Source organism: Chlorocebus sabaeus, chromosome 20 (assembly GCF_047675955.1).
Source record: "Chlorocebus sabaeus isolate Y175 chromosome 20, mChlSab1.0.hap1, whole genome shotgun sequence".
NCBI lineage: Eukaryota > Metazoa > Chordata > Mammalia > Primates > Cercopithecidae > Chlorocebus > Chlorocebus sabaeus.
In genome coordinates this window covers 69,507,641-69,629,468 of record NC_132923.1, presented here as the reverse complement: position 1 = coordinate 69,629,468, position 121,828 = coordinate 69,507,641, and the positions used below count along the sequence as shown (strand labels likewise).

Sequence of the window (121,828 nt, the reverse complement as noted above, 5' to 3'; positions counted from 1 at the left end):
TTCCTTCCTTCCTTCCTTCCTTCCCTCCCTCCCTCCCTCCCTCCCTCCCTTCTTCTTTCTTTCTTTCTTTCTTTCTTTCTTTCTTTCTTTCTTTCTTTCTTTCTTTCTTTCTTTTTCTTTCTTTCTTTACTTTAAGTTCTGGGATACATGTGCAGAACGTGCAGGTTTGTTACATAGGTATACAGGTGCCATGGTGGTTTGCTGCACCTATCAACCCATCATCTAGGTTTTAAGCCCCACATCTATTAGGAATTTGTCCTAACATTCTCCCTCCCCTTGTTCCCTGCCCCCCTGACAGGCCCTGGTGTGTGATGTTCCCCTCCCTGTGTCCATATGTTCTCATTGTTTACCTCCTACTTATGAGTGAGAACATGCAATGTTTGGTTTTCTGTTCTTGTGTTAATTTGCTGAGAATGATGGCTTCCAGCTTCATCTATGTCCCTGAGAAGGACATGAGCTCATTCTTTTTTATGGCTGCACCTTCCTTTATTTTTTTTAAGAGATGAGATGTTACTCTGTTACTTAGGCTGGAGTGGAGTGGTGTGATCATAGCTCACTGCAGCCTTGAACTCCTGGGCTCAAGCAATCCTCCTGCCTCAGCCTCCCAAGTAGCTGGGACTACAGGTGTACACCACCACACCTGACTTGAAGGCAACTTTCTCACAGAAATTTTTATGGCTTGCTATAGGTAAGAAAGGGCAGTTCAGATGGTGCTTTCTGCAACTGCTGCTTCTCAAGTGCTTTCAGCTAGAAATAATCAAAGTGCAAGCTGAGCATTTTGGAGTGTTATATCCTTAACTTCTTAGCATCAAGACTGTTTCTCCCCATTTCTTGCCTTGTCTTTTTGCAATGTTGGCATCATTTCTAGGCTTACACATATAACTCCAGACTCAGGTCATCCTTACTGTTACAGTCCTGGAAAAACAAGACAGCCTCAGCTCAGTAGTTCCCATACAAATTCCAATGTTTAAGTTGCTTGGCATAACTGGAGTCACATGCTTATCCTTGAACTAAGTAATCATTGTTACCAGGAAATATGGCATTCTCATTGGCCAGATCAAGTCACATGCTTACCAGAGAAGTGATGGGGAACTAGCTCCACTTTGTGCATATTGGGAAGGAGGTGTTCTCAGTCAACACTTCTCAAACTTGAATGTGCCTTCAAATTGCCAGGGGAGCTGTTAAAATGCAGATTCTTCCTAGCACTTTGGGACGCCAAGGTGGGCAGATTACTTGAGGTCAGGAGTTTGAGGCCAGTCTAGCCAAAATAGTGAAACCCCGTCTCTTCTAAAAATACAAAAATTAGCTGGGCGTGGTGGTGTGCGCTTATAGTCCCAGCTACTGGGAGGCTGAGACAGGAGAATCGCTTGAACCTGGGAGGTGGGAGTTGCAGTGAGCTGAGATCGCAGCACTGCACTCCAGCCTGGGTGGCAGAGCAAGACTGTGTCTCAAAATAATTAATTAATTAATTAATTTAAATAAAAAATAAAATGCAGATTCTGATTCAGCAGTTCTGGAATAGGCCCAGAGAGCCTGCATTTCCAACGGCCCTTTTCAGATCAGACTCCCAAAGTGCATATTAATCTGCTAAGGATTACGAGCGTTGTTAGTTGAACTAACTACAGTAGTAGTAGCAGTAGTAGTAGTACAGTAGTTAGTTTGCAGTAGGCCCGTAATATGAGGGGCCTAGCGCAAAATGAGAATGTGGGGCCCATCATTCAACAATTATTAAGAATTTTAAGAAAGTGATAACAAAGCACTTAACCAAACACAGAGCTATTCTACTGTTGAAGCATGTGCAACTTCACAGGTCACATGCCCATGGAGCCGGCTTTGATTGTAGCCTTCTGTTTTGATGAGTTTGAGTTGGGACCAGAGAAGGATTGCTGTAAACAGTAGGGGAGAGGCAGAGGCAGAGCCTGTGGTCCTTCTCTGCTCTCCTCCAAACAGATTTGGCCTCATTGTTGAATGAATGTTGAACATTTGAAAACCAACCACCTTTCTGCAGGAGCACTAGTTATCCGCCTGTTTGTGGAACCCATGTATCTCAATCCAGTTCTCATCAGGAGAGTCATGAAATGCTTACATTTTATCCTTAATTGCCACTGACTTTGCCTCCATGTTAGGCTAGATGTTCTTGCTCTGTGTCTCCAAAGGCCTTTACACTTTCACAACCTAACCCTTCGCATGTATTATTTCCATTAACTAGTTTGGTCGTCTGTCTTTCCTCCTGGACTACAAGTTCAAGGAGGGGTAGAGACAGTGTCTGTCTCGTTTATCTTTGTGGCCCCTTTCTTTAGCATGTGCCTGGAGTAATACTTCTAAATATACATTAACTGAGTTGACAATTAGAGTAATAGTTAACATATCTGTCATTGTCAGATGTTTTAATTTTAGCCATTTTGGTGGGTGAGAAGTGGTATCCTATTGTGGTTTTAATTTGCATATCCCAGATGACTAATAAGGTTGAGCACCATCTCATGTACTTATTGACTTTGAATACCCTCTGTATTCGTGTGCTAGGGTTGTCATAACAAGGTACCACTGACTGGGTGACTCAAACCACGGAAATTTATTTTCTCACAATTTTGGAGACTAGAAGTCTAGAAGATTAAGGGGTTGGCAGGTTTGCTTTCTTCTGAGGACTCTCTCCTTGACGTGTAGAGGGCTGTGTTCTCCCTGTGTCTTCACATGCTCTTCCCCTGTTTGTGTGTGTCCTAATCTCCCCTTTATAAGGACAGCAGTCGTATTGAATTGGGGCCCACCCTAATGACCTCATTTTAATTTAATTACTTCTTTAAAGACGCTATCTCCAAATGCAGTCACATTCTGAGGTACTGGAGTTGGGGCTTCAGCATATCAACCCTGGGGGGATACCATTCAGCTCATAACATCCTTTTTTGTATAAGTGTCTCTTCAAGTATCTTGACCATTTTTCTTTTGAGTTACCTACTGTTAGGAGCTCTTGATATCTCTTTGACTCAAGCCTTTTCTGCAAGCCCTTTGCTGTTGGTTACATGGGTTACAACTATCTCCATCCATTCTTCTAATGATATCTTCTAATAAACTGAAGTCCTTAATTTTAATATAGTTCAATTTGTCAATGTTTCCCTTTACGACTAGTGCTTTTCTTTTTTCTATTTAGAAAATCTTTGCTTCCTCCAAAGTAATGAGACATTCTCTATGTCTCTTCAAAACTTTTGTTTGTTTTACATTTCATATTTAGACATATGGTCCACCTGAAATTTCTTTTTATGTATGGTGTAAGGAAGAGTTCAATATGTGTTTTTCCAAACATATATTTAATTGATCCAGCACCATTGATTGGAAAAAAACGTATTTTCCTCTCTGCTCTGGCATTGGATCTATAAGTTATTCTGCAGAAAAATTGATATTTTAATAACATTAAGTCTTTAAGTCTATGGTTTTATTATCATGAATTCTGCGTAGGACTTCTTGGTATTTATCTTAAATCTGTGGCTTGATAACTTTTGTCATTTTGGAAAACTCTCAGAAATCATCTCTTCAAATATTTCTTCTGCTATATTCTCTCTCTCCTCTCTGTGGAATCCAGTTACATGTATGCTAGACCCTTTTATTCTGTCTCACATGTCTCTTACAGCTTTTTGTCTTTCCCTACTTCAGTCTGCATATTTTGTTCTGACCTGTATTCCAATTTACTTATTTTCCCTTCAGTAGCATCTAATATGCTATTATATCAATCCCTTCAGTTCTTGCTTTGCAATTGTATTTTTTTAGTCCTAGAATTTCCATTTGATTAATTTTTACAGTTTTCATTTCTCTGCCAAACTTTCCATTTTGTTATTTAATTTCTTAAACATTAATTTCTTAATTTCTTTAGTTTGATGAGAATGAAAATGCTCATTAAAATACACATTTAAAAATTCCAATATTTACATCTCCCATGGCTCTTTCCAGTTTGGGATCAATTATATATTATTTTTGTAGGCCTCATTATTTCTTAACTCACCTCCAAACACTTATATATGAAAAATTATAAGAGCAATTTGAGGCTTTGGAAAATGTTCTCTTCCTCCACAGAGGATTAACATTTGCTTCTGGTAGCAAGTTTGGCCAGAGGTAGGTCATCTTAATGCAATCTGGGATTAAAATAATCCAAAGCTAGGCCTCAGTTCTTGTGAAGTCTGTTCTCATTTACATTTATTCCTAAGACAATGCCCTTCAGGATCCCAGCTGAATGCCTGAAGTGTCTACCAGGAAACCTTTTCTAGCTTTGTCTTTTGTTTCTTCCACCTTTTTTTTTTTTTTTTTTTTTTGTCCCTACAGCTCATAGGACACCTCATGGAGCTCCTCAACCACCAGCCACTTTGTCGGGTTTCCTCTAAGGGGAAAGAGAGTTCAAATACCAGGCTCACATATCTAGGCTTTCTTTTTCTTCCAAGACTTGGTCCTGCAAATTCTCTGTCTTCCCAGGTCTCTTGTCAGTTAGGTTTGGATAGGAAAATATGTAACTAGCATTGGTTTCTTAGAAGCTGACTTTCTGAGATGGTTCCATTTTCAGGTCTGCTGAGTTGTGCTCAGGTGTCTGTCCCTTGGATGCCTCCTGGTACTGCCTCTCGAACAAAGAGTGTCATCACCAATCCTTGTGTGATGATGTCAACTTGATTGGATTGTGGGATACAAAGTATTAATCCTGGGTGTGTCTGTGAGGGTGTTGCCAAAAGATATTAACATTTGAGTCAATGGGTTGGGGAAAGCAGATCCACCCTTAATCTGGTGGGCACAATCTAATCAGCTTCCAGCGAATATAAAGCAAGCAGAAAAATGTGAAAAAGAGACAATGGGCCTAGCCTCCCAGCCTACATCTTTCTCCTCTGCTGGATGCTTCCTGCCCTCAAACGTCAAACTCCAAGTTCTTCAGTTTTGGGACTTGGACTGGCTCTCTTTGCTCCTCAGCTTACAGACAGCCTATTGTGGGATGTTGTGATAGTGTAAGTTAATACTTAATAAACTCATATATGTGTGTGTGTGTGTGTGTGTGTATACATATATATCCTATTAGTTCTGTCCCTCTAAGAGAACCCTGACTAATACAGATTTTGGTACCAGGAATGGTTCTAGAGGAACAGAATATTAAGGATGGAGTTCTTTAGTTGGTTTTGGGGTTTCTGGAGTTGGCTGCTTAATATGATTCGACTCCAAAATGCTAGGGACTCTAATTCCAATAGTATAGATAACACTGATAGTTCTTGGCATGAACTGTTTAGAGAGTTATGCAAAATAAATGCATTTGATGCTCCTGATTCACCACTCATGAGAAGCAAGGAGTTTAGTGACTCTATACATAGTACCTTTGACCATATGGGGAGAACCAAGGAACATAATGAAGCAGATTGGCTGCTCCTAAGCTCAGTGGACAAAGTGATGAAAGAAAATGATGAACCCAGGGATTCTATCTCCTGGCTTCAGAAGCAGATACTGAGCCTCAAATCTGCTAAGATTTCCCAGAGTGAGAGTCTTGTCTCCTATAGAGAAAGAGCTGAAATTGTGGAAAAGCAGACATGAGCTCTTATTATGTGAGTAGCTGTTCACCTGCAGCAAAAGATGAATGCACAGCCTCGCTAGATGTCTACTGTTAAAGGCATTGATTGGAAAAGAATGTGACCCTGCAACTTGGAATGGGGACATGTGGGAGGACCCTGATGAAGCTGAGGACACTGAGTTTGTAAACTCTGATGAACCTTTTTTGGCAGAAGGAACAGCTTCCCCATCCCCAGTAGTGGCAACATCCCTCCTGGACCCACGCTGCCATCAGCCTTTCCATCTTTGAGAAAATAAACCCTACATTGCCTGAGGCAACTGTAATGGCCCCCCTGAGGCAGTTGCCAGGCAAGGTAATGTTGATTCTCCTCAGAAGCCACCCTCAACACCTCTGTTTGTTTCTAGACTTATAACTAGATGAAAGTCCCAGTGGGCCCCTAGAGGTGAGGTTGAGAGTGTGACCCATGCGGAGGTGCACTACACTTGAAAAAAACTGTTTGAGTTTTCTAATTAATATAAACAGAAATCTGGAGAACAGGCATGGGAATGGATATTAAGGGTATGAGATAATGGTGGAAGGAACATAGAGTAGGATCAGGCTGAATTTATTGATTTGGGCCCACTGAGTACAGACTCCACATTTAATATTGCAGCTCAAGAAGTTAAAAAAAAGGTTCTAATAGTTTATTTGCTTGGTTAGCTGAAATATGGATTAAAATACGACTCACTGTGAGTGAGCTGGAAAAGGCTGATCTCTCTTGGTTTAATGCAGAGGAAGGGATCCAAAGGCTTAGGGAGATTGGGATGGTGGAGCGGATTAGTCACTTTAGATCTCTCATTCCAGCTGGGATGGTCCAGAAAATATACCCTGTACCAATGCCTTGCGAAATAGATTTGCGAGGGCGGCACCTGCATCTTTGAAGAGCCCTGTAATCGCTCCTCCTGTATGTCAGATCTAATAGTCGGAAGTACAAAATTTAAATACATTGGGAACGATCGGATCAGGGGATGGCAGGGGCCAAGTGGCAGTGCTCAACTGTCAAAGGTAAGGTGGGTGTAGCTCCTGTAATGAACAGCAGAGGCAAAGCAGAAACCAGAATATTCTTACTCGTGTGGAACTCTGGCGGTGGCTAATTAATTGCGGTGTTCCTAGAAGTGAAATTGATAGGAAGCCTACTGCATTCCTATTCAAATTATACAAACAGAAAACTTTTAGGTCAAATGGACAAAAGACTAATTTGAATTATAAAAACAGAGAATCACAGCCCCTCAATCAATTTCCAGACTTGAGCCAGTTTACAGACTTAGAACCTTTAGAATGAAGGGGAGGCCACGTCCCCTTGAGGAAGGACCCCATTACATTACCGACGATTTATTTAGTGAATCTTTCTCCCATCCTTCCCCAAGGACACAGCTGACTTTTTACCCAGGTAACTGTGCACTGGGGAAAGGGAAATGATCAGACATTTTGGGGACTACTGGTCACTGGCTCTGAGCTGATGTTGATTCCAGGGGATCCAAAATGTCACTGTGGTCCTCCAGTTAAAGTAGGGGCTTATGGAGGTCAGGTAATTAATGGACTTTGGTGGAAACTGAACGTTTGACTATGGGTCATCAGGTCACCATGCGACCTGAACTGCCTATCATGAACTGGGTGCTTTCTGACCCATCTAGCCATAAAGTGGGTCACACACAGCAGCATTCCATCATCAAATGTTAGTGGTATACACATGACTGGACTCAAGCAGTTCCTGAAGGCACAAGTAAGTTACATGAGGAAATGGCTCAAATGTCCATGGTCTCCACTCCTGCCACCCTGTCTTTTCTCCCCCAGCCTGCACTGATGGCCTCATGGGGAGTTCTCTATGATCAGTTAACAGAGGAAGAGAAGACTAGGGCCTGGTTCACAGATGGTTCTGCACAATATGCAGGCACCACCTGCAAGTGGATCTGCAGTACTATAGCCCCTTTCTAGGGCATCCCTGAAGAACAGCAGTGAAGGGAAATCTTCCCAGTGGGCAGAATTTCGAGCAGTGCACCTGCTTGTGCACTTTCACAAGGAAGGAGAAATGACTAGATGTGAAATTATATACTGATTCATGGGCTATAGCCAATGTTTTGGCTGAATGCTCAGGAACTTGAAAGAAGCATGATTGGAAAATTGATGACAAAGAAATTTGGGGAAGAGGTATATGGATGGACCTCTCTGAGGAGTCGAAAACTGAAGATATTTGTATTCCATGTGAGTGCTCACCAATGGGTGACCTCAGTGGAGGAGGAGTTTAATAATCAAGTGGATAGGATGACCCATTCTGTGGACATCACTCAGCCTCTTTCCCCAGCCACCCCTTTCATCGCCCAATGGGCCCATGAACAAAGTGGCCATGGTGGCAGGGATGGAGGTTACGCATGGGCTTAGCAACATGGACTTCCACTTACTAGGACTGACTTGGCCACGGCCACTGCTGAGTGCCCAATTTGTCAGCAACAGAGACCAACACTGAGCCCTTGGTATGGCACGAATCCTTTGGGTGATCAGCCAGCTACCTGGTAGCAGGTTGATTATATTAGACCTGTTCCATCGTGGAAAGGGCAGAGGTTTGTCTGCACTGTAATAGACACTTACTCTGGATATGGGTTTGCCTATCTTGCATGCAATACTTCTGCCAAGACTACCACCCATGGACTCACGGAATGCCTCATCCACCGTCATAGTATTGCGCACAGCATTGCCTCTGACCAAGGAACTCACTTTAGTGGTAAAGAAGTGTGGCAGTGGGTTCATGCTCATGAAATTCACTGGTGTTACCATGTTCCCCATCATCCTGAAGCAGCTGGGTTGATATAACGGTGGAATGGCCTTTTGAAGTCACAATTACAACGCCAACTCAGTGACAACACTTTGCAGGGCTGAGGCAAAGTTCTCCAGAAGGCCGGGTATGCTCTGATTCAGTGTCCAATATATGTTACTGTTTCTCCCAAAGCCAGGATTCACGGGTCCAGGAATCAAGGGATGGAAGTAGAAGTGGCACCACTCACCATCACCCCTGTGAGCCACTAGCAAATTTTTTGCTTCCTGTTCCTGCAACATTATGTTCTTCTGGCCTAGAGGTCTTAGTTCCAGAAGGAGGAACACTGCCACTAGGAGACACAACAATCATTCCATTAAACTGAAAGTTAAGATTGCCACCTGAACACTTTGGGCTCCTCCTACCTTTAAGTCAACAGGCTAAGAAGGGAGTTACAGTGTTGGCTGGGATGATTGACCTGGACTATCAAGATGAAATCAGTCTATTCCTCCATAACGGAGGTAAGGAAAAGTATTCACGGAATACAAGAGATTCATTAGGGCATCTCTTGGTATTAGTATGTCCTGTGATTAAGGTCAATGGGAAATTATAACAGCCCAGTCCAGGTAGGATTACAAATGACCCAGACCCTTCAGGGATGAAGGTTGGGTAACTCCACCAGGAAAAAAAAAAAAAAATATATATATATATATATAAATTTTTTTATATATGGAAATATATTTATGTCTCATATGGAAGACGACATCTTCCATACGAGAGTTTTATTTCCTCTTCTCTGTGACATTTCACAATCTCTTGGTCAAGTCTTACTGAAGTTGTGGAGTGTGCCATCTTACTCTCTTCTGCATCTTTTTTTTTTTTAGATGGAGTATCACTCTGTTGCCCAGGCTGGAGTGCAGTGATGAGATCTCGGCTCCTGCAACCTCCACTTCCCGGGTTCAAGTGATTTTCCTGCCTCAGCCTCCCCAGCAACTGGGATTACAGGCACATACCATCACGCCCAGCTAATTTTTGTATTTTTAGTAGAGACAGGGTTTCACCATGTTGGCCAGTGTGATCTCGAACTCCTGGCCTCAAGCAATCCACCCACCTTGGCCTCCCAAAGTGTTGGGATTACAGTTATGTGCCACCATGCCGAGCCCCCTCTGCATCTTTCTGCCTCATCCACAGAGTACCCATTCTCTTCTTCCTCCAAGTCATTCTCCTTTCTATTTCAAGAGTGACTTAAAAAGAGGATTAGGTCAATGTTTTCAGTCCCTCAGTTCTTTATAGTCCAGGACAAAGGGCAACTATCTTTCCTAGACATAACATGCCTCTCTGACTTTGTCTTCTGCCGGGAAAACACTTCTTGCACCTGCTGGGTTTTTTTTTTTCTTAATGATACCTTGAGCTTAAAGTAATATTTATGCCAAAATGGCATATTTTGAGGTGGCCTATTCCACCACCATTCACACCTCATGAATTTTTATGTCTCATAGGAATTATGCCAACCTCCCCAAGCTCAACCTGCACTTTGACTCCTTGCTTCCAACCATACTATTCCATCTCCATAAATGGTCCTTCCACACTTCTTTGTGCCTGCACAGTTCCTATTCATCCTCCTGGACCCACCTCAAGTGTCACATCCAGTGCCACTCTGTTTTTGATTCCCTAAGAATGAGTCAAATCCTGCTCGGATTATTGCCATGGCAGTGTGGACATTTTATAACTTACTCTTGCGCATATCATGCTTTTAGAAAAATCTTTATGTCTGTTTTCCTCCCAAAACTGAGAACAGACTGAGGACATTAAATTCTACCCATCTTGATATTCTCAGCAATTAGCACTGCACACTGAATGATTGGTTAAACAAATGCTCAAATATGAACTTGAGGGAGATTAAATTGGCAAAAGAGTGACTAGGAGAATAATACAAAGGCAATGAAATCAAATACTAGTGATGACAATAGGAATTCATAGAATATCAAGGTGGCAAAATTAAAAGGATTTAACACCAAGTAAAATTAGGAAGGAGAGAGGAAAAAACAGAATTGATGCCAAGTCAAAATTCTTTAGTTGTACACCGTTTTGAAAATCTAAAGGAAGTTAAAAATATTCATTCCTGGGGGGAAAAAATGCACATATGCCTTTTTGCATGTTAAATGAGGAGATTCCTTTCTTAAATGTCCCCAACTCAAGTTTACAGACCACTACTTTAAAACCATGAGACTAGATGGTTTGCAAGGTAGTGATACCATTAACTAACCGATGAACATCTTGAAAAATAGCTGGGTTAGAGGAGTAGAGGAAAGTTGGGTTTTGATCATATATTAAGTTGGTACAAAAGTAACTGTAGCTTTTCCATTAAAAGTAATGGAAAAACTGCAATTTCTTTTGCACCAACCTAAGTAGAAGCCCCTATAGTGTTTACAGATTTGACTGCTTTGGAGATACCTGAGGTGCACGATGTATAGAAATTCATAGTGATGCCGAGGCACATTCGAATCCTGAGGCACTTCTATAAAACAGCAACTCACTTAGTAGCCCAGCTGAGAGCCTAGCAAATAAACCTCAACTGATTTATATATTGGTCCTACCAAAGTGTAAAAGATCAGTTTATGAAGTGGGTATATGCAAAGGAAACTCAAAACTCTAAAGGGTAAATTTAAATTATCGACACAAACAAGCATTTTCCATGAGATAATTTGTAGGGTAAGTTTAAATTATTGACACAAACAAGTATTTCCCATGAGAGAATTTGTAGATATATTAATTCATGTTGACTATCAAGGTTTACTGCGTTTGAGTTTGGAGACAAAGGTGTTCATTAAGTTGAAATAGCACTGGAAAAGAAACTGAAATTAGGATTGTGGTTTGAGAGTCTTTCCTGCTAAGGAGTGCATTTCACAGATCTAAGTGTGAGATTACTAAATGTGATAAGCAGAATTCTAAGATAGCTCATGATTCTCCTTCCCTTGTATTCACACCTGTATGTAATGCCCTCCTCTTGAGTGTGAGTGGAAACTGTGACCTGTGTCTAACCAATGGAATGTGGTAGAGATGATAGGGATATCATGCCTGTAATTGTGCTACCTTATATGGCAAAAGTGAAGGTATTTTGCAGCTGTAATTAAGGTCCCTAATCAGTTACCTTTGTGTTAATCAAAAGGGAGCTTATCTAGGATAGACCTCATCTAATCAGATGAGCCCTTTAAAAGAGGGACTGAAGCCCTCCCTGAGTTTAAAGAAATCTTCCTGCTTGCCTTGAAGAAGCAAGCCACCAAGAGTTCATCAGATGCAAGGAAATGAATTCAGCCAACTTCCAATGAACTTGGAAGAGGACAAAAACCTCAGATGCTCTCATAGCCCTGGTCCACATGGTGACTGCAGCCTTGTGAGACTCCAAACAGAGAACCTAGTTAAGTTGTGCCTAGACTCCTGAGCTGCCAAAACCATAAGATGACAATGTATTGCTTCAAGCCCCTGTATTTATAGCAATTCATGACATAGCAGTAGAACACTGGTTTACCAAAGGAAAGAGAATATGGAGAGAAGCAAAGATGGTTAAAAAAAAAAAAAAAATTCTGACAAACGTACCTGCCTTTGAATGACTGGGGGAAAAAATAAGGACAGTAAGGGGGATGAAAAGGGAGGGTGATCAGGCAGAGAAGTCAGAAAATAATATGGCAGACTAGACTAATACAGGAAGCTCTCTCTAACTCCAAACACATAGAAATCCTATTACTTTTTCTTTTTTTTCCCCAATGATCTAAAAGTATTTTTTAATTGTTTAAAACATATAGCCAAGCAAAAAGCAAGAAAGAACAACCCCATGTGCCAGAAATGAAAAGAGGCCCAAAGTAAGGGCATCAAGTGAGAGAGAAAACAGAACAGCTCACGGGAGTAAAAGAAACGATTACAGGCCTTCAGGACTGGAGCTTTAATACTGCTCAGGAGAGTTTAGTGATCAGTCTTGGACCTGTGTTTGATGGAAAGCTTACATAACCCTGGGAACCACACAGGGCTGCCCCGTTAGTGAGAATGGAAAAAAGAAAACTCCACCAAAACAACACAATAAGACAATAAAAAGAAATAAGAAGAATTATAAGTGAAGAGACAAAGGTTTCACTATTTTTAGGCGATATCATCATTTGCATTTAAAAGATACAAGATAAACTAGTATAACCAATAAAATAAACTGTTATAACAGATTGTTATAAAGTTTACCAGAACAAGATCAGTGTATAAAAAGCACTAGTGGGCCAAACGTGGTGGCTCATGCTTATAATCCCAGCACTCTGGGAGGCCGAGGCAGGCGATTTGCTTGAGTCCAGGAATTTAAGACCAGCCTGGGCAACATAGCAAAATCCCGTTTCTACTAAAAATACAAAAAAAATTAGCTGGGAGTGGTGTTGCATTCCTATAGTCCCAGCTACTCAGGAGGCTGAGGTGGGAGGATCGCCTGAACCCAGAAGATCAAGGATACAGTTAGCCGAGATTGTGCCATTGCACTCCAGCCTGGGCAACAAAGCGAGACTCTGTCTCAAAAAAATTAAAAATGTCCCTTGGTTCCAGCAACACCCAATTAGAAACAGAAAATGTAACTAAAAGATTTATTTTATCATAAGGACAAACAACAAAATTAGAATTAACATAATAAGTAATGCCAGAATTTTGTGTGTAAAAATATTTAAGTAAACATTTACAAAATAGGTATAGCATACATACAGCTCGAAATTCAAAGATACAAAAAAATATATATTACTTTAAATTCTCCTCCCATCTTTCCCAGCCACCCAATTTCCTTTTCTGGGGCAGTCACCCTTTGTTTCTTTTGCATTTTTTTTAGAGATATCCTAGGCATACATAGGTGTTGGGAGCAGGCCCCCCAAAATCTGGCCATAAACTGGCTCCAAAACTGGCCATAAACAAAATCTCTGCAGCACTGTGACATGTCCATAATGGCCCTAATGCCCAAGCTGGAAGGTTGTGGGCTTACCGGAATGAGGGCAAGGAACACCTGGCCCACCCAGGGCGGAAAACCGCTTAAAGGCATTCTTAAGCCACAAACAATAGCATGAGCGATCTGTGCCTTAAGGACATGCTCCTGCTGCAGTTAACTAGTCCAACCTATTTCTTTAATTCGGCCCATCCCTTCATTTCCCATAAGAGATACTTTTAGTTAATTGACTATCTATGAAACAATGCTAATGACTGGCTTGCATATTTACCGCATAAATATGTGGGTAGATCTCTGTTCGGGGGTCTCAGCTCTGAAGGCTGTGAGCCCTGAATTCCCACTTCACACCTCTGTATTTCTGTATTTGTGTCTTTAATTCCTCTAGTGCTGCTGGGTTAGGGTCTCCCCGACTGAGCTGGTCTCAGCACATAGGCAAATATTTTTTTCTTATTGTTTTACAAAATGACAGCATAGTAGAACATTAATCTGCACTTCACTTTTTTCACATATAAATATATCTTGGGGATAATTTCACATCAGTACAAATAAAGTTGTTTCATTATTTTAAAGTGAAGCATCATATTCCTTGTACATAATCAACACTATATAAATGGAAATTGGTACCAACAATGTTATTGCAAAAATCCTTGTACATACATCATTTTCCACATTTCCATGTGCAAGAATATCTTATGTTCAAATTGCTAGATGAGGAATTAAGTCAAAGGTTATGTGCAGTTAAATTTTGATAGATAAAACAATAGTCCTCCACAGAGGTTTGCTAATGTACATGGCCACCAGTAATGTAGGTTAATGTACTGTTTTCTCCCAGTTTCCTCTCCATCTCAGTGGGCTTTTTTTTCAAATTTTTATCTTTGTCAATATGATATGTAAAAAATGGTCTCATGCAAACAAAACAGACAAAGGAATACCACTTCACATTCACTAGGATGGCTATAATCAGAAAGATGTAACAACAGGTTTTGGTGAGGCTGTGGAAAACTCAGAACCTTCATATACTACCGATAGTAGGAATTTAGAATGATGCAGCCATTTTGGAAAACAGTCTGGCAGTTTCTTGAAAACTTAAACTTACTATTTAACCAAACAATTTTACTCCTAGGAATATACTCAAGAGAAATGAAAACGTATGTCCATGCAAAAATTTGTATATGAATATTCATAGCAGTATCATTCTACCAAAACAGTAGAATAATCAAAATGTCTATCAACTGATGAATAGATTAAGAAAAAGCAGTGTATAAATATAATGGAATGTTCTTAGTCTCTAAAAAGGAATGAAGTACTGATACATGCCACAATATAGATAAACCTTGAAAACATATGCTAAGTAAAAGAAGCCAGTTGCAAAAGATCACATATTACATAATTTCATTCGCATTAACTATCTAGAATAGGCAAATCCATGGATACAGAAAGGAGATTAGTGTTTGGCAAGAATGTGGGGGGCAGAGAGAGAGGGGCTGAGGATGGTAACTAAAGGCTATAGTATTTATTTTGGGGGTGATGAAACATTCTAAAATTGATTGTGCTGGGCACAATGGCTCATGCCTGTAATCCCGGAACTTTGGGAGGCCAAGGTGGGTGGATCACCTGAGGTCAGGAGTTCAAAACCAGCCTGACCAACATGGTGAAACCCTGTCTCTACTAAAACTACAAAATTAGCCAGGTGTGGTGATGCATGCCTGTAATCCCAGCTACTCAGGAGTCTGAGGCAGGAGAATCATTTGAACTCGGGAGGTAGAGGTTGCAGTGAGCCAAGATAGCACCAATGTACTCCAGCCTAGGCAACAAGAGTGAATGAAATTCCATCTCAGAGAAAGAAAATTCTTTGTAGTGATGGTTGCACAACTCTGAGACTATTGCAAAAATGGTCTCAGTGTAGTTTTAATGTGTATTTCTATTATTAATAGTGAAGTTGAACATCTTTTCATATATTTATTAGCCTTTCAGGTTTCTCCTCCTATGCATTGTCTATTTTTATCAATTACTTATTTTCTATACATTTTCTTTTCCTTATCAGTTTACAGGAGTTCTTTGTGCATTTTAGCTTCACTGAGACGCTTTACAGATTGGCAAAAATTGGAAAGTTGATGTGGCAGGCAGAAAAAATAAATGACCTCCCAAAGAGATCTACATCCTAATCCCCAGAGTCTGTGAATATGTTGGGTTATATGACAAAAGAGAATTAAGGCTGCAGATGGGATTAAGGTTGCTAGTGAGTTGACTTTAAGATTGAGAGGTTATTCAGGTAGGCCCAATGTAATTACAAGCATTCTTGTACTATGGAAAAAAGAGTCAGAAGAGTGATAGGAGGTGAGAAGGATTTGACTGGCCATTGCTGTGTTTGCAGATGGAAGGAAGCCATCATGAGCCAGGTGCCAGTAGCTCTTGCAGTTAGGAAAGGCAAGAAAAAGAATTATCTCCTAGAGGCACCAGAAGGGAATGCAGCCCTGACAACACGTTGGTTTTTAGCTCAACCATACCCATTTCAAACTTCAGACCTTCAGAACTGTAAAAATTTGTATTCTTGTAAGCCAGTAAGTTTGTAGTAATTTTTTGCAAAGCAACAGGAAATAAATAAAGTTGGATAAGACAAAATTCTGGAAAGGATGTGGAGAAACATATTTTTATGTGGTACTCATATGAGTCCCAACTGGCACAGCCAGTTTTGGAGAGCAATGTGGTAGTACTTAGTACAATTGAGTGGGTGCATCTCTTATGACCCAGCACTTCTGTTTCTGGGTACATACCTCATAGAAATACCCAGATACGTACACAAGGGACATACATTAGGATGTTCTTTTATCAAGGTATTATTTGTGGTGGTAAGGAATTGGTGGCAACCTAGAAGCCCATGAATATAAGCATGGCTATGTAAATGTGGGTTATGCTGGTGATGGAATGCTATGCAGCAGGCTGAAAGAATGAAGCTACTGGTAGCAACATAGATTAACTATTAAAACATAATGTTGATGGAGAAAAAACTTAAAAGCAGCATTAAATCTATAACAGACTACCATTTATTTAAAATATTAACTCGTATAGCAATGTATTTTATCACAGATTCATATGTATGTAAATAAACACAAGGGATGTGAATTGGAAAAATATTTATAAATAAGAGTGTCTATGGAGTAGAAAGAAGAATAGCATTAAGATGAATGATAAATGAGGAGAAAAGAAAATAAGATAAAATAAAAAATTAAAAGAGGATGTGGACTTAAAAAGACACTTGCATACTGTGAACTCTATATACTGACAATTTCACTCAACACAATTCTGCATATCTAGGGCAGGGCGCAGCAACTTTTCTTTAAAGGGCCAGATAGCAAATATCTTAGGCTTTGCAGGTCATGCAACATTCACAATTTCAAGGGTTCAGTAGAAAAAGTCTACTAGATGGGCAAAGAGCACAAATAATAAGACTCATAACTAGGAGAAAAGTCAACAATAGAAACAGACCCAGAAACAACAGAGATAACAGAAAGAGGAGACAAGGATTTTACAACTATTATAAAAATCTCAAGGATTTAAAGGGAAAAACTAATAATAAGATAAATTTAACTATACAAAATAAATGGAATTTCCAGAGCTGAAAAACACTTTAATATCTTATATAAAGAGCTAATTGGATGGATTTCACAAATTTGACATTGCAGAAGAAAAAGCAATGAACTTGGAGATATAGCAATGAAATTTTTCCAAACTAAAGCAGAGAAAAAAAAGACTGGAAAAAAAAAAAATGAATAGAGCCACAGTGACCTGTAGGACAATGTCAAACACACCAAAATTATGTAATTAGAATCTAGCGATGCAGAAGAAAGAGTTGAAGAAATAAATATGAAAAGTTTTCCAAATTTAGCAAAAACTACAAAACCACAGATCCAAGAAGCTCAATAAATACTAAGCAGAATAAACACAAAGGAAACCACACCAAGGCACATCATAATATAATAGTTGAAAATCCATTATAAGGAGATCTGAAAGCCATTAAGAGAAAAAAAAATTACACACAGGAGTGCAAGATTAGACTTAACATTGACTTCTCAACAGAAATGATGCAAGCCAGAAGACTAGGAAATAATGTATTTAATATGCTGGGAGGAGGAGAAGTAAACCTAGAATTTTACATAGAGTAAAAAAAGTTCTTCAAAAATGAAGGCAAAAAAAAAAAAAAAAAACCACACAATTTTTAAGAACACAAAAGCTGAGAAAGTTTGTTAAGGGCAGACGTGTGCTATAGTAAATATTAAAATAAATTATTTAGGCTGAAGGGAAATGCTACCAGCTGGAAATTTTGATCTACACAAAGGAGTAAATAGCAGTAGCAATTGTAAATATATGAGGAAATATAGAAAATTTTTGTTTTTATATTTTTTAATTTTTTAAAAGATAACTAAGTAAAGTAAAAATAGTAATAATGTATTGTGGGGCTTAAAACATAAATGAAAGTAAAATGCACAATAAAATAGCACAAAAGATATAAGGATAGAAGCATATTATTGTAAAGTTTTTGTATTATACATAAACTGGCATACTATTTGAAGGTAGACTGAGATAAATTAATAATAATACATATTTTTAAACTATCAGACTTATGAAAAGATGTTTGCAATCAAAGATACACAGTGTAAGGCAATGAAATATCATTTTTCACATGTTAGATTGATAATTATAGAAGATTTATAGCATTCACTATTAGTGATAATGTGGCATGCTAGTGGAAGTATGAATTACTACAATTTGGATAGTAATGTGGCATAATCCATTAAAGTGAAAAAGCTCATATTCTTTGATTCAACAGGCTACATAGGAGATTATGTTACCCACAAATAAAAGCACCATATATTTGTACAAGTATATGTGTAAGAATATTTTTATTTTGGTGAGTATGCTGCATTTTGGGGGAGGCAGGGAGGCAGGTGGGAATTAGAAACCTGAAGACCTGTAAATAAGAGAATGGTTGACTAAATCTTAGCACATACATGGTATGGAATACTTGTAGCTTTTGAAAAATTGAGGCCAGGCGCAGTGGCTCATGCCTGTAATCCCAGCACTTTTGGGAGGCCGAGGTGGGTGGATCACTTGAGGTCAGGAGTTTGAGACCAGCCTGGCCAACATGGTGAAACCCCATCTCTACTAAAAATACAAAAGTTAGCAGGGTGTGGTGGCACATGCCTGTAGTCCCAGCTACTTGGGAGGCTGAGGCAGGAGAATCATCTGAACTCGGGAGACAGAGGCTGCAGTGAGCTGAGATTGTGCCACTGCACTCCAGCCTGGGCAACAGAACGAGACTCTATCTAAAAAAAGAGAGAGAGAGAGAGGAAAAAAGAAAAAAATGAGAGCTCTACTGTGTTCATTATGGAATGAAGTTTGTGTCATGTGGTAAAAGGAAAACAAAAGATGGATAGATAGGGAAATAGAATAATAGCTCAATTTGTTTAAACATAGAATATATTTTCTATATGGTTTAAATATAAAAAATATCTAAAATGCTTTTATACATCTATAAAGGCATTGAGAAAAATGTGGAAAGAGTCTCATAAAACTATTATTTGGGAAGGAGAGAGACTGGAGGGGAAAGGAAATAATATTTAAATTTAATACTCGTCTGCAGTGTTTGATTCATAGAAAAGGATACTTAATTGAGATTCTTCCTGCCTCAGTTTTAGCAGAGGGTCTACAGGTCAAAATAAAAAACTAATGCATTCCCCACTGAAGACAGTGGTACTTTGGACCAGTGACTTCTGGTGTGTCACATGCTTCTCCTTTTCCTAAGCTGAGCATTCATTGTCCCTGTTCCACCATTTTACATCTTTGGAGCAGGGCAGGGAATGGTAGGGGGTGCAGGTAACCTGGGTTTTTTTTACTTGTTTGTGTATAGGTTGTGGACCCAGAGGAGGCATATCTCACTAGGTAGCCACCAGTGCTCATGTTTCAGAGAGCTTGGCTCTGAGCTGGATGCCGTGACTGGACAGGACTTTGGGTTGTCTCATTTGGGAAATCAGAGTATTTTCTATGTATGAGAAGCATGGAAAATAGGGATATTTGAAGCCAGAAGAGTGGAACATAGAAAAGAATCTTAATGATTATACATCCACATTTCATGTAGAAAAGAATCTTAATGATTATACATCCACATTTCAGAGTACTTTTCATGGGGCTTCTGTTGATGTACTCTACAACAAATCAAAAACAAACAAACAACAACATCAACAAAATGAGGAACATATGTGTGGTTTTATGTGGGAATGTTTGTGAGAAATTTGCCTTTTATGCAAATCACTCTCCTTTTTATAAGAACTTGCCATAGTTTTACCCACCAAAAGTTCTTTTTTTTTTTTTTTTTTTTTTTTTTTTGAGACGGAGTCTCACTCTGTCGCCCAGGCTGGAGGGCAGTGGCCGGATCTCGGCTCACTGCAAGCTCCGCCTCCCGGGTTCACGCCATTCTCCTGCCTCAGCCTCCCGAGTAGCTGGGACTACAGGCGCCCGCCACCTCGCCCGGCTAGTTTTGTATTTTCAGTAGAGATGGGATTGCTCTATATTGGCCAGGCTGGTCTTGAACTCTTGCCGCAGGTGATCCACCTACGGCAAGAGTTCCCAAAATGCTGAGATTATATGTATGAGCCACTGAGCCTGGCCAGTTTGTTCATCTGCAAACAATGTTTGTGCTTGTTAAATGTCAGTTGTGGAGAACGTATAAGTCTACATCTTAAGAATTACGGAGATTATTCATAATCTGAGAATCTGGTATCATGCTATTTTAATTTTACATAAACTTTTTCCATACATAACTCTACAAATATATTCAGGAGTTATGTTGGTGTCCTATAAGTTTAATACTTTGGAGAGATGAGTAAAACTAACAAAGTAAAAACTTTTAGAAATGAAACTTTTACAAAATGAGGCAGTAATGTTGAACAGTTAATCTTAGATTCTGAGTTTCCTCATTATAAGTAAAAGTTTAAAATGATGTTAAAAACCTTCTCACCAAGTTTAATAAGTGCCAGCGTTCATTTGATGCCTTAAATCACTATGTTAGCAACCACTTCTTAGTGTTTATCCTGACAAGTGACACTTTAGGAAAAGCACATCTCAGTTATTCATAGAATAGTGTGATTACATATTTTCAGGGTGTTTGGTATCAGCAGTGAACCAAGTTAGACATTTAAAGTAATGGAACTATACTAGAAATGGAAACTGAACTAGTATTTCCTAGAAAAGACTTTGTCACTGTCACTGTGGTTATCCACTTAATTGAGCTTTTGATTTGCAAGTACATTCATTTACCTAACAGCTACACAGAAGACCATATCATACCCATAGACTTAAAAATGATTACTCTAACAATCATAGTTGACATTTGGGGTTGTATATTAGACTCCTGCTTCATCAGGCATCCTCTACCATCTAGTGTTAATTCTTTAGAAAGCACAGAAACAAGTTTGTTTTTGTTTTTATTTTTTGTTTTGTTTTGTTTTTTTCTCTAACTAGACAGGCAACCACTGACAAAAGCCATGCCTGTATTAGTGAAACTCCCAGATATGAATAGGAGGAGAAGGCAGAAAAAGGAAGTGGGGACATAGAAAGGCGTCTACAGATGGTGATTTCATCCGGAAAGGTTACTGACTTGCTAAGAAAAATTATATTTAATTTTCCAACTAATTTTTAACTGTTGAAAAGTGTGAAGACTGGACAACACCTGTAATCCTGTTGAATTGGCCAAAAAGAATGGGATCTTTCCAGAACAAATCAGTTCAATTCAATAAATACTTACTGACCACCTGCCCTGTGCCACTCAGTGTGCCAGATGCTGAAGATAAGGGATTCTTGAGTGCATAGAGTTTATAATCCAGGAAGCATGCAGGATAAGAGAGCAACTGTTATCAATAGCAATCAGTGCAAGTCTTCACTTGATAATGTAACTCTAAGTTAAACAATATACTGATGGACCTAGAGCATGATAATTTCTCAAATAATATTTATGTAAGAGTGGTCATCTTCTGACTTCTTTTTTCTTGCATCTAGGGAAAAGAAGAGAATAAAGAAGGCTATCACTGTTACCTGCATCTTATTGTATTCTCATAATTTGTTGTGCTTGCTTAACAACCAGACTCAAGTTCTTTCCTCATCTGTTCCCTCAAAGAATATGCCTCAGATGCATTTGGAACACCATTTTGTGTCTGACTGCAGCAATTTTGTGAGATGCTACCATTAGAAGGTAATAGAGCAGTGGTCTTTCAACATTTTATATGGTATGCTCCCTCCGGGAAAAAAAAAAAAAAAAAAAAGCATTTTTGAGAAACATCCCCAACGTATGTTTGGTTGTTTTTTTATTTCCTTATGAAACATATGTATATGCGTATTTATATGTTTGTGTGTGTGTATGTGTATACATACATATATACACATACACATACACGCACACACAATATATAAATTAAATTTTTAAATGAGATAAAGAATCAAATACATTTTTGAAATTATTGATTTATTAACAAAATTAAAAGCCTTCCTTCTCACTAAAAAGTATTGAAAAGTCCATGAATTATGCAAGATTGTTATAACATTTGGCTATAATAATCTCATTTCTCATATCAATCAGTTGTCATTTTAAATTAATGAGAAGCTGCAGCATTTTTATATTTTTTAACAAATGGATTCAAAATCCACTGAACTGCTCAATTAAAAGATTGAAACAAAATAGCAAATTGTTTCCAAGTTTTTAAAAGCGTTTTCTGTAGATGACAATCATATAATCGTTAGTAAGAAAAACACACAATAATGGCAACACTTTGAAATACTTGTTTTCAAATCGTCCCTTCATAACAACATATCACTTGTTGTGAAAATTACCTTGAAGAAACAATAACAAATAAACCTCTGGGGTTTTTTGTTCTTCAAAAAGATCTATTAGATAACATATACTGAGAACCATATATCAATACAGAAAAAATCAGCAAATTTAGGATATTTGTGTATTTTTTTGTAAAAATAAAGAAAATGACTCACTTTAAGACAACTTTTAAAAACTGTGTTACAAATGATTTTTACAATTATGTATCATCTCATTACAAAGTCATATTAAGATTCTACAATTTAAAAGATTTTAGTAAAATTATTCATGTAGATAAACTACTAAAGCCTGTAAACTACAATATGTCACAATCCCATAAAGACAATCTACTATACATTGTTGATTCTAAGATGTACATTTTTCATATTTAACATCTCATTTGGAAGCGGTTTTAAGGTAATGCCCAGAAGTGTGGTATGTAGTTGCCCTCTTGTGCATGCTCAGCAAACCTGGATTGGGCTCAGCGGACTAGAAGAAAACTCCAGAGACCACAGCAGGGGGACTTTAAAAAAAAAAAAAAAAGATAGGTAATATACGTATGTCTAAAATCTAAAGTTTATTTAGAGATATCTAAATAAATAAAATCTCTAAACTAAATAAAATTTTAGTTTAAAAGATTCTAAATGTTGAGAAAGCATTGTCGTTGTTTACCTGGCCATTCTTTTTATTTCTTACTAGTGCATAAATAATGGTATGTCTTATAATTAAGGAAGTCTTAGATTTAAAGGAATTTTGTTGACGGACGCTGAGGCTCAGGCCTGTAATCCCCGCAGTTTGGTGGGAGGCGGGAGGCAATTGGGGGGGCAATTTGGGGGGAGGCGGGAGGATTGCTTGAGGCCAGAAGTTTGAGACTAGCCTGGGCAACAGAGTGAGATTCTGTCTCCATCAATTTAAACGAACGTGTTTTTTTGTTTGTTTGCTTGTTTGTTTTTTTAAAGTAATATTGTCATAGATAAAGGCACAGCTGCTGACCCCTCTGCACTGTGGGCAGTTTTCCCTCTTCCCTGAGAGCACGGCTTGTAACATGGGACCTATACGGGAGTGGTGACACGCCATCTCTTCGGGTTTAACTTTTTTCTCATTTTTTAGATGGCAAATACAAATGGAAGTTCCAGTATGTTCTGCCCGCAATCCAGTGGGCGGTCTTGTGAGCAGTCCACTTGGGAAGCTTTGGCGCTCAGGTGTGGTAAGAGCTGGGCGGTGCAGAGCACAGAGAAAGGACATCTGCGAAGAAAGTTCCCTGATGACTGTCAACAAAGTGCCACTTCTCTGTGTCTGTGAAGGCTGAGAACATGATTTTGTAGCGCCTATCATATAGGTGCATAAACGCACCTCACCTCGGTCAACCTTTGCTCCGTCTTGTGAGACAGGCTTTATTATCCGCAATTTATATGAAGGGAATCTGACCGTGGAGAGAGAATTATCTTGCTCAAGGCGACACAGCAGAGCCCACAGGTGGCAGAATCCCACCCGAGCCCGCTTCGACCCGCGCCGTGGAAACCACAGCGCCCGCCCGCCTGCGCGTCCGGCGCCGAACTCGCTCACAAGAAGCGAGCTCTCTCCGCCCGGCTGCCACCGCCCAGCCCCGGCCCCAGCCCCGGCCCGACCACCACTCGCCGCCAGCTCCCCGCACCTCGGCGCTGCAGCGCCCGCCCCGGAGTCGGTGGCGCGGGGGCGGCGGGCGCGGAGGCTGGAGGGCGGGCGCTGGCACCGGGAACGCCTGAGCACCAGCGGAGAGCACGACACGTGCGGCCCAGAGCACCGCAGCCACCCGGTCCCCGCAGGCCCGGGACCGCGCCCGCGGGCAGGCGACACGCGGTGAGTGACCAGTGGCTCGGGGTGGGGGACAGAGAGAACCCCAGGATCCCTGACCAGCGGGGTGTCTGCGTTCCCGGTATTCCGTGCCTCGCGTCTTCCCGAGGAGACTTCGGGGACGTCTTCTCTCTTTAAGAAAACGAAAAAATATATATTATTTTTAAAGTCTTCCAATATGATTTCAGATGGCTTCTCTTCATCGCAGTCCTAACGCCCTGGGCACAGATGTTCACTAGGAGGTACTGGGTTGTGGTTTGGCTGGATGGAGGGGAGGGAGCGCGCGGACTGAGCCTCCAAGGTACTCTCCGGGCCGGGCACAGAGAGGTGGGCTCACACGGAAGAGAGGGGACGGCGACTGGGAAAGGGCAGAGGGCACCCCTGAGGGTCCAGCCTTGGTTCAGGCCCACAGGCGTGGCTCCCGTTGCTTGAAAATGTATCTAATGTAAGATATTGGGGGGGCCTTCTATAGTCTCGGATGAGGGTGAACTATCCCTGTCTCAGCAGGCTTTCCTGTGACCTCTGGACTGACCCTGCTAGCCAGTTACTAGCAATGCTCTGGTGCAAGCAAATTGGCCAGCCTCAGTTTTCTCTTCTGTGAAATGCCTCTTCCTTTGTGAACTATGAGGCCCTTCTCACCTCCCTGGGACACACTAAATATCAGTGTCAGCATTGTACGGGATTATGTATCTGTACCATTAGATTCAGGTCTTACAAATAGTAACCTAAAAGGATACAAATAGATCTTGCTTAAGAACAGGGGCCCGGCAGGGTGGCTCAGGCCGTAATCCCAGCTACTTGGGAGGCTGAGGCAGGAGAATTGCTTGAACCTGGCAGGCAGAGGTTACAGTGAACCAAGATGGGACCTCTGCACTCCAGCCTGGGCAACGGAGCAACAGAGCGAGACTCTGTCTTAAAAATACATACATACATACATATATAAAAAATATATAAATATATACATATTATATATACATATATAAATATATACATATTAAATATATATGCACATATATATAAAGAACAGGGCAAAGTTAGTCCTTTTTTCTCCATTTTTAAAACTCTAGATAATTGTTATCATCTACTATGTGTGTGCTCTGTGTAGATGAACATCTTTGTTGAGCACCTACTAGGTATTTGGTTCTTGAATATACATTATCTAATTCCTTAAAAACATAGTGAAACTGTTATTAGTATTCCCATTTTACAGATGTGGAAACTTACATGTTTCACACAGTTAGATTTACAGGTTTCTGGCTCAAAACTGTGTTCCTTCTGTTTCTACCTCTCTGGCTCAGAACCTTATACCCACCTCCACTTGAGCAAACAAATGTTGGATTCTCATTTTCCATTAGTAGGAATGGTTCAGTGCCCTATTTCTCTGTCCAACACTAAAGTCCAACACTAAGGTCCACTAAAAGGACCTTAGTGGCTAAGAGCTAGCACTTTCTTCCCTATTTTAATGTGAAATCCTCAATACATTACACTATCTGTTAGGCACAACAGGCTCCAGAAAAGTTTGCAATATGCTCTTTTCCATATGTCATGCTTCTTGAATGTCATGATGGTTATATAAGCTGATAAATTCCCAAACTTTGACAAACAGAATCTTTCCTGTGTTAGAATGAGTTTTAGTGTGAAAAAAAATTCTAAAGCACAGGTATAATTTTTAAGGTAGAAGAATCCTCCAAGTACAGTAGGTATGGGGCATCATTTCTCAATTGTGGACTTATTTTTGTATTGCTTCACCTGCTTTGCTCTCTACTAAATTATTTGTCATCTTTGTAATTACACTCACAGCACTGCTGTCAACTCCTACATATAAATTTGTGCAGAATGGCCAGACGCGTTGGCTCATGCCTGTAATCCCAGCACTTTGGGAGGCCAAGGTGGGCGGATCACCTGAGGTCAGGAGTTTGAGAGTAGCCTGGCCAACATAGTGAAACCCCATCTCTACTGAAAATACAAAAATTAGCAGGGCATCATGGCACATGCCTGTAATCCTAGCTACTCGGGAGGCTGAGGCAGGAGAATCACTTGAACCCAGGAGGCAGAGGTTGCAGTGAGCAGAGATCGCGCCACTGCACTCCAGCCTGGTGGACAAGAATGAAACTTCGTCTCAAAAAAAAGAAAGCCAAATCCCAAAAGAAGTCTTATACAATTTCCTTTGCTCTAGAAAGTTTCTAGTGCTCTTCACTAGTGTAACAGCGGTTTGTTTTTGTTTTCCAAATAAGTATTGAACATATACATTATGGTCAGTGCATTTGCTGGACTTAGACTTAGTGAATATAAAGAAACGTAAGGCCCAGTTCATGACCTATGAAGTCAAAATTGTTTGGGAAAATTTTGAGAATACTTAATATGTCTTAAATGATAGGTGGCATGAAGTTAGGAGTTACTGAATCTAGTTTTAATCAAATCAGTCTTTCAGTGGTAAACCAGATGAGAGGGCAAAGAGAGGAGTCAAAAGCAATGCCATCTAACTTAATTCTCGTAGTGTCACTGAAAAGAAGTTATACTGCCTTTTTTCTTATCATAATAATAATAGCAGGTAACATTGATTGAGCTCTTGCTATATACCAGGCACTCTGCTAACAGCTTGTCATTTAACCCTCACAATAATCCTGTGAGGCAGGTGCTGGTTTTTTTGTTTTTTTTTTTTTAAATGAAATTTTCTTTTTTTTTTTTTTTTTAATTTATTTATTATTATTAAACTTCAAGTTGTAGGGTACATGTGCACAACGTGCAGGTTTGCTACATATGTATACTTGTGCCATGTTGGTGTGCTGCACCCATCAACTCGTCATTTACATCAGGTATAACTCCCAATGCAATCCCTCCCCCCTCCACCCTCCCCATGATAGGCCCCGGTGTGTGATGTTCCCCTTCCCGAGTCCAAGTGATCTCATTGTTCAGTTCCCGCCTATGAGTGAGAACATGCGGTGTTTGGTTTTCTGTTCTTGTGATAGTTTGCTGAGAATGATGGTTTCCAGCTGCATCCATGTCCCTACAAAAGACACAAACTCATCCTTTTTTATGGCTGCATAGTATTCCATGGTGTATATGTGCCACATTTTCTTAATCCAATCTGTCACTGATGGACATTTGGGTTGATTCCAAGTCTTTGCTATTGTGAATAGTGCTGCAATAAACATACGTGTGCATGTGTCTTTATAGCAGCATACTTTATAATCCTTTGGGTATATACCCAGTAATGGGATGGCTGGGTCATATGGTACATCTAGTTCTAGATCCTTGAGGAATCACCATACTGTTTTCCATAATGGTTGAACTAGTTTACAATCCCACCAACAGTGTAAAAGTGTTCCTATTTCTCCACATCCTCTCCAGCACCTGTTGTTTCCTGACTTTTTAATGATCGCCATTCTAACTGGTGTGAGATGGTATCTCATTGTGGTTTTGATTTGCATTTCTCTGATGGCCAGTGATGATGAGCATTTTTTCATGTGTCTGTTGGCTGTATGAATGTCTTCTTTTGAGAAATGTCTGTTCATATCCTTGGCCCACTTTTTGATGGGGTTGTTTGTTTTTTTCTTGTAAATTTGTTTGAGTTCTTTGTAGGTTCTGGATATTAGCCCTTTGTCAGATGAGTAGATTGCAAAAATTTTCTCCCATTCTGTAGGTTGCCTGTTCACTCTGATGGTAGTTTCTTTTGCTGTGCAGAAGCTCTTTAGTTTAATGAGATCCCATTTGTCAATTTTGGCTTTTGCTGCCGTTGCTTTTGGTGTTTTAGACATGAAGTCTTTGCCCATGCCTATGTCCTGAATGGTACTACCTAGGTTTTCCTCTAGGATTTTTATGGTATTAGGTCTAACATTTAAGTCTCTAATCCATCTTGAATTAATTTTCGTATAAGGAGTAAGGAAAGGATCCAGTTTCAGCTTTCTACTTATGGCTAGCCAATTTTCCCAGCACCATTTATTAAATAGGGAATCCTTTCCCCATTTCTTGTTTCTCTCAGGTTTGTCAAAGATCAGATGGCTGTAGATGTGTGGTATTATTTCTGAGGACTCTGTTCTGTTCCATTGGTCTATATCTCTGTTTTGGTACCAGTACCATGCTGTTTTGGTTACTGTAGCCTTGTAGTATAGTTTGAAGTCAGGTAGCATGATGCCTCCAGCTTTGTTCTTTTGACTTAGGATTGTCTTGGAGATGCGGGCTCTTTTTTGGTTCCATATGAACTTTAAAGCAGTTTTTTCCAATTCTGTGAAGAAGCTCATTGGTAGCTTGATGGGGATGGCATTGAATCTATAAATTACCTTGGGCAGTATGGCCATTTTCATGATATTGATTCTTCCTATCCATGAGCATGGTATGTTCTTCCATTTGTTTGTGTCCTCTTTGATTTCACTGAGCAGTGGTTTGTAGTTCTCCTTGAAGAGGTCCTTTACATCCCTTGTAAGTTGGATTCCTAGGTATTTTATTCTCTTTGAAGCAATTGTGAATGGAAGTTCATTCCTGATTTGGCTCTCTGTTTGACTGTCACTGGTGTATAAGAATGCTTGTGATTTTTGCACATTAATTTTGTATCCTGAGACTTTGCTGAAGTTGCTTATCAGCTTAAGGAGATTTTGGGCTGAGACAATGGGGTTTTCTAAATATACAATCATGTCATCTGCAAACAGGGACAATTTGACTTCTTCTTTTCCTAACTGAATCCCCTTGATTTCTTTCTCTTGCCTGATTGCCCTAGCCAGAACTTCCAACACTATGTTGAATAGGAGTGGTGAGAGAGGGCATCCCTGTCTTGTGCCAGTTTTCAAAGGGAATTTTTCCAGTTTTTGCCCATTCAGTATGATATTGGCTGTGGGTTTGTCATAAATAGCTCTTATGATTTTGAGGTACGTTCCATCAATACCGAATTTATTGAGCGTTTTTAGCATGAAGGGCTGTTGAATTTTGTCAAAAGCCTTTTCTGCATCTATTGAGATAATGATGTGGTTCTTGTCTTTGGTTCTGTTTATATGCTGGATTATGTTTATTGATTTGCGAATGTTGAACCAGCCTTGCATCCCAGGGATGAAGCCCACTTGATCATGGTGGATAAGCTTTTTGATGTGCTGCTGAATCCGGTTTGCCAGTATTTTATTGAGGATTTTTGCATCGATGTTCATCAGGGATATTGGTCTAAAATTCTCTTTTTTTGTTGTGTCTCTGCCAGGCTTTGGTATCAGGATGATGTTGGCCTCATAAAATGAGTTAGGGAGGATTCCCTCTTTTTCTATTGATTGGAATAGTTTCAGAAGGAATGGTACCAGCTCCTCCTTGTACCTCTGGTAGAATTCAGCTGTGAATCCATCTGGTCCTGGACTTTTTTTGGTTGGTAGGCTATTAATTATTGCCTCAATTTCAGAGCCTACTATTGGTCTATTCAGGGATTCAACTTCTTCCTGGTTTAGTCTTGGAAGAGTGTAGGTGTCCAGGAAATTATCCATTTCTTCTAGATTTTCCAGTTTATTTGCGTAGAGGTGTTTATAGTATTCTCTGATGGTAGTTTGTATTTCTGTGGGGTCGGTGGTGATATCCCCTTTATCATTTTTAATTGTGTCGATTTGATTCTTCTCTCTTTTCTTCTTTATTAGTCTTGCTAGTGGTCTGTCAATTTTGTTGATCTTTTCAAAAAACCAACTCCTGGATTCATTGATTTTTTGGAGGGTTTTTTGTGTCTCTATCTCCTTCAGTTCTGCTCTGATCTTAGTTATTTCTTGCCTTCTGCTAGCTTTCGAATGTGTTTGCTCTTGCTTCTCTAGTTCTTTTAATTGCGATGTTAGAGTGTCAATTTTAGATCTTTCCTGCTTTCTCTTGTGGGCATTTAGTGCTATAAATTTCCCTCTACACACTGCTTTAAATGTGTCCCAGAGATTCTGGTATGTTGTATCTTTGTTCTCATTGGTTTCAAAGAACATCTTTATTTCTGCCTTCATTTCGTTATGTACCCAGTAGTCATTCAGGAGCAGGTTGTTCAGTTTCCATGTAGTTGAGCGGTTTTGATTGAGTTGCTTAGTCCTGAGTTCTAATTTGATTGCACTGTGGTCTGAGAGACAGTTTGTTATAATTTCTGTTCTTGTACATTTGCTGAGGAGTGCTTTACTTCCAATTACGTGGTCAATTTTGGAGTAAGTACGATGTGGTGCTGAGAAGAATGTATATTCTGTTGATTTGGGGTGGAGAGTTCTATAGATGTCTATTAGGTCTGCTTGCTGCAGAGATGAGTTCAATTCCTGGATATCCTTGTTAACTTTCTGTCTCGTTGATCTGTCTAATGTTGACAGTGGAGTGTTGAAGTCTCCCATGATTATTGTATGGGAGTCTAAGTCTCTTTGTAAGTCTCTAAGGACTTGCTTTATGAATCTGGGTGCTCCTGTATTGGGTGCATATATATTTAGGATAGTTAGCTCTTCCTGTTGAATTGATCCCTTTACCATTATGTAATGGCCTTCTTTGTCTCTTTTGATCTTTGATGGTTTAAAGTCTGTTTTATCAGAGACTAGTATTGCAACCCCCGCTTTTTTTTGTTCTCCATTTGCTTGGTAAATCTTCCTCCATCCCTTTATTTTGAGCCTATGTATGTCTCTGCGTGTGAGATGGGTCTCCTGAATACAGCAGACTGATGGATCTTGACTCTTTATCCAGTTTGCCAGTCTGTGTCTTTTAATTGGAGCATTTAGTCCATTTACATTTAAGGTTAAGATTGTTATGTGTGAACTTGATCCTGCCATTATGATATTAACTGGTTATTTTGCTCGTTAGTTGATGCAGTTTCTTCCTAGCCTTGATGGTCTTTACATTTTGGCATGTTTTTGCAATGGCTGGTACCGGTTGTTCCTTTCCATGTTTAGTGCTTCCTTCAGGGTCTCTTGTAAAGCAGGCCTAGTGGTGACAAAATCTCTAAGCATTTGCTTATCTGTAAAGGATTTTATTTCTCCTTCACTTATGAAACTTAGTTTGGCTGGATATAAAATTCTGGGTTTAAAATTCTTTTCTTTAAGAATGTTGAATATTGGCCCCCACTCTCTTCTGGCTTGAAGAGTTTCTGCCGAGAGATCTGCTGTTAGTCTGATGGGCTTCCCTTTGTGGGTAACCCGACCTTTCTCTCTGGCTGCCCTTAAGATTTTTTCCTTCATTTCAACTTTGGTGAATCTGGCAATTATGTGTCTTGGAGTTGCTCTTCTCGAGGAGTATCTTTGTGGCGTTCTCTGTATTTCCTGGATTTGAATGTTGGCCTGCCCTACTAGGTTGGGGAAGTTCTCCTGGATGATATCCTGAAGAGTGTTTTCCAACTTGGTTCCATTTTCCCCCTCACTTTCAGGCACCCCAATCAGACGTAGATTTGGTCTTTTTACATAATCCCATACTTCTTGCAGGCTTTGTTCATTTCTTTTTCTTCTTTTTTCTTTTGGTTTCTCTTCTCGCTTCATTTCATTCATTTGATCCTCCATCGCTGACATTCTTTCTTCCAGTTGATCGAGTCGGTTACTGAAGCTTGTGCATTTGTCACGTATTTCTCGTGCCATGGTTTTCGTCTCTTTCATTTCGTTTGTGAGCTTCTCTGCATTAATTACTCTAGCCATCAATTCTTCCACTTTTTTTTCAAGATTTTTAGTTTCTTTGCGCTGGGTATGTAATTCCTCCTTTAGCTCTGAGAAATTTGATGGACTGAAGCCTTCTTCTCTCATGTCGTCAAAGTCATTCTCCGTCCAGCTTTGATCCGTTGCTGGCGATGAGCTGCGCTCCTTTGCCGGGGGAGATGCGCTCTTATTTTTTGAATTTCCAGCTTTTCTGCCCTGCTTTTTCCCCATCTTTGTGGTTTTATCTGCCTCTGGTCTTTGATGATGGTGATGTACTGATGGGGTTTTGGTGTAGGTGTCCTTCCTGTTTGATAGCTTTCCTTCTAACAGTCAGGATCCTCAGCTGTAGGTTGTAGCTGTAGGAGATTGCTTGAGGTCCACTCCAGACCCTGTTTGCCTGGGTATCAGCAGCAGAGGCTGCAGAAGATAGAATATTTCTGAACAGCGAGTGTACCTTTCTGATTCTTGCTTTGAAAGCTTCCTCTCAGGGGTGTACTCCACCCTGTGAGGTGTGGGGTGTCAGACTGCCCCTAGTAGGGGATGTCTCCCAGTTAGGCTACTCAGGGATCAGGGACCCACTTGAGCAGGGAGTCTGTCCCTTCTCAGATCTCAACCTCCGTGTTGGGAGATCCACTGCTCTCTTCAAAGCTGTCAGACAGAGTCGTTTGCGTCTGCAGAGCTGCTGCGTTTGTTATTGTTTACGGTGCCCTGTCCCCAGAGGTGGAGTCTACAGAGACAGGCAGGTTTCCTTGAGCTGCTGTGAGCTCCACCCAGTTCGAGCTTCCCAGCAGCTTTGTTTACCTACTTAAGCCTCAGCAATGGCGGGCGCCCCTCCCCCAGCCTCGCTGCTGCCTTGCCGGTAGATCACAGACTGCTGTGCTAGCAATGAGGGAGGCTCCGTGGGTGTGGGACCCTCCCAGCCAGGTGTGGGATATGATCTCCTGGTGTGCCTGTTTGCTTAAAGCGCAGTTTTGGGGTGGGAGTTACCCGATTTTCCAGGTGTTGTGTGTCTCAGTTCCCCTGGCTAGGAAAAGGGATTCCCTTCCCCCTTGCGCTTTCCAGGTGAGGCAATGCCTCGCCCTGCTTCAGCTCTCGCTGGTCGGGCTGCAGCAGCTGACCAGCACCGATCGTCTGGCACTCCCCAGTGAGATGAACCCAGTACCTCAGTTGAAAATGCAGAAATCACCGGTCTTCTGTGTCGCTCGCGCTGGGAGTTGGAGACTGGAGCTGTTCCTATTCGGCCATCTTGCTCCGCCCCCCCATAAAATCAGGTGCTGGTTTTTTGTTTGTTTTTTTGTTTTTGAGACGGACTCTTGTTCTGTCGCCAGGCTGGAGTGCAGTGGCGCAATCTCAGCTCACTGCAACCTCCACCTCCTGGGTTCAAGTGATTATCTTGCCTCAGCCTCCCGAGTAGCTGAGATTACAGGTGCACGGCACTGTGCCCAGCTAATTTTTGTATATTTAGTAGAGACAGGGTTTCACCATGTTGGCTAGGATGATCTCAATCTCTTGACCTCGTGATCCGCCCGCCTCAGCCTCCCAAAGTGCTGGGATTACAGGCTTCAGTCACCGTGCCCATCCGGTAGGTGCTGTTCTTGTTCCCTTTTTACAGATGAAGAAACTTAGGCTGAATGGTCAAGTGAGGTAACATTGATTGAGCTGTATACAGGCCATACAGCTAGAATTATCCTAGCCTAGACTTCGGTGTCCTGAGCAGATCCACTGCTCATTTCATTACTACTCCAGTTGCTCAGGAGGCTCTTCTAGGAGCTTGGACTAAGGTGATGAGAGTACACATGGTTCAATTCCTCTTGGAGGTAGTAGCTTTGTGGGTGCAACATGGGAGCCCTGAGGCTTGCTGAGAATAAATGAGGGGAGTAAGCCTATTCCTGCAGAATTTAAACCAGTAGAAGAGGGAAAGCAGTTCGACTAACAGAGCATCAAGCTTGGATTTTTATTTCTCAGGTGCTCATGGAGCGAGAAGGGAAGCATAAAATGTAACTCGAATCCAATTCTGGATTTATGTGTGGTTTTTCTGGGTTATCTTGGTCAACTTACAGATTTTTCTATCTGTAGAATAGGATACTAATCATTACTTTATGTACGTGACCAAATATTAACAACTAAATTATGTGCTTTGCACAGTGATAAACTACTAAGTGTCTACAAAAGATTATTAAAATTAGAATCTTTTAACCTCTATTTTGCAGTTATATGCAGGAAAAGCAACATTTTAAGTAAAATATCAGGAGACACTGAGATGGAGCGTTGTTAGTATAGAGACTTCGACTGGATTCTTCATTTATATGAGAAACTTGGGGAAACATGGTGGGATGCTGATCACTACCCTTAGTTCTTTAATTCCCCTCCCAAGTGTACCTCCAATTATCTCAATTGTGAAATTCTTAGAAAATTCTCAAAACAATGTAATTGTTTTAATATGTTAATGCCTTATAGTACTTTATGAAAATACTCAGTGTTTGCTTACAAGGTAAGCAAAACTTAGCCAGGATTGTGCAAGTCCTGGATACCCAAGATCCAAGGATAAACCTCCTGCCATTGTCCATAAACAGAGACTTCCAGATTGAGGATGTCAAAGAAAAAACTTTTCCAATAAATTAAGGTAGAAAAGTTAGTGAAAGAGGTTTAATTTTCTCAATAAAGGTCAATTGCTATTTTTAAAATAAGGAAAAGAAGCTTTGAAGTATGAAGTTAGCTGCCATGGTGACAGGCAGAAATGGAGGAAACAGGCGTGGCACCCAGGGCCTCTTTCCAGCACATCATCCTTCCCAGTAGAAGACAGCTTATTTTATCAACAGGTCTAGCAGGATACAGAGAGTGCATCAGAGAAGGCTGGAGTTTTTGAAGCTTTATTGAACACTTGCCATGAAAGTTTTAGGCTTATGGGAGCTATTCAAAGAAAGAAAAAATGTCATGTAGTTTATTTGAAAGTGTCTTGTTTCTCCAAGACTCCATTCATGTCTTGTTTCTTTCTTTCTTTTTACTGTTATATTGGATAAATGCTTGTTCAATCTATAGGATAAAATAGTTCTCAGTACAGACGATTCAGGGGTTGGGGTGGGATAAATTCATTTCAACTGTGATTTGTTTACACACAACATTTCAGGAGTCTATTATGTCAAATGGGATATATCTAAAATGGAAATAAAGACGAACAGAATTGACAGAAACAACATTCCAGAAAAAATAGAAGAGAGAAAAGCATAAAGGAAGTTTTTAAAAATAAGCTATAAAGAGGGAAAAGAGAAAGCACATTGAATTTGAAAAAAAAAAAAAAAAGGAACAAAAATTCAGAATTTGAGCAAGAAAAGAAAGTTCCTGTACTTGGGTGAAATTAAAGAGGAACCATAGGACTACAAATGCTTACCAGTGAAATTAGAGAAAATTCCAGGGAGCTTCATCAGCTGCACAAAAGGGAAAGCAGGTGTGTATGTTAAATTTGGCTCATGCAAACAGTGCTTGGAGTATTGAATAGAAAGAAGAAAAAGTAGAGAAGATTGCGCGTTTTACTTTCCTTCCCCTTCAAGCCATTTAACATGACGTTATGAATGGGGCTGGCTTGATGATGGGGCCTGATAGACGGACTTTTGCCCATGTAATGGCTTGTTACATTCTTTCACCAAAGAGTAGACTTAGAATGAAAACCAGTTCATTTTCATGCCCATAACTCAGAAAAAATTAATGAAGAAGAGAAGGTTAGCTAATGGGTAACTTGATTTGATTATCCTTTTCCATCACCATAGTGGAAGAGCATTAGACACGGTTACATATTGTATGTGCGCTGAGTTTTGTTGTTTCATCCTCTTTTGAGGGAGGTGGGCATCAGAAGTAATGAGTCAACCTTCTGAAGAGTAAAGCATTAGGCATTATAAATGCTTTACTAGATAGGTATCATAAAGATTGTATGTAAGGTGCCTAGCATCATGCCTGAAACATAGTAAGAGATCAAAAAATTGCAGCATTAGTATTAGTATAGTGTTAAGATTAACATTATTTTTAGTATTATGCTGCTACAGTTGCTATTGATTACAAGCAGTCTCACATCTAGAAGTAATGTTGGATTAGAAATCAGGAGACTGCCCGGGCACGGTGGCTCATGCCTGTAATCCCAGCACTGTGGGAGGCCAAGGCAGGCGGATCACCTGAGGTCAGTTCAACACCAGCCTGACCAACATGGTGAAACCCCATCTCTACTAAAAATACAAAAATTAGCTAGCCATGTGTGGTGGCGCATGCCTGTAGTCCCAGCTGCTCGGGAGGCTGAGGCAAGAGAATCACTTGAACCCAGGAGGTGGAGGTTGCAGTGAGCCAAGATGGTACCATTGCACTCCAGCCTGGGTAACAGAATGGGACTGCATCAGAGAGAAAAAGAGAGAGAGAGAGATGGAGGTTCTGATCTGGATTTTGCTATTAATGTGAACTTGAACAAGTCCCCTCTTTTTTCTAAGTCACGGTGATCCATTTGTAAAGTAGGGAATAAATGACCTCTGAAGTGTTGTCTGTATATTGATCTGCTACCAGTAAAACATATCTCTGTAAGTAGCTTTGCAGGCAGAAGGGAAAAATTTTGTTCTTTGCCTCATTTAGTCACCTGATCATTAACAACATGCATTTATATGACAACCAGCCTTGAGGCATACTTGGTCATTTGGTTGTCTGTGGTAGCCCAGACTGAAATGTCAGCTGTTGGAGGGGAAGGGAACAGCAGCACACAGTAGTTACTAGTAACTCGTGTGGCTCCTTCCTCCCCTGACTTTTTAAGTTCTTTGATAGTCTTAGGAATTAAGATTTTTTTTACCTGGCCTAAGAAAACATACAACTCTAGTACACTGAAAATCATATGTGATTTAGCAAAGAAATACAAATGAGGGAATCAGCAGGGGAAATAGGAACCAGTCTCAGTGGGGTTCCTACTTTGTGCTAAGTATTCTCATGAATCCATGACACTATGGACTGTTCACAATAACTTTGCCTTAATCATCACTGTAACTTTGTCGAGCTAGGTATTACTATACCTATTGTAAGGGATGAGGAAATGGTGCTCTCACAGTCAATAGCAGACAACAGAACTGAGATTCATTCACCTTTTTCTTTTCCTTAATACCACTGTTTCCCTTGACCTTAATACAGTGCTACAGAAGAATTTGGAAGTAGAAAGTTTTCCTGCCAGCATGAGATTATCACCTGTGAAAGGAAACTTAAGAGTTTCTTTTTTCCTAGCCTAGCACAATACAAATTTGAAGTAGCTACATGCTTTGTGCTTCTCTCTAGAGCAATGGGGAAAGAGGCTGGTCAGGGAGTAATTGTTGTCTCTGTCTTCCTGCCGGTTGGTGTATTTCTGGCTTGTTCCCGCCCACCCCACCCCCATTCCTGATCTGAGACGTTGTTTTCACCATCTGGAAACTGTCACAACTTGAGTGATGAGTCAATGACATAGCACACTCTTTGATTTTCTGATTCAAGATAGAGTTGTTGTTTTAATATTTACCCCCTAGGCAGGGTATGTGAAGGATGTTTACAGTTATAGGAGGTTTCATTTTATTGGAAGATACTTCATTTACTTGAAGGTCTTTGGGGATTCTGAACTTCTCATAAATGGAGAAGCTATTTTTACCTGGTAGTCAGAGAAAATCAGCAAGTTTGTGTTTGGATCAATGTACCATTATATAAACTCAAATTTATCTTCCATTTTACCCATTTCATATACATATATATGTTTATTTAATATACACATATATTTTAACCTATTTAATAATCGGACACAATATATATAAAACATATTTCATATACATCCATTTTTTTAAATCCTTATAATTATCATCTGAGTATTTTACTATTTGGAGAATGTTATAGCTTCATAAATTGTGATCCATGTTGAAAATTTCTACAAAGGGGTGCCATAGATATCTTTTGCAGTTAGGAAGCAGAAACCTTCTTAATCCCTATGTAGCCATTCATTTAGTTATCTTCCAGTTCAATCCATCATTTTATCTATGCCAGAATATTCCAAATTTTAATGCAGCAGCTAGCATAGCTACTATAGGGGTAGAAAAACTCCCCTCCACCCTCCTAGGGTCTTGGTTGAGTCTGAGAATTAAGTTGACATTAGGTTAACATGAAAAAAAATAATACAAATTTACTCAACAAATGTTATGGGACACGGGAGACATGAAGAAATTAAGACCTAAAGAAGTAGTGAGTCAGTTACTTAAATACTGGATTGAGCAAAGAATAGTAAACTATAAAAATGTGACTAAATGATGTGGGGATGCTAAGGTTTGTACAGAATTCTCTTGGTCTCAACTTCTCATCCTTGAAGATAAAGATGTTGTTGACTTTCTTTCTAGTACAGGTAATGTCTTTCATATGGGAATTTTACCTTCTTATTTTAAGAAACAGCAGAAAAGTCAAAGTGATCTTCTTGCACCTGCTGTTTTTCAAGTGCCTTTAACTCCAATCGTCAATATGTCAGAAGAGTATATTTTAACACCTTTACTAATACAACAAAAACTTAATCCAATCACAATGTAGTAGAATAAGATTTAATGTAAGTAGTTTTAATGTAGTTGCATTAAACTAAACTAGAAGTAAAATAGATGAACACACACACAATTTAAGTTTTATCCGGGACAGCACATGCCTACTATGTGCCACAAATTGTGGCCTCTGCCCCTGAGGAGCTTGCAAGGAAATGGAGGAGATAGGTATCTAAATAAATTAGTTCTCTTTAATTATGTACGTGCTAAGATAGGAAGATGCCAGGGTGCTCTGAGGATACTGGTAGGAGGGTTCACTCTGACCTGAAGACATAAGTAAGGCTTCCTGAAATCTGACCACTTCTTTCCATTGCCACTACCACACCTGATGACCACATCATCATCATTTTACCTGTGCCTCTGCAGTCATTTCCCAACTGGTCGCCTGCATCCACCCTAGTCCCCAGAGTAGTGTGTGTGTGTGTATGTGTGTGTGTGTGTTAATGTCACTGGTATCTTGTTACACCCTCAATTAAAACTCAATTAAATAAGTAAAATTCCTAATTAAACACCAGTGGTTTCCCATATATTTGAGAGTAAAATCTAGGCTCCCTTTTTTGGCAAACAAGTCCATAGTAAATCTGGTTCCTGACATCTTCTCTAATTTCATCGCATACCATTCTCCCTGCAGTCACTTTCTCCAACCACCCTGACCTTATTTCTGTGCCTCTCCCTTGGCAAGCTCGTTCCTCTGCCTCCAGGCTGTGCATTCACCATTCCTCTGTGAGGAAAAGTGTTCCCACATCTTCAGTTGGCCAGCACCAATTTTAGCCCAAGCTTCACCTCCTACAAATGCCTTTGCTGACAAGTCTCTATCCTCCCCAGGGTCTCTCCTCTTTTATGTCCTTCTTTTATTATTACTGGGTTGTTGCTTATATTTTTGTTTTTTGCCTCTCTACTCCAGGATGTTGTTTCCATGAAAGCTAAAATCCCTTCTGTCTGTTCTCTACCATATCCCAAGGCCTTGGCACTTAGCAGCTGTTTAATACATATTTATTGAATGAATAACTGAATGAAAGGTGTCTGAACTGAGTTTAGATGGACGGATAAGACTCACCCAGTCTAAAAATAGTGGCAAAGTAAAGAGAATAGCATGAAGAAAAGACACAGAGGCATGAACAGGCATGAGACGGGCAGGGTTATAAGCAGCTCAGTGTCACTAGATGGTAGTGTCAGAAGAGAGCGGTGGTGGATGTGGCTGGTGATAAACACAGAAATTAGATCACAGAGGCCATTGTATTCCATAACCTTGGACTTTTGGTTTAGAGACGGGGAGACCGCAGATTTTGGCTTAAATCTGTGCTTCTCAAATGTTTTAACAATGACTCACAAGAAATAGATTTTATATATCTGTGAACTGAGATCCATCCCCAGCTTTTAGACGCTGTCACATTCATTGGCTCCTGGCTCCTTCCTCCACTTCAAAGCCAGCAGCAGCAGAGCGAGTCCTTGGTACATCGTATCTCTCTGATCCACTCTCCTGCCTTTCTTGTACACTTTTAAGGACTTCTGTGATTATATTGGACTCACTTGGTTAACCCAGAATAATCTTCCCATCTCAAAGCCCTTAACTTTAATCATGTCTCCAAAGTGTCTTTGCCATGTAGGGTAACCTGTTCACAGATTCTGGGAATTAGGGCATGGACATCTTTGGTGAGCCATTTTCCTGCCTACCACAGGGATGTTTATAGGGAGTTTTCTAAAGATCATATTCCTTTCCCTCCTTCACATCTTTCTTTCAATAGACATTTATTGAGTACTTACTGTTTCCCAGTGTTAAGTGCTGGTGTTCAACAGTGAGCAAGGTAGTCAATGTTCCTGCTCGTATGAGGCTTATATTCTAGTATAGAAGACAGATGACAAACAAGTAATTAAGTAATGAAATGAGGTAGTTACAGGTTGTGCCATAAAGACAATAATAAGGTGATGAGTAAAAAATCAACTGGGGAAGACCACATTGGTCAGGGAGGGCGTGGGAGGGATAGAGACAGTGGTCAGGGAGGGGCTTTCTGGGGAAGTAACACATAAGCTGAAATCTAAAGGGTGTAAATACGTCAGCCACACGAAGAAGCTAGGGAAGAGGATTCTAGCAGAGGACTTGGAAAATGTGAAGTTCTCTAGGCAGCAAAGGGCATTGTTCAAGGAACAGTCTGAAGGCCAGTGTGAATGGAAAACAGTGAACCAGGCAAAAATGTAAGTGATGATGGCAAGATGGGAAGAAGTGAGGCCATGCAGTGGCTGAGAGACTGTGTGTGGTATGGGCTGTGGATATTTTTCTAACAGCAGTAGGGACCTGTTGAAGGGTTTCAAATAGTGGTGGTATGCAGCGAGTAACGTGATCTGATTTATGTTTTTCAAAGGTAGTTGGCTATATGAAAATGGCTTAGAAAGGGCAAGGATGGACTGGAAAGACACGTTGAGGGCTAGCATAGACTTGGGGAGAGATGACAGTGGTTTGGACTAGGGTGAAGGGACAGTTGGAATGGAGAGAAGTGCATTGATCTGTAAAATATTTTGGAGGTAAAGTTGACAGGACTAGAGATGGTTTAGCTGTAGGAAATGAGAAAAAGATTGGAATCAAAGATAGCTTCTAGGTGTTTTTAGCCACTTAGGGATGAGAATATCATTCACTGAGATAGAAAAGGCTGAAGGAAGAACCAATTTGGAGAAAGGGTGACAAGAATTTAGACTGAACACCTTAATACTGAGAATCTGTTAGACATCTAAGAGGTGATGCAAAGGAGATAGATGGATGAGACTGGAGATCAGGGGGATGTGTGAGTTGAAGATCTACTCTGAAATCTTTAGCTAGCAGATTACATCTAGAGCCAGGGGACCAGGTGAGATCACCTACAAAGAAAGTAGAAATAGAAAAAAAAAAATACCTTGAGTGTGCTAAGGTCCTCCAAGAGTTAAAAATCAAGAGGAAAACAAAGGGTAGCCAGCAAAGACTTATGCTAATATGCTAATATTATTTAGAGTTTTCCTGAATGATGACTAGGCTAGAGGTAGAGGAAACAAAGAACCCCATAGGGACAGAAGTACTGTGTCTCTAGCACTTAGTGTGCCTAGCACATGAAAGGCAGCCATCCATATTGAATGAGTAAGTGAAATTTTCTGAAACTCTTCAATATTTTCTGGCATATGTCTAGGTATGGGGTTAAGAGGTAAACTTTTGCTTTGCATTGGCTACTTTTTAATGAACTGACACCACAGAACTTCCCAGCCTACTTTATGATTTTTTGGCCTATCTTTAATAGAATTTAAAGAATTTGTTAGCGACCAGTAGAGCCATTCCTTAGGTTTGAATTTGAAACAGATCAGCATTGCCAGCTTATGTTTTCTGACCTATTCAAGATAAAATCACTCTGTAAATAAGTAATTAAAACAAAATAAGTAAACAAGGTTCTCTAGAAAACCCAAACAACCCTTGGAATTCCTTTTTTTACTGCCAAAGAGATCAATCTTTTATGAGCCATTTTTCAATCTACTGATTCCAGAATCACATGACTGGATCAGAAACTCTCATTAGTCAAACTACTCTGTATGGTATGATGATGAAGCCTTGTTTAGAAGGAAAAGAAGAATAAAAGTGTTCTGCGGGACTAAGTCTCAGATAGGTTAAGCAACTTGCACATGGTCTCAAGTATTTAAACTCAGTGCTAAAGGACCCCAAAGCCCATTGCTGTAGCCTGAATGTTTATGCCCCCCTCGAATTTATATGTTAAAATCCTAACTGTCAATGTGATGATATTAGGAGGTGGGGTCTTTCGGAGGTGATTGGGTCATGAAGGTAGAATTTTCGCAAATGGGACTAGTGACCTTATAAAAGAGATCCCAGAGAGCTCTGTTGTCCCTTCCACCATGTGAGGTCACAGCAAGAAGTCCCCGTCTATGAACCGTCTATGAAGTGGGCCCTCACCAGATGCTAAATCTGCAGACCTCTTGATCTTGAACTTGCCAGCCCCCAGAACTGTGAGAAATAAATTTCTGATGTCTATAATCTACCCAGTTCATGGCATTTTGTTACAGCAGCCCAAATGGACTAAGACATCCAAATTCCTTCTCTAATCTTTTGCTGACCCCAAGAAGTTTCACTGAGATGGGATTTGGAAGGTGGCTAAGATAATTCGATTTACTGATTTTAAAGGCATATGTCATTTTTTAATATAACAAAATCTCAACAAGGTGGAGAAAAATAAAGTGGCAATTGAAGCTCTTCTGAGCTATTTTGGCTGTGGTATTTTCTGAATGTGTTTAACATGAATGAATTTGTCTTCTTTTGCAAGGAAGAATACAAAGTTCTATACCAGAGTCGATTGTTGATGGCACATACTTTTAGACGATGCTCACTGGCACTTATTTTTATAATCATGTGGCTGTTGATTAAAGCAAAAATAGGTAAGATATTTCTGTAAGTCACTCCGTGGAAGAATTTGTGGTTTAAATTCTCAGTTACAGATGAAGTATATATTTATGGTAAATGTTCTGGTAGTTGGTCTTTTGTAGTCAATCTCTGTCATTTAAGTGGATAAGTCTGGTTCTGTGTATAGTAGTTATTTAATTTAATTTCTACTAATGATTAATATAAGGGTCCAATTATTTTATTTCTTCTTAAGAAAGTGGCTTGGTAACCCAGTTGGGCATCACAAATACATGTTTTACATTTCAGCACATTTTTCTTTTTTTTTTTTTGTTTTCTTCTTTTTATTATACTTTAAGTTCTGGGGTACATGTGCAGAATGTGCAGGTTTGTTACATATGTATACACGTGCCATGGTGGTTTGCTGCACCCATCAACCCGTCACCTACATTAGGTATTTCTCCTAATGCCATCCCTCCCCCAGCCCCCACCCCCGACAGGCCCTGGCTTGTGATGCCCACCCCCACCCCCGTGTCCTTGTGTTCTCCTTGTTCAACTCCCACTTAAGAGTGAGAACATGCGGTGTTTGGTTTTCTGTTCTTGTGTTTGTTTGTTTAGTACTTTTTTTTTCCTGCCTCCCACCCTCCACAAGTTTTTTTTTTTTTTTTTTTTCTGAGACAGGGTCTGGGTCTGTTGCCCAGGCTGGAGTGCAGTAGCACAATATTTGCAATACTTTTTAAATACTCTTTTAAAACTGCCTTTTTTTTCTTGGTACAAGTATTTAAATAAAAATTATAAATCATAAATGGTGATGGAAACAAATGTGTTTTTTTCTGGGAAGGCTTTAGTAGTCTGGTAAATAATTTGCATATGAGAGAAGCTGGTTTTTCCCAAAACTGTGTTCCTGAATGTTCTTCCAATCCTGCTTTCTAACCACTTTCCTGGTTATAGTTCTGATTATAGTATTACTGTTATGAGAAGGATGCATATTTTCATTCAAATACAGTTAGACTTCAATATGTTTACCTTCTGTTCTCATTGTACATCACTATTATAACCAGAGACATGTAGGTTAATTATATTTGCATGATCTGAGGGCGTTAATTTTACCCTGTTTTGGGGAATTACATAAACTCTTCATTTTGAAATGGGTTTATTATCACCAGCTAAATATTGCGTTTGTATCTTATTGCAGATGAGTGCAAGAGAGGCGATGTGACTGTGAAGCCTTCCCGTGTAATTTTACTTGGATCCACTGTCAATATTTCATGTTCTTTGAAGCCCAGACAAGGCTGCTCGCCCTATTCCAGACGTAACAAGTTAATCCTGTACGAGTTTGACAGAAGAATCAATTTTCACCATGGCCACTCCCTCAATGCTCAAGTCACAGGTCTTCCCCTCGGTACAACCTTGTTTGTCTGCAAACTGGCCTGTATCAATAGTGATGAAATTCAAATATGTGGAGCAGAGATCTTAGTTGGTGGTGAGCATTCCATTTTGAATTTTTAAAACTTGGTGATCTTTTGGTATTTTTGATCTTTTGGTATTTGATGTTAAGCAGAAACCCAAATACAGGTCAATGTTCTTTCTTTTCCCACCACATTGAAGTATTTTATTTTGATACTGACATGAAAGTTTCAGTGTGAGTTCAGAAATTGGAATCTTATTTGGCAAGTCTCTCTCTCTCTCTCTCTCTCTCTCTCTCTCTCTCTCTCTCTGTCTGTCTCTCTGTTTCTCTGTCTCTCTCTCTCCATCAGAACCATTTATCTGTTGTCCTTAACTCCAGTGGCAGAAAAAATGGATCTCTGCAGTTGGGTCTTTATGCCTTTTTGACTTACGAGAATATGTTTAAAGCTACAGCCTCCTAAAAAGAAAGAAGAGATGTCTTTTTAAACTTATGCAGCCCAGGATGACTACACAGAGTTGAGCAGCACCTCTTGCCCTACCTAACTTAGTGCCTCCCAAAATAGTTCTTCCATCCATGCTCACCTAGACCACTGGTTCTCATACTTAGCAGAAGGGAAAAGAAAACATTGATCACACTTACTATCTTTTCCTCAGTTCTCTAGAAAACTGACTCCAGCTAAATAAAAAAAAAGTAAAGAAAAAACCTGACCTGCTAACAATTCATGAGAAGGGGGTGTGGGGCAGAGGAGTTACATAGCCCCAGGGAGGCAAGAGGGAAGGAGTGAGCCAGGAAAGGGACAAAGGCAAATACCAGGTAGTAACATTACTGAACCGGCCACAGCTTCAACAGAAAATACAGCCGGTTGTTTATACTCTTCGGAACATTCCCAGAAAGAGCATGTAGAAATCTCATGACAAGAGAAAGAAAGAACAACTTAACTATCTCCCACTGGCCGAAGTCCACCTGACAGGGGATCAGTTTCCCACACTGCTGGCTTGCATTGCTGGTCCCTTCAGGCAGCTGCTGGGGGATTAGAATTAACTTGTCAGAGTTGACACCTGCAGCATGAGCCACAGGGCACAGGATGAACCAGCAGCCAGCAGCACACCTACCTGCAGTTCGTAACCTGTGGCCCATAGCCTTGCAGGTCCAACCAGGCAAGCCCGTGAGCAAGCATGGGCCCTGAGGGATTCCATGGCACCCTGTGCCTCAGTGATTCCAAGGAAGCTTTGGGGTGGCAGACAAGAGGCATAAAGAGACTAGGAAGAATTGCTCTAGCAGGCTGGCTGACCAAGTCTCATAGACATGGTCTCTGTCATAGGGGTAGTGATATAGAGCTCAATGAGACTCTGTCCAGGAAAGATGGAAACCTCTTCTCTGTGACCATTAAGGATATAGATGTACAGTTGGTACCAGGCAGTTTTCCTGGAGGGCCCCCAGAAGCATTGAGCCGAAGACCAAGCAAATGACCAAGCAGATCATTGGTAGGAAGGAGGTATAAACTAGGCCAAGTACTCACCTTCCAGCTCAGGGCCTCCTGTTCATACCACTGTGAGTCATGTACTCAGCATTGACAGCCTGTGGTATAGTAGAAGTAGCATGGGCTTTGAATCTCAGCTCTGCCAGTAGCAGTGTATTTTACACAACTTAAATTATCTGAGCCTCAGTTTCTCCATCTGTGTTATGAAGATAATAACATCTACCTCATGAAATGGTTGTAGTAATTAGAAGACCTCTTATATGCAAAGTGCTTAATCCCATGCAAGGCCCATGGGAGGCATTTAGGTGATGGCTTTAGGCTTCTCAACAGCAACCTGGAATGTGGAAGGCAACAGAGTCCTGACTATAGACTCTTTTCAACTTAGAATTCTATCCTCAAAGTGTCAGTCAAACGTGAGGGTAGAATAAAGACATTTTAAACTATGCTCAAGATATTTCCTCCCATGCACCCTTTCCCAGGGAACTAATGAAGGCTATGCTCCACCAACCCAAGTCATTCGACAAGAAAGAAGAAAACATTAAATCTAAGAAACAAGAGAGCCAAAGGAAAAAAAGAAGGAACTTAGGAGACACTAAGGATGAGCAGTCCCAGAATGACAGCTAGGTACCAGGCATGGAGGCAACCTGTCTTATATTGGAAAATCCACAAGGCTCCAAGAGAGAGGTCCTTAAGCAGATGAAATGAATAGAAGTGCCAATACACTGCAGTATATTGAACAGTGATTGAGATAATTGGCTTGCAAGTTTGAAATTTTATTAACAAGAAAACTAAACAAATGGAAAAACAAGATAATTACTAATTCTAAGATTAAAAGTTATACAGAAAATGAAAAATTAATATAGTATTCTATATGACTCAGTCATGACTAGTGTGTGTATATGCATAAGTATACACTGTATAAATACATATAAACATATATAAATGTATATGTGTACATGGGTACGTATGTATACAAGGAAGAGATTTTCGTTTTTTTGTTTTTGTTTTTTTTTTGAGATGGAGTCTCACGCTGTCACCCAAGCTGGAGTGCAGTGGTGTGATCTCTTCTCACTGCAACCTCTGCCACCTGGGCTCAAGCAATTCTTCTGCCTCAGTCTCTCAAGTAGCTGGGATCATAGGCATGCACCACCATACCCGGCTAATTTTTGTATTTTATTAGAGAGGGGGGTTTCACCATGTTGGCCAGACTGGTCTCCAATTCCTAATCTCAGTGATCCTTCCCTCTCAGCCTCCCAAGTTGCTGGGATTATAGACATGCATCACCATGTCTGGCTAATTTTTGTACTTCTAGTAGAGACAGGGTTTCACCATGTTACCGAGGCTCAAACTCCTGGGCTCAAGCTGTCTGCCCACCTCGGCCTCCCAAAGTGCAGGAATTACAGGCATGAGCCACTGTGCCTGGCCCAGGACTCTAACTTTTAAATATGAACTTATAAGTTAAAATGACTCTCAGACCACCTGTGTGGAGTCCCTGAGAAAAAAGTAAACTATTGTAATAGTCCAGGAAGAAGTGATCAAGTCCTTATCTAGGGCAGTGGCAATGGGAACCAAACATGGGAACAGATAACTCAAAACCTGGTGGAAGTAGGATCCACTGAATTTGATGACTAACTGGATGTAGAAAATGAAGAGGAAATGTTGAGAAAGACTCTGATGTTTCCAGTCTGTATGCCTTAGAGGAAGCTGATGCCCCAGGCAGCTTCATAAAATGGAACAAGAATAGATGTTGAATCAGAGAGAACTGGCTCAAACAGCTGTACCAATTACTAGCTATGTGACCTTGAACATGTTACCTAACGTCTCTGAGCCTCAGCTTCTTCATCCATTCTATGAGGTTAATCTGAATGCATCCCTCTTGAGCCATTTATACAGATTAGATGGTGTCATGCACGTAGTGTGCTTAGCACAGAGTGTGGCACATAGTAAGAGCTCAAAGGTTTGTTGTTGGAATTTATTGGCAACATTCCTTATTCTACTTCCAGCAAGAGCCTCCAGTGTTTTTTGTTTGTTTGTTTGTTTTCTTTTGAGACAGAGTCTCACTCTTTCACCTAGGCTGGAGTGCAGTGGCGCAATCTCAGCTCTGCGCAACCTCTACCTTTTGAGTTCAAGTGATTCTCATGCCTCGGCCTCCTCAGTAGCTGGAATTACAGCATGTGCCACCACGCCCAGCTAATTTTTGTATTTTAAGTAAAGAAGGGGTTTCACCATGTTGGCCAAGCTGGTCTCAAACTCCTAACCTCAAGTGATCTGTCCACCTCAGCCTCCCAGAGTGTTGGGATTACAGGCGTGAGCCACTGCATCCAGTGAGAAGATACTTTTTTAAAGGAAAAGTTTATTATTCTATTGAAACTATATAAGCTAGATATCATTATACCCATTTTATAGATTAAACTGAAGCTCTGACTTGTCCAAGGTCACACAGTGGGCATTCCTGTGCCTATGTCTGTGGTGGATGCTAAGGACAAAAAAGACATTTATTTAATCAATTGCAGATTTTTTTAGTGTAGACAATAGCTAGGACTTCTGTAGTATGCCCATTTTATCTAACCTAAAGGAAATATGTATCTACACATGGGTCTGGGTATTAGGGTAAAATGGGATGCCTGAATATCTAAGTATTTCTCTTACCTCCATTTTGTCCAAGAAATTCCTAGTTTGCGTCCTGTCTTTCACTATAAAATAGCTTTATTTAAAAATACACACCTTACAATAGAAGGGACCATGCTTGCTTTGTACATCTTTGTGTTTCCACAGCTAGCACTGTGCTTGGCTTGTGGGAGGTACTCAATGTCTACGTACATAAAAGAATTAATTTATAAATGCCTATAAAGTGTTCCAAGGGACACTGCAGAAATTAGATTTAGATGGTATAGCCCAGGAAGACATGACCGAGGCGAGTGGGTATATGTTTCTTGACAGCAAATGTCTGGTGAAGAAAGCAAATAAGTCTCTCATTTTTAAAGGTTTCTAATATTTGAATGGGCATCACTCTAAAGGAAGTTCATTGATTATTACCGGGGTAATGGAGCTAGCACTGGATGTTCACGTGTCAGGGAAAATGGTAGAATATGGAGAAAAGGCTTGGACTTGAGTTACCCACAGCTGAGCTGGAGCCTTGAATCTGCCACTTCATAATTTTATAATCTTGGGTCAGATATTTCACCTCTCTCAAAAATAAAGATAATAATGATATCTACCTCATGGGGTGCTATGCTGTCTAATTCAGAAAAACTGCACATAGCACTGGACTAGGCATACAGTAAGTATTTGAGCCATATTTACTAGTATTATTACTGTTTCTAGGAGAAATTTTTGCCTTAATGGCAAACTGGGACTTGGACGAAATCTGAAAATGGCTTCTAGTTTACCTGGGTTTACGGCATGTGGGGGACGTATTGTCATGTTGTTGGCAGATAATAACAATTTGGTTGAAATATCACCTGTGTGATATATAAGGTTTTTGTCTTTTCTTTTTAAAGTTGCTCCAGAACAGCCTCAAAATTTATCCTGCATACAGAAGGGAGAACAAGGGACTGTGGCCTGCACCTGGGAAAGAGGACAAGACACCCACCTATACACTGAGTATACTCTACAGTGAGTGAGAGGCTGTATTCTTGCAATTGTTTTGTAGATCTTCTCTTAAATGACATTTAGAAATATCTATTATTTATTTATTTAGACGGAGTCTCACTCCGTTGCCAGGCTAGAGTGCAGTGGCACAATCTCAGCTCACTGCAACCTCCGTCTCCCGGGTTCAAGTGATTCTCCTGCCTCAGCCTCACGAGTAGCTGGGATTACGGGAACCCGCCACCATGCCCAGCTAATTTTTGTATTTTTAGCAGAGATGGAGTTTCACCATGTTGGCCAGGATGGTCTCGATCTCTTGACCTCATGATCCGCCCTCCTCGGCCTCCCAAAGTGCTGGGATTACAGGCATGAGCCACGGCGCCTGGCCTATCTGTTTTATTTTTACCAGAGAGAAGAAGCAGTAGATACTTCTAGACAATTAGATACCTTTTTAAAAGTTTCTGTGTTTATAGTTAAAATCGCTTCATTCATCTACGGTATGAGAGACCTAATGTCTTCGGTCTGAGTTCTAACTCAGCGTTCTCTTCAGTGCATCCAAGATCCAAGTTATGGCTGTTCTTTCCCACTCTAGTAGGGTAAAACTGGTTGCATAATATCGCTTCTCTTTTTTGCAGCTGCAGACTCTTGGGGTCATGATACATAAATAAACTCTTCCTTGTGGTAGTTTTCCATTCGCTTGGAGAAGTTTCTTTTTAAAGCACCATTGGCTGACCTAAGAGTCCATGAGAAGAGAGAGTCTGGGAGATTCTGTTCCTTGGAGTAGATTTCGTGATCCCATTAAAGATCCAGCTGATTTGTGCTATTCCTGAGTGAGGAGATGGAGGAAAGGAGGGGTTCTGTAGTACATTTACTTTTTCTAACCTACAAGAAATATTTATTGACATGCAGGTCTCAGTATTAGGGTAAAATAGCCCAGGATTCTACTCTGGCCACTGCTGTACTAGGAACTGACAGTTCTGTGCCGCAGATGTCAAGGTGACCACGGTCCTTAGGATAATGTTTGGAACTGCCCCGGGGAGCCAAGATGACAGCAGGGTTTGGGGAATTTCAGCAGCGTAGGCGTGGTTACCTATCTATCTACACAAACATGAAAGAACATCTCAGTTCTACTAAAAAAGGGAGTTGGGTGAAGTATAGTCTTATATGACCATTTAATACAAATATTCCTGGTGTATATTACCAGGTCATAAGATTGACCTTTAAAAATTGTCTAGAATTCTAAATATTTAAACATTTTGTTCTTTTCTACTGTAAGTAGAAAGTAGTACATAAAACATCTTGCTACACGTGGTTGTGTTTTCTTTACAGGTTAAGTGGACCAAAAAATTTAACCTGGCAGAAGCAATGTAAAGATCATTATTGTGACTATTTGGACTTTGGAATCAACCTCACCCCTGAGTCACCTGAATCCAATTTCACAGCCAAGGTTACCGCTGTCAATAGTCTTGGAAGCTCCTCTTCATTTCCATCCACATTCACATTCTTGGACATAGGTACATTTTATTTCACTATTTCACTGGTTCTTTATAATTATTTTTAAAATCATTCAAAATTTTTTTATGGTTGTTTCAAGAAAGACAGAGATTGATGGAAATTGGCCAACAGGCATAGGCAAAAGATAGAAATTACTTTGATGCAAGTCAAAGGGTGTGTGATTCTAGAGCTGTATAAAGATGGCTATACAAAGTGGGATGTTCAACATTATTCTCTCTGTTGGAGAAATTAGTCCCTGGATTCAAATCCCATGAAAGAATCAGCTACTAATGATACCACCTCACTGAGGAGAGGGTCCTGTGGGGTCATTCAAGATGCTCAGTGCAAGCCCTTCTCGGAGGAGGTGTCCTTTCACCCCCATGGCTACTCCCATTGTTGTGAGATAGGCTACATGTGGGCCTGCTAGGTTAGAGCAGCGAGGTACAAACTATGAATAAAATTTCTCAAGCCACAGGTGCGTCTTGCTCTGAGAATACTTACCTCCAACCCTGGAGTGAGCCAGTACATTCCTGAGCAAATGTAATTGGTCCAGTTGAATCAGAGGCCAATCTCAGGCATTCCAAGTTCTGACCATCCAGGCAGAATTGGGCTGCCTGAAGTTCCAACCTCACACTATGCGCTTCTCACCTCTCTTTCCATGGCACTTCTTTGCATATATACTGCTAACGATGAGTCTGATCATTGGCATTTACTATACACTTTTCCACTACATTTCTTCTTAGGCTTCCTCCCATTTTTTTTCATACACCATTGATCTCTAGGCTACTTTCTCGCCCCTTGTTCTTTTCCTCTGTCCCTTTGCTATGAATTTTCCTACCAACATTTCTTCTCCTCCTGAGGCAATCATCACTAGCCACCTCTGCTTTCCAGTCATTGGAACTCTTGAGTTTGGCACATTGGTTTTTAAAAAACCATTGGATTAAGTGGAGTTGAAACTTACCACTAATGTTGGTAGTAGTTATTTGGTGAAAATGAGATTTGATTAAGGGGGATTATTTTAAAGATTCAGAAGTGAATCCAGCTTTTAAAAAAATTCTTTCTTAAAGCCTGGAACTTTTCCCTTGTATATTTTACCAAATTTGATGGTTGTGCATCTCAGAACTGAGTTTTGTCAAACTCTTTATAGCTCATGCCAGTACATAAGACAATTGCTGATCACGGATCCTGAACCACACTTTTTTGTTTGTCCTGGTTACTAGTGAGGCCTCTTCCTCCGTGGGACATTAGAATCAAATTTCAAAAGGCTTCCTCCGTGAGCAGATGCACCCTTTATTGGAGAGATGAGGGACTGGTACTGCTTAATCGACTCAGATATCGGCCCAGTAACAGCAGGCTCTGGAATATGGTAATGATCTTTAGAGTGAAGGAAAAAACATTGAAGGGTTCTTAATATTGCTGCACAGACCTCTGTCTTTTCATACAGCAAAATACAGAGTTTAAGAATATTTATCCCAAAGTACACACTTGAGAACTATCAGAAAGTCACGTACACCTCTGTTGATTAAGAAATATCTTGAATTTTGATCTCTGATTCTGAAATTTTTAAAGCTTTTGTAAACCAATATTAATTTTCTATAGTTTGTTTCTAACAGAGGATTCGTTTCTCCTTATTGTTTACCCCATCCTGTTATTACTTTTTAGCATTTAAAAAAGATATTGAAAAGAGAAATATTAAGAAATGTCCACAGAGATTTATATAGAATTTTATATTCCAAAGAAAATGTCTACAATTTGATATAATATTAGGCATTACATGTTTTAAAATAAAATGTATGGGATTCTGATTCTTTCCAGGATTGTTGTAAAATTCAATGGCTTATAATAACAAAGGATCAGTTCCACAGATAGCTGATATTCAAGAGAGTATAACTAATTAAAGCGTTTTATTTAAAAAAAGCCAGTTCTATGTTTGTGTTAAAACATTCATCACATTCTAATTGTAATCAAATAAAAAATAATCTCTAGTGTAGAAACTTCTCCAAGGTGTTTTGAAACTTCATAGTTTTCAATCTTTACTTGTTTTTCAGCTGGTTTCAGGATCCCCCTTGAGAACCTACATAGGTGGGTTCTTAGTCCCGGGAGATTTTATTTTACTTTTAATAAGAAGCTATATTTCAGATTAATATCATATCTATTCGGTAAGACAGTCATTGATATTTCTTCTCATTTAACGGTAGGTCTGAAAAACAAATAAGATCAAACAGCCTGGGGTTTTTCTCATTTTGTGTTAAAATTCTTTAAATTAGCAATCTAGTATTAATAGGCACTTTAAAAAAATGTCTGTTTCAAGGTTAATGTTACAGAGGCCAAAGGAAGACATGATTTGCTGGATCTGAAACCATTTACAGAATATGAATTTCAGATTTCCTCTAAGCTACATCTTTATAAGGGAAGTTGGAGTGATTGGAGTGAAACATTGAGAGCACAAACACCAGAAGAAGGTATGTATCCAAAATATACGTACATATCAGGGAGGAATAAAGGGGAGAGAGGGGGAAGATGTAACGATTTCCTTGGAATAGAATCTTTAAAGTACTGGTGCTGAATCAAAAAGTATGACTGCATTAGTTAACAACTTAATTTTTATATTAACTTAAGTGCTGAAACTGTTCAAGGAAATATGTTTCTATCACTAGGACATTTTTAACACTGGGTAAGTTCTACTCCTGTTTGCTATCAGTTATGTTGGTTATAATGCTTGGTTGTAACTCTTATCTCTCTTACTATCTCAGTAACTTATTTCACAGAGCTATAACCAGTAATTAATCTCATTTCTTGTTAAAGCTTCATATATTTTATTTTTGATTCGATGAAAAGTAATATGGCTCAATAAGCTATATGAAAAGCTTGAAAGAAAGTAGGCTCTGGAGACACATATTTCAAAATAAAATTTAGCATACAGCAATCCTCTCTTGTCCAAATATTATAACACTGTACTTCAAGCCTTTGATATTTACTGCACAGATGAGAACCACCTGGCCACCCATAGCTATGAAAAGGATATCAAATGTGTTTTTCAGTCTGATGAATTTTTATTTTTTAGTAATTATTGGGAAGGGAATGTTATTGAAGTATAAGAAGATATTTTATTGAAGCAAAAATGCCTATGTAAACTTTATGCCAATATTAAATCATTGGAGAGACAAGAAATAGCCGTCTGAATATTAGTTTTTAAAAGCACTCATTTATGTTGGGGCACCGTGGCTCACGCCTGTAATCCCAGCACTTTGGGAGGCTGAGGCGGGTGGATCATGAGATCAGGAGTTCGAGACCAGCCTGGCTATCACGGTGAAATCCCATCTAAAAATACAAAAAATTAGCCGAGCATTGTGGCACATGCCTGTAATCCCACCTACTCAGGAGGCTAAGGCAGGAGAATCACTTAAACCTGGGAGGCAAAGGTTGCAATAAGCCAAGACTGTGCCACTGCAATCCAGCCTGGGCAGCAGATGAAGACTCCATCTCATAAATAAATAAATAAATAAATGCCCTCATTTAATGATATAGTAGAGAGCCTTTCATAATTTATATAAATATGACTCAGAGGAAAACTTTTTGGCATATAATCCATTGTTCATTATCTGGAGCTTTTGTAACATTAACGTGCAAAATCTAAATTCTTACTTGTGAAATTTATAATATGTGTGCATGTAAACTAGCCTCGTAATTAAGTTGCATTTATTTTCTGTGAGCTACTAATGGCTTTTGATAACTGATGATCCTTAGCAATCATACATCAATGACATTCAAGGAACTGAAGGGTCTTTAGCAGAATGTAATATCTAATATGTAATTTGCAGAATAATCTTATATCTTCCTTATTTCTTGTATTAATTGCATTTTTTTTTTTTTTTTTGAGACGGAGTCTCGCTCTGTCGCCCAGGCTGGACTGCAGTGGCCGGATCTCAGCTCACTGCAAGCTCCGCCTGCCGGGTTTACGCCATTCTCCTGCCTCAGCCTCCTGAGTAGCTGGGACTACAGGTGCCGCCACCTCGCCTGGCTAGTTTTTTGTATTTTTAGTAGAGACGGGGTTTCACTGTGTTAGCCAGGATGGTCTCGATCTCCTGACCTCGTGATCCGCCCGTCTTGGCCTCCCAAAGTGCTGGGATTACAGGCTTGAGCCACCACGCCCGGCCTTTTTTTTTTTTTTTTTTTTTTTTTTGAGACAGAGTCTTGCTCTGTCGCCCAGGCTAGAGTGCAGTGGCACAATCTCGGCTCACCGCAACCTCTGCCTCCTGTGTTCCAGTGATTCTCCTGCCTCAGCCTCCCAAGGAGCTGGGATTACACGTGTGCACCACCATGCCCGCCTAATTTTTGTTATTTTCAGTAGAGACGGGTTTCACCATGTTAGCCAGGCTGGTCTCTAACTTTTGACCTCAGGTGATCCACCTGCCTCGGTCTCCCAAAGTGCTGGGATTACAGAACATATTTTAAAAGTTGTCTAAAAGTGAATTTATCCAACAAATGATAATTTATTACCACTCATTTTATAATAAAATCTCTTAAATTAATGTTGAAACACTTGCCCTCTGGTTGTCACTTTTATAATCCAGAGCTTACTTATAATATCCTTTTATTATACATAGTTGAAATAATTTTTTTAAAGACTATCTCATGAATTAGATTTTGTTTATATATGTGGTACAGAAAAAGTTTCTGAAAATGGGCTATATTTTATGTCCAAGTTCAAGGTAGTAAGTAGTCTGGGAAATATTTAAGTCACATCACATTAAGCTAAACTATAAACTAGGGAAACACTGGGCTTGTGAATTCTTGCCATTCTTACTCACATATGATAATGACCTAGTTAGAGATATGTGAAAAGGCTTTTCTTTTCTTTTTTAAAAAGTGTTTGTCTTTTGAATTAAAATTCCTTCAAGGCAGCACAGTGACTTTCTCATTTCCTATAAAATAAACCACCATCATAACAATGAGTATAGCAACTCGTTATGGTTATGAACACATGGATGATTATGAATTGAACCTAGGAAGCTGGCTTATGCAGTCACTGAAGGTATTCATAAAGAGAGAAACCCGTACTCTGAGATACACTGCCTTTACCAAGCTCTGTTGGCTTCCTTTCTATCTCTGAATCTCCCTTTTCTATGTTTGATTTTTCTGTGGGTTGTTGTAGGTCTTTTTTCTCTTTCTCTAAGCTGCTTGGTTTTCACCCCTTACCCGCTGTTTCTGTCATCAGTTTCTTTATGAAACACCAACTGATGTAAAACTAAAAGGTGTGAATTTTTTTTAACACGTCTTCCTTTTAACCCTTTCAATGTGTACTCATATGTAGCTTGACATTTTAAAAAAATTACTAGTAAGCTTTTTTTTTTTTTTTTAAGGTACTCTCTAAAAGTGTGAATGATTCTGTAACAGAGCTCTTTTTTTTGCAGCCTTTGCTTCTCAAAATTGAGAGGAATGTAACGTCTGCGGGTGGATTGGGTGCAGTTGTTTATATCATTTGAACAGTGGGTGAGGGCTTCCTTTACTCCATAGGGCCCTTTCCTATGTCATTAAATTCAGCTCCTATCACTGAAAAACACTTTTTAAATGACCGCAAAATAAGGGGTAGGAGGAAAGAAACTACTTTGCTGTATTTAAGAGAACAGTCTTGAAATCAGCATCCATCAAAAACAAGCCTGATAGTGACACTGGGAAGAGAGCAGCCACATTTTCCTTCTAGTGGGAAAACATTCTTGAATTTGGGCTCAAGGTGCCAAGACATGCCTGAGAATATGCACAGGTATTGAGGCAAGGTGATCTCTCACCACTTAGAACACCCAGGAAGAGATGCCAAAATACTGATGAATCAGCTGTTCCTTAGTGCTCTCTTACCAATATGTGTCTCTGTCCATTCGCCATTTAAAAAAGTCTTATTTGCAGTTTATGATCTTGCTCAACTCTCTTACAGCCAACAAAAGAAGCATTGCATATTCATTCATACTTGGGGCGGGGAGCAGAGTGGTAAAGGAGAAACCTTTTCCCATCATGATGACAGCAGGGGTGAGGCGTGAATAATCCCTGAATGGGGGAGAAAATGAAGAGTTACCAGCTCCAGCCACCTCTTCCCACATTGAGAAGCTAGGAAATTCATGCACTCATTTGTAATTTTAAAATATTGCCAAGATAAGATAGGTGTGAACAATGAAATACAAGAGGCTATTTTAAATAGCAAACATTTGATAACAGTCAAGCGTGGAGGATTGGCAATTTTCTCTACAGATTCAGACAGTAAATATTTTCAGCTTTGCGGATCATACGATCTGTCACAATTACTAAATGTGCTGTTGTCACATGCAAGCAGCCACTGACAATACCTAAACAAACAGGCATGGCTGTGTTCCAAATAAACTTTATTTATGTATGCTGAAATTGGAATTTTGTGTAATCTTCACATGGCACTAAAAAGGATTCTTCTTTTGATTTCAACCATTATCAAAACCATTTGCTTACAGGATGTATTAAAACAGGCAGAGGGCCAGATTTGGCCCCATGGGCCATAGTTTGCTGATCCCTAAGCTAGCTATACTTGAAAGCATCATATTTGTGTCTTTTTGCCTGAGACTTGAGAATGAATGATTATTTTCTCTCTAAAGAGATTTATATCAGACACTTTCACTAACAGGAAAGTGTTATGTTTGAGATTCAGTAACAGTCCCTAAACCCTTCTCTCCTTCACTTGTTCTCCTCTAAGCTCAACACCTATCTTGGTAGGAAGGAATGACAATTCAGAACTCTTTTCAAGAAGTTATATGAAGAAGAGCAGAGACATCAAACAATCCTTTGTTGCTTTTGTTTTTAGGATCTGAGATAATACAGTGTATTTGCAAGGGGGTGAAAAGGGTCCAGCAGAGAAGGAGAAATTAACGACACAGGGAAGGTGGGGATAATGGCTGGAGAGATGTCTTTGATAAAGCAAGAGGGAGTGGGGTCCGGAACTCTAGCTAAGGAGTTGGACAGTGATGGAAGTGGGGATGATTCATCCACTAGGACGTCAGTAGCAGTGCTGTGTTAGGGAATTGATTGGGGGAGTTTGAACGTTTTCATGGTGCAAAAAGGAGGGAATTTCCATCTGATTTCTTCCTTTTGCTCGGTGAAGTCTGAGGCAAGATCATCTCTTTTTCATATTGGTGACTTCTTCCACTTTAACCCTACAGTTTTTTCCTTTACAGACAAAGTAGTTTCATCTGACTTCCATTTCTCATATTTGTATGTTTAGTCATTTGTACCCATTTCTTTTGAAATCACTTGAACATATTGGCCTTTGTCTTTTTTTTTTCTCATGTGCCTGTAATAGTTTTATCTGTATTTTGCTAGATAACATTGAGGTTAGAACATTCAGTGATTCTGTGACAGTTGAATGTCAAAGATTCTCCTCACTATTAGCCCTTGTGTTGCTTTAAGCAGCATGATTTACACCCCTGGTCATGAAATGTTACACTTTGAGACTCATGCAGATTCAACTAATGATTTCTCTCCTATGGAGGTATACATTGCAGGTGGGCAACATTAATGTTTCAGTTTACTTGCAATTTACCTTGTGAAAAGAGTGTAATTCTAGAATTTGATTCTTAGCTCTGTAATAATCTGTTAGGTTGTGGATTTTTAATGAGTCAGTGTCACCTTTAGATTTCTTACCAATATGTAATTAACTGAAGACATGTACTGCTGCGGTACAAGTCAACTGGCTTTGACACTGAGCACACCCAGGTTTCCAAACCCTGATTCTGCAAATATCCAGATTATCTAGTTTGTGGAGTATTCAGATCTTGGTCAATGTAGTGAACTGTAATGGGAAAAGCAGAGTATTCAGGGAAAGTGAGACCTGGCTTCAGTCTTCAGCTTTGCCATTTACCAGACCCAAGTCTTTTGTAAATCATTTCACTTTTGCCAGCCTCCTTGTCCTCAACTATAAAGCAGGTGTAATCATATGCAACCTTGCATTGTGTGAGGGTTAAATGAGATGATGTATATAAAGTGTCCAGACACCACCTGACAGTAGGTGGTTAGTGAATGTCACATCCCCTTTCCTTTGTTGCCTGTGCTTTTTTTCTTTTTGCATCTAAGCTAGCAGATAGAAGTCCCAGGTTTGATTCCTGGGCCACTCTTCATATTCCTGGAGAATTAAGAGCATTTTCAAAATGTTTTACATAAGCATTTCTTACCTCTAAGTCCTCACTGCAAAGGTAAATACTACCACTACTGGAAAGGAGAGGAAAGAAAAGAAGTGAATGTTTAGAAAAAACAAAAACAAAAAAGAAAGTAGAGCAAGAGAGACAGGAAAAGGAAGTGACAAAGGAAGAGGATAGAAGAAAAAGAAGGCCCACCTGATGAGGGATGGAAGTACCACAGAGAAACCATCAGCTTTCTCAGAGCCGGGCACCTGCACAGTGCAGAGCCAAGGCTATGGGCTTTGGGATAAAACAGATTTGTGTTCAAAGCCTGGCATCTCTGATGATTAGTTCTGGGACCTTAAGCAAGTTCCTTAACCTTTCAGCACTTCCGTTTTCAAATGCGAGAAACAAGAGCTACTCTTGCTGAGCACTCACCACGTGTCAGCACGCTCCACTGAAATTCCCACTCTGCCCCGTGTGATGTGTGGAATTATCACCCTCACCTGACAGATGAGGGAGCTAGCCAAAGGATGTGGTTAGCATTTGTTCAAAGTCACAGAGCTGGGCTTACCCTGCAGACCTGGCTCTGAAGCTCACGCTGACTACTGCACTGAAGCTGCATCATGGGTTTGAGGAGGACTGGAGATGGAGCTGTGGATGGACCCACACAGCACCTGCCCTCTATGTGCGGGTACTTATGTTGCCTTTCTCTTTTGCTCTTCTCTTCTCTCCTGTTATCCAGGTGGTGGGACTTAATTTTCTGGAAATTTCCGTCTGGTTAGATGGAACTTTCTAACCTAGAAAAAACCCCAGTGCAGCCTCCCCTCAAATACACTCTAAGTTTCACTGTTGAGGAAATTAGCTTGGTGCAGCTGAAGCCTGTTTTCAGGAGTTGTTGTTTCTATTGGTTCCACTCCTGGCTGTAAATCAAAACAAATCTAAGTGACTTGATGGTAGGGAAAACAAAATGACTTTACTCACTCATGTGAGCATGAACTCATGCACACACACACTCACACTCACACATACACACAGGAGTTGATTATTTAGTCTCTTTGCAATGTGTTTGGTTGAAATTAAGTTGGGCCATATTTGACCATTGTCTTACAGATTGGTGGTTATTTATTTAATCAGTTCAGCCTGAGGTTTGGCATTAAATAATATCACGTGATTTGTTCATTCATTATTTAACAATTATTAGGAGCCTATTATATTCTAAGTGCTGTGCTGGGTATGTGGCATATTAAATGAGATATGACTTCCCTTTAAGTAGATCATTGTCTAATGATCACAAACCAAATAATTATACTATAACATGATAAGTCTAGGAATGGAGAGGAACACAAGGTTTGTCATTTATATTAGTGTATTTTTACAAACCAAAAAGTGTTTTTCTATATGAGTTATATCTTCTCTGTTGAGAATTCTTTCTGCATTCTAGTAAAAAAAAAAAAAAAAAGAACCACATAAACTTTATTTTTATTTTTATTTTTTTGCTCTGTCTTATGGTGCTAAAGCCACGTGTACTTTCCTTGGGTTATTTTAATAACACGTTTTAAGAGTAAGTTAAGGCTGGGTGCGGTGGCTCCTGCCTATGTAATCCTAGCACTTTGGGAGGCCAAGGTGGGTGGATTGCTTGAGCTTAGGAGTTCGAGACTAGCCTAGGCAAAATGATGAAATCCTGTCTGTACAAAAAATACAGAAATTAGCCAGGCCTGGTGGCGCCATCTGTAATCCCAACTATGCAAGAGGCTGAGGCAGGAAGATTGCTTGAGCCTAGGAGGTGGAGGTTGCAGTGAGCCGAGATTGTGCCACTGCATTCCAGCCTGGGCAACAGAGTGAGATCCTGTCTAAAAAAAAAAAAAAAAAGAGTAAGTTAAGAAACAAATTACTCACCATTTTTTTTTAAATTTGTTTTTAAGGTAACCTTGTTTTTCTAACTTTTTGGCCAAAGATACATATGTTCATTGTTAAGAAAAAAAAAAATACTGGGACACACACAAATAATTGCAGTTATCCTCTAATTCTACTCTTCCAGAATCGTTTGCTGAATGACCAGCTAACTTTCAAAGCTTTTCTACTGAGTAAATACATGAAAATACGTCTTTTTTTCTCCTTTCAAACAGAGCCTACTGGGATGTTAGATGTCTGGTACATGAAACGACACATTGACTACAGTAGACAACAGATTTCTCTTTTCTGGAAGGTAAGTTTTAAGTGTCAACTTAAAACTCAAGGGAGTAATATTAGTTTCAAGGCAGAAAAAGACCTATTTGCATAGTGGCTTTTATATGAGGCTTCAATGACTTTGCTAGAGCTCATTTTCTCAGACATATTCATGACACATCATCGTGTCATGTGCCTTTGGTGGATAGGGGTGAGAGCTGAGTTCCTTCTTCCACACAGTCACATCATTTCAATCTGCTTCCTATGAGATCAAGGTCTCTTTCCATCCCTGGCATTTCCACCCTCTGACCCCAACTGCGTCATCTCTTCTGACTGTTGTCGCCTTTCTGCCCACCCCCGTCTCCCCTACATAAATATGTCCAGCAGTGACCATGTCACTTCACTGATTCTCTCTTTGGGAAACAAAAGATGAAAAAGCTGTGGATGTGGATATTTAATAATGTTTTTTAGGTCACTGAAGAGGGAGAAGGAGGAAAGAAAGCTGCCCTACTTTAGGAATAGTAATAGTGGTAGAAAATAATACAAACAGGCCAGGTGCACTGGCTCACGCCTGTAGTCCCAGCACTTTGGGAGGCCAAGGCAGGCAGGTCACTTGAGGTCAGCGGTTAGAGACCAGTCTGGCCAGCATGGCGAAACCCCGTCTCTACTGAAAATATAAAAATTAGCCGGGCATGGTGGCATGCACTTGTAATCCCAGTTACTGGGGAGGCTGAGGCATAAGAATCCCTTGAACCTGGGAGGCAGGGGTTGCAGTGAGCCAAGATCATGTCACTGCACTCGAGCCTGGGTGACCGAGCAAGACTCCATTTCAAAAAAAAAAGAAAATCATACAAACAGGAATAGAAAGCAGCCCTTCCTCAGGAATGGTAGTAAAACAGTAGTAAATTAGATAACTTTCCAGAAAACAGTGAAGCCTGACATTATCATAGAATGTGAAAGTTTCACAAAACACTGAAAGCTGGCATTGCCATTTTATTTAATCCTGACAAAAACCCCCTGAGGTAAGTACTGGTATACCCACTTACCAGTAAATGAGAAAACAAATGAATGAATGAATGAAAAAATGAGTATCAGAGAGACGAAAGAGAGGAAGTTCTTGCCCAAAGTCACCCAGCTACTAAGCGCAGACCCGAGACTGAAACCTTATCCAGAACTGCTGCATCGTGACTCATCTTAGTTGAAGGGAAATGCTGTGCGATTCGAATTGAGCTACTGATTGGCATACTCATAAGAGGTTTCCAGGTGAACCGCACTCTTTATTTCTCAGAACTCACATCCTCTTCACTACAGCTCTTCCAATTAAGGATAGGAAGTTTTGGAATTATGAATCTGAATGAGCACAAAACCAGAAGAATAAGAATAACAATTATAAAGTCCTCTGATGGGGCTCACATGATGGGTTTTGATCACTGTACTCTTCTTCGGCTTTAAGAAATGAGTTATTTCTTCTTCTTTCTCCTCCCGGTCTCTCTCATACATACATAAAATGTCTGGTATAAGAGGAGACTACTATAAATAGCCTGGTGAATCATGATCAAGCTCTTCACTTTGAAACCAACACTGCAGCTCAAAATTTATTTTGAAATGAATCTACTTTTAATAGCAAGACAATTCTCAAAGCAGGACATTTAGAACAGTCATAATTTGTGAATATTAGAGAAGAACCCAGCCCAATTTATTTCCTTTTCATGAGGAAGTGACTAGTTAAAACCAAAATTCCTCCTCTCATGTAAAGGTTTCTCCTCCAAAAATGTCCTCAACAGTGATCTGGAAAGATAATGCTACGTGTTAATCTATTCCATGCCTCTCAACTCAAGGGTTTCTCTCAGTAGAATGAGGGTAATGATACCAGTATCTGCAAAGCTGACAAGACCATTGTGGGGATCAGCAAATGAGAGGACACAAATGTAAAAATCATGAGGGCCACTAGTGTAAAATTCAACGGTGCTGCATGATGCATGTTTATCCTAATGGTGAAAGCTCCATGCCTGCGTGCTTCTCACTGTAACAGAGTTTATAGTGGACATCATCATGGTTCTCTGAAAACAGCACCAGAGTGAAGTCAAAATAAGTATAGGCTGGCCACGAGTGATGCTTGGTAAATGTGAGTATGCGATTTCTTCTCTGCTGCCTTGATTTTATTTCTATCTTCACAAGGTTTAGGTTCTGTAATGAGGTCTTAGAATTTGGAGGGACTTCAAAGCTCTTCTAGTTCAGCCTTACTTTCATTATAAACATGGTTCCTACTCCTGCCAGGACAGGCAGATGTCTCAGTGGGGACATTCTGGGACAGGAAGAATCTCACTTTGTAGTCTGCCCATGCCATGGTTGAACATCTCTTATTGTTTAGAAAATGTTTCCTTTTGTGTAGACAGAACTGTGGGCCCAAGAAGGATGCTTGGAGTTGTTACTGGCTTATAATAAGAAACCAAAAACGGCCAGGCGCAGTGGCTCATACCCATAATCCCAGCACTTTGGGAGGTCAGGGTGGGCAGATCACTTAAGTCCAGGAGTTCGAGACCATCCTGGCCAACATGGTGAAACCCTGTTTCTACCAAAATACAAAAAAATTAGCTGGGCGTGGTGATGACCACCTGTAATCTCAGCTACTTCGGAGAATGAAGCAGGAGAATCCCTTGAACCCGGGAGGCAGAGGTTGCAGTGAGCTGAGATCATGCCACAGTACTCCAGCCTGGGTGACAGAGCAAGACAAAGAAGGAAGGAAGGAAGGAAGAAAGGAAGGAAGGAAGGAGGGAAGGAAGGAAGGAAGGAAGGAAGGAAGGAAGGAAGGAAGGAAGGAAGGAAGGAAGGAAGGAAGGAAGGGAGGGAGGGAGGGAGGGAGGGAGGAAGGGAAGGAGGAAGGAAAGAGAGAAAGAAGAAAGAAAGAAGAAAGAAGGGAAAGAAAGAAAGAAAGAAAGAAAGAAAGAAAGAAAGAAAGAAAGAAAGAAAGAAAGAAAGAAAGAAAGAAAGAAAGAAAGAAAGAAAGAAAGAAAGAAAGAAAGAAAGAAAGAAAGAAAGAAAGAAAGAAAGAAAGAAAGAGAGAAAGAGAGAGAAAAAAGAAAGGGCAAAAAGGTAAGCACTAGAAGCTTCTATAACTTCATGTCAGATGGTGGTCATCACAAGCCAACCTCAAAACCTTCAGTGACTCTCTAGTCTAAGAGGCTCCCCAAGGAAAGTTGGATCCAGTCCTAAACTGTCACAGGTTAAGTCCTTTACTGTCAAACCTGGGCTTCTTTAATGGCCCCGCACAGGCGACTCAACTAGGGGTGGGAATGGAAACACTGGCCAGAGTTACTGAGCAGCCCTGCTTAGGACCACAGAACCACAGAGTTATAGACCTCTAGAGCCAAAGGGATTTAACTGTCATATAGTCTCACCCCACAGTTTAAAACATGGAAACTGAGGTTTCAAGAGGTGATGTCCAGTGAGGGGATTTCAGGTGATTTGAGTTCACTCTTATCCCAGCCTCTAACAGGGATTCCTCATGCCACTCTCAGGCAGGCTTGGGAATTCAAGGGAATACCATGGTACAAGGGAGTCATCTAAGTGTCAGGCTAGAAGGAAAACTCTGCAGCCAGATCGCTTTGTGACAGGGCCCAAGTCATACCTCACTGGGGAAAGGGAGCAAGGGCGTGTGTGGTGGTTCTTTTTTTTTTTTTTTTTTTCCCTTTGAGCAACTCTGGGAAACCAAATGCAAGAAACACCCACCACTGCAAAGAAGGAAATTTCATGCATTGGCATCAAAGGAAGCCCCAAGTAAAACCCCATTTGTCTGTGAATAAAGTGAGAGCACATTTCTCTTGCATATGAGGAAATGTGAGATGACCTTTCACTTTTGTAGGATGTTTACATTAGAGGAGAACAACTCCGTGCTGGTCGGGTGCAGCCCCTGGGGGTTGGCGTGGGAGTATGTGTGTGAGTGTGGGTGTGAATGCATGTGAGTGTAAGGATGTGTGTGAGTGTGTGGAAGGTGTGGGAGTGTGGGCATATGTGAGTGGGGTGTGAATGTGTAGGTGTGTGAGTGTGTGTGTATGAATGGGAGTATGTGTCAGTGTGTGAGGAGGCTGCTGAAGCAGACCTTTGCTTTGTTATGGTGTGTCACTTCTTTGCCCATGCCTTAGTTTCTCCCGAAAGTGCCATTTCCTCAAGAATATCTTGTACTACTTTTTAAAATCATAGCTTTTTTTTTTTTTTTTTTTTTTTTTTTTTTTGAGACAGAGTCTCATTCTCTCCCCCAGGCTGAAGTGCGGTGGCACAATCTCAGCTCACTACAGCCTTCACCTCCTGTGCTCAAGTGATCCTCCCACCTCAGCCTCCCAAGTAGCTGAGACTACAGGCGTGCATCACCGCGCCCAGCTAATTTTTGTCACAGAGACAGGGTTTCACCGTGTTGCCCAGGCTGGTCATGAACTCCTGGGTTCAAGTAATCTGCCCACCTCAACCTCCCAAAATGCTGGGACTACAGGCGTGAGCCACCACACCTGGCCCATAGCTATTTTTGAGAGGAAAAATACTTTCAATGTTGAAGCCAAAAAGTACAGCCTAATCTATGAAATGAAACAAAAACACCTGGGTATTGTTAAAACCATAAATGCAATAAAGGTAAAAAATGTTGCTTGATTACAAACAGCCCCAGGGTTGGATTAGGCCCCTTTACAAAAAGGGGCTTTTAGCAATCCTCTCCCTCAAACTTCTTTCTCTTCTCCTTCTGTACTGTTTTACATTGTATCCTTTCCTTAATTATCTCAATCCATGATTCCCATATACTTCTTTTCTAGTTAAAACAGCATGTATATTTTTAGAAGAAAACCACCTTTCATATATATATGAAAAAGATATGAGAACCAGGTAAAGCCACATTAGCCTTTCTAATTTCCTCTCTTAATTTCTTTAGCGTCCTCTTGTTATCTTGATATCTTGTTTCAAAACAAACTTTTGAAATTTGTTTGAAGGCCGTGAGTCTGGAAGAGAAATACTCATGTTAAGCTCATTCTTTCGCTCAAAGAAATATATGAAAGCTCCTCTTTAGTATTAGACACTGTACTGCATAGCTGGGATATGAAAGTGAACAAGACAAATCCAGTCCTCATGTACTGGAGCTCAGAGTCCAGCAAGAGGACAGGAGTAGGAGCAGGATGCTGAGGACACTTGGGTGTTAGGGAGCAGTTCCAGGTTCAGCTGGAGGGATGATGGTGAGCTCGCCTAGTGAGCCGGGGAGTGGGGAGTGGTGAGCAATCAGAGAGGGACGCCTCTATGGATTTGGCATGGAAAGGATTACTTTAGTGAAACACTGTTCCATGGAAATATCAGTGAGCCACAAATGTGAGCCACATGCACGATTTAAAAAATTTTATGTAGCCAAAGTTTAAAACGTAAAAAGAAACAGGTGAAATTAATTTTAATAATTTTTTTTTTTTTTTTTTTTTTTTTGAGATAGAGTCTCCCTCTGTCGCTCAGGCTGGAGTGCAGTGGCGTGATCTTGGCTCACTGCAACCTCTACCCCCTAAGTTCAAGTGATTCTCGTGCCTCAGCCTCCCAGGTAGCTCGGATTACAGGTGTGTGCCACCACGCCTGGCTAATTTTTATATTTTTAGTAGAGATGAGATTTTGTCATGTTGACCAGACTGGTCTCAAACTCCTGACCTCAAGTGATCCTCCCTCCTCAGCCTCCCCAAGTGCTGGGATTACAGGCATGAGCAACAGCTCTCGGCCTAATAATACATTTTATCTAATCCAGTAGATCCAGAACATTGTCATTTCACCATGTACTCAGTTTTTTAAATTATTTAGATATTTTATAACCTTTTTATCCCACCAAGTCTTCAAAAACTGGTGTGTCTACTAAGTGCCAGTATGGGCACATTGGTTAAGACTCCACTCTCCAGACAGTAGCACATCTTGGCTCGGACTAGCCATGTTTCAAGGGCTCCATGACTTGCTACAGCTAGGGGCTCCCTCCCATATTCAACAGCACAGCTCCTGTGTTTTGAGAGCAATACAGAGAGAGTTAAGAAAACTCAGGCCAGGCATGGTGGCTCATGCCTGTAATCTCAGCACTTTGGGAGGCCGAGGTGGGAGAATCACCTGAGCTCAGGAGTTTGAGACCAGCCAAACCCTGTCTCTACTAAAAATACAAAAATATTAGCCAGGCATGGTGGCATACAGTTATAATTCCAGCTACTCAAGAGGCTGAGAGGCAGGAGAATCCCTTGAACCCGGGAAGCAGAGTTGCAGTGAGCCGAGATCATGCCACTGCACTCCAGCCTGGACGACAGTGTGAGACTCCATTTCAAAAAGAGAAAAGAAAAGAAAGAACACTCTTGGTTCCAAAAGTGGGGAAAATATTCAGTGTTTTTTATTTGTTATACGAGGTAATTCATTTTGACAAACAGCTACCCTCAAACCACAGAATATGGAAAGAAAGCGAAGATCAGCAAGCCCCGTATACCAATTTATGGCACAGCCTTAGAGACACTGTTGTGCAAGGAACAGCTTATTAGTACATTCGCTTTGTCTCTTTCTCCTTGTATTTCTCTCTCATATGCAGAATATTCCAACCTATATCAAATTGCACTGAAGTGATGAATTCTTTGGCCTCCTAATATGAAAAAGCCTTGTTAAAAGTGGAAAGTATTATTTGGGACCTGATTCATATTGATGTAGGACAAAGGTCTATTGTAAATCCCTAGTGAGGATTGGCTACCAGGAGCTTGGGGCATTTAAATAATTATAGGAGCTATCCAATCTCAGAATCAATATTTAAATACAAAAGCAGCAGATGGTAAAATTTAGATTGTTTTGTTGCAATATTCAACTCTATCTCCCCCTTCCCAATCCTGGGGGCACAGCATTTCCAAAGATATTTTTGGAAAGAAAGGGCTGTTTTTCCTTGCTTACTAGTCAAACATGTTATGCCAGCTGAAAGTAGGGAATTTTGATTGGATAGCAGAATGTGGCCAGTGCAAAAAATAAGAGAGTAGGTAGCCAACAATGAACAGAAGATAGAAAGAAGAGATGGGAAGGGCATTTTAAAGTTTTGCTTTCATGAAAGTTTCTCTTATTTTTCTGTTTTTCTAGCTGCCAAACAAGATAGAAATCATTATGCCAGGATCACCACCAAGAGGTCGGACTATCAGTTAAGTCAGTTCAGTATAGCAGAACACGGGGGAGTATCTAGGAAGGGCTAGCATGGTCCAGCAGTTAAGAGTTCACCTCTTGGTAGAGCTGTGTCACCTGGGTTTGAGTTCCAGCTTCACTACTTATTGGCTGGGTGTTCTTGGGCAAAGTGCTTAAACTCTCTGTTCCTTATTTTACTCATGAGTAAAGTGCAGATCATGTGAAGTTATTGTGAAGATTAATGAAATTGTTGTGAAAAGTGTTAAGTTATTGTTATGAGGCAAACATTGTGCATGACATTGAGGGTGCTAGTGGGAAAATAGATCCTTAGATAGACAATTTCAATGGAGTGTTTTTTAAGTGTCCAGGTGAAAGTTGTCTTTTTTTTTTTTTCTTTTTTTGAGACAGGTTCTTACTCTGTCACCCAGGTTGGAGTGCAATGGTGCGATATTAGCTCACAGCAACCTCTGCCTCCTGGGTTCAAGCAATTCTCCCACCTCAGCCTCTCGAGTGACTGTGATTATAGGTATGCACCATTATGCTCAGCTATTTTTTGTATTTTTAGTAGAAACAAGGTTTTACCATGGTGGGTGAGCTAGTCTTGAACTCCTGACTTCAAGTGATTTACCCACCTCGGCCTCCCAAAGTGCTGGGATTACAGGTGTGAGCCACCGCGCACGGCCAAGGGTTGTCTTTTGAATCACTTCTTCATTTGGACTGGGGTTGCAGAAGGCAGTCATGAGTTTTAAAATCAAGATGCCCACAAAAACTTACAAATTATGTGTATTTTGTAACCAACTGAATGGCATTGGTGAGACTTCCATATAGAACTGAAGAGTAAGCCAAGAGTCAAGATGACCTAGCTCTTCAGGGACTGGTAGAAGAGTCATGTAAGTATGTTAGCAAAAGTGCCAATCATGATATTTTTCTATTACTTTAGAGTAACTGAGAGAAGGGAAGTCGCCAAGAATCTTAACATGTGCCAAGCACTCTTTAAAACAGTTTACCTCCCTTAACTCATTGAATGCTCCAATAAGCGTACACTGCACATGACAGTATCCTTATTTTATAAATAAGGGCACTGAGGCTCAAAGAGGGAAAATAATTTGCCCAAGGTCATACAGCTGCTATGTGGTAGAGCAAGAAAGCAAAGATCTGCTCTAATAAGAAAAAAATCAAAGTCAGCAGTATTCCAAAGCCAGAATCAAAAGAAAGAAAAGCTGTGATTAATAGTGTTCAGATTCGCCCAGCTTTCTATGGTCTAGATTATAGGCCCTCTTCTTTGATATAGGCTAAGCGCTAACAGATTTTTTTCTTTATTATTTGCATCAGGGGAAGTTCAGAAGTAGAGCATTACTTTATGAGAAGTTCAGTAAGTTTTTTAAATCTTAAGAAGAAATGATTTACCAATTCATGGAGACACCCCTCCTCCAATAGATCTTTAATTAAAATAAAAACAGACGCATTGCATTCTGAAATGTGTCAGATTTTGTCCTGTCATGGATTACATTTACCATGTTTTTAATGCTGAAAGCTTTTTCAGGCAGCAGAACGCTTATAGTAGGTTTACTGAGAGAGCTGTTCACTCTTCAGTTCTCAGACAAAGCCAAGTCAGAAAGGCTTTCCATAATAAATTTAAATCATTTCCCACATGACAGAGCAGAAAGAAAACTGAAGGAGAGAGGCAATGGGACTGTGGTTCCTTTATAGCATACTCTTACCAATAGGAGAAGGTGACAATGACAGTAGGAACACTAGCCTGAGACCATTCTCAGCACTGCCAGAGAAGGTACGAGAGGTGGCAGGTCTTGGAGACACTCCCAGGGATGCCAGACACGTTCTGGATACTGCACACCGCTCTCACATCCACCAGAGGGCACTCAAAAATCTCACATTACTCTTCTGTGGGGCTATTTGAAACAGTTCCTTAACTTCCCCAAGCTTCAACATCCTCAGAATCAGAATGGAGAGTTACAAGGACTAAATGGGACATTAGACATAAAGCTCCTGGCTCATGGTATAGCCCAATGAATGTTGGTCTTTCCTTTATCATTCACCCAAACCAGCAGCACCAGCATACAAATAAGTTGATCTGGGAAGAGTCGGCGGGCTCCTCTAGTCTGCAGTCCTTCTGAGCTCACAGCTTGTCTCCTGTGACTCAGAACCTGCTAACTCTGGGAAAAAAGGGATTCTCGGTCTCCACCCTCCCCAAACTGATGAACTCATGCTGCCTGTTCGTGCTGCATGTCAGAATGTATCAAACATCACAATTAGAGAAGTTGCTTTGCAATTTTGGCCTGGAAGGGTAGCTGGGGATTTCAACTATGAAACGCGGCTGCCCACTCCTACCAGTTCATTGTCTCAGGCTTGTCTAAATAGAGAGCAGCACGTCATAACAGAGGGAACACTGGCCTAGAAGTCGAGAGCTCTGGATTCTGCGCCTACCTTCTTCGTCTGTCCATTGAATGGCATTGAATGGCCTTAAGCAAGTCACTTCATGTCCCTGGGCCCCTGTTTTCCCACTTATAAAATGAATCCTTGAATTAATTGTTAATCTGTAGATTCACTTCCAGTTTGGTGGTTCCTTGATATTTCCTTCCATCAGGGCAAGGCATAATCCAGGAGTGATGGACTACATACACCATTTGTAAACTTTATGTTGCCCAAAAAAAAAAAACAAAAAAAAAAACCCTGAACTGATTATACTGTTTTCAGTTGCTTCAGGAGACTAAGTGGCTAAATATCTGTTTTCCTACTAGCTCATTGAAGTTTTTTGTTCCATGGACCCTGTTGGACCAGTTAGGCTTGTTTTTCATTTTGATTAAGGAGACAAATTACCTAAGAAAGGATAATCTTTATTCCAAAAATTGAGTTTGACATCTTGTATCAGCCTAACCCATGAGATACCATATTTACTTGTCCAACTACTTCCATCCCACTCCCACCTTTTCGTTGATACTTTCAACTCTAAAATACGGGATGTGAAGGGGAAAATGTAAGAGTCTGGGTCCATGCCCTCTGGAAATCTTCATGATCCGTCAGAGCCACACCCCTATTTACTAGACTGCTGTGATCAGCTAGATTTTCACAGCAGTCACTATGCATAGTCATTGGATCCAAGAAAACATTTCACCCCTTCCTTCAGCACTTTACTATTATATTAAATGAGATTTCTGGGATGTCTATGAAGGACAGTGGGAGGAAGATAATAAGACTGGTTTGCAACGTTAGCATGGGACTGAAGCTTCTTGGGTCCCTGACCAAAAAGAAGAGTTCTGTGAGCTCAGTTAACTCTTGGGAAGTACCTTAGGGTTGGAAAACTTGGGGTGTGAATGGAGGTAATAGTCCTCTCTCCGGACTTGCAGAAGAGACAGATAGGGAAGGATGGAGTGAGAGATAGCTGAGGGGATGGTCTTCCCTGGCCAGTGTCTGCTTTACTTATTGTTTTTCTCCTCTGACAAAGGGCAAATTTAATAATAATAGTTTAGAACATCCTACTCTAAAAAGCATTTGCTTATTCTAATCCATACAACAGGACTATGAAATCAGCAGCGACAGATGTTTGAAATGCTGATTTTAGGGAAAGCAGAATGTCCACACAAAAGGGCCCACAGCAACATGACATCCATCTGGTACACTGACCATGGTTTAAGATCTAGTTTTGGACCTTTTGGATCCAGAAGGGTCACCAGAATGGGCCTGCATTAACCAAGCTTCCAGAAATGGAAATATAAAAACTAGATGCTCATGGACTAATTTCAGCAAGAAATGCAGCTGTGGGGCCAACCAGAAGGCTTGAGTCAGCAGGTTGGAACATTCTCTCCCAGTATGCTAATTGTTTCAGAAGCCAAATTATAATCAGAAGGCCAATTTATTCACTTAAAGTGAAAAATACAAATTATAAGTGAACCAGATGTTCATGTTAGCCCAGCCTTTCCTGACAGATAAACGACAAAGGAAACCACATTATCAGAAGAGTGCTTGGTGAGCAGGAACCCAAGCAAGGGGCATTTGCTGACTACAGTGTGTCTTTCAGCAAAGGCAGCTGGAGGCCCCCCACTCATGGAAGGGACAGCCTTGCAAAGAAAACTGTAGCACTTGAATCTGGGGAGCAAGCCTTCCTCTACTTGTATTAGGCATGGATGGGCACCGCCAGTGCTAGACTTGACAACTCTCCGTATTCTATGCTTCTGTTTCCCATGGTCCTTGTCAAAACAGGGTTATAATACAAATAATTAGTTCTCTGCTTACTTTCTGGGATTGCTCCCAAATTATCTCAATTGGAATTTTTGCAGTTCCAAATGTTGTTAGTCACACGTTTATGAACAGTGTCTTAGTTTCCTAGCACAGATGGCTAATTCAATTCACTAAATGAAGATTTTACTAGTTTAGCTCTTGAAAATCTTCTGTTTGATGTCTTGAGCAGCAGTGCACTTTCTGTAGAAAAGGTTATATGTGTGTGATATTTACAGATTTAGAAATGGAGACTCAGGGAGGCTGAGTGCCTTGCCCTTGGGCTGTGTAAACAGTAGAGCTGGAACTCAAATCCAGATCTTCTGGATCTTCAAATCCAGATTCTACACTTGTTCTATTGGATGTGACCAAGTTGTCTGCTATTAGTAAGTTTCATTTTAAAGCAAAAAAGAAAATGTGTTCTTAAGAATTATCTTTTAAAAACGTTAACTGATTTTTTATTTACTAAATGGCAGGGAGGGGAAGGTGGGTGTTGCATAAAAGTGTGTAGCGGGGAACATGAGATGATATGAATAAAAAGGTCACTCAGCTGTAGCTGCCTGGTACATCTGTACCCATGAGGTCCAGGCACAGAGCCTCAGTGATCTTGTCTGGGAGTAAACAGTGAATAAATGTGTCTTGTTGCAGAATCTGAGTGTCTCAGAGGCAAGAGGAAAAATTCTCCACTATCAGGTGACCTTGCAGGAGCTGACAGGAGGGAAAGTTATGACACAGAACATCACAGGACACACCTCCTGGACCACAGTCATTTCTAGAACCGGAAATTGGGTTGTGGCTGTGTCTGCAGCAAATTCAAAAGGCAGTTCTCTGCCCACTCGTATTAATATAATGAACCTGTGTGAGGCAGGTAAGTTCTAATTTTTCTTTAACATTGCCTGTGGAAAACTGTGTCTTACTCATCTCTTATCTCCTGCAGGCCTAACCCAGGGCCTAAAATGAGTAGCCAGGAGTTCAGGCTTTGGAGTCAACAGCTTTCAGAAGCTTTTTTTTTTTTTTCCAGTCAGCCTATGAGTAGCCTCGAACAAGTGAATGAACACCTCTGAGCTTCAATGTCCTCCTCTCTAAAATAGGAATTATATTGCCTGTCTCATTGGTCATTTTGAAACTAAATATTAATACATAGCAGATATTTAATACATTGTAGTTAAGGAAATACTAGTTACATTAAATTGAACACCAACATCTAACTAGCTTTTATAGAAGCAGGAGTAATATGTGTTAAGTTTAAGAAAACATTTTACACCTACAGTCAAAACCGATTTTAAAACCAAAGCTGAGGATGGTGGTATGTACCTATGGTCCCAGCTACTTAGGAGTATGAGGTGGGAGGATTGCTTAAGCCCAGGAGTTCCACACCAGTCTGAGCCTCACAGTGAGACCCCTTTCATCAAAAACAGATAAATAAATACAACCAATAATATTGAAATTCTGACTCTAATGAAACCATAGTAAAATTTTGTTTTACCATAGCCCTTTATTGCACAAGTTTAGATATGTATCCAATTACCTTTATCAGAAAATTCCCGACTAGATGTAGAGTCTCACATTTTATAGTCATATCCTCTGAAAATTAACTTCTCAGGATAAAAGCTCACAATTAGGCAAGGAAATTGATATTAATCCTATTTCTCAAGATCTGTATTATAAAAGAATTCCATGTCAAGTTCATTGGCCTAACTTCAAAAAATGCCTAATAGAGTAAAACTCTGTAATTAGATCCTCTCCTAAAATTCAGTTTAATAATTTTATCTACCAGTGGGTTTAGCAATCTTCATTTTGAAAAAGTCTACCAAAATGCTATTATTTAATATATACTGTTAAATCTTGGTTATATATCTTTTCAGTCATACATCTTTACACATAGAAATAAAGTATTAGATACAATACTTAGACGAAAATACAGGTAAGTATTAACGTATATATACATGTAAACAGTATATGTATATTATATACATATAACCTTGGGTTGGTGTATGAGTTAGGAATTTATCTTGGGATTAGGGTTGTTCTTACCAAAGGCCTGACTATAGGAACTTATTTATCCTCTCAAAAAAAGAGAAGTCCAAAGGTAGACAGCCTAGGGCTGGTGTGACAGCCTCATGATGCCATCAGGACTCTAGGCTCCTTCTTTCTGTTCCCTCTGCCGAGTTTGACTTTCATCCTCATGATGGAAGTGGTCCAAGATGGCTGCCAAGGCTCTAGCTATTTCCTTCTAGACAGCAGAAACAGAAAAGAAGGGCTCAGCCCTTACTTTTAAGGAGCTTTACCCCAGGGCTCACAACAACACTTGCATTCATCAGCCCACTGGTCACCTGGTCACACCCAGATGCAAAGGAGGCTCAAAAATATATTAAGGCAGTAATGTTCCCATGCTAAAAAGATGAGGAGAAGGTGTTTGTAGGCAACTGGTAATCTCTGTCTCATGTGGGGAAGACACCTAAGGCAGGAAGCTTGAAGGAAAAAAAAAAAAATTAACTATAGAAAAAAACACTTCAACTTTATGCATAGTAAAATAGATTTTTTAAAAGATACCATAAATAAAGTTTTAAAATACAAATAGCAATTTAAGAAAACTGTATGTCATCTTTTTAGCAGAGAGAGGGTTGATTTCTATATATCTATATATTTAAGTGTATATTTATATAACTTTTTCAAGTATAAAACTAGGGGATATGAACAGGCAACTCAAAAATAAGTATAAAAGGGAGCAACAAAGATATGAAAATATGTTTAGCCTAACTAGCAATCAATGAGATACAAATTTTGAGAAAACCTGAAAAACCAAATCAGACTGAGAAAGAGTAAGTAGAATGAACATATCCATGTTGGTGAGGGTGTGGGGAAGATACTCTTGTACATGCTAATGAGTGTGTAAATTGGTACAACTTACTGGGGAGCAACTTGGCAATACATAACGAACTTTAAATGTAAACTTGTATCTTTTGACCAGGACATTTTAGCCTTAGAAATGTATACTCAGCATTTCATAGGGTAAGTGCTTAAAAATGTAAGCACAAAGATGTTTGCTGAAAAATTGTTCGAAATAGTGAAACACCATAAACAACCTAAGTGTATAATAGTAAAGAATGGACTAGTTAAACTCATCATGACCCTCACCTGCCTTAATCCTACACCAACATTAAAGGGATGTTGCAGCTATGTTTTTTATTGACATGGACAGATACACATTAGAAGTGAAAAAGTAAGATTTTAAAAGTGTATATGAGATGATGCCATTTTAAATATATATTCACACCCAGTGCAGTGACTCGCACCTCTAATCCCAGCACTTTGGGAGGGCAAGGTGGGAGGATTGCTTGAGCCCAGAAGTTTGAGACCAGCCTGGCCAACAAAAGGAAAAAGATACAAAAAATAAAAAGAAGAAGAGCCAGCTGTGGTGGCTTACACCAGTGGTTGCACTACTTGGGAGGATGAGGTGGAAGGATTTCTTGAGGCTAGGAGATTGAGATTGCAGTGAACTGTGATCGCGCCACTGCACTCCAGCCTGGGTGACAAAGTGAGACTCTGTCTCAAAAGTAAATAAATAAATAAACATTTACATCAGCATGTACTTTTTGAAGGGTAAAATAAAAAAAAAAGTCTAGTTGAATATAGATGGAAATGTTAACAGAGATCATCTCTACATCTGGAATTACAAGTTATTTTTCTTCCCTTTTGCTTTTTATATTTAAAAATTTGTTCTTCAGTGGCTAAGTACTGCGTATGTAATTTTTAAAGTGAATTCTGTGGTTCTATTCTGCTGTTTTTAAAATGAAATATATCAGAATAACTTACTTCTTCAAACCTCACTGCAGATGGGTCTTGAGGTTTTAAACCTTATGAATTCTGTGGTCCCATTCCAGGTTCCTTAGTTAGATTTGGTGACAACTTCTCAAATGCCACATTCATCATGTTAGAGTTCATTTCTACTTTATTCATTCAACAGTCATTTTTGAGCATACACTATATAAGGCAGTTGGAATCCAGCATAGGTAAAAGATACAGTTGAGGTCCTCAACTTGTATTTAGTCAAGGGGGAGGGTCAGACATATAAGCAAGTAAAGTGCAGTACAGTAGAATAAGCATGAGGTTAGAGGTATGCATGGGGGCTCTAGGAACAGAGAATAGCCAAAGCATGAGCTTGTAGAGGAGGCCAGGAGAGCTGGTGACATGCGTACCAAGTATGGAGAGACAAAGTGGTGCTAGTCAGGCGAGGGAGAGTAGGTGTGCAGGCATGAGGGTTTGTTTTAAAGTGAGAGCTGAGCAGGCATAGGACTTGAAAAGAAGAACCAGGGATAAGGAAGAAGTTGAAGACAAAGGAGAGTGGGGGAATAATAAAGTCCCTGGGGAGATGGGAGATGATGAGGAGCCAGTGACCAAAAGAGGAAGAGGAACACTTCATCCTCTGAGAGTGGACAGAGGACCATTGATCACAGAATGATAAGAATGGGGTTGATGCAGAGATCATGTTGGGAGGGAAAGAAGGACATGAGGCAATTCTTGAGAGCCGAGCTGTAGTTAAGAGGGTCTTAGAAGTGCTGGTATCTCAAGGGCCTCTTGCCTCTCCTAAGATCACACCCGAGCCATTCATACAAGTAGTTCTGTGTCCCAGAAGGACCTGGAGAACTGCATGGTCCTGTCTTTGAGGACTTTGTCTCACACATACCCTGAATGATCTGTAGGGGTAGAACATGACTCTGTGCCTTCTCCTCCTTCAATATACATTCATATCGTTTACATATGTATCTTTCCTTCAAGAAAAGGATAAAATAATGCCCCAACATTATTTAGGCTGATTTATGCTGATTTTGAGAGACCAGAGACAAATCTGTTGTAAAAAGCACCTGCCACAGCATTGTATATCAAGAGGCACAAGAGTGATTTTGTTAGCTTATGATGAAAGTTACATGCTAACCAGGCATGGTGGCACATGACTGTTTTCTGAGCTACTTGGGAGGCTGAGGCAGGAGGAATGCTTGGGCCCAGGAGTTGGAGGCTGCCATGAGCCATGATTGTGTCACTGTACTTCAGCCTGGGCAACAGAGCAAGACATTATCTGAAAAAAAAAAAAAAAAAAAAAAGCCAGGGCCAGGCGCAGTGGCTCACACCTGTAATCCCAGGACTTTGGGAGACCGAGGCAGGTAGATCACTTGAGGCCAGGAGTTCAAAACCAGCCTGACCAACACAGTGAAACCCCGTCTCTACCAAAAAATACAAAACTAGCCAAGTGCGGTAGTATGCGCCTGTAGTCCCAGCTACTCAGGAGACTGAGGCGGGAGAATTGTTTGAATCTGGGAGGCGGAGGTTGCAGTGAGCCAAGATTATGCCACTGTACTCCAGCCTGGGCAATAGAGTGAGAGACCCTGTCTCAAAAAAAAAAAAAAAAAGGAATGTGTTCTAAACCTACCAGTCGACGAGTAAAATGTATTAAATATTTCAAAGACCTAGCCCTTCCACTCAAGACCTCTTGAAACTACAGGAAGAGTCAGAAGCCAGTACAGTCATAAACACAGGCTCACAGAGATGGCAGAGACTGGGGCCCTAGGAGGTGAAGTAACAACCAAGATCATACATCTAATAGTGGCAGAGCTTCATGGAAAACCAGACCACCCTTGGGTGAGCACTTTTTCCAAATGCCTTCTGAACATTATAACTTCATATAGAAGCTCTAAGTGAAAATGGAGATGGGAAGAACAATTGAGGCTAAAGGAAAGGTGACAGGCAGAAGGTGAGTTGTTAGCAGACTTTTGAAGGAAAGAACATGCCCCAGCAAACATCATGAGAGAGGAAATTCTAGGTTGGTTCCTGGCAGGTGTGGTGACTCAGAGACCGAAGAACCCTAGGCAATGCCAAGGTGATTTGCTTAGCTAATTCCAGAGAAAGCAGTGGTTAGAAAGGCTTTTTGGCTTTTTTACCTCAATACTCGGCAAGGGATCTTACAAACCATAGTGTTCAATAAATACTTGCTGAATGAGTAAATTTTATTCTCAACAAATGAAACAAAACAAAAAGCCCATAGCGTAACCAGGATATCAAATACCAATATTTGATATTTGATATCAAATATCAAATAACCATTGCTGGGAATTCCAGTTCCTGACAAGATAGCCAGTACACTGTCTACAGCCTCTACCACTAAACCTGGCCCTGAAGCTGCTGCAGAGAGATACGATATGGATAGCTGAGTTCCCCCTAGTGGGGAATAGTGATGAAGCAGGGAGGACCAAGGGAGCTTTCTACTTGTTCTCTTGATTTCTTTCCCTTCCTGTTGTGATCGCTGCCCAGGCATTTCTATGATGGGGTAGGAAATTCTGGAGAGCGTGGCAGAGTAACCGTCAAGGAAGCCCTGGAACTTCACTGGGAAGGAGCTCTGGGAGCAAAGAGTGCCTGTGAGCTGGCTGACCCTTCGGCAATTTTTTTCCTGCCACCCATCCCATAGGCCTGGCAGTTTCAAACAAGAATAATAGCCCAATTCCCTCATGAAAAGCAGTGCCTACCACAGAGGTACTAGTTTGATTCTGGAGGTACATGTATGCTTAAGGGGTGCCTGGGAACAAAGAGCTCAGGTTGTATCACTGCAGGGTCTCTGACCTGGAGCTTTCCAAGCTGTAAAACCTCTCCTCCCTACCCTAAACATACGTGGAGGACCATGAGCTACAGCTGTACTTTGACTCCTCTCCCCATAAAAAAAGAAAATCCAAGGTTGTTGACCAATCAAAGAAAATAAAACACGATCCCAAAAGAAAAAATCAAGACAAATGTGAAGACCACAAGCCCTGGGAATGACAGGCAACAAAGCAGTATCATAGAAAATAGAACTAATGCAACAGATAGTAGAAAAGATTAGAATAAATGTGAAAAGCATCCTTAGAAAGATAAGAGAGAATACCGAAACATGGAGCAGAAACAGGTAGTTATGAAGAAAACCCAAACAGAGACAGTATGGAATGTTTAGGGTTTTTTTAAGGGATATTAAACAGATTGCTTATTCACTCTTAAATACAGCATGTTTTAGGCCAAGCGTGGTGGCTCATGCCTGTGGCACTTTGGGAGGCCGAGACAGGGAGATCACTTGAAGCCAGGAATTTAAGACCAGCCTGGCCAACATGGTAAAACCCCTGTCTCTACTTAAAAAAAAAAAAAAAAGAAAAAAGAAAAAAAAGAAAAGTTAGCTGGGTGTGATGGCGCACACCTGTAATCCCAGCTACTCGGGAAGCTGAGGCACAGGAATTGCTTGAAACTGGGAAGTGGAGGTTGCAGTGAGCTGAGACCATGCCACTTCACTCCAGCTTGGGTGACAGAGTGAGATTCTGTCTCAAAAAAAAAGAAAAGAAAAGAAAAAAATAAAAAGCACGTTTTATTAGAATAACCTCAAAGGGCCATTAAAGAAAATGATTTCAGTATTGTACAGCAACAAATAATAGAATCTAGCAAAAGTGTTGTTTTTTTTTAAACCTTTGAAGTTTCTAATATACTTTGTCTATTTAGAAAACAAACACATTTAGTTGTTTCCATCTCTTAAACTTCAGTTGCATTGCATTCTTCAAACATCTTTTCATATTAGGGCTTAATGTGGTTTGAACATTTTGCTAGAATAGTATTCTACTTTTGTCTGAGTGGTCAATTACATCTATCTTTTCCAGCATACAAACTCCAATATATTTAAGAGAATGCAAGAAAAGTTTAGTTATTGAAACAACTAACTCAGCTGATGGGATGAATAACAGAGAGGATTGATCTGAAGATTAAATTAGCGAGATGAAGAGTAGGGGTGAAATTCTTCCAGAAGGTGTAAAAAAATGCGTAACGCAATTGAAAGATTAGAACAATTAAAACACTGAAGGAGCAGAAATAGATGTTATATCAACCATCTAAAAGGAGTCAGAGTAGAGGGAAAAATGGAGGGGAACAAATATTTAAAGACTAGTGATCAAGAATATTACAGAGTGAAAGAAAGACGTAAGATCTCAAGTGGAAAGAACTCAGAGTGCTAAACCCAACATAATTTTTTTTTCATTTTATCATAAAGTGTGAGGACCTTAAAGCCAAAGAAAAAAGTATAACAATATTTAGGGATAAAAAAAGCAAATCACCTACTAAGGAACAAGAATCAAAAGGACACTAGATATGTCAGTGTCTAAATATAAAATACATACAAAAATACAATAATATAATATCTTCAAATGGAAGAAAGGAAAGAACTTTAAATCCAGAAATGTTTCTCCAGCTAAACTATCATTTAAAAATGAGAGAGAACTGGCTGGGCACAGCAGCTCACACCTGTAATCCCAGCACTTTGGGAGGTCAAGGCGGGTGGATCACCTGAGGTCAGGAGTTCGAGACCAGCTTGGCCAACCTGGTGAAACCCTGTCTCTACTAAAAATACAAAAATTAGCTGGGGATGGTGGTGGGGGCATGTAATCCCAGCTACTTGGGAGGCTGAGGCAGGAGAATCACTTGAAGCCAGGAGACAGAGGTAGCAGTGAGCCGAGATTGTACCACTGCACTCCAGCCTGGGCAACAAGAGCAAAATTCCATCTCAAAAAAAAAAAAATTAATTGAAATTAAAGTTTAAAAAATTAAAAAGAGAGAAAACTTAAGTAATAAATTCAGAGGAACAAGATATAAGGATAAAAGAGAGAGAGAGAAGATGCAAATAAAACACCAAGCAAAATAAGAGGGAAAGAATATTTTCCCCTAGTAAAAGTAAACTTTCAAACATAGGTGAAATAAACTTATCGTTAAATATTGTAAAAGCTAAAAAATTGGCACAAAATTTTTTTTTTAATTTTAAGTAATAACTATTAAATAGGTTGAAATAAGAATAAAAATCTTAGCCCAGATGCAGTGGCTCATGCCCATAATCCCAGCACTTTGGGAGGCCAAGGCAGGCAGATCACTTGAAGCCAGGAGTTCCAGACCAGCCTGGCCAACATCGTGAAACCCCGTCTCTACAAAAATACAAAAATTAGCTAGGCATGGTGGTGCACACCTGTAGTTCCAGTTACTTGGGAGGCTGAGGCACGAAAATGGCTTGAGCCCAGGAGGCAGATGTTGCAGTGAGCCGAGATTATGCCACTGAACTCCAGCCTAGGTGACAAAGCAAGACTCTGTCTCAAAAAGAAAAAAAAAAAAGAATAAAAAACTCATTTACATACAACATGCCCTCCAAAAAAGCCCCAGCCCCAAATTGTTTTACAACTGAATTCTTAATTCAATGTTACTTCAAGTGGCTATGGAAAATATAAAATAAAGAAAGCTGTCTAACCTGTTTCCTAAGACTAATTTAACTTTGGTATTAAAACCAGATAAAGGTAACACAAGGAAAGTTATTGCCTAAATCACTTATGAACATTGACATATAACCTGATGAATGAGAGATGTGGATTCAACACATTTATTAAAAATTAGTGGAGGCCGCACACGCAGTGGCTCACACCTGTAATCCCAGCACTTTGGGAGACTGAGTTGGGTGGATCACTTGCGGTTAGGAGTTCAACACCAGCCTGGCCGACATGGTGAAACCCTGTATCTACTAAAAATAGAAAAATTAGCTGGACGTCGTGGCATATGCCTGTAATCCCAGCTACTCTGGAGGCTGAGACAGGCGAATCACTTGAATCTGGGAGGTGGCAGTTGCAGTGAGCCGAGATCGTGTGATTGCACTCCAGCCTGGGCAACAGAGCATCTCAAAAAAAAACAAAAAACAAAAAAAAACCTAGTGGTGATACTTTCAGTTTCCAGTCTAGCATCTAAGGCACTTTGGAGGTCATCATTCTGTCATAATAACAAGTAAAAACTCAACAAACTGGAAAATCAACATTTCTTCTTTGACCTATGAGAGAAGTGAGGCTATATGGCAAGCCACTGCCCTGAAAATTGAAGAGATAGACAGGTAAATACAGAGAATCACAAATTACCATAGCAAAAATCCCCAAGCAGAAAACTTCATGGGAACCAGTGCTGAGGTAGGAAAACCTGAACTGTAACTCACAAATTGCTAGAGGCTCAGAACGGACAAATCTGAGAGTTAAAATCTCCACTGGGGATCAGTCATAGGAGGTCCTCACAGTTTTGCGAGTTTTACCTTAAGGAGCTTGACCAGGGGCTGGGTGCAGTGGCTCACACCCGTAATTCCAACACTTTGGGAGGCTGAGGCAGGTGGATCACTAGAGGTCAGGAGTTCGAAACCAGCCTGGCCAACATGGTGAAACCCCATCTCTACTAAAAATGCAAATTAGCCAGCGTGGTAGTGCATGCCTGTGATCCCAGCTGCTTGGAAGGCTGAGGCAGGATAATCACTTGAACCCAGGAGGCAGAGGTTGTAGTGAGCTGAGATGGTGCCACTGAACTCCAGCCTGGGTGACAGAGCAAGACTGTCTCAGGAGCAAAAATAAATAAATAAATAAATAAATAAATAAATAAATAAATAAATAAATGGAGCTTGACCAGGTTCTCGCAGTGAATATCAGAAAAATCTCCCATGTTTCTCTCAGTGGGAGGGAAAAAGGAACCGTTATAAAATACATCAGAGTTGGCCAGGTGCAGTGGCTCATGCCTTGCAATTCCAGCACTTTGGGTGGCCAAGGCGGGCAGATCACTGGAGGTCAGGAGTTTTGAGACCAGCCCGGCCAACATGACAAAACCCTGTCTCTACTAAAAATAAAATTAGCCAGGCGTGGTGGTGCGTGCCTGTAATCCCAGCTACTTGGAAAGCTAAGGCAGGAGAATCACTTGAATCCAGGAGGCGGAGGTTGCAGTGAACCAAGATCACTCTACTGCACTCCAGCCTGGGTGACAGAGTGAGTGAAACTCCACCTCAAAAAAAAAAATACACCAGAGTATTCTGTTTTTAACAAGCCCTGCCCTCCAAGGAAACTGTTTTAACAGGGCTGAACTATTGGAGTTTTATCAGAACCTGACCAACTTGGTGGAAGGAACATATCTAATTCCATCCTAGTCTGGCCTTCTATGTGGAGGGAAAGGAAATACCCAACTCCAATCCCCTCTATTCTTCTAGGTGGGAGAAGGAAAATACCCAACTCCAGCCCACTGTAGCCATCCTATCCCACTTAAGGGGGGAAAACTGATAAGCACTGGCAAGTTCCCAGTCCAGAAGCACAGGCTCACAAAAAGACAGGGATGTAATCACAGGGTTATAGAATGCTTCCTTTCCCCCGACACCTTTCTACCACATTACTAAAAGCCCATTTACTGCATATTCTTTTACTCAGTAAATCGTATCCACTTTTCAACAAAAAATTATAAGGCATACTAAAAGGCAAAAAACAAACAAACAACAACAAAACAGCAGTTTGTTGAGACACAGCAAGCATCAGAACCATACTTGCATATGGCAGGGATGTTGGAATTATCAGAACAAAACAGCAGTTTGTTGAGACACAGCAAGCATCAGAACCATACGTAGATATGGCAGGGATGTTGGAATTATCAGATCAGGAATTTAAAACAACTATGATTAATATGCTAAGGGTTCTAACAGTTAAAGTAGAAAACCTGCAAAAACCGATGGGCAGGGTAATCAGAGAGATTAGAATTCTAAGAAAGAATCAAAAAAGAAATGCTAGAGATAAAAAACAGTGTAACAAATGAAGAATGTCTTTGATGGGTAATTTGTAAAATAGACATATCTGGGAGAGGAGTTTTTGAGCTTCAAGATATGTCAATAGAAACCGCTAAAACTAAAAAGCAAAGAGAACAAAGACTAAAAAAACATAACAGCATATACAAAATCTGTGGAACAACTACAAAAGATGTAACATACACATAATGGAAATACCAGAAGGTTAAAAAAAAGAAAAGAATAAAAGAAATACTTGAAACAATAATGAATGACAATTTCTCAAATTAATGTCAGACACCAAACCACAGACCCAGGAACCTTAAAGGACACCAAACAGGGTAAATGGCACCCTCCACCCACAACAAATACTATACCTACATACATCATTCAAACTGCAGAAAATCAAAGATAAAGAAAAAACTCTTGAAAGAAGCCACAGGAAAAAGAAAACTTATCTATATAAGACCAAAGATAAGAATTACATCTAACTTCTTCAAAGAAAACATGCAGGCCGGGCGCGGTGGCTCACACGTGTAATCCCAGCACTTTAGGAGGCCGAGGTGGGTGGATCACCTGAGGTTAGGAGTTCAAGACCAGCCTGGCCAATATGGTGAAACCCTGTCTCTACTAAATATACAAAAATTAGCTGGGCATGGTGGCACACGCCTGTAGTCCCAGCTACTTGGGAGGCTGATGCAAGAGAATCGCTTTAACCTGGGAGGCAGAGGTTGCAGTGAGCTGAAATCACGCCACTGTACTCCTGCCTGGGTAACAAAGTTAGACTCCATCTCAAAAAAGAAAAGGAAAAAAAAAAAAAAAAAAAGATACCATGCAAGCAAGAGGAGAGTAGAGTAAAATATTTAAAGTATTGAGAGAAAAAAAGCCCACCAACCTAGCAGTCTATACCCTGTGAAATTATCCTTCAAACGTGAAGGAAAAATAAGGACTTCCCAGATAAAGGTTGAATAAATTTGTTGCCAGTAGACCTGCCTAGCAAAAAATGTGAAATGAAGTTTTTCAAAGAGAAGGAAAATGAGATAGGTCAGAAACTTGGAACTATATAGAAAAAGGAAGAACATCAAAGAAGAAATAAGTGAAGGTAAAATACAAACTTTAATTACTCTTTTTATTTTTTTTTTCTTGTGACAGAGTCTCGCTCTGTCACCATGCTGGAGTGCAGTGGCATGATCTTGGCTCACTGCAACTTCCAACTCCCTGGTTCAAGCAATTCTCCTGCCTCAGCCTACCAAGTAGCTGGGATTACAGGTACATGCCACCACACCCAGCTAATTTTTGTATCTTTAGTAGAAACGGGGTTTCACTATGTTGGCCAGGATGGTTTCGATTTCCTGACCTTGTGATCTACCCGCCTCGGCCTCCCAAAGTGCTGGGATTACAGGCGTGAGCCACTGTGCCCAGCCAATTATTCTTATTCTTTTTTTTTTTTTTTTTTTGAGACGGAATTTCCTTCTTGTTGGCCAGGCTGGAGTTCAATGGCGTGATCTCGGCTCACCACAACCTCTGCCTTCCAGGTTCAAGTGATTCTCCTGCCTCAGCCTCTCTAGTAGCTGGGATTACAGGCATGTGCCACCATGCCCACCTAATTTTGTATTTTTAGTAGAGACGGGGTTTCTCCATGTTGGTCAGGCTGGTCTCGAACTCCCAACTTCAGGTGATTCGCCTGCCTCAGCCTCCCAAAGTGCTGGGATTACATCCATGAGCCACTGTGCTTGGCCAATTATTCTTATTCTTAATCAACCTAACAGCAGTTTATTCAAAACAACAATAGTAACAGTATATTTGATTACATATGTTTGTGTATTATAAATGCTTATGCATGCTTATATGTAAGTGAAATGAATTATAGCAATGAATCCCAGCATGGGATAAGAGGGAGGACTTTGGATTATTTTGCTATTTAAGGTATTTCTGCTACTCATGAAGCAGTATATTGTTATTTGAAAGGAGACTTAAATTAGTTGTAAATGTATATTGCAAACAGTAGAGCAAACACTAAAAATCATTTTAAAAGAAATATAACTGATATGCTAAAAAGGGGCAGAAAATGAAATCATATAAACTGATCAATTAAAACCACAAATGGCAGAAAAAGAATGACAAAACAAGGGATAGATGACAAAGGCAACAAATAGAAAATAGTAACACATGTAGTACATATTACTCCAACTCCATCAAGTTATTTTGAACATCAATGGATAAAAACAGCAATTACAAAACAGTCAAAGTGGATAAAAAACAAGACTCAACTATAGTTGTCTATAAGAAACCAACTTTAAATATATAGACATATAGACTGGCACAGTGGCTCACGCCTGTAATCCCAGCACTTTGGAAGGCTGAGGCAGGCGGATCACTTGAGGTCAGGAGTTCAAGACCAGCCTGGCCAACATAGTGAAACTCTGTCTCTCCTAAAAATACAAAAATTAGCTGGGCGTGGTGGTGCACGCCTATCATCTCAGCTACTTGGGAGGATGAGGCAGGAGAATCGCTTGAACCCAGGGGGTGGAGGCTGCAGTGAGCCGTGATCACACCACTGCACTCCAGCCTGTGAGACAGAAGGAGACTCCGTCTCATAATAAATAAATAAATTTTAAAATAGACACATATAGAGCAAATGTAAACAGATAGAGAAAGATATGCCATGTTAACATTAGCCAAAAAGCTGGAGTAGCTGTATTAATTTCAGACAGAACGGACTTCGAAGCAGAGAAACTTATCAATGGCAACTGGGAGCATTACTTAATGATAAAGGAGTCTATTCTCAAAGAAAACATAACAATCTTTAATGTGTATGGACTTAACAACAATCAAAATGCATAAGCCAAAAACTGATAGCACTGCAAGGAGAAATAGATGAATCCACTATCATAGTCAGACTTCAAGACCACTGTGTCAGAAATGGCCAGATTCTGCAGACAGGACAAAGACTGCAGACAGAAAATCATTAAAGACATAGTTGAACTCAATAGCATCCTCAATCAACTAAACATAATTGACATCTGTAGCCAAATTCATCTAACAACAGCATAATACACATTCTTCTCATGCTTATATGGAACATTCACCAAGATAGACCATATTCTGGGCCATAAAATACACTTTAACAAATTTTAAAAAATAGATATCATGCACTGTCTGCTCCCAGACCACAGGGGAAATAAACTAGAAATCAGTAACAGAAAGATAGCTGGAAAATCCCAAAATAGAGATTAAACAACACACTTCTAAATAAAACATTGGTCAAAGAATAAGAGACCAATTTCTCAAGAGAAATTTTGAAATAGTTTGAACTAATTGAAAATAAAAATAAAACATCAAAATTTATGGAATGCAGCAAAATCAGTGCTTAGAGGAAAATTTATAACATTGAATGAATACATTAGAAAAGAAGAGAGGTCTAAAATCAATAATCTAAGCTTTTACCTTAGGAAACTAAAAAAATAATGGATCAAATAACCCCAAAGTAAGCAAGTAGTAATAATAATAAAAATCAGAGCAGAAATAAATGAAATTCAAAACTGGAATAAAGAGATAAATTAATGAAACCAAAAGCTAATTCTTTAAAAAGATCAATAAAATTTATAAAATTTCTAGCCAGGTTAACCAAGAAAAAGAGAGAAAGAGGATGAAAATTACCAATATCATAAATAAAAAGGGGCTCTCATCACTGATCCCATGGATATCAAAAGGATAATAATCAAATACTATGAACAACTCTGTGCCCACAAATTTGATAATCTAGATGAAATGGACCAATACATTGAAAGACACAATCTGCCAAAACTAACACAAGAGGAAATAGACAATTTGAATAGGTCTATACCTATTAATGAAATTGAATCAATAATGAATAACCTTCCAAAGCAGAAGGAACTAGCCTCAGATGAGTTCACTGGTGAATTCTACCATATATTTAAGGAAAAGAAATCATACTAATTATCTACAATCTCTTCCAGGAGATAAAGCCAGAGAAAACACTTCCAAACTCATTCTATTAGGCCAAATACCAAAACCAAAAATATTACAAGAAAAAAAAATGGCAGACCAGTATCTCACATGAACATAGATGCAAAAATCCTCAACAAAATATTAGCAAATCAAATCCAACAATATATGAAAAAAAATTATCCTCCATGACCAGTGTAGTGGGATTTACTCCAGGTATGCAAATCTGGTTCAATATTTAAAAATCAGTTAATGTGACTGAGCATGGTGGCTCATGCCTGTAATCCCAGCACCTTAGGGGGCCGAGGTGGGAGGATCGCGTGAGCCCAGGAGTTTGAGACCAGTCTGGGCAACATAGCAAGACCTTGTCACTACTTTTTTTTTTTAATTAAAAAAAAAAGAAAAAATCAAATAATGCAATTCATTATATAACAGGCTAAAGAAGAAAATCAGATGATCATATCAATAGATGCAGAAAAGGCATTTGACAAAAGCCAACATGTATTCATGATTAAAAACTTTTGGCAAACTAGGAAGAGAAGGAAATTTCATCTACTTGATAAAAAAAAATCTACAAAAACCCTACAGTTAATATCATATTTAATGATGAGAAACTGGAAGTTTTTCCAGTAAGATAAGGAACAAACCAAGGATGTACCCTCTCACCCACTGTATTGGTGAAACAATAGACAAATAAATCAATGATATAGAATAGATAATCAAGAAATAGGCCCACATAATTATATTCAAGTGATCTTTACAAGTGAACAATGGTAATACAATGGAGCAAAGACAGTCTTTTCAGCAAATGGTGCTGGAACAACTGGACATTTATATGCAAAAATAAATGAATCATAGACCTTAACTCTTCACAATAAATTAACTCAAAGTGCATCATAGACTTAACGATAAAATGAAAAACTATATAACTTTCAGAAGATAACATAGGAGGAAATGTAGATGACATTGGGTATGGCAATGACTTTTTAGATACAAGACCAAGGACATGATCTATGAAAGAAAGAATTGGTATGCTGAACTTCATTAGAATTAAAAACGTCTGCTCTGTGATAGACACTATCGAGAGAGTGAGAAGACACAGACTACAGAAAATATTTGCAAAAGACATACTTTATAAAGCACTGTTATCCAAAATATACAAAGAACACTTAAAATTTAACAATAAGAAAAGGGACAACCAATCAAAAATGAGCAAAAAATGCAATTGACACCTCGCCAAAGAAGATGGCAAATAAGCATGTAAAATGATGACCAACATCATATGTTATTAGACAATTGCAAATTAAAGCAACAATGAGGTATCACTATACACCTACTAGAATGGCTAAAATCTAAAACACTGAGAACACAAAATGCTGGCAAGGATGTGGAGTAACAAAAACTCTCATTCAATGCTAATGGGCATGCAAAATGGAAGAGCCACTTTGGAGAAATTGGCAGTTTCTTACAAAACTGAATATACTCTTACCATATGATCTAGCAATCACACTCTTTGGTATTTACCCAAATGAGCTCAAAACGTATATCCACACAAAAACCTGCACATGAGTGTTTACATGGTTTTGTCTACAATTGCCAAAACTTGGGGGGAAAAAAAAACAAGATATTATTCAGTAGGTGAATAGATAAATAAATGGTGGTCCTTGTAGATAATTAAATATTACTTGGTGGTAAAAACAAATGAGTTCTCAAACCACGAAAAGATTTGGATTACCCCTAAATGCATGTAACAAAGTGAAAGAAGCCAATCTGAAAAGGCTACATACTGGCTGTGCGCGGTGGCTCACACCTGTAATCCCAGCACTTTGGGAGGCTGAGACGGGCGGATCATGAGGTCAGGAGATCGAGACCATCCTAACACGGTGAAATCGTCTCTACAAAAAATTAACCGGGCGTGGTGGTGGGCGCCTGTAGTCTCAGCTAGTTAGGAGGCTGAGGCAGGAGAACAGCATGAACCCAGGAGGCGGAGCTTGCAGTGAGCTGAGATGGCGCCACTGCACTCCAGTCTGGGGGACAGAGCCAGACTCCATCCCCCCGCAAAAAAAAAAAAAAAAGGCTACATACTGTATGATTCCAGATATATGATGTTGTGGAAAAGGCAGAACTATAGATAAAGGATTCAGTGGTTGCCAAGGGTGGAGGAAGGGAGAGATGAATACATGAAGCATAGAGGACTTTTAGGGCAGTGAAACCACTCTGTATGATACTATAATAGTGAATACATGTTATTATACATTTGCCTAAACCCATAGAATGTACAACACCAAGAATAAACCCTAATGTAAATGATGGACTTTGGTGATAATGATGTGTCAATGTAGGTTCATCGATTGTAACAAATGTTCCACTTTGATACAGGATTTTGATATTAGGAGAGGCTGTGCATATGTAGGGACAGAGGTATATGGGATATCTCTGTACCTTCTGCTCAATTCTGTTTAGAACCTAAAACTGTTTCTAAAAAATAAAGTCTATTTTTTGAAAGTCTCAGTCAAAAAAGAAAACTACAGAATGATCAAGTAGAGTTGATCCCAAGAATACAAGGATGGGTCAATATCAGAAAAATGTATCCATGTAATTTATCACATTAGAACTGAAAGAGAGAAAAAAAAAAGGATACGTTTTTACCAGATGTAAAAAAAAAAAAAGTTAAAAAACTTTAATAAATGTATTTCATAAAAATAAAAACTCTGAAAACTATGAATAAAAGAAAACTTTTTAGCATTTTAAAGACTTTCTACCAAAAACATGCAGCATACATGATCTCAAGAAAACGATATAGGCGCGTTCTTTTGAAAACTTGCAATAAGATAGGAACCAAAAAAGGAAGTAAGGAATTTAATTCAAAGATTGTAAAGAGGATATGTTTTAAGTGTGTTGCTAATAAAATTATTTACATGAAACATTCAGCAAGGGTAGCAAATTATTAGTTTAGTAGGTTTGCCAGAATAACACACACAGATTAGCAGTAGAAAAAGTAGTGGAAAATAAAATGCCATTTAAAGAGCAAACCAAAAGTATTGGCCAGGCGTGGTGGCTCATACCTGTAATCCCAGCACTTTGGGAGCCAAGGTGGATGGATCACTTGAGGTCAGGAGTTCAAGACCAGCCTGGCCAACATGGTGAAACCTCATCTCACTGAAAATACAAAACTTAGCCGGGCATGGTGGTGAATGCCTATAATCCCAGCTACAGGGGAGGCTGAGGCAGGACAATCATTGGAATCCAGGAGGCAGAGGTTGCAGTGAGCCAAGATCATACCACTGCACTCCAGCCTGGGTGACAGAGTGAGATCGTCTCAAAAAAAAAAACAAAAAAAAACAAAAAAAAAAAACACCAGGCACAGTGGCTCATGGCTGTAATCCTAGCATTTTGGGAGGCCGGGGCAGGTGGATCACCTGAGGTCAGGAGTTCAAGACCAGCTTGGCCAACATGGTGAAACCTCGTCTCTACTAAAATACAAAAATTAGATGGGCATGATGGCAGGTGCCTGTAATCCCAGCTACTCAGGAGGCTGAGGCAGGAGAATCGCTTGAACCCAGGAGACAGTAGTTCCAGTAAGCTGAGATCATGCCACTGCACTCCAGCCTGGACAGCTGAGCGAGACTCTGTCTCAAAAAAAACAAAAAAAGTATAAAGGGTCTAGGAATTAACCTAACAAAGAACACATAGAAACTTTAAGGAGGAATTTTTAAAACTCCATTAAATGATATAGAAGATGACTCTGACAAACAGATGCTAAAAGCTACATGGAAGTATAAAGTTTCATGTATATCTAAGACCATTTTGAAAAAAAGAAGAGCGCCGGGCATGGTGATTCACACCTGTATTCCCAGCACTTTGAAAGGCTGAGGCAGACGGATCACTTGAGTCAGGAGTTGGAGACCAGCCTGGCCAACATGGTGAAACCCCATCTCTACTAAAAATACAAACAATTAGCCAGGCATGGTGGCACATGCTTGTAATCCCAGCTACTTGGGAGGCTGAGGCAGGAGAATCACTTGAACCCCAGAGGCGGAGGTTGCAGTGAGCCAAGACTGCACCACTGCACGCCAACCTAGGCAACAGAGGGAGACTCTGTCTCAAAATAAATAAATAAATAAATAAATAAATAAATAAATAAATAAATAAAATAAAATAAAATAAAGAAGAGCAAGAAGGAAAGGACTTCACTGACCAAATAGTCAGACATTACAAAGCCTGGTAACATGAACACTACTTTCTGGTAAAGTGGTCAACCCAGACACAGACCCATGATTATATGAAACTTGGTATATGACAGGGATGAGATGCCACATGTGATGACATAGGGAAAAATTGACTCACCAGGTAGAAAAGTAGTAAAATTTATTCTCCCCCATTAAAAAAACCCTTTTGTTGGATTTGAATTTAAAAACCTAAATGTGAAACGTAAAACAAAACCAACAGGAGAAAATGTACTTGAGTATCTTCAAGACCCTAGAATAGAAGGATTTCATAAATAAGATGTAAAGTACACAAGCCATGGATAAATTTACCAAGATGAAAGTAGCTATATATGTGTCATTAAGTTATCAGAGAGTTGACAGGCTAGGGTAAGATATTGTTGAAAACTGGTAAGTTAAGACTAAAATCTAGAATACAAAAAGCTGTCTGCAAATCAGAGAGAATGCAGGAAACCCAATGGAAATGTGTGAAGTACATGAATTGGCAGTTCACAGAAGAGAAAGTCAAATAACTAGTAATATATGAAAAGAAACTCAGCTTCATAAGAAATCAGAAAAATGGCAGGGTGCAATGGCCCACACCTGTAATCCCAGCACTTTGGGAGCCCGAGGCAGGTGGATCACCTGAGGTCAGGAGTTTGAGACCAGCCTGGCCAATATGGTGAAACCCCATCTCTACTAAAAATACAAAATTAGTCGGGTGTGGTGGCACACGCCTGTAGTCCCAGCTACTCAGGAGGCTGAGACAGGAGAATTGCTTGAACCTGGGAGGCGGAGGCCGCAGTGAGCTGAGATGCTGCCACTGCACTCCAACCTGGGCAAGATAGAGCAAGACTCCATCTCAAAAAAAAAAAAAAAAAAGAAAAATGAAAATAAAGCCACAATTAAATACCACATTATATACACCAGATTGATAAAAATTAGAAAATCAGAAAATACTAAGTATTGGTGGAGAAATGAGAGCCTTCATGCTTTTCTTGCTGGAATGTCAACTGGCTATTTTAGAGATAAATCTGGCAGTATTTTGTAAAACAATATGTGAATTTGCTCTATAATCAAGCAATTCTATGCATATATATCCAGAAACACAGAAACATTCTTGCACAGGCACACAAGAGAACATGCAAGAGAATATTCATTGCATCCTTGTTTGTGTTTGCAAACACTCCAAAAGAACTTCCTGCTTGTCACTCAAATATTGGACAAGTAAAGGGTTTAGGTAGCAGTCTGAAAAAATGAGTTGAATTTACATAATAGCAAGCAGGATGTTTATGTTGCAGAAACATAATGTTGAGTGAAAAAAAGAAAAAGCATTAGATTTATCTCCCAATACATTTCATGAAAATTCAACACATATGCACAAAATAACACTAAATTTCAAGGATAGGAATTTGTCTAAATAAATATATGAAAGGTGGATTAGAAAGATACCTAATATATTCACAAAGATTAGGCACCTTTGAGGCTATAGAAATAGAAAAAGGAATGGAGCCAGGCATGTTGGCTCATGCCTGTAATCCAAGCACTTTGAGAGGTTGAGGCAGGAGGATCACTTGAGCCCAGGAGTTTGAGATCAACCTGGGCAATGTAGCAAAACCTTGTCTCTCTCTAACAAAAAAAATAAAAAATTAGCTGTGTGTAGTGACATGCACTTGTGATCCCAGCTACTCAGGAGGCTAAGGTGGGAGGATCACTTGAATCTGGGAGGTCGAGGCTGCAGTGATCTGTGCTTATGCCACTGCACTCCAGCCTGGGTGAGAGAACAAGACCCTGTCTCAAGAAAAAAAAAAAGAAGAAAAAGAGAAAGAGAAAAAAAAGAAGGAAGGAAGGAAGGAAGGAAGGAAGGAAGGAAGGAAGGAAGGAAGGAAGGAAGGAAGGAAGGAAGGAAGGAAGGGAGAGAGGGAGGGAGGGAGGGAGGGGAGGAAAAGAAAAAAGAAAAGAAAAGAGAGAGAAAGGAATGGAAGATGAAAGGGAAAATAATTGTGCACCTGACATTTTATATAATGTTTGAACAAGCTGATGTTAGTTCTCCATGAACTGAGAAATGGAATGAACTTAAATCTGTGACTCCAAAGTCTTTAAAAGTAAGTAGATATTCTTCCAAAAACTTCGTTGGGATAAGCTGTTTGGCTTTTTTTGTTGTTGTTTAAATCTTTATCCCTCCTCTTTTTTTAATTTTGTTTCTCCTCTTTCTGCCCAATAAAGGGTTGCTGGCTCCTCGCCAGGTCTCTGCAAACTCAGAGAGCATGGACAACATTCTGGTGACTTGGCAGCCTCCCAGGAAAGATCTCTTTGCTGTTCAGGAGTACGTGGTGGAATGGAGACAGCTCCATCCAGGGGATGACACACAGATCCCTCTAAAGTGGCTACGGAGTCCACCCTACAATGTGTCTGCTCTGATTTCAGGTACCTAATTGTTCACCTTCCTTCTGGAGGGTTACTAAGTTCACATTTGTTTGGGGAAACTGCAGGGAAGAGCCAGAACCCTGCCTTCAATTACAGGTGGCTAGATGATAAGAGAGACTGATGACCTAGAGTCCATCCAGCAGCACTTTAGAATACTCCACTGTAGACATAAATGACCAACTGGTTGTCTAAAAACTCTATTATTTACGGAAAATCCATATCCCTAGCACAATGCCAAAGAAGATGAACGAATAATTGAACCAAACAAGTATGGCTGAGAGCTAAGTTAACTGGCCAGTGTAATAGACACCTTTGTTTGTCATAGCACACTGCATGATAATATATGAGGCCATCCTTAACTGTGTGGGGAATTCATTTATTTAATAACTCTCAAAGCAATCATTTTCAGTAAGAGTCGGTATGGCCATTGTATAAATGAGGAAACCAGGAAATCCTTCATTCCCAATTCTGCTACTTACTGTGTAGTAATAAATCCAGAATTATCTATATGACAATTGGTATTTCTTATCCTCAGTTTCCTAATCTGTCAGTGGTTAGAATCAAGTGAGAGGACGCATTTGAAAATACATTAAAATGATTGGGCAGAACTTAGTTAATGTCACTGTTAAGCATAAATTCAGCACTGAATTGAATCAGTGGTTTAAAGTTCTGGCTCTGCAGCCATACTACCTGGGTTTGAGTCTTGGCTCTGTCTGTGTGATCTAGGGCAAGTTACTTAACCCCTTTGTGCCTCAGCTTCCTCATCTGAAAAATTAGGATAATAATATTACCTACCTTGTTGGGTTATTGTGGAGACTAGCTGAATTACTTCGTGGAAAACGTTTTCAACAGTGCCTAATACATTTTAAGGGCTCAGTAATTTCAGTCTCATCAATATTACTAGTATTACATGAGACAAAGCGAATATTTTAAGGTTTTCAAGCTCTAAATCCTATAATGTCTCTATAACAATCATTACACTTGTCTAGGAGGATATACACACCCTGCTTAAGGTGACAAGATTTATACAAATGAAATAAATAGCACACTGCTTGATTATATATGAGTCCATCCTTAACTGCATACCTCTTTAACCGTCTTGCTGCTCAGAGTTCTAGCAAGTTAATTTTTCATCACTGCCCTTAAATAGAATGCTGCCTACATAACCCAGTAAGCATCCAAAGGAAGATGACCGAGTTATTAGGAGCTTGGAACTTCTAATCTGGAAACCATTTAGTCTAGAAAAGAGAATTCTAGATGGGCATGGGAATGGGACGGCTTGATGGCTGTTGCTGGTTTTGACTTTATACACAAAAGAGTATGTTTTCCTTTGTTGCTCTGGGGAGAAAAACTAAAGCTCTGTGTGGAAATTATAAAAGAAGTAGCTATCAGCTCAATTTTGAAAAAGAAGTTTCCTGCCTTTGATGGTCTCTAATGGGACAATCGATTACCTCTCAAGGCAGTGTGTTCCCTGTCCCTAGAGTTTTTGCAGTAGAACCAGTTTTCTTTCAGGGCTGTTATGCCTATCGTATCAGGTGAAAGTGAATAGAAAAAGCATTTACCAAACTTTAAGCTGCTATGAAATTGTAAACATTATTATAAGCTGTATTAGGACTTATCACTGTGGGATAGTTTGAACTATATGGCAAGAGAGATATTTTCCATACTTAGTGAAATAAGTGTCTTTATGCACTTTAGAAATAATATTCATTTGAATAAAATCAATATACTAGGCTGGGCACGGTGGCTCATGCTTGTAATCCCAACACTTTGGGAAGCGGAGGTGGGCAGATCCCCTGAGGTCAGGAGTTCGAGACCAGCCTGACCAACACGGCGAAACCCCATCTCTACTACAAATACAAAAATTAGTTGGGCTTGGTGGTGGGCACCTGGAATCCCAGCTACTCAGGAGGTTAAGGCAGAATAATTGCTTGAACCCGGGAAATGGAGATTGCAGTGAGCCGAGATTACGCCATTGCACTCCAGCCTGGGTGACAGAGTGAGACTCCATCAAAAAAAAAAAACAAACTATATACTAATGAATAAAATGACTTTATTAAAGTTGTTCTCCTGCTTGGAAACACTTGGTTAGGTATTAATTTATGTTGATGTTACAGTCTGGAAATAAACACTTAAATATTATTTTAACAATTCATGGTTATTATTAATTCAAAATGGCCCCCTCTAGTCAGTAAGATCACTCACTGTTACTGATTTTCACCAGCCTTTTCCCAGCATCTGGCTGGGGGAGATTTGGGCATTTTGGAGTGGGCCAGAATACAGCCCAGCTCTTGATTTATAGGTTGGTGGAGGCTAGGCTAGAGACTAGTGCTGTCCTGTCTGGGTGAAAATGCTTCTGACCATATAGAGCCACTCCTTTTACAAATACATAACATCATGGTGTCTAGAAAACCTTCCCTGCGCCTAGAGTTGTTGGGGGCCCTCTTCCGCCCTCTTTTGCCTTCTTCCTCGTTACCAGTCATTTAATGTTTGCCTTCTCCCACACTTACGAGGTGAAATTAGCTTTCTGCAGAAAAGCCACCAAAGTGATGTTTTATAAACATGGGGGCAGGGACTTTGCTGAAGGGTACTAGGTACGTATGTATGTATGTGAGTGGGAAATGAGTCTGGATATTGCAGCCAGACTCTAGAAAGGAAATAAGTCTTAGGAGTATGGGCTTCATCCACTGAAGGTTTTGAGGTGGGGAGCAGATATTGTTAGGGAGTATTCATACAAGAATCAGCCGGTAAAATAGGAGTTCTTGAGGCCAGAACTGGGGAACAAGCTTGCTATGAGGGCTCTACTCTTGGTGGAAAGGGAAATGTCAGCTGAGTTTCGGAGCCATTGTCTTCTCTCCTCCAGTAAAGGTGAGCCATTCACAAAAATAAACCACAGCTTCTAATGCAGCAATTTCCAAGGCCTCTGTCCTGAATTCACATTTTGGATGGCAAAATACAAGGGACCTGTCTGCCTAATGAGCTTATCTGGAACTCCCATGCCTCCATAAGGCAGTGGTTGGTTGGCGCCTTTCATGACTAGGGGCAGAACAGCCAGGCACTGGGGGCTGAAAGCTACTCACTGGCCCCTCCCACATGAAATATGATTTCATATTCCATGTTGTCCTTTGGGCTTCTTGGTGTCAATCCCACCCATGAGGAGTCTTTGGATTACCATACTAAGCTGACTGTGTCCTTTTCTCCACTTCACTTGGTTCATGAACTCAAATTGGAATTTACCCATGGCATGTGTTCTGCTCTTGTCATGGTCTCTTCTGACAGCACTGGTTGTGCAACTGAGTTTTATGTGCTATTTGCTGGAATATTTAATGGGCAATGGATTTTCATATAAAACACACATAATTTAATAAACTATTCTATGATATAAAATTATTCTTCCTGAAAAAAAAAAGTTAAACCCTAATCAACTGTCAGCGTAGGGGACCCTGGCTACCTATCGGCTGGGCATTAATCAATGCTGGAGAGGGTCCTTACTTTGCCTCCCTGATACTATAGTTACCTAGTAGGAGTTATCTCTTTTGCCTTTAAATGTTCATTTGAAATGTAAAAGTATATCAGGAGAGGTATCTATGAAAGGGGCCTTTGTTCACAAGCAGTAGAAACCTGAGATTCATGGAAATAAGGAATTCTGGCGGGGAAGAAAGACTTGCCAATAGGCTTCATGACTGACAGAAAATTGAAAGTGTGGTGGTTTAAAAGCCAGGAAGGAGCATTAACAATTCCCAAGTACCTTTTAAATCTTCTAGGCTGGGAAGCAACTGAAATCTAACTGGAACATAGAGGGAGAGGAGGTGGGGTAACAAGGGGTTGGATTGCACCCAGAGCACCCTGATTAGTTATGCCTCAGTGTATCATCTGCCCTGTCAGATCTTGGTAAGCATTATGGAATTAGAAAAGCCATTCAGGTTCTATGCCTGCAAAATTCCAGCCTCACTTTCCTGTAAACTGCAAATGTTTTATTTGTAGAAATCAAAAGGTTTTTTTTCTTGAAGGTAAGTTGTTTGGTTTGTTTCAAAAGCAGTCTGGGTGTGTGTGTGTGTGTGGTTATATTTAAAACTGTGTTGGAACTCAAATAGCTTTTGTCTCCTTCTTAATCATGGTGATATCGTTTGTTTATATGGAAAGAAACTCAGGTTCGTTGGTTGGTTGGTTGATCTCATCCTCTGAAGTTGGGAGCAGTCACTTCCAGAAGCCAACGTCATGGCAAATCAGATGCTGAGAATTTGTAACATAGGTCATCAGTCCAGACTGTGCTTGAACCATCTTTAAACTAGGAAAAGGCAAGAAACACCTTGAAAGCATTTGTATCAGATAATAAAAAGGCTGCCTTTAGTGACTCACCAGTAATGGCACGGCTGTTAAGGGAATTCCCTTTTCCTTGCAGAGAACATAAAACCCTACACCTGTTATGAAATCCGTGTGTGTGCACTCTCAGAGGATCAAGGAGGATGCAGCTCCATCCTGGGTAACTCTAAGCACAAAGGTGAGTCTTGGAACCTTTTGCCAAATTTTGCTTTAATGATTTGGATTTGGAGGGTGACAGAAGCCTCCTGTGCCCTACTTTACAGCACCACTGAGTGGCCCCCATATTAATGCCATCACAGAGGAAAAGGGGAGCATTTTAATTTCATGGAACAGCATTCCAGTCCAGGATCAAATGGGCTGCCTCCTCCATTACAGGATATACTGGAAGGAACGGGACTCCAACTCCCAGCCTCAGCTCTGTGGTATGTGTGAGAACCAAATGCAGTGAGTGGGGCCTTCTTGTTTGGATGTCAGGAAAACACAAGGAGGTGTGCGTGCATATCTACACACATGTGCTAGCACAATGCCTGGCACATAGTAAGTACTCCATAAATACTTGTAAAGTTAACTGAATGAATAATTAGAAAAGACATCTAAACACACAAACAGAAAGTTATTGAATATGCGTTATGTGCCAAGCAAATTGCTAAGGATACAGAAATGAAGTAAATGGACTATTGACTTCTTTGTTTTTTTTTTGAGACAGTGCCTCACTTCATTGCCCAGGCTGAGTGCAGTGGTGCAATCACATCTCACTGCAGCCTTGACCTCCCTGGGCTCAAGCAATCCTTCTGCCTCAGCCTCCTAAGTAGTGGGAACTACAGGTACATGCCACCATGTCCAGCTAATTTTTAATTTTTTTTTATAGAGACAGAGTCTCTCTGTGTTGTCCAGGCTGGTCTACTAACTCCTGGGCTCAAGCGATTTGCCTACCTCGGCCTCCCAAAGTGCTGGGATTACAGGCGTGGGCCATAGCACCCTGCCAATCCTGTATAGGCTTTGAGGTTCACAAGAAATGCATTTGGAGAACTTTTAACTCCCAACATTTGCAATTTCTATTATAGCATATTATTTTCTTCTTAAAATGGATAAAATATGATACAGTTTAATAGTTCCAAGTCACTTGCCACACTTGATGTTCCAATCTTTGATTTATTCAGAGTTTTTGTTTTTCTTGACTTGACCTTCTCTTTATTTTGTAAGAAGCTAGCTTTCAGGAACATTTATCATAAAGAAGGAACATTTGTATTTCTTTATAAGAGTTAGTAGGTCCAAGAAGAATGCAACAAAGCCACCCTGAGATGCAGCTGCCAGAGAGCTGCCTGCAGGGGTGATTTTCACCTGGGAAGCTTGAGGAGTTGTTCTTCTCTCTTGACTTTAAGAGGTCCACAGTGTGACTTTAAAAGCTGGTTAATTTTTATTATATAAATAATACTAAAACATAAAAATAACTCAGAAAGACATAAAAAGAAAATTCACCTTCCCTTCACACTTAGGCTGTTAACAGTCCCTTGTGTATTCCTCCAGAAAAAAAACAATTGATGCATATACAAGAAAATAGTTGAGATCTTTTTCAGTATTCTGATCTACACCTTGCTTTTACCTCTCAAAAATACATGCTAGAGACCCTTCTACATCTGTCTATGTGAACTTACGTCATTCTTTTTTATCAGCTCTGTAGTGTGCCATCATAAGGGCTTATGGTCATTTGTTGAATGAATTCACCATTGATAAACAGAACATATCACTGATCAGAACTTCTTCCCCCTGGACTTGTCCCAGAGTAAGTCCGTTCTGAAATGCACCCCAAGAGGTAAGGAATCAATTGATCTCTTCTGGAGGCATCTGGAATTCCTCATGTGAAATTTGCCCCCCAAATAACTTTCATTTTGGCAGAGTTTAAACTGAGATACCTGTTTGCAACCACGAAGATCAACATGGTCTGTTGATTCTTTTTTATTATTATTTATCATTATTATTATTATTATTATTTTTGATACAGAGTCTGGCTCTGTTGCCTAGGCTAGAGTGCAATGGCATGATCTCAGCTCACTGCAACCTCTACCTCCCGGGTTCAAGTGATTCTCCTGCGTCAGCCTCCTGAGTAGCTGGGATTACAGACATGCACCACCATGCCCTGCTAATTTTTGTATTTTTAGTAGAGGAGGGGTTTCACCATGTTGGCCAGGCCGGTCTTGAACGCCTAACCTCTGGTGATCCAACTGCCTTGGCCTCCCACAGTGCTGAGATTACAGGCGTAAGCCACCAAGCCCAAACTCTTTTTTTTTTTTTTTTTCAACAGTAAGCCATCTACTTTAATAGTAAAAGTCTCTTGAGTCTGTTAATTCTTAACACTGCTCTTGTGGATGTTGAAGAAAATGCTTTCCTTATTTTGTCATAAATCTGATGACTCTAAAGCCTGCATAAGGGTATTTAAAAATAAGCTAAAAGGGGAGGGAGAGTGCAGATTCACAGTCCTATTTTATACTAGTTTAGGTTAAATTTCCATTTAATTCAGTAAGTATCTGTTGATGGATAAGACCTATTCCCTATCTTCGACAAGCTCACAGTCTATAAGGGAGATAGAAAAGTACACAGAAGGAGGCTGGGCATGGTGGCTCACGCCTGTAATCACAGCACTTTGGGAGGCCCAGGTGGGCAGATCGTTTGAGCCCAATAGGTCAAGACCAGACTGGGCAACAGGGTGAAACCCCGTCTCTACCAAAATTACAAAAAATTAGCCAGGCATGATGGTATGCACCTGCAGTCCCAGCTACTCGGGAGGCTGAGGTGTGAGGATCACTGAGCGGCAGAGGTTGCAGTAAGCTGAAATCGCACCACTGCATTCCAGCCTGGGCAACAGAGCTGGACTCTGTCTCAAAGAGTGAAAAAAAAAAAGGAAAAGTACACAAAAAGGATGTAACTGTCATAATCGCGGTGACAACTACCTATTGCATTTGACAACCAGAAATCATTGGTGAATTCACAAGGGCACTTTCTAGAGAGTGGTAGGAGGTAGTAGGTTAAGGAGGAGGGATAAGGGAGAAAGGCAAAGCAGGAAGGTGTTCTGCTTTGATGGCTCCATCTTACTGGTGTTTCAGCACCATTGACCAGGCAGCAGTATTAACAGCACATGTGGAGCACAGTAAGGGCAAAAAATGAGGGACCTGCCTTGGCAGAGGAGGTAAGGTGTAGAGCCAGGGAGGGGCCCAGGTATCTGGATTGTAGTGAGTTATATGGGTGGCTCTGTGCACAGCCACCTCTCTGGAAGCTTGTCCATATTGCCATGTGCACCAGTAGAGCCATGGCCAGCACATTTTTCTACTGGAGAACACATTATACTTTGCTACTACCTAGTAGTCTTTGCCAGCAGTCTCTAAGCATCTTAAGGGAAGAAGCCAGGGCAATTTGCTCAGCATTATCTCCTCATGCCTAGAATATAGCCAGACACATGGTAGGTGCTTCATAAAAATAAACAGCTGAATACCACTCTACCCTTTGTTAAATCCAATGTAGATCATTAGACAAAAACTTGTTTCCAGTAGCAGTGCAGCTGTTTTGTCTAGTACCACTTGACCTTCCTATCTACAGCCTTTCCAATGACTGGCAACTATCACATCTTCCTACACTGGTGCCTTTATCATTGAACCACCCTGAGTGTAAGTTTTCAGACCGCCAAGGATTGAATGGCCTCTTTTATCTCTGCCAGAGATCACAGCCCAGAGGGAGCAGGACCAGTATTTCCTGCTTGACTTCTCAACTTCTTTCTCCTATTATACAACTCAGCCTATTTTGCCAACCAAACTGCTGACACCGTCATCCTCCTCACTGCCTCTTCCCATGGAGTTTCTATTTTTGTTCTTCTAATATGTATGCATATGTGTGTGTGTATGTGGATAAACTTCATTGGCCCAGCAACCCATACAAATCCCTTCCCTTCTGTTCCAATGTCTCATTTCACTCCCAGAGTTAAGGATGCCCTCACACAGTTGGACAGTTGATTCCCTGACGCTTGCTGATGTTTTGCTACAACAGGAGGAACAGAAGGTCCCTCTAAAATTAATTTTTTAATCCCCTACTTCAGGACTAGAGAAAGGGCTTTTTGAGCTCATTCATATAGCTTAAGGCTATGCAAACAATTTCACCAGGCTAGAGGAGACTTGAGAATTTTCCACAAGGACTTTTCTCAACAGGATGTAAAATATACAAATTCTCTGATAGTCATGGTGAATAAATTATCTGTATGGGCTTCAACCCCTTTGGGTGGAGTAGAGGTAATATTATAGGACTTCATCTTGCTGGTTACCCATAGTAAGCAGGGATGGGATAATGGAAGGGGTCTCTTTTCCCCATTAGATAGTGGACTCTTTGAGGCAGATTCTATGCTTTTGTATTGTCAGTGCCTTCTCCAGTGTAGGCACTCATATTTATGACTGTTGAAATAAATTCAGCATGCAAGACATCTCTGACTTGCCCTGGAGTTTGTGAGCCAGTATATGTTGAGGTTGCAGTGAGCCGAGATTGTGCCATTGCACTCCAGCCTGGGTGACAGAGCGAGACTCCGTCTTAAAAAAGAAAAAAAAAAAAACACTATTAAAATTTGTCTCAGTATTTTTTTTTTTTTTTTTTTTTTTTTGTTGACACAGGCTACTTCTACCAAAGTGCTGGCCTTGACTCTGCCATCCTCCCCAGCTTTTCAAAAGTCACTTCAAAATCCACACCCAACAGGCCACTGGAGAAGATTGTCTGTTTACTAAAGGCTACCCACACTCATGTTTCTTAGATTAAAAAAACAACATCAGTGCTTGTTTACTCAATGTGTTTACTCAAAACACAAAATCTTCCCTACAGAGAAAACTGCAGGGGTGTTGAGAACATCAAGGCACTGGTAATCTAGGTTTACAGTTGCCAAATAAATCTAATCTAAGTATTGTTGCTCTAGTTTTTAATGATTTTATGTCATACTGAAGAAGATCCTCATATTATACCCTATAAGCTCAGGGCCCAGAGCCTACAAATGGAAAAGTGCAAAATCAAAGTTTAAAAGTGTTAAGTGAGGTCAGGTGCTGTGGCTCATGCCTATAATTCCAGCACTTTGGGAGGCTGAGGTGGGCAGATCACGAGGTCAGGAGTTTGAGACCAGCCTGACCAGCATGGTGAAACCCCATCTCTACTAAAAATACAAAACTTAGCCAGGCATGGTGGCACATGCCTATAATCCCAGTTACTCAGGAGGCTGAGGCTGAAGAACTGCTTGAACCCGGGAGGTGGAGGTTGCAGTGAGCCATGATCGTGTCACTATACTCTAGCCTGGGTGACAGAGTGAGATTCTGTCTCAAAAAAAAAAAAAAAAAGTTAAGTGAATGTCTGTTTCATTAATTGTTAAACTTACATAGGCCAGGTGTGGGGGCTCATGCCTGTAATCCCAGCACTTTGGGAGGCTGAGGTGGGCAGCTCACTTGAGGCCAGGATTTTAAGATCAGCCTGGTCAACATGGTGAAACCCCATCTCTACTAAAAATACAAAAATTAGCCAGGCATGGTGGCACACACCTGTAGTCCCAACTACTCAGGAGACTGAGGCAGGAGAATTGCTTGAACCTAGGAGGCAGAGGTTACAGTGAGCCGAGATCATGCCACTGCACTCTAGCCCGGGTGACAGAGCAAGACTCCATCTCAAAAAAACACAAAATACAACATTTCATAACTGGCTGGATGCAGTGGCTCACACTTGTAATCCAGCATTGTGGGAGACTGAGGCAGGCAGATTACTTGAGGCCCGGAGTTTGAGACCAGCCTGGCCAACATGGTGAAACCCCATCACTACTAAAAATACAAAAATTAGCTGGATATGGTGGCACACACCTGTTGTCCCAGCTACTTGGGAAGCTGAGGCAGGAGAATTGCTGGAACCCAGGAGGTTGCAGTGAGCTGAGATCGTGTCGCTGCTCTCCAGCCTGGCAACAGAGAGTGACCCTGTCTCAAAAAAAAAAAAAAAAAAAAAATTCCATAGCCTTGAAAACAATTTGTACATTTAACATTTCACCTCCAGAACTTCCAAATAAGCCTGATAAATACTAGAAATATTATCATCACTGGAAATAAAGGGAGTTAACTACAGCTAAATATTTTCAAAAGCAAAACAATAAAAATTTATTCAAAAGATTTTACCACAAAACACAAAAAAGATAAAAGAAAATCAGAAAAAGAAAGCAAAAATAAAAATTTTACTACAAAAAAACTAATTTGTTTGATATGCTGTGGAGTGAGAGATCCATAAATGACAATGTCTAGGGCCTCTTAAGGTATTAAGTACTGAGGAATTTGGACTATTTTAAAATAGCAAAATGCTTTTTCCTTCCAAATTAAATGAAGCAGTAAAGAGTAAAAATGAGTAGAAGCCTACATTAAAAGCCATATCCTTTAATACGTGCCTTTCTTCATCTTTATCTTCCTTTCAGAAATTCCCTACAGAGTCTCCCAAAATTCACATCCAATAAACAGCCTGCAGCCCCGAGTGACATATGTCCTGTGGATGACAGCTTTGACAGCTGCTGGCGAAAGTTCCCAAGGAAATGAGAGGGAATTTTGTCTGCAAGGTGAGAGACAATGTTAAGGATAATGAGTCCACCCTGGATTCTTGCACAGGCATGCACTTCTATTACATTTGGTATAGAGATAACCAGATTTTCTTTAATTCACTAATAACTTTCTTGCTGTCACTTTACACTTGTTTCTCCTAAATAGAATGCTTTACCACTCTACTATCTTCTTGGAGACAGTGTCTACTCATGTTTCAAAATTCATCAGAAATGCTTCCTCCTTCAGGAAGCCTTCCCAAATGCTCCTTACATAATGCACTTACATTTAATTCCTACTCAAAACTCTGAATCCACTAGGCAAGGACTGATATCTGTTTACCTCTGTCTTCAAGGCCTAGCATGGTACCCAGCACACAGTACTTGCTTACTAAGTATCTGTTCCACAAATGATGAGAATTACATCAACAATAATAATAGCAGCTATTGCATATACAGCAGTCATTCTGTTAGGCACTTTGCATACTACATTAATTTGCTAGGGCTGCTGCAACGAATCACCACAAACTGAGTGGCCTAATCAACATAAATCTATTGTCTCACAGTTTTAGAGTCTAGAAGTCCAAGATCAAGGTGTCAGCAGGGTTGGTTCCTTCAGATGACTATGAGACAGAATCTATTCCAGGCCTCTCTCCTCTTTTCCAGCAATTTGCAAGCAGTCATTCATATTACTTGGCTTGTAGGTCTCTGCTTTCATCTGGCATTCTCCATGTGTCCAAATTGTCTCCTTCTTATAAGAACACCAGTCATATTGGATTAGGGGCCCACTCTACTCCAGTATGACCTCATCTTAACTAATCATATATGCAATGATCCTAATTTCAAATGAGGTCACATTCTCAGGCTGGGGGTTTAGGACTTCAACATATAAATTTGAGGATCACACAGTTCAACTTATAACACATACTTTTGCTAATATTCCCTTACCAAAATTACATGGTTATACCTACTTCATCCTACCAGACACTCAATATGAAATGAATTTTTAAAAATGAAGGATTGTCATACCTTTTTTTAAGTGAGGAGACTAAGGTGCAAAAAGATTACCCAAGGTCATGGAAGTGGTCAGTGGCAGAACTACAAATCAAACTCAGATTTGAGTTGCTTAAATTAAGTTAGAGTCTGATGAGTAAGTGACCCAGCTAGCATGGGCTTCCCTCTACTAGCTAAGTTACACTGTTCTCTCTAGCAATGCTCATTTGCATCTGCTCTAAGCATCTTGCTTTGTGACATGAAGCATCAAGTTGATCATTCAAGAGACTTTATTGTTCTATGCCAGGAAACTCTCCACTGGGAAATTGACAAGACTTCTTCTCATATCCTGAGCACTCCCATGAAAGTTAACTTGCAGCCGGGCATGGTGACTCGTGCCTGTAATCCCAGCACTTTGGGAGGCCAAGGCCGGCGGATCACGAGGTCAGGAGATCCAGACCATCCTGGCTAACACAGTGAAACCCCATCTCTACGAAAAAAAATACAAAAAAAATAGCCAGGCGTGGTGGCGGGAGCCTGTAGTACCAGCTACTTGGGAGGCAGGAGAATGGCATGAACCCAGGAGGCGGAGCTTGCAGTGAGCTGAGATGGCAGCCACTGCACTGCAGCCTGGGCGACAGAGTGAGACTATGTCTCAAAAAAAAAAAAAAAAAAAAAAGAACAAAAGAAAGTTAACTTGCTTAATTAATGTAGATTAAGGACTCAGACAAAAATTAGCTGGGAGTGGTGGTGCACTCCAGTAATCCCAGCTACTCGGGAGGCTGAGGCAAGAGAATCGCTTGAACCCAAGAGGCAGAAGTTGCAGGGAGCTGAGATCGCACCACTGCACTCCAGCCTGGGTGACAGAGCGAGACTCTGTCTCAAAAATAAAATAAAATAATTAAAAAAAGGACTCAGCATCTTGCTACTGGTTTTACTCCAAACTTGCTCCATCTGCCCAGAAAGGAAAGCAGATGCTGAAGAAATGTGAGATTTGACCAAGTGTCATGGCTCCCACCTATAATCCTAGCACTTTGGGAGGCCAAGGTGGGAGGATTGATTGAACACAGGAGTTCCACACCAGCCTGGGCAACATAACAAGACCCATCTCAATTAAAAAAGAAAGGAAGGCCAGATCCTCCTGATGGTATGGGGTAGAAAAAAGGTTGCCTCCATTAACTTCCCTATTCAGCCCTGTTGACACTTCTCATGGGCCCTAACAGGTCTCTGGCCTCTAGCTCCTCCTGCTCACTCTCCCTCCCAGCCTGTTTGTCATTCAATCAGAAGAGGAGTCTTTCTGCAAGACTCCAGATGCTGGCATTACTTCTCTTGTTGTAACTCATCAGTGGTTCCCCAAGGGCCCCTTCCAGCTAGAACTCAAACTCCATACTTGCCAGGTTCACATAGTCCTGTTTACACATCTAGTTTGATCCTTTGCCACACACTTCAGCATTCATTATGGAGCAAAACCAGACTTCCTGTAGTCGCCTGAAAGTACTGGCTGTTCCCTCCTTCCATGACTTTGCACAGTTTTTTGTTTGTTTGTTTTTGTTTTTTTCTGGTCTGGTCTTCCTTTGTTAGCTTATCCATTTAACTGACTCTTATTCATCCTCCAACTCTACATTTTTTATTTTTTTTGAGACAGTGTCTCACTCTATTGTCCAGGTTGGAGTATAGTGGCATGATCATAGCTCACTGCAGCCTCGAAATCCTGGGCTCAAGTGATTCTCATGCCTCAGCCTCACAAGTAGTTGAGACTGTGGGCTTCTGCCACCATGCCCAGCTAATCAACTCTAAACTTTTGACATTGTGCCTTTTGCAAAACCTTCCTCTGCTACTTGTGAACCAGTTTTCCATGCTGTTCTCTGCTATACCTCTCTGGACATTGCATACACCCCTGTTTTCATACATATCCCATGTGAATTAGTCCGTTCTCACACTGCTATAAGGACATACCCGAGACTGGATAATTTATAGAGGAAAGAGGTTTAATTCATAGTTCCACAGGGCTGGGGAAGCCTCAGGAAACTTATAATCATGGCAGAAGGGAAAGCAAATATGTCCTTCTTCACAAGGTGCCAGGAGAGAGAAGAATGAGAGCCAAGTGGGGGAAAGCCCCTTAGAAAACTGTCAGATTCTTGTGAGAACTCACTCACTATCACGAGAACAGCATGGAGATAACTGCCCCCATGATTGAATTACCTCCCAGAAAGTCCCTCCCACCACACGTAGGGATCATGGGAACTACAGTTCAAGATAAGATTTGGGTGGGGACACAGCCAAACCATATCATTCCACCACTGACCCCTCCCAAATCTCACTTCCTCACATTTCAAAACACAATCACGCCTTTCCAACAGTCCCCTGAAGTCTTGGGTCATTCCAGTAATAGTCCAAAAGTCCAAGTCCAAAGTCTCATCTGAGACAAAGCAAGTCTCTTCCACCTATGAGCCTATAAAATCAAAAACAAGCTAGTTACTTCCTAGATATAAAGGGGGTACAGGCATTGGGAAAATACACCCCTTCCAAATGGGAGAAATTGGCCAAAACAAAGGGGCTACAGGTCCCTATGCAAGTCCAAAAGCCAATAGGGCAATCATTAAATCTTAAAGCTCCAAAATGATCTCCTGCCCAGACCCACTTATGACTAGTGTTCCATTATTGGAATGCTAAGTATGTGGGAGTTATTTATATCCTACTGCTCAAGGTCATCACCAAGGTCAGATTTTTCACTCATGCAATAATTCAAAAAATTGCAACTTCAGGCATAAATAGGTTAACCCCACATCTCACATCAGGTTATGTTGATGCAAGAGGTGGGCTCCCACAGCCTTGGGCAGCTCTGCCGCTATGGCTTTGCAGAGTACAGCCCCCTTCTGACTGCCTTCATGGCTGGCATTGAGTGTCTGCAGCTTTTCCAGGTGTATGGTGCAAGCTGTCAGTGGATCTACCATTCTAGGGTCTGGAGGACAGTGGCCCTCTTTTCACAGCTCCACTAGGCAGTGCCCAGTGGGGACTCTGTGTAGGGGCTTGTACCCCACATTTCTCTTCCACACTGCTGTAGCAGAGGTTCTCCATGAGGGCTCTGCTCCTGCAGCAAACTTCTGCCTGGGCATCCAGGCACTTCCATACACCCTGTGAAATCTAGGCAAAGTTCTCCAAGCCTGAATTCTTGACCTCTGCGTACCCACAGGCCCAACACCATATGGAAGCTGCCAAGACCTGGGGCTTGCACCCTATGAAGCAACAGCCTGAGCTGTATGTTGGCCCCTTTTAGCCACAGCTGGAGTGGCTGGGATGCAGAGCACCAAGTCCCAAGGCTGCACATAGAAGTGGGGGCCCTGGACCCAGCCCTGAAAACCATTTTTCCCTCCTAGGCCTCCAGGCCTGTGATGGGAGGGGCTGTCATGAAGGTTCCTGACATGTTCGGAAGACATTTTCCCCATTGTCTTGGTAATTAACATTTGGCTCCTCATTACCTATGCAAATTTCTGCTGCCAGTTTGACTTTCTCCTCAGAAAACAGGGTTTTCTTTTCTATTGCATCATCAGGCTGCAAATTTTTCAAACTTTTATGTTCTGCTTCCTCTTGAATGTTTTGCTGCTTAGAAATTTCTTCTGCCAGATATCCTAGATCATCTCTCTCAAGTTCAAAGTTCCAAAGATCTCTGGGGCAGGTACAAAATGCCACCAGTCTGTTTGCATAGCAAGAGTAGCCTTTACTCCAGTTCCCAACAAGTTCCTCATCTCCATTTGAGACCACCTCAGCCTCAATTTCATTGTTCATATCACTACCAGCATTTTGGTCAAAGCCGTTCGACAAGTCTCTGGGAAGTTCCAAACTTTCCCACATCTTCCTGTCTTCTGAGCCCTCCAAGTCTCTAGGAAATTCCAAACTTTCCCACGTTTTCCTGTCTTCTTTGGAACCCTCCAAACTGTTCCAACCTCTGCCTTCATTCATTTCCAAAGCTACTTCCACATCCTCAGGTATCTTTACAGCAGTGCCCCACTCTCTATGGTACCAATTTGCTTACTATATTAGTCTGTTCTCATGCTGCTATAAGGACATACTTGAGACTGGGTAATTTATAAAGGAAAGAGGTTTAATTGACTCATAATTCAGCATGACTAGGGAGGCCTCAGGAAACTTACATCATGGTTGAAGGGAAAGCAAACACATCCTTCTTCATAAGGCAGCAGGAGAGAGAAGAATGAGAGCAAAGCAGGGGTAAAGCCCATTATGAAACCATTAGATTCTTGCAAGAACTCCCTCATAGCATGAGAACAGTAGCATGGGGTAACTGCCCCCATGATTCAATTACCTCCCAGTGGGTCCCTCCCACCACATGTGGGGATGATGGGAATTACAATTCAAGATGAGATTTGGGTGGGCACACAGCCAAACCATATCACCATGGCATCATGGCTTATTGTTTACATGTTCACACATCTGTATCCTATACTATATTCATGACTTCTTTAGACAGCAGAGCCAGGTCCTATTTATCTTTGTATCCCAGCACCTAACAGAGCCTGTTACATGGTTACTACTCAGCAAGTGCTGGATGAATTAAGGGACAATTCCAATAAGTAGTAAAATGCCGTAGTTCTTTTCATAGGAAGGAATAGGCACAATTTCAAATATTTCAAAAATTTCACAATCACCCTAGCTAGATAAAGGCTTATGCCATACTTTGCTAAAATTAATAGCTACTGTTTCTTGAGGACCTTCTATATTCAGACACACTGCCATGTGCTTTAAATATACCATCTCTGATCTTCATAACAACCAGCAAGGTACATGTCACCATTCACATTTTATAGATCAAGAAACTGAAGTCCAGGCCGGGCACAGTGGCTCACGCCTGTAATCCCAGCACTTTGGGAGGCTGAGATGGGCAGATCATGAGGTCAGGAGTTCAAGACCCGCCTGGCCAATATGGTGACACCCCGTCTCTACTAAAAATACAAAAATTATCCGGGGGTGGTGGCATGCGCCTGTAGTTCCGGCTACTTGAGAAGCTGACACAGGAGAATCACTTGAACCCGGGAGGCAGAGGTTGCAGTGAGCCAAGATTGTACTCCAGCCTGGGAGACACAGTGAGACTCCATCTCAAAAAAAAAAGAAAGAAAGAAACTGAAGTCCACAGATTACACATCTGCTAGCAGCACAGCCAGGACTAAGACAGGGCTCCCAATTCACAACTGTGCTTTGCATTCCGTGCCTCCTTTCTTTCTGCCCCTGTGAGTGGGAGGAGCCCTGTAGGGCCAGAGCTCCTCTTAGAACCATAGAATTGGTCCCCTTAGGGTCCCATTTCCCACACTGCGTAGACAAAAATGAATTTACCTTGTTCCTGAGCACAGCTGTCCCGGAGCTGTGGGTAAGGCCCAGAGGGCTCATATACCAATCAAGATTTTGAAATGTTCATTGATGATAACTCACTCAGTCACAGGATTTCCTAACTTTTCAGGTAAAGCCAATTGGATGGCGTTTGTGGCACCAAGCATTTGCATTGCTATCATCATGGTGGGCATTTTCTCAACGCATTACTTCCAGCAAAAGTGAGTTGGTTACAACTACCAATTGGGTAAATGAGGCTTTTAAAAAAATGATAATAGCTGTTGCTGCCATGGGTCAGGGAAATGGACACTCTCACACATTCCTAGTGAGAGACTAAACTTATTTCACCACTTTGGGTGACAGTATGTGTCAAATCCTTAAAAATATACCTTTTGATCTAATAATCTCTAACTAGAAATGTATCTCATATATATATATATATATACACACACACACACACACACACACACACACACTTTTTTTTTTCAAAAAAATTTTTTTGAGACAGAGTCACCCAGGCTGAAGTCCTGTGGTGTGATTTTGGCTCACTGCAACCTCCGCCTCCCAGGTTCAAGCAATTGTCCTGCCTCAGCCTCCTGAGTAGCTGGGATTACAGGTGCCCACCACCACACCCAGCTAATTTTTGTATTTTTTATTAGAGACAGGGTTTCATCATGTTGGCCAGGCTGTTCCCGAACTCCTGACCTCAAGTGATCCGCCTGCCTCAGCCTCCCAAAGTACTGGGATTACAGGCATGAGCCACTGTGCCAAGCCTATTCTATTATAGATGTCTGCAGATATTTAGTGGAAAATGTGTTCACTGAAATAATTTTCAGAAAAGAAAAATATTTGAGATAACCTAAATGCCCAATGATAAGGGATTGGGTAACTAAATCATGATATATCTTGTACTATAACATATTATGTGTCCATGAAAGATGATGTAGAATTAAATGGTATGGCAGGCCGAGCACAGTGGCTCACGCCTGTAATCCCGGCACTTTGGGAGGCCAAGGCGGGCGGATCACAAGGTCAGGAGATCGAGACCATCTTGGCCAACACGGTGAAACTCCGGCTCTACTAAAAATACAAAAATTAGCTGGGTGTGGTGGCACGCGCCTATAGTCCCAGCTGAGACTCGGGAGGCTAAGGCAGGAGAATCACTTGAACCTGGGAGGCAGAGATGGCAGTGAACCGAGATCGCGCCACTGCACTCCACCTTGGCAACAGAGCAAGACTGTCTCTAAAAAAAAAAAAGAAATTAAATGGTATGAACAATATTTACCATGTTCCATTTAAAAGGCAGCCTGCCAAACAATATGTACTTTCATTTCTTAATAGTGCATACACACAGATGCAAATGTAAGATATATCAGTTAGCATTAAATTTGGTTATATATAATATAAAAGTCAAAATAACATGACTGAGGCTGGGTGCAGTGGCTCATGCCTGTAATTTCAGCACTTCAGGAGGCTGAGGCGGTCAGATCACCTCAGGTCAGGAGTTCGAGACCAGTCTGGACAACATGGTGAAACTCTCTCTACTGAAAATAAAAAAATTAGCCAGCTCTGGTGGTGCACAACTGTAGTCCCTGGTATTCAGGAGGCTGAGGCATGAGAATCACTTGAACCTGGGAGGCAGAGGTGGTAGTAAGTTAAGATTGTGCCACTGCACTCCAGCCTAAAACAGCAATAACAACCACAAAAAAAAAAACACCATGGTCTTTCCTTTGAGGTAGAGCTGCAAGAAAAGAAAACAAAACTATGGTCCTTTAGCCGAGTGCATTGTTGTCCTAATAAATCTGGGTCCTCTTCCTCAGAAGGAGGGGAAAATGAATATTGGGTGGCAATTACTGTCTGCCTCAAGGATATACACCACAATATTTTTGTTTTGTTTTGTTTTCAGACGGAGTCTTGCTCTGTCGCCCAGGCTGGAGTGCAGTGGCATGATCTTGGCTCCCTGCAGCCTCTGCTTCCTGGGTTCAAGATATACTCCTGCCTCAGCCTCCTGAGTAGCTGGGACTACAGGTGCCCACCACCATGCCCAGCTAATTTTTGTATTTTTGGTAGAGACAGGGTTTCGCCATGTTGGCCAGGCTGGTCTCAAACTCCTGAACTCGTGATCCACCCACCTCGGCCGCCCAAAGTGCTGGGATTACAGGTGTGAGCCACTGTGCCCAGCCTAAACCACAATATTAATGGTGTTTATATCTGGGGATAAAATTGTAGGTGATTTTAGTTTTTCTTGTTTAACTATATTTTCTAGAATTTCCTTAGTAAACATGTATTATTTTTCAAAGAAAATATTTTTAATGAGTTGGTTTTTCAATACAAAGTTTTCTTCAAATGCTGTGTAAAGTTAGAGAAAAGGTCAAAATAAAACTAACTCAAAGTCATTTTACCAGCCATTGAACTTGTCTAACAGGCTGCACATTTATTGAAGATCTAATGTGTGATAGATACTTCAAAGCAAAGCTCTCTTTGGGTAGACTTTGAAAAAGTTTAATTCAAAAGGAGTCAACTAGGATCACATGCATCCTCTTCATGGAAATTGTGAAGATCAGTTACAGTGCAGGCTAAACTGCCTTAAAAAAAAAAAAAAAAAAAAAGAAAGAGGACCCAAAGTACAGTGGCTTAAATAATACTTTATTTATCTTCCATATAATGGCCCTGAGGAAAGGTATCCAGATTGGTGGGCAGCTGTGCTCCATAGTTATTTGGGGACACAGTTTTCTTCCATCTTTTTGGCATACCATCCCTTGGGCATTGTCCTCATCTGCATGATCTCTATGAGATCACAGACACTTCTGCTCATATTTCTCTGGAGAAAACCTAGTCACATGGCCACATCTCTTACTTCAAAAGGTTAGACAAATTGTAAAGCATACTTTAAAAAAAAAAAATCAAAGCTTATCAAAGCCAAGTCTTTCAAAATGTTTCCTATTGTTCATGAACTTAAAAAAAAATAAGTCACATACATTTATAAGAAATTTTTTAGGATTTTTCCTTCTATATCATAAAAGACCTATATTTCCTCTTATTGCCAAATACAACCACTGTTAATAGATATTTCAGATATTTCCCTAAAATACTTTTTTCTTGGTATTTTTAACATGGTTATGTTCAAGCTATTTATACCATTTTGAATCCTGTCTTTTTTTCAACTATTCACATAATTAACCTGTCACTACAAACTCTTTGTAAATATTGTAATTAGCTAAATAGTAAGGGTAGGGAACATGTCATCTTCAATGCTCGGCAGGTACCATTGTGCTGGTCACATATTAGGGGTTCAATGAATATTTGTTGAATGAATGCATAGCTGGATAGTGACAGATTGCTAAATATTAGGTTGATCAAAAGTTCCATGGTTTATTTAGCAAACCCCAAGTGACTGTGTTGTAATTTCACAGAAAACTATTGTAGCCTTGGACGATAAATAAATCATCTTTGTCTTTCAGTGTTTATATTTTATTTGCATACAAAAGCAGCCTTTACACTGAAGTTACTGCACTGAGAACCTGTGCTTCCATGCCACTGTGTGCACACCTAAGAAAATGTTACTGTTTTCTTTATCTATAGGTTATTTGTTCTCCTAGCGGCCCTCAGACCTCAGTGGTGTAGCAGAGAAATTCCAGATCCAGCAAATAGCACTTGCGCTAAGAAATATCCCATTGCAGAGGTAAGGTATAATTCCTCTGTGGTCAGTCAGTAGGGTTCTAGTGATCACCACATCTAAGTTTTCCATTGTAGTTATGAGGAAGCCTGGGTGCTGAGATCCTATGACTGAGCCTAAGTTATTCATGCTAAGCTACCACTGAGTCATCACTCTCACTTTTCTTCCTGAACTTAAAGAGAAATCATGCACAGGAATCTTCTGAAGTTTATGATCATAAGATTAAAACCCCCTAGCTTTTTATTCCTCAGTATGCCTCACATTCCCCTTCTCACCAAACTGCTCTCCTGTTCTCACCTAACTTCTTTCAAAAGAAGAAAGCAAGCTTTTTTTTTTTTTTTTTTTTTTTTTTGGCCATTTGTTGAGTACTAGCCTGAGCATTGAGTCATCCAAAATTCAAGAGAATTGAAGATTTTGATTTTTCCTGTCTAAGCATAGAAAAGATAAATAGAACCCATACTATTTTGGTTTGGGTAAGAAGCCAGTACATCATTCCATTGTGCAAAGAAAAAGTTTTAAAGGAGAGGTTGATCAGTTGGCAAATGAGAGAGGGGAGAGTAAAGAGAGTGAAGGGAACTGCTACAGCCCAGGAAAAGAGGTGAGAAAGCTCACAGTGGGCAAGATGGGCCATCCCTGGTGGAGGGTCTGGAAGTTGAAAGCATCTGAATATGAAGACTACATTTAAGGGGAGAAATAGGAGAGAGAAGTGGCAAGCCAATATTCCTCCCATCGCCTGGGGCTTTGACAGCTCCAGGCTTCCTTTCCAAGACTTTACAACATTTCTCGGGCAAGATGCTTCTCTCCAACTACCGAGTATGTTCTGTCATCCACACCCTTCCTCAGGCCAGAAGCCAGTGGTCCATAGTCCCAGCCTCCGCTCAAAGGAAAAAAAAAAAAAAAAAAAGAGTGGATCCCAGCCACATCTTCCTCAGGAATTTAAGTCACTACAGTTTAGTGCCTTTGAAATCAAGCCCGGAGGCCACCCCTGCCTCTGCCACTTACTATGTGTATGACTCTTGGGCAACTTGCCCAGCTATCTGAGCCCAAGTTTCAGTCTCCATAAAACAATGTCATTCTTACTTACCACCATGAGGATTAAATAAGATGCCATGTAAAGCACATGGGTCATATAAGACAAAGATCATTCACTTTCTTCCCAAGAAGACCCATAATTTAAGTCTCTTCTGAGGGATTTCATCCCTATTAAGTTACAACAGCAAAAATAGTGATAGTAACAGCAGTTTGTGTGTGTGTATATACACAAACTGCTGTTTTTAATATATATATACACAAACTGCTGTTATCACTATTTTATATATATAATGTACAGGTTACATATTTATATATTTTATATATTCTGTCATATAACTATATAATAATATTATACATTCATTATTATAATTTAGATATATTACCTTATATGTACCAGGAACTTTTGAAAACATTTTCATATGTTAACATTTAACCCATAAACATCTTTATGAGGTCATATGATTTTTTTTTTTTTTTTGAGACGGAGTCTTGCTCTGTTGCCCAGAGCAACAGAGTGCAGTGGTGCAATCTCGGCTCACTGCAAGCTCCGCCTTCTGGGTTCATGCCATTCTCCTGCCTCAGCTTCCTGACTAGGTGGGACTACAGGCGCCCGCCACCACGCCTGGCTAAATTTTTTTTTGTATTTTTAGTAAAGATGGGTTTTCACCATGTTAGCCAGGATGGTCTCGATCTCCTGACCTCGTGATCCGCCCGCCTCGGCCTCCCAAAGTGCTGGGATTATAGGCGTGAGCCCCCATGCCTGGCATGAGGTTGTATGATTATTATCTTCATTTTCCACATGAGGAAACTGAGGCACAGAGGACTAACTTGCCCAGTGTTAGTCAGCGAGTAAATGGTGGATCCTGGACTCATATCCAAGTAGGATGTGCTGCTCATCATTGCATTATACATTTTAAAGGATCTTTAAACACGGGATGAGGAGAGTGTTTCTAGCAGTCTACACCTCTGAGCTGAAGAGATTTATTAGAGAAAGTAAGACAGAAGGAAGGTGATAGAAATTGGTATACATATGCCCAAAGTTGTGTAGCATAAGCGCGTTCATTGAAGCATTATCAATAGAAACAAAAACTTGGGCAGAATGTAAAAGTGCACCGGGGGCAAATTAAACATTTTGGGTACATCTGTACAATAGGGTATTAGGCAAATACTTAAAAAATGAGATAGATCTATATGTGCCTAAAGATCTCCAAGATACTTACAAGTAAAAAGACCAATATTTATCACAATTGTCTAAAGTGGGTTCATTTATATAAAAATGAGGGCGATTTTATATACACTCATACATCTGCAGCATGGGCACAGGATATTTCTGGAAGCCCACTATGATACATATGAAACGGACAATGGTGGTTGCCTCCAGGGAGAGGGTGGAGAGTATGAGAGCCACTTAATTTTCATTACATAGTCCCTTTGAACTTTTAGATATCTTTTTTTTCTTTTTTGACACAGAGTCTCGCTCTGTTGCCCAAGCTGAAATGCAATGGTATGATCTCGGCTCAGTGCAACCTACGCCTCCCAGGTTCAAGTGATTCTCCTGCCTCAGCCTCCCAAGTAGCTGGGATTACAGGCACCTGCCACCACGCCCAGCTAATTTTTGTATTTTTAGTAGAGATGGGGTCTCACCATGTTGGCCAGGCTGGTCTTGAACTCCTGACCTCAAGTGATCCACCCGCCTCAGTCTCCCAAAGTGTTGGGATTATAGGCAGGAGCCACCACACCTGGCCTAGAATGTCTTAAGAACACTATGTGCATATAATTTTTTTGCAAAAATAACCAGTGAATTAGAAAATTTTTTTAATTAAGCAGCTTAAATATGGCCTCCAGGATGAAGGCCTTGAGATGGCCTTAGAACCCCATGTGGCTTGACCCTTGAAGGAGGTGGACTGTTTTTAGAAAGCAAACTGCTCTCTGGGTGCTAGGCAGAGGCAGACAACAGAAACACAATAGTGTGTCCTCCCCTTCTAGCAAATGTGCTTTGAGCTCTCAGGCCTTCCCTCCCCTACTGTTTCTTAAGATATGGCTACAAAACCATGTGCCCTAAAGCTCTGAAGGAAAAGGCCAAATCATAAAGGGGATTGCTGGAGTATTATCCAACTTGTAAAAGCTTAAAATAGTGTCCATGAGGTTCCTGAACTGATAGTGGTTTAAGAGGCCTGCCCCCGAGGACTTGGCAGCCAGAGGGCCCGCTTTGTAAAAGCCGTGAGAAGCGGCCTCTCAGGGTTGCTGTTGCTCTCCTGACAGCAGAGCAAACACCTCACCTTGTGAAAACGACAAGCCATTTCCACACAGGGTGTACTCTCTCCCACATCTGTGGTAGCAGCACTTTGGCAGCTCAGCTTCCCAGAGCTGCCAGCTGTGTTCCGAGCCAGACCAACATGCCAGGGCCAGTTTGGGTAGTGATCAGAAAAGAGCAGCTTCCCTAAAGTGAAACACATACACACATCCTCTAGCTTGGCAGGGCCCTTTGTGGAAATCTGTTCTGAGACAGTGCCATTGTTCACTTTCCTGACACTTGCCATGTCCAAGGCAAGGGAGAGGATGTCAGAAGAAGATCCAGACCAAACCCCTCTTGCACAACTTGTCATTGGACAAATCGGAGAACTGAGGCCCTAGAGAGGCCTCAGTAGACCACTGTAGACTGGTTTTCCCCAGGATATGGTGTCAGAGTTGGGACTAGTCCCCAGGGTGTGCCTTGTCCCACGGCTATTTTTTGTCATCCTACTCCTCCTGTAAGACATGGTCCCTGTGCACACATAGCTTACAGACATTTAAAAAAAGTGACAGCACAAAACATCACATGCCAAGAACCTAACGGTGGTTTCTTCATTGAATAGGCATCCAGAGGAAGGAACAGTCACCAGGGGCCTCATGGAAGGAGAAGGCACCAAGCAGGGGACAGTGGGAGGCACACACAAGCAGGGTGAAGGCTGGCGGTGGAAGCAAAAGTGTGTGGGGCACTGAGAGAAGGGCGTGATTAGTAAGACTGGGACAGTGGCTGAAAGAGCAGCTTCTGAAGAGAAAGACAGGGAGGTGGAGGAAGGGCAGGAACCAATTGCCAGGCCAATGCTGGAATCTTGACTGTACATGGAAGCCAAGTCAGTAGAGGCTCTGGACCTCTGCTTGGGAAAGATCAGACAACCAGTGTGTAGGATTGTTTCTAGGAGGCAAAAAGATCCCAATTAAAGCCCAGTTTTTAAAAAGTGTTAATAGGAAAGTGCCAAGGACTTGGACTCAGGAATTGGCAGCAAGTTCGGAAAGGAAAGAGATAGGACATTGAAGAGCTGGTCACTGGCAGAATGCTAAGAGAAAATAAGTGAGATAATTAATTAATTTTTAAAAGTATAAGCTAATTTTGTCTGTTACAAACACAATTAGCTAAAGGCAAAAAAAAGATGAAAATTTCTTCTAAAAATGTTACTCCAAAGTTGTCTTTCTTAAAAGCAGATCTGACAAGGAATACTACCTTGCCTGAAACCTTTCAGTAGTTCTCTCAAGGCACAAACACCCTTGCGTCACTTAAAAGGCCCTGTGTGATGTGACCGCCTCCTATTTCTGAAGTCTCGGGTTACCAGTCATAAGAAATAACTAGCAGGTTCCAAAATACACCAGTCCTCCTTGCCAGCACCTCCCTACCTGGAAAATACCACACGTCTCTCAGGACTCAGCTCTTGTGTCCCTTCATCACCTGTTTAGTGTGACCCTAAAGGCTTCATTGCCTCCTCCCCAAGACAGAAGCAGTTTCAGCCTTTCCTTTGCATATCCAGTGACCTCTGTCCTTGAGGACAAGCAGATAGTACAGCTTGGTTCACATTAGAAATGGGGCTAGGCGTGGTGGCTCATGCCTGTAATCCCAGCACTTTGGGAGGCCAAGGTGGGAAGATCACTTGAGGTCAGGAGTTTGAGACCAGCCTGGCCAACATGGTGAAACCCTGTCTCTACCAAAAATATACAATTAGCCAGGCGTGGTGGCACACACCTATAATCCCAGCCACTCGGGAGGCTGAGGCAAGAGAATTGCTTGAACCTGGGAGGTGGAGGTTACAGGGAGCCAAGATTGGGCCACTGAGTTCAAGCCTGGGTGACAGAAGGAGACTTGGTCTCAAAAAAAAAGAAGACAGAAAGAAAGAGAGAAAGAAAGAGAGAGAGAGAAAGAAAGAGAGACAGAGAAAGAAAGAAAAGAAAAGAAAAGAAAAAAGAAAAGAAAAGAGAAAAGAGAGAGACAGGTTGAAGGTTGAGCAGGGTAGTGAATCACTCACTGGCTGGGGGTTGAGAGGAGTCTCCGGCTCCTGCCCCTCTGCCTCCCCAACAATGTTAACTATTTCTCTTACCTCGCAAACTCCAGTGCCCACCATGTTGCAGCCAGGGCTGAGGAGACAGTGCAGGTTGTGAGGCCTTTGGGAACCCTGGAGGAATAGGTTGTTAAGGTCGCTTCTACAGCAGTGTGAGCCTCTTCCTCCTCCTTTTGCTCAGGAGAAGACACAGCTGCCCTTGGACAGGCTCCTGATAGACTGGTCCATGCCTGAAGATCCTGAACCCCTGGTCATCAGTGAAGTCCTTCATCAAGTGACCCCAATTGTCAGACGTCCCCACTGCTCCAACTGGCCACAAAGGGGAAAAGGAATCCAAGGTCACCAGGCCTCAGAGAAAGACATGATGCACAGTGCCTCAAGCCCACCACCTCCAAGAGCTCTCCTAGCTGAGAGCAGACAACTGGTGGATCTGTACAAGGTGCTGGAGAGCAGGGGTTCCTACCCAAAGCCAGAAAACCCAGCCAGTCCCTGGACAGTGCTCCCAGCGGGCAACCTTCCCACCCACGATGGCTACTTACCCTCCAACATAGATGACCTCCCCTCACATGAGGTGCCTCTCACTGACTCTCTGGAAGAACTGGAGCCTCAGCACATCTCCCTTTCTGTTTTCCCCTCAAGTTCTCTTCACCCACTCACCTTCTCCTGTGGTGATAAGCTGACTCTGGATCAGTTAAAGATGAGGTGTGACTCCCTCATGCTCTGAGTGGTGAGGCTTGGAGCTTTAAAGTCAGTGTGCCCCCAACCAGCACAGCCTGTCCCAATTCCCCCAGCCCCTGCTCCAGCGGCTGTCATCTCTGGGTACCGCCATCAGTCTGGCTACAGCTAGAGGACAGTCAAGCCAGCTCTGGGGGAGTCTTAGGAACTGGGAGTTGGTCTTCACCCAGATGCCTCATCTTGCCTTTCCCAGGGCCTTAAGATGACATCCTTCACTGTGTGGACCTAGAGACTCCAATGTGAATTCCTAGTAAATTTCTTGGTATGCTGGCCAGAAAGGGAAATGAGGAGGAGAGTAGAAACCACAGCTCTTAGTAGTGGCATACAGTCTAGAGGACCATTCATGCAATGACTCTTTCTAAAGCACCTACTACACAGCAGGCTGTACACAACAGATCAGTACTGTTCGACAGAACTTCCTGAGACGATGGAAATGTTCTACCTCTGCACTCACTGTCCGATACATTAGACACTAGGCACATTGGCTGTTAATCACTTGGAATGTATTTAGCCTGACTGAGGAA

General features: G+C 40.7%; 1 protein-coding gene across 3 annotated transcripts; it reads left to right on the top strand.

Moving 5' to 3' along the window:
- The first annotated feature begins 23,376 nt into the window (after positions 1 to 23,376).
- On the top strand, positions 23,377 to 121,293 carry IL12RB2 (interleukin 12 receptor subunit beta 2). 3 transcript variants are annotated; one of them, XM_038001423.2, is made up of 16 exons: positions 23,377 to 23,971; positions 42,405 to 42,512; positions 43,670 to 43,957; positions 48,863 to 48,977; positions 50,280 to 50,464; positions 51,665 to 51,810; positions 52,756 to 52,906; positions 60,706 to 60,785; positions 72,764 to 72,983; positions 94,118 to 94,318; positions 98,721 to 98,819; positions 98,905 to 99,063; positions 105,102 to 105,239; positions 111,682 to 111,772; positions 115,134 to 115,233; positions 120,751 to 121,293. In XM_038001423.2, exons 2-16 carry the CDS (start codon positions 42,437 to 42,439, stop codon positions 121,291 to 121,293), a joined length of 2,592 nt encoding a protein of 863 aa, XP_037857351.1. In that variant the 5' UTR covers positions 23,377 to 23,971; positions 42,405 to 42,436. The 3 variants fall into 3 exon arrangements, with proteins under 3 accessions (XP_037857351.1, XP_072863317.1, XP_007976549.2); XM_073007216.1 differs by having other exon boundaries at positions 42,401 to 42,512; XM_007978358.3 differs by lacking the exon at positions 23,377 to 23,971 and adding an exon at positions 38,329 to 40,304 and having other exon boundaries at positions 42,401 to 42,512.
- The last annotated feature ends 535 nt before the right edge of the window (positions 121,294 to 121,828 follow it).

Bases quoted from the DNA above. Each gene is read 5' to 3' on its own strand.
- IL12RB2 (XM_007978358.3), top strand. From the start codon at position 40,278: ATGGAAAACAGTGAACCAGGCAAAAAT. The intron at 51,811-52,755 runs GTAATGATCTTT...GTCTGTTTCAAG, and splicing joins ACAGCAGGCTCTGGAATATG to GTTAATGTTACAGAGGCCAA. The intron at 115,234-120,750 runs GTAAGGTATAAT...CCTTTTGCTCAG, and splicing joins AGAAATATCCCATTGCAGAG to GAGAAGACACAGCTGCCCTT.